The following is a 144,179-nucleotide window of genomic DNA, read 5'->3' as shown; positions in this document are numbered from 1 at the left end:
AACATGGTGAAAAATTGAAAAAAAAACACATTTTATGACTTTTATTTGAAAAATCTTTTACTCACCTAAAAAAGCAAGTAAAAAAACTAGCTAAATAGATTCTACTACTTGTCCTGAGTTTAGAAATACCCAATGTTTTTATGTTTTTTTGCTGTTTTTTGTAAGTTATAGGGCAATAAGTACAAGCAGCGTTTTATGATTTCCAAATCTTTTTTAACAAATCTGGTCAGTCTGCCTCCATCTCCTCTTTGGAAAATCTTTGAAGCCGGTTAACTCAATTTAACCCATTCAAACCATATATTTTTGAAAACTAGACACCCCAGGGTATTCCAAATGCTGTTATTTTAACCCTTTCCATGCACCAATTATACAACTACACTTTGTCAAACTTTGTAATAGTAATTTTTTTTAATTTTTTTCACACAAATTGTACTTTAGTTATAGATATACAGGTTCTGGTATATGTCACTGTCAAACAACACCCCAATGTGTGTTCAGGAACATCTCCTGAGTGCAGTGATACCCGACATGCATGGGTTTGTCGTGTTGTTTGAGATTTAAAATGCCACATTTGGGAAGTGCGCTTTTTTTCTCCATTTTGGTCAGTCTGTACCTATGCCCTATCTTTGAGCTCAGCCACTCCAATTTACCCCATCAGCCATTTTTTTTTATATTAGACACCCCTTGGGTTTTTAACTCTTTGTTGATATTTTTGAGAAATCTTAGCACTTGCTCAAAATAATAAACTTTATTTTTTTATTTTATTTTATTTTTTTAATACTTTTTTTTATATTTTTTTTACACATTTTGCTGGTACTGGATGGTTCATCTAGTGACATCACTGCATAATTATTTTTAAATGTTAGCACATTTTTCCCCATTTTTTTATTTTTTTTATTATTTTTTTAATATTTTACTAATCACATTGTGATTAGAAAGCTGGGCTCCATTGACTTGCATGGTTGAGTGCAGTACCTGTATTCAACCTGCCAGAGTTCTCTAGAGGGTCTGGAGACCGTCTAGCGAACTCTCTTCTTTATTGTTTTTTTTCCCGGTCCGCCGCCATCTTGCTGATGGCGAAGATCACCGGCAACTGCGGCTGTGACCGCTCTCCGGAGCGGTCACAGCCCATCCAGAGGTAAGTGTTTGGTGTCGCTGGATGCCTCCTGATCGAGGTATTCCAGCGACACCATTTAAGTTGGTCGCCTCCTAAACGCTTTTAAAACGGGCGTCCGCCGCCATACAATGTATGGCGGCTGTTGACGCCCCGGGGAGGGGCCAGACATGGCCCCCGATGCCGATCTCGGCCTTGCTGAATGCCTCGACATCGAGGCATTACAGTAACGCCGTTTAAGCGAAGAAAGTGATCGTTGATCACTTTCTAAGTTTATTTAATTTTTTGACGGTTCAGGTTTTGAACTGGCAAAGGTCGTTAAGGGGTTAAAAGGTCTGGTTATTAAATGTTATGAAAATGGTTAAATAGATAAATGTTGACAGGGTAACTAAACTTAACATTTTGATTCTTCTCAATGCCCAACAGGTAAAGAATGGAGATTGCCATCATGTCTGATTAACAGGTTATCTGAAAAGGATACATAGAGACATACACGGAGAACCCATAATGTTACATTACTCTACTGAAAAGTGAACACGGGTAATGAGGTTCTAATTTTGAGTACATTTAAATTCTTATTTCGAGTGTATTTCAATGTACTGGCTATATTAGAGACACATGAAATGACAACCTTGTGAATATGGCCAGTGCACCTTTATCCACTCATTATTGCAGCTTCTGTAGCAGGGATTTGCGCTAACAATGGCCAAACAGGTGTGCTATTTATATATTCCTTTATAAATCATATGTCTCATTTATTTTCAGATTGAGTGTTGTTACCATTTAATATATATATGGTGCACAATAAAACATACATTAACACAATATGTTAAGTAACATTGCACCATGTATAAAATAGAACCTAATGAGTACAAAATGTCCATTCATCAAATCCATCTGTAAAACACAATGAAGCTGTAATGGGAACCAAAGCTGCAAGGGTTAAACCCTGGCTGTCCTTGCCAGCTATCCTTCTTCCAGGTTCCAGGTTAAGCTTGGCTGCTGCCTGCTGCTTTGTAGTAGTAATATAGCTCCTTGCGAGGCTTAAATCCCACCAAGAACCAGTCAAGACATGGTTAAGGGAGTTAGCATGAGAAACGGTTTATTGGGGGGAAAACACAGTTTTTCATCCAATGCAGATCAGCTGAGGCCAATAAAGCAATAAAACTCTTCAATGCCTTCTGCTCATATTTTTGTATAAAGTTTAAAAGCATTTGGTAAATGCCTAACCTACAGTTTGTGTTTTTGGATGTCTACCAAAACCTAGACGGCTAGGCCAGATGAGGAGATGAAGTGTTTACTCTGTGTGGTTGGTGGGTGAATGTTCTAAACTGTGTGGAAGGGGTAGGCTCTCAATGGTAACAGCAAAGCCATCATATATCCCAAAATCTGCCTAATCCTATAAACTATACCATCACGTTGTATGGTCATCACCCAATCACTTTGGTCATGGTCGAATAGCCTAATGACCTATAAAAATATTGCAATATATGTGGGGGTCCAAACAAACTGAAAAACACAATTGGAGATTAAAAAATTGGACAGTGGCACAAATCTCAACCTTGATACAGGTCCTTTGGTTAGGATTTGCTTTAGAATATTACATGTATTGGGTGCTATATGATATGTGCAGGTGGGATTAAAACAGACTACAAAAGTAGAGACTATGTTGCATTAACCCCTTCGTGACAAAGGCTGATTTTACTTTTTGTACACTTCGTGACAATGGCCGTTTTAACATTTCTGCGCTGCTCGTGTTTAGCTGTAATTTTCTTCTTTCCCGTTTACTGAACTCACACACATTATATATTGTTGTTTTCAGGACAAGAAGGGCTTTCTTTAGATGACATTGTTTTGATTGTATCATATTATTTACTATTAAAAAAAGTATAAAATATGGTGACAAATTTAGAAAAAAATGACTGTTTCTAACTTTTAGTTGAAAAATATTTTACTTATCTATAAAAGGTAATAAAAAAACCTGCTAAATAGATTCTACTATTTGTCCTGAGTTTAGAAATACCCAATGTTTTTATGTTTTTTTGCTTTTTTCTGCACGTTATGGAGCAATAAGTACAGGTAGCGTTTTGCTATTTCAAAGCCATTTTTTCCAAATCTGGTAATTCTTCCCTCCATGTGCCTTTTCGGGTATCTTTGAAGCCGGCCAATGCAATTTACCCCATCAAATCATATATTTTTGAAAACTAGACAGCCCAGGGTATTCCAAATGCTGGTATTTTAACCCTTTCCAGGCACTTATTCTACCATCAGCCTTTGTCAAACTTTATGGTAGTAATTTTTTTGCATTTGTTTTTTCACACACATTTTACTTTAGGTATGAATAAACAGGTTCTGGTATATGTCACTATCCTAAAACACTCCAATATGTGTTTAGCAACATCTCCTGAGTACAGCGATACCTCACATGAATGATTTTGCCTGGCTGTTTGGGGGCAAAAGGGCCACATTTGGAGCGTGCACATTTTTCAATGTGGAACTTTGGCATTTGGTGATCCACTGCCCATGCCCTATTTGGTACATCTTTGAGCCGGGCCATTTCAGTGTGCCCAACAAAACCATATATTTTTGAAAACTAGACACCATAGGGTATTTTAAATGCTGGTATTTTAACTCTTTGCATGCACACATTTTACCACCAGCATTTTTTCAAAGTTTGCAGTAGTATTTTTGTGTGTGTATTTTTCCCCCACACACCTATTTTATGTATGAATTTACAGCTCCTGGTATATGCCGCTGTCACACGACACCCCAATATGTGTTCAGCAACATCTCCTGAGTACAGTGATACCCCACATGCATGGGTTTGTCATTTTTGGGGGGAACTAAAAGGCCACATTTGGTACGTGTGCATTTTTCTAATTGGAAATTAGATGTGTGGCCATCCTTCCCCCCCGTGTTAATTGGGACATTGTTGAATCCGGCCAATTCAATTTACCCCATCAAATCATACATTTTTTACAAGTAGACACCCCATGGGCATTTAATATGCCAGTATTTTAACTCTTTCCATGCGAGAATTGTTTTAAGCTAATGTGCTAATTTTAGGACTTGCTCACAAAAATATATTTTTTATATATATATTTTAATTTTTTTTTGCCTTTTTTAAAACATTTTTAAGATTTTTTTTCAACTTGAAGGTTCCCCTGATAGTGACATCAGAGGGAAATTATTTTTACATTTTACTGTTTTTTTACTATTTTTTTTCTAATGATTATTAATTTTATTTTATTTTTAATTTATTTTTTTCTAATCACACTGTCTAATCACCTGCAAGTGGAGCCAGAGTTCTCTAGAGGGTCAGGAGACCGTCTAGCAAACTTTTTTGTCTTTATTATTTTTTTTCCCGGACCGCCGCCATCTTGCTGATGGCGAAGATCACCGGCAGCTGCGGCTGTGACCGCTCTCCGGAGCAGTCACAGTCCATCAAGAGGTAAGTGTTTGGTGTCGCTGGATGCCTCCTGATCGAGGCATTCCAGCGACACCATTTAAGTTTAGGAGGTGATCGTTGATCGCCTCCTTAACGCTTTTAAAACGGGCGTCCGCCGCCATACATTGTATGGCGGATGTTGACGCCCCGGGGAGGGGCCAGACATGGCCCCTGATTCCGATCATGGCGTTGCTGAATGCCTCGAGGTCGAGGCATTACAGCAACGCCGTTTGGGTAAAAAAAATCGATCACGGATCGATTTTTTTTACCCGTTTTAACAAATGATGGTCCTGGCACGTCATTTGTCGTTAACGACATGATTTTCCGTGACGTGCCCGGACCGGCAATTGTCATCAAGGGGTTAAAGTCTGTATAATTTATTGTAGGAAGGCTGGAATAATTGGTAAAGGAACATAGAAGGCAAAAAATCTAGAAAACTAAAATCTAAGTGTGTTAATGTTTTCACATCTGTTTAAAAACTTGCTTTTAATGCAATTGTTTAAATATTATTGCACATAACTGAAGCCATAATCACTAAAAGCAGGGCCTAAAAGGCATTAAAGTGAATTAAATACTTAATGTGAAACACTGTATGTGCCCCCTGTGATGTTTTAACATTTCGAGTGTATGTAATCATTAAATAATAATAGTGACTGCTGGGTCCTTAAATGTTACTTGATTAGGATTGAGTGACAGAGGTCCAATTTATAGCTGTCTTATGCATCATCCATAAAAATATTTCTTGTTATGGAACAACATTTTCTATAAAGTTCACGCATAAGGATATACATTTTATTCAAATATTTTATTATGAAAGGTCATAACACTACAGTCTGAATAACTAATCAAGTCTGGAGTGCTGTGTAGCAAACATACAAAATATACAACATATTATAATTTGCTACATGGGTAACAATACCAAATTTTCCATGGGTTTTCTGTGTTTTTATAAATTTAAGTCTGTTGAGAAAAAAATGATAGATCAGCACAATTCTTTCCTCATAAGTTACAGCTTTTATAATACTTTGTTAATGAGAAAGAAGACGTTTAAACCTACAGATCGTAAACAATCACAATTTAGATGAAGACATCCTCCAAAAAATAACAATCAGAAAAGCAATCTTAAGTAAATACTCAACCTGTGTAAAGTGAAAGACATAGAATGTCATTGACTATAATTTCCCTGCTTTTTATTTGTTTTCCCTTATAAAGTATATATTTTCAAAGTCCTAGGAAAAGTAGTTTTCTCATGATACAAGTTGTTTAATGTAAGACATTAAAAAAAATCTAAAAAGGAAAATACGAAATATTTATTTCTAAATACTTTATACACCTTGGATTTATTGTTTGATTGTTTTTGCTGTTTATTGTCTTCGATGACAGACCATCCTATTTTCCTTGAGTATCATGCACATTAATGCTGCACATTATTTAGTCCTGAATCAACTGTACAGGGTGCTGAGAACTTTCCTACTCTTTAATTTGGCTGAAGCTAACGCTCAGACCATGGCTGAGGTTCAACGCAACATACCTGGGCCATTTCTCCAATTTTGCAATATAATAGGAATCTAAAATCTCTCTCTTTTAGATCATGCCACCAATATGTATGAATTTAGAGTAATTTGCCCTATGGCCAGTCCACACCTATGGTCAGTCCAGACAACTTGTCAGTGCTTGTAGACATCCATCTGGTGTTTTCCAATGACAGAGTTCAGATGTAAAGCCAGTGTCAGATTCACAGGGCTATATTCTTGGTGATGATGATGATGCCACTTGGGCTTCCTGCACATTAAGGGCTAGAGGGATCTATATTATACCCCTACCCATGGGTTACTTCTGATGAGTTGTTTTACAGCTGATGTAAGTGACACCTAGTTATTGATCATGACCAAGGCTTACACAACACTGAGTTTATATGTACACTCTTTCTCTATAGACATCATTGAGCCTTTCCTGCTAAATAGACGGAAAGTTCATGTTTCCTTGGTTCTTGGAAATGTTATGCTATTGAATGTGCGAAGATCAACCTTGTCAGTATCACGATCTGTATATGTTTTGTAAAACACAAATCAAAGTTGATTCCTGTTTGATAAAAGAAACCAAAAACGCATATTATTTAGGTTTCTAGCTCCATATCGGGAAACCTTGAAAACCGGCTTTTAGCTATGTTTTGTTGATCCGAAACATGCTCAAAGATAGGTCATCGCACACTTTACTATAATGAAAATGTTCAACAAAGTAATAAAACTGTTGCATTTAATAAGTAAATTATATTCGGTAAAAAAAAAAACATAGCCTTAATCTATTTAATCTATTCTTCTTCACTTGCATTTAGAAAATTACTTTTATTCATCTGAATAATAGGCACGGAAAACAATCTTCAGTTACATGGGTGAATTTAATTACATGCTTAAAGAAATTGATTTCTATATTTTCTGAACAATTTATAGGCACATTTTGTAGGACGAAAGATGTCCGTGGCAGCAATGTTCTCATAAATTTATGGACATGCTTGGTGGTAATCACTCTTACTTTGATTGTCTTGGTTATTACTTTCTGCAGGTACACTTTCTATTTACTTAAATAAAACATGTTTTATAAGATTATAAACTTTGAAGCTGAGAATATAACCTGGGCTCACAATTACTGGGCTTATGGAGAGAGTCTCAGATAGCAAGGGTTGATAATAAAAACAATAAGGCATCTGTCACCAACATTGCGCCACCCCGTGACACTAAAAGGGTTAATGTTTTTATGCATAAAAGTCTAACCTCCCTAAAAATGAATGCTAACATTTTAAGGGTCAATAATTTATTCCACTGAAAGCACGTTAGACCCTTCTTTAATTTTACTATACTAAATTAAAGCAACCATTCCGTTCTTTCCCCTTGTGCTGCACAGGTAAAGGCTGATAAAAAGAAAGTCTATGGATTTTAACAATCTGTGCATTTAAAATTATAAATTTGGATCATTAAATCATTTTAATCAGAACACTATTTTTTCCAGGCAAGTAATAAAGTGTAAGGCACCTACCACCATGAAGCAGAGTTTCCACCTCTTCTGCCTATGCGTGCTCAACTCAGCAGCCTCAGTATGGATGCGGCCGTGCCATTGAGGCTCTAGGATCGCCCCCCCCTATGGGTAGTTAGAGCCACATTAACTTAATGCTGGTGCTCAGTTCTATTGTATCTCCACGGTGGGTGTACCTGCTTCTTAGTATCTCTTCCTAGCCTCCCTAGTATTTTGTACACCCTGACCCTGGCTTTTTATACGTTTATCCATGACTTTTAGTATCCTGTTTCTGGCTTTTCAAAGTTCTTGTGGATTCTAACTCAAGTCTCATTTCATCATTCCTGTCCACCTGTGCTTATGGTTACGCACTGTTATCATTCCAGGCCTCTCATAGTGTGTTCCTTCCAGCAAGAGTGTTCATTCCAGCATTGGGGTTCCTCATCTTGGAAACTTGAGTAGACTCTTACACAAAGGGGTCCGATAACATCTACCTGGAGATCTGGAATAAAACCGTTACCTACCCAACCAAATAATGACATGACACCAGGTTGGAATTATAAAACATCTAAAACATACAAAGGTAATAAGACACAACTACTGGACTTTTAAATGTATCACCACAAGGTAATTAAGGCTAGATTTTGTGAGAAATTGGCCTAGGCATAATTATAACAATGTATTCCAATGTAGGTAAACCACTGGCCGCAATCCTCCAAGCATGGTGGCACCAAAACATAAATTCCCTACTCCTTGTTTAGGAGACCAAGCAATCTAGCTGCCATGTCTTGGAACCGTGTCCTGTGGTTCAATGAGACTAAGATAAACCTATTTGGTTCAGATGGTGTCAAGTGTGTGTTGCAGCAACCAGGTGAGGAGTACAAAGACAAGTGTGTCAAGTATGGTGGTGGGAGTGTCATGGTCTGGGCCTGCGTGAGTGCTGCCGGCACTGGGGAGCTCCAGTTCATTGCGGGAACCATGAATGCCAACATGTACTGTGACATACTGAAGCAGAGCATCATAACGACCCCAAACATACCTCCAAGATGACCACTGCCTTGCTAAAGAAGCTGAGGGTGAAGGTGATGGAGTGGCCAAGCATATCTTCAGACCTAAAACCTATTGAGCATCTGTGGGGCATCCTCAAATGGAAGGTGGGGGAGCCCAAGGTCTCTAACATCCAGCAACTCTGTGACTCCAGTGGCAATCTGTGAAGCTCTGGTGAACTCCATGCCCAAGAGGGTTAAGGCAGTGCTGGAAAAAAATGGTGGCCACACAAAATATTGACACCTTTTGCCCAATTTGGATATTTCCACTTAGTGGTGTACTCACTTTTGTTGCCAAGGTTTAGACATTAATGGCTGTGTTGAGTTATTTTGAGGGGACAGCAAATTTACACTGTTATACAGGCTGTACAATCACTACTTTACATTGTAGCAGAGCGTCATTTCTTCAGTGTTGTCACACGAAAAGATATTATAAAATATTTACAAAATTGGGAGTGGTGTACTCACTTTTGTGAGATACTATATATATATATATATATATATATATATATATATATATATATTTCTTTATTTATTCATTTATTTTTTTATGTATAAATATACATTTTTTCACTGACATGTATTAATATTGTATGACAAATAACTCCCAGATGAATGATCATGGTTATTTACCAAACTGCTTCTCTATAGTTTTCTTGGGGATAGTGGATAAGTGGATATCTCAATCACCACCCTAAAAGGCAGCTAATTAATTTGCTATATTTGACTAAGCACATGACCTTTAGAAATCCAGAAAATTTTAACTACAGATACACTGAAATAATGTGTTTGTTTGCATGCCTCCTTGTAATTGGCCTTTCTGTACTTGTCTTGTTCTAAATATAATATTAAAATTCATCCTGCATCCCATAGTTATCCATTCTATATGTATTCCATGTGTCTCCTAATGAAAATTCAGTTGTTCCAGGAAATGCAGCTGTGATCGTGAAAGAAATCTTTCCTCTTGAATATTAATATCTAATTTCTGAGTAAAGAGCAGCTATGAATCTCACTGCCTAACATTGATTATGTTATTACCGTTTAGTCTGTTACAATATACATTTATATAAATATATATTTAGGTTAAATATGTGACTGAAGATATGCTATAATAGTATTATGTAATTTATTTACAGGATAAAAAAAGACCTTCCTTGTGCCAAATTAAACTGCATTATTAGTTAATGTGTGTCATGGTCATTAGTGTAGACTGAGATATGAAACATATTAATTTTCTATTTTAACAACTAAAACACTACCGATGTGGGCTTCAATATAGATTTTTTTACATTTGTATTTATTTATTAGTTATTGAGCTTAACCTAACAAAAATGTTCTAATGGTAACATTTAGTTAAAAGAAGGGTAATTGTGTTTTTACTTACAGTTGTTGATGTATATATAAATAGCATTTCAAAATAAATATATATATATATGTATGCTCCAGGCAAGAGGGTGCTCACATCCAACTTCATGAGCACTTGTCCTAAATCGCAATGATAAAACATGAATGTATTCCCCTCTCCAAATCCTCTCTTACACATCCATGGACATATTTATAGCTAACGGAGGCAGGTCACAAGCCATAGGGGGAATCCTTTGGCTAGTTGGCACACTTGGCTATGCTTGGCTTACCTGGCCTGCATCCAAAGTGCCCTCCCTCACCTGACCTGGTGCTACTACTGAGGAACTACATACCCTCTCCATGCACAGAGATCAAATCAGACCCAGGGCAAGCTACAACTCCCATTACCTTCAGCCATACAAAAGGGTTGGCATACTGTTTACCTACCCTGTTATATATTTTACACTATTCTATAATACACAGGCTTTGTGTGCGATCTACATGTATGTACCCATAGATATCCATGTCATACAGTAAATTTACTATGGAGGTGGAGTTTTATGAAAAATATTTAGTGTATTTATTTTTACTATTTAGTTTCTCATATGAAGTGACATAATGGGACTAAAGTTATGTTTCTTGGAATGTTTTAGCATTGTGTGATTAGATAAATTTTTTAAGCAGAAGAAAGCTCTTGATTGACTTGCATGAGGTGCCACAGCCATTTGAGGATACCAGAGATTCAAGTCTGAGTAAAAAACTTCTTTAGCAGAAAAAACACTGCAGAACATGGTCAATGACAAAAAAGGCATGTAGGTCTATTTTGGGAATAAATAAAAAATAATTTGATGTAATCTCACATAACCTCCAAAGCATTGAGGAGAACATATTTGCCATGGCACACTGAGTGGCAGATGAATGGGAATACGAGAAAACAATCCTCATGGGCATTGCCACAACACCTCAGAGGTTCCAGCTCCTGTCAGCAGACTTGCCATGTTTCACTTCCGAGACGAGTCCATCATTGATGTTATTGTGGACCTTTGGCTACTGAAAAAAGTACCAAAAGTTTTTTTGGAAATATGTTATTCAAATGTACACCATATATATAAATCACAGAATGCAGGCAGATTTTAGAATTCCATTTTTCGGGCGTGCAGGGAAGGCATTATTTTTGACAATTTTTCTACAAACTTTATTTGTACATTTTCTCTCCCTTTGTTGGGTACACACCTACTTCGAAAGGTTTCCAAGGAATATGGATTAAAGTGGAATCCTTCATTTCCGTATCTATTTAATAAGATATGTGCAGAGTTCCTGTGTTTAATGCGACTTGGAAGTCGAGAAAATAGCTCTTCAAATAGTCATCCTAGAGATCAGTAGATATCAGACAGGATATGGACACCATAATTAGAATTTAAGTAGACAGCATTCCGTACTTGGAACTCACCCATAAGGTGAGGAAATGTGAGCTTGTGAAGAACAAAAAAACAATGCCAGGGTATGTTTGTTTGTACCGGAACCCAGGGGCGGACTGAGACCATCCGGGGCCCCGGGCAACAAAAAGGCATGAGCCCCCTTTAATGATGCCCTTCCCTTAGTCACACCCTATCATAACCAAGCCTCTTTTGGTTGAGCCCCTCCCTTGTAGTCCCCCCATACCTATTTTTCAGTATTTGTAGTAATTAAAAAAAGATAACTTTTCAACAGTGTAAACACATTTTAATTTGTGGTTTTCACACATCACATAAATACAATTGTTAATAAATATATATTTAATAATATTGCCCTGAGGTTGTTCCTCGTGGGTGTTTGTCTCTGCAGTAGCTGTGCCCACTAGGAATGGGAAGGCGAGTTCAAAATCAAGGTCAGCAGTGACCAAGGCTCAGGTAAGGTATGGGTAAGAGGGATATGTACTATCCACATTCCGGGCCCTCAGAATGCTTTACTCATATCAACATCCATAAAGAAACTGTGGATTGGTTGTTTTGTGTGTATATATTACACAGTTTAATGTCATTACGCTTAGATGTCAAAGGGGTCTCCTGAAAATCTGTCTCTGACCTAAATCCTGTGCGCCTTTAGATCTTGATGTATTTGGAAGCAAAAATTTATATTTGTGATTTTGGTTTGCATCACAAAACATTAAATTTAATTTTGAAACGTAAATGTTACGTTCAGGACAATTTAATTTATCAGTGCATCCATGTGTATATAGTTTATTAATCCCACTACACTTTTTTTGCCTGGTAATTCTTAGATCTCGCTATATAGTCATAAATATATTATAATGGCATGCAGTAGAATTTTTCAAGGGAAAATGCTGGGAGTGTAAGGAGGCATTTCACAGAGTTCCTAAAACATACTTATTTGGGAGGAGTACCTCTCAAGAGACTCCTTTTGGAGTTATTATAAAAAATATATAATACATAGGAAGGGAGGGCGACACCACCCACTCTAAACAATAGAACTGAGAACACTTCTATTGCTGTTACAGTAACGATGGAAAATATTTGATGCTATTTTTACCATGAACTATACAGATACATGTGTGGCAATGTTTAGATTTTGTAGAGTTAAGCATACATAACTTTGACATATACATGACACTTGTGCTAAATTATAAATGGCAGGATTATTTTTGTACATACGGACATATTTCTGAAATATTTGTCATTGCCGGTGAGTTTAATGCAAGTCATAATAAAAACGTTCTAAAATATATATTTATATACAAAAGATACGGATGTAGTGGTGGACTAAGCCAATATATGACCATATAGTGTGACAGAATCCCCCCCCCCCCAATATTTATACCTAAGAGAAAGAGATTTGGAAGATGATTCACATTGCTGAAAGAATCCATTGCGTTATTCCTCGATCTGGCTATTTAAAGCTGGTGTAGATTGTGCAAAACAGAACATCACATTGCCCCTTCTTCACCTCTATTCTATTAGTTCCACCCCATGCAAAAATTATTTAGAAATGTTACACTGTTCCATATCTCAAAAATGCCGTTGGGGGTACTAGTAGTATTATTTTAACCTGACATCGGTGGGCGTTCCCTACTTATGTCGGTGGCATTCCCGCTGACATCGGTGGGCGTTCCCTACTTATGTTGGTGGCATTCCCGCTGACGTCGGTGGGAGTTCCCTACTTATGTCGGTGGCATTCCCGCTGACGTCGGTGGGAGTTCCCTACTTATGTTTGGGCCTTCCCGCTGACGTCGGTGGCAGTTCCCTACTTTTTTTGGTGGCATTCCTGCTGACGTCGGTGGGAGTTCCCTACTTGTGTCGGTGGCTGCATTCCCGCTGATGTCGGTGGGAGTTCCCTACTTATGTTGGGGGCATTCCCGCTGACGTCGGTGGGAGTTCCCTACTTATGTTGGGGGCATTCCCGCTGACGTCGGTGACAGTTCCCTACTTTTTTTGGTGGCATTCCCACTGACGTCGGTGGGAGTTCCCTTACTTATGTCGGGGGCATTCCCGCTGACGTCGGTGGGAGTTCCCGCTGATGTTGGGGGCGTTCCCGCCGATGTCAACGGGAAACAACCCAAAATTAAAGGGAAAATGGGTGGGGAGCTGGGCGTGTCAAGACCCTGCTCCCGCGACCCGGAGGATTCGGAGAGTTCCCAGGTATGACTGGCAGACCCACAGACTCCAATGATTTATTTTTATGGTGTCAGGTATGTGCAATGATAAAAGAGATGCAAACATATAAAATGTGTGTTAAAGGAGCACTCCAGCTCTTTATTCATGATAAATCCATATTATAATCCGTTTGGCACGGCATGAACATCAGTGTACACATTCTTTAGTTATTTGAGTTAAAAAATGAATTTGTCTCGGTTAACTCTTCCCCAGCTGCCTCTACTGAAAGCAGGGAATCTACCTCAATATGCTTCTTGTTGACTAGTAGACTAGTATGGATACTCAGTAGACTAGTCAGTGGGACCAGAGCTCCCACTGGAATTAATAGGGATAGCAGCAGCAATCCACGTTGCATATTATCAGAACACGTATGTATATTAAAAAGGGTTACATTTGTCATTTTGGTCTTGGTTATTAATACATTGTTACTCTGTTTCTGAATCATTTTTTTGTCCTTTTTAACGAGAGCAGAGATCTTGTATCACATGTATAGGAAAAGCCTTCGGGGAAGAATTAATGAACCCAAGTAGAATTATTGTCTCTGCAGCAAAACATGTTTTTAAAATGAAATAAGAATTAAACATGATTTCAAAAATAATTGCTTCCATATAAAATATTATCAAAAAAATATAAATAAAGGAAAGGTTGTAAATTTGTGCACAATAAAAAATTAGCAGGTGTCTTCTTGGTTTAAACTATTTTTTATGTTTTGTTTTAATAATGAGGCTTGTCCAGTGGTCAGATAGGAAAGACTTTTATACAAGACAGAGTGGACAATTTAATGATGCATTATGTAATTATGGCAATCAGTTTGATTTCCAAAGGTCAGGTGGTAAAAGCACTGGATTGTGATGTGCCAGAAAAACAACAGGGATTAACAACTAATGTCATGCCAGAAAAACACATACAAAAACAGAAGTTCAAACGGGAGAAAAAAAACTTCATTCATATGAGTAATGGAAACCAAGTCTGTTTGGAAACATGAATAAATTGATTGTTTTCTCCTTTTTGCTGTGTGTTACTTGATCATCTAATATGTTTCCAAAAATGGAAAGCCAATTTAGTTTGTCCTGGCATGACTAAACTAGCTGCAAAAATTAAAAAAAGATTATTGTGGTGTTCCAGGATGGACACTTTAATAAAAAAAAAGCTCATACAGAAACTGGCTGGATTATAAAAGATTAGTAAATGGAATAAAACACTGGAGTTTTTTTCAGTTTAAAAGTCTGCTGTTTTAGAAAAAGAATAATTTGAACTATTTTAAAAATGTTGTCTATGGAATAAAAACAGCTAGTGGATATTATACACAGTATGCTTGGTTTTTAACTAAACTAAAGGAGATGTTTCATAAACGTCCTTTCAATGATAAAATCACATAGACATACAGTGCAACAAGTACCAAAGAACCAGAAGCTCTGAACGTATCTCCACCTCTAATGTAATATTACCGGTAGATCTATCTCTACTCCATTGTCAGTCCTCAGCTGCACCAGCCGATGTTAGGAAAAGGATGAGAAGACCCAGTTACCCCTACCCTACCTTAGTTTGAAGATTATGGGCCACCAGCAGTATGTCCTTTTCTTACAGTTTTGTCATATGCCATTTCACCCACACCACCAGGTGTCTAGGGTAAGAAGAGACTTTAGACAGATTAACATTCTATCATTCTATCCTCCTATTAGCTGCTTCCCAAGTCGCACCCTTTGGTAAATGTGTGTTGGACATAGATGCATATTACTGGCCCACTGGTTGTCAGTCATCCCATGCTGGGTTAATGCACCAAAAACCTTGGACCTTCCCAAATCTCAACCATGCTGACCTACAGAACAGCCTTTTGTTTTCGGGATGGGGGCATTAAGCTTTACCCAGTAGCTGCCTAGTTGATGCAAACGCTTGGTTCATTGCCTGTTGATGACTAGAGTCCTCCATGCCACAATATTTTAGGAGCTCCCAGGAATGATTACAACATCTTGTGTTATCAGTCACAGTTACCACAGAGAAATGTCATGATTTGTAACTGATCGTGTTGGTACAGATCAACATTAACCTAATACAATATAGATGAAGTCCATTGGGACCATAACCTTCTAGAATGTTAGGATTTCTTTAATTCATTAGCAGATGATCAAACACAGCCAGTGGTGAGTTTGACACCTCTGGACTGGATAAATTATTACCTTTGGACTGCTAGGTTACCTTTCACCTTTCTTTATACAATTTTTTTATATAAGTTATAATATAAAATTTTATTAGTGATGCACGGAAAAGAATATGATGAAAAAATGTACATGCATCCTTGTGCATTTGACCATAAACTTGCATACTTAAAAAATTAGTTCTGCATTTGTGAGAGTGATTTGTGCACCGAACTGAGGGCTGGCAGGAGAGTTTACTGGAGGAGCTTAGTTTTGAATTTCTTCACTTCACTGTTCATTTTGAAGGGCCAATACTGGCAGGTTTCTCTTATAAGAAGAGCTAAGCTGGCTCTGTATAAAGCATAAGTCAATGTGTAAAAACACAGGGTCTGCATCAGAGGCTTGATGGGGTTTACCCTTGAAACCCCAACTCTCATGCAATCTCTCTGTCAATACTGCTTTTAGTGAGTAGACCCCAGTATCTTTGTAACAATCAAATTTTGTACAGAACAATGGCCCTCTTCTACAATGTATGAATCTGGAGTGTCCTGGGATTGCAAATGGGCTTTTACACGTTGATGTGGGACCTAGGAGTGAAATGAAGTACAAAACTCTTACGTTTCTGACAAATAGGTTTTTTGGTGGCACGAACGATGAATTAGGCTGAAGCAGCATTAGCTAGTGAACAATCTTGGGAATTTTGACATTTGAGAAGATCTGCATTTCTTTCATTTGCTCTTCAGTTACCGATTGACACATTTTTATTTATGATAATCACATAAAGGACACAGCATCTCTTGTTTTGTTTTTCTTTTCTTATTAAAAGCGGAAACAAATCTTTAGAAATTATGTATGTATATATATATATATATATATATATATATATATATACATATTCACATATTCTGAGCATGTCTGTTTATTGTCTTTATGTAAGATGGTACCCATCTGCCCATCTGTGAACATTATTATAGCTAATCTACTGTTATTACTGAACAGTCAAATGATTTTCTATATATGGAAAGGTAATGTTTCCTTAACCAAATTATATAGATATTGTAATAAAGACCAACAGAAGCAAATAATACATTTGTATATATTTTGGTTATAAATCAAAATGAGGTCTATGTGATAATAAAGTTTTGTCATTTACATAGTGATTATATAATTATTCATATGCCAGTGAGCAGTTCCGTAATGGCTGGATTTTGTAGCTTTACCACGAAGCTATAAACAAAAACATTGGCATTCTCATTTCATAGGAACGGGGCTTTCATAAGTTGTATTATTTGTTTCCATCAACAACTGCAAAACAAAAAAGATCAATTCAGAAGACATTTGCCATCTTACAGGCTGTGAATGAAGACAAGTTCATTTCTTACACAAATTAGGCACCTGTGTAAGGTGTTGAGATGGTGGGGAAAGCCATTGTGTGCAAGTAAGTGCATGCAATATCAGGTAGACTTGTGCACGGCAAGCTAGGACACGGCAAGGACTAAATGTTTGTTTCAATATATATAACAAGAACTGATCCCCCAGATGAGGGAATGAGATTGAGCAGAAGCACTAGATCCTCACTCATTTTGAATTTGGGCCATCTGTTCTACCAGGTGTGGGAAGATCAGTGTTCTATGGGGGTTGGGTATATTGCCTGTCACAGAGAAAAGCCTCAGGCTTTGTACGCTGGCGTGTGGGCATGAAAGCAACTGCTGAGCCACTAATGAGAGCCAACCAGTAGTAGTGGGTGTTCCTCAAGGAACACTTTGGCCATTTCAGAGGTGCTAGTCTGACTTTGGGGAGCTTGAATGGGACCCATGAAAGTATCAAGGGCCTCTGCCCAAATGATGATCTGGTGGATTTAGTTCTAGTCTTCTGCATGACTGCAAAGGATTGGGAATTGGAGATGTGGGTGGTCGCTTAGCATGCCCTTTTTGTCCTGCATCTCAAGCAACCTATGGAAAAGCATATCCTGCCACGTTTTAAAATTATTTTAAGTGACAACTTGCCCCTAACTTTTGGTCACAGAGGGTAGCCAGCATGTATTCTCTCATCTTTTCTCATCAACCTCTACGTGTAATCTGTTACCCAAAATGAATATACTGTATTGACCTGGAAATAGGCCGAGCCCAATTATAGAACAATTTTAGTGATTATTTCATCCAGCCATTCGTTCATTGTTATTTTACTTATATTGTGCATGATTGGTCTTACTCTCTGAAATTATGTACGGTGCATTTTGCAAATTATGGTGCAATACTACCTCACATTAACAAAGGCTAGAACATTAACTTAAGTCCCACAAGGCACACATTCTACAGGTATCAATGTCCCTAAAAAAATTAATACGTTATTATGGATGGTTTAAGAACAGGGCTGGCTAGTCTAGGGGCAGGGGAGCTATTGCCACAAGGCCTTTCCAGATTCTTCAAACAAGGTCAGTTTGAATTGGGCCAGGGTGTTCGCTGAGGCAAAGGCTTAGTATGATCCTATAATGTTACATTACTGCACAGTACTGGCGCTGCAGCTTGCTACCTTGTGCCACCAACTGCTGTAAAGAAAGGCACCCTGCAGGGTGAATGAGTGAATGCATAAGTGTGTGGAGTGGGTGTTAGACTGTGGTGTTAGAGTGAAAGTGTGTGTGCTAGAGTGTACTGTTAGTATGTGTGTTTGTGTTAGTTACAGAGAGAGAAAAAATGTTTCCCTATTTTTTCAATGTCATGAATATTTTTCATAGATATATATATATATATATATATATATATATATATATATATATAATAAGAAATATATTTCATAAATATTTACATATCAATAAATTACAAACCAATACACTGTAGATATTTCTTAGAGGGATTTCTAGTCAGCTTTGAAGAATCAAACATAGTTTAAGAGTTTTATCACAGAGTCTATTATTAAGTTGAAACATTGTATTAGGTTAACACAGAAATAGACAACATTTTGTCACAAGTAAACTTTAACTACATTTTTTTTATCAATATTTTATTCTAACACCAGAATCATCCATCTGATATGTAACAAATAATACAATACAAGACAAGAAATGTACAATTCCTTTTAAAGGCTTTTAGCTCCCAAAATTTAAATTACATTTCTTATATGTAAACCACACAATATTAATTTTGTATTTTGGCAGACATGTGAATTTTCATTAACAATGCATTGGTTGTTCAATTATATCTTGTGAATGTTTCAGTCCTAGGTCTGGCTGGCAATTTGGTAAGCTTCTTCAAAACCAACAATACCATTATTGTTACTGACTTGCTAGATCTGGCAGGTACTATCGCTTTACAACATCTACAATGTCCAAGGACAAAATATTAAACTATATTTTAAAGCAGAAAAACAAACTTGTTATATTTTAAAGTGCAAATCAGTACTGTTTCTTCAATTTAAAATCCACAGCAGCAGCACAGGAGATTGGGGCATACTGCCAAGAGTAATTAAGTACACAAAACAAATAAATGGTCAAAGTGATACAATTGTTACATTCTCTTAATAAAATAGTCCATGTATTGCCACATGGCAAGAATTTTCCTTTGTATAGAGATATCCAATGTGTGTCAGAGAGCACCCAGTGGTGAGCTGCAAGAAGGAAAGGTGGGAGCATGTGGAGTGGGGAGAGCTGTGACAGGGAGAAGGGGAGAGGAAAAGAGGGAGAACAAGACAGATTGAGTGTGTGTGTATGGCGTTAGAGTGAGTGTGGGTGTGTTAGTGTATGGTGTTTGTGTATATGTTGTTAGTATATGTGTTACTGTATGGTATTAGAGTGTGTATGTTAGAGTGTTAGTGGTGAACCTAGGGTTAGCCTGGGTGCCTTGGAGAGAGAAAGATGAGGAGATAGTGTGTGTATCTATGTATACGTACATGGTGTTAGAACTAGTGTAGAGGTGTTAGAGTGAGTATGTGCGTGTTGGTGTATGATTTTAGAGTAAGTATTTAAAGCAAGAAGACTGAACTCAACCAGGAGAATTAAGGACACCAATGGGGGGGGGTCATCTTTCACTATATGTTCATGTGTGAATACAAACAAAAGTATCCAAAGTGTAACATGTATGCATCTCATTCTAATGAAACTAATGTAAAGGCAAAGCTGTAGTGCTGTACCTGGAAAACTAGGTCTCCTGCCAACAATCACAGCCTTTCCCCCAAGTTCCTGTGGTTGCTTTAAGGCACTTTGCAATAACATCTGTAGAGCCCACACTCATATGGCTATATGGAGAATCATGAAGGCAAGATCAGAAGGCACCAAAAGGCAGGAGTGATCAGACAAGCTAAAATCCCATACACAAATATTCAAAACAAAAGCAACAGCTTGCTTACAGCCAGGGGACAAAAAATATTATTTATTGATTTAAATAGCTTTATGATATTCAGCAGCACTACACACAGTAATTTGGACAGAAAAAAAGGTTCAAAGGCACTTACAATATAGAAGAACTGGCATGGTATACCCATTGCAGGAAGTGGCCTATACAGGCTGATCTCACATGAAAAGGGAGAGGTGCAAAGAGTTAAAAGACTATTGAGACTATAGGATCATGTATAAGGTAAACGGGGCTACTTTAAGAGTTGAGTGTGATAAACCAATAAGTCCAGGTGGGCTCATGATGTGTGGATTAGGAATCCACTTGCTCTTCCTTCTAGTGATACACCTTAGACTTTTTTTTATAAAGACTGGTTCTGGTGGAAATTGTTTTGTTTGGGTCAGTCCTTTAGATGTTACAATAGGTAATACCTTGTCAAATAGTATGATCAATACACTCAATAATTATCACATCTGAACCACTCAATTTAATTCATATAGAACAATAAATAACCAGGAGATCTTTTTGCAAATTAATATGTAACCTTTCCAAGGTCAATTTAAACTCTAGCAGCTGTACTAAAGATTTAATCTTTCAATCTGAAAAAATTCCAATTATGTCTGTAACTCCCATTGAAACTGGTTCACATTCTGCTGTAAGTTTAAGGGAAGGGGCTTTCTCATCAGGTTAACTCACTTGTGTGAAAAATCAGGCAACTTGAAAGATTTGAATGTACATTATTACATCATATATCCATGGTTAGTTAAATTAGAGATTCCTTCAAATGCTTCGTTAGGAACTGGGGTTAGCCCATCATAACCCAGTGAGTTCAAATGCTTCAACTCGTCCATAAACGCACCCTTAGTGAAAATGCCCTTGAGGTTTCCAAGGCAACACCAATTAAAAATCCATTAGAAGTGCAAAGCTCTCAAAGTAGTCTGAATAGAAAAAATGCTGGATACGCTGGAAATGCACAAGATATACCATCACAGTCTGAGTGCAAGATTTCTCGTGATAAACATAGAAAATGACAGACTTTGCACAGACATTATATATATACATATACACACATTATATGGCTTTCAGATATACATCACAGTACCTATAGCTTTCATTAAATTAGTGGAAATATCACACAAATTCTAAAGAAGAGGGATTCAGATTACTGCTAGTGTACATGTAATATATGTTTCAAATTATGTATTATTATTATTTTTATTACTACATAAGAGGTTGGGAAAGTGACACCCTGGATAAGAGTTACATATATATATATGTATATATATATACATATATATATATTTATGTATATATATATATATATATATATATATATATATATTAAAAAGGACTATTTCTAGGCACACTTGGTGTAAATTCTGTTTCGGTATGGTATGTGTCTACACAAATACTGTATATTATTTTGGCAATGAAAGCACACAAACTAACATTGGGGACCCCATATAAAGCATACCCCCCAACATTTCAAATGGCCAAACAGGGATACTTTTCCAACAATATGTTAGCAGCTCGTGTGACCTATTTATAGCTTCTAATTGAGTAGGGCATTTAGACTGAAAATAATGTGTTTTATTTACATGTACATTTTTTAAAAAAATACTGAATCCTTTCATGCATTTGCAAGGGGTCAAAAAATGTAAAGGGGATAATTATCTATCATATGCTTTAAATTGCATATGATGACTGTAGTGTCCTTTTAACCCACCCTGTTTAAAACTAAATAAACCCATTCTGATCATTTTCTTCTTTAATCTGTATGTTATTCTATATCTGACAGAAGGTGATTTGGTAAGATACAGTAAATGATACAGAAAAATGTAAGGCAACAAGCATTGCCTCATTGAGGAGTCAGAAATGATGGGCTTAGACACACATGTGTATTGCCAACCCTGTGGGAGCTATAAATGTTATCAAATGCTCCCCTCATCAATAGAACCAAAAATGCTAACCATTACTAGCCGGGGTATAATATAAAATACTATGCACTAGGTTATGATAAATGTAAAGCTTTCCAGTAACTACGTAGTTGTAAAATGAAAATGTGATGTGATTTTCATACTAAACATTGCAGTGTATTGAAAAATGACAGCGCCGAATTAATTTCCGCTTGGGTGAGAAACAAACACATAGCTCAAAAGAAAATAAATATGGTTAATAATTTGTCGACCTATCCCTGTTCATCTCTTTACTATGAAGCACAATATAGAATTTTACCACGTAATATGCATATAATCCCACAAAAAGGTACAAATGCAAGCCTTCCTTCGTGTTCATTGAGACATTGCTTGCAAATAGGTAAGCAAAACAGTCCATTCTACAAAATTTTTTTTATATTGTATATTTCTGTATAAAATGCCATAAAGGCACTTAACACAGATATCACTTATGATATTTTATAAAACAAATGACCAGGGCTCAAATCCTAACCTGCAAACATGTACAGCTGACCCGCTAAAGCCTACTATTTTTCACTTGGCTTGGAAGTCCCATCATTTTCCTTGGTTTGGTGGCACTTTGTTCCTGTTAGGACTCACCTTTCTTGGGGTACCTTGATGTGGCATTTGAGCTGATGTGTTTTGGCCAAAATATTGCGCTAAAGCCTCATGTTTATTAAAGGTACGACTAAGTAGATTTGGATTTCAGCCCTTGTAATTATTTTTTTGTAGTTTGTTTTTGAAATATGGTGAAAGAATTATCTAATTGCTTCTGCCTACTTATTTGACCACAAATATCATAGGTTCCTGGCTTTATTTTTATTTATGTCAATATTAGTTTGTGTTTCCTTCTTATTGTTACAATACTTTACTAACACACTATTTATAAAATGTATTATTACAATAAGCAATACTCTATAAATAATATTTCATTATTCATTTATTGACGAGACGAGTGAAAAGCCAATAGCCATGATATTAAGAGCTGGGTGTTTTTGTAAATACGAAAATTGAAACACAAAGCAATGCGATGGAAGGGACTACAGGCAGTGGCGTCGCTACAGGGGGGCAAGGGGGGGCAATTGCCCCCCCTAGGTTATTCCTTGCCCCCCCTGTTGCCCCCCCGCCGAATTTGAAACCAAAGCATGGTGCCGTCGCTAGCAGTCCCAGTCAGGTGCTAACGACGGCACCATGCCGTCACTAGCACTATCTTACCTTGATGGAGGTCTGTGGACCTCCATCACCACCTACCCCGGCGATCTGCCCCTCACACTGAAGGGCATCACCGGGGCCACCCGATCTGCCCGGTGACGTCTCGCGCAATGACGCGATGACATCACCGCGCAACTTTATTAACAACTGACAATTGTCAGTAAAAGAGGTGTGGGGGCATGCTGCTTAGATGCCTGTATCTCAGGCATCTAAGCAGCTACATACCCCCAACATATCGCCTCACCTTTCCAACGGTAAATAGATTGTAAAAAAAGAATAAAAAATATTAAGTTAAAAAAAATAAAAATGTAAAAAAAATGATTTGGGGGTCTCTTAAGGCAGATAAAAAAAGATCAAAATTGCCTAGAGACCCCCAAATTAAATTATTTAAACATAAAGTAGTTTAACTTTAAAAAAAAAAAAAGTTTAAGTATTCTAGCTAAATGATCACTGTGGTAGCCAATGTTACCACAGCGATCATATAGCTATAAAAAGTCACATTCCCTTTTTAAAAATGGCCGATACTCATTTTTAATCCTATGATCCCTTTGATCATGGGGTTAAATTTAGCCAACGGTAGAGGGAGGCAATTTTTGAAATCCTGATCAACTGCAAATATTATTAAAATCAGCCATTTAGCCTGTGCGGTACGTGAGTAACCATCTCATCCCTGGAGCGCCTTGCATTTTTACGGCAAAACTTATTTTTGCTGTAAAAGTGATTTTTTTTTCTCCCTTTACCATCATTTCTTTGGGATTGTAAGGGGAAAGAATGGTGTGTGCTTCTGTGAGTAAATGTATGGAAAGAATGGCGTGTGCTTCTGTGAGTGAATGGAGATATGAAAGGCGTGTGAATGATCAATAATTAGGGTTGAAGCCTTGACGTGGCATTACTGCTCACGTAGGAAGTTAAATTATGGCACAAAAAGTACACATTTGCAAAAACGACATCCCTTGGCGCATCAAATGAGGGGCTGCATGTGTTTCTAGTACAAACCTGGAGTGCGCAAGACACAAATGAACATGTCGTTATGGATAGAAAAAACATATTTTCAAGCCAAAGCGACATATTCCATCATTATTTGTGCACTCAACTTTTGTCCTAGAAATACATGTAACCTCTCATTTGAAGCTCCAAGGGGTGTAGTTTCTTAAAATGGATGAATTGTCTGAATGAGGGAGAGCATGAGTTAATATGTGGATGATTTGTCTGAATGAGGGAGAGCATGAGTTAATATGTGGATGAACTGTCTGAATGAGGGAGAGCATGAGTTAATGTGATTGTGTGTATCATAGATGTATAATTGTGGAAGGGCAAAGATGGCACTAGCAGGATGTTTGAGCCTTGGGGAACAGGATGGCACAGGCAGGGTGTATATGGAACAAAGATGGCAAATCTTATGTGTGTTATCTGGGTGCTGGCCAGGTTCTATGTGGGCAGCGTGGTTGGGGTGTGCAACCTGTGATCTATCCCTGTAATTTAGGGGTTTTAAATATACCTTTAATGCCGTGTTTTTATGTGAATTCCAATTGATCTGTACCTGCAAAGCTGGGTTTTTGTGTTATTCTGTAGATCCATATCTGCTATGCTATGTTTCCATACATGATTTATGTATACCTTAAAATACAGGGTTTGTATGTCTTGTTCAGTTGATTAATACCTGCAATGCTGTTTCCATGTATTGATTTGATCTATACCTGCAATGCTACATTTCATATATTATTATTGTATACCTGCAAATACAGGATTTGTATGTCTGATTCTGTTTATTTGATATATACCTTCAGTGCTGAGATCACAAGTGAATTTCAATTGATCTGTACATGCAAAGCTGGGTTTGTGTGTTAATGTGTTGATCTATACTTGCTATCGGCAGCAGGGTCTAATATTTATATATATATATATATATATATATTATTATTATCATCTTTTATTTATATAGCGCCAACAGTTTACGCAGCGCTTATATATATATCGGCAGCAGGGACTAATATTAGGCCCTGAAATCATTTAGTGGAAAAGTTAAGGTATTGTGTTGTTTAAAGGATTTCAAGGATTAGTCGTACTAAATTGTGGCTTCAGGCTTCCCATGTTGAATGATCAAGTATTGTATTGTCCAATAACAAAAGTATCATTCCATAGCACATTACTTTTGGCAATATATATATATATATATATATATATATATGTGTGTGTGTGTTTTTTCAGTGGTATGATTTAATGGTGGAAATTATTAATGCCCCCCCCAGTTTGACTGTGGTATCTTGTGTGCCCCCCTATATATTGTTTCTAGAGTCGCCACTGACTACAGGCCATGCCACCAGGCCATTTTATACATCTCTGTTAGCAACATTAGAATCAAACTGATAGCCACAGCACTTAAGTCATTCATTGTAGGTCAAAACTATCTAATAATTTGACAAACAGAGGCAGAGGCGGTCAGATGAGTATATTTGCACAAAGTGTTTCATGCCAAAAGTCAAACTGTTGTGCCGTGCTTGATGTCGAAATAGCTATAAAATGTAACGTGATGCTCCAGCTTTGCCGTAATACTCTGTATAAGCTAGGACAAACAGGGCTCATAACAGGAATATACATTACTGCCCTAAATAATCTCCACGCTGTTCTAATTTTGAACATTAATTGATGATTGCCAAACCCTTGACTAATAACATTTTTAAGCTTTATTGATCAATGTAAATGTGTTCCTTTTAACCAGCGGGCTAAATTAATCAGAATTTGTCGTCGTTAATCACATTGCATGTGGTTTATTTGGACTTTAGAAATTAATAAAGCAAACATATGTTGCTCTCAATTAATTTAAATAATTTCTAATGCATTTTTCCCAGCATTTGAACATTACACATTATTTGCGTAAATATTTCATACAAGAATACCCTTATTATCTTTAAATGCCTTCATATGCAATGTAGTAGAATCAGAATGAATTATATTACAGAATTAATTAAACAATGCAGAGCATTTGCATTTCACTTTACCACTCCACTTACTTCTAATTTTGTTTCTAGAGCTCCGTGGCGCACCTGTTTTCAGAATAGTCAGTATTTATAAAGTGGACGTGTATGAACATTACAGATTCAACGCAAGAAACCACCAGAGTAATGCCTTTCCAGATGTAGTCTCCCGGTACATACTGCTTCCACAAGCAATTAACCCCTTAAGGACCGGGCTCATTTTTCATTTTGTACCCTGTGGGACCGAGGCTGTTTTGACACTTTTGTGGTGCTTGTGTTCAGCTGTAATTTTCTCCTCACCCATTTAGTGTACCCACATAAGTTATATATTGTTTTTTTCAGGACAAGATGGGCTTTCTTCAGATACCATTATTTTGATCGTATCATCTTATTTACTATAAAAAAAATTAAAAAAACATGGTGAAAAATTGAAAAAAAAACACATTTTATGACTTTTATTTGAAAAATCTTTTACTCACCTAAAAAAGCAAGTAAAAAACTAGCTAAATAGATTCTACTACTTGTCCTGAGTTTAGAAATACCCAATGTTTTTATGTTTTTTTGCTGTTTTTTGTAAGTTATAGGGCAATAAGTACAAGCAGCGTTTTATGATTTCCAAATCTTTTTTAACAAATCTGGTCAGTCTGCCTCCATCTCCTCTTTGGAACATCTTTGAAGCCGGTTAACTCAATTTAACCCATTCAAACCATATATTTTTGAAAACTAGACACCCCAGGGTATTCCAAATGCTGTTATTTTAACCCTTTCCATGCACCAATTATACAACTACACTTTGTCAAACTTTGTAATAGTAATTTTTTTTATTTTTTTTTCCACACAAATTGTACTTTAGTTATAGATATACAGGTGCTGGTATATGTCACTGTCAAACAACACCCCAATATGTGTTCAGCAACATCTCCTGAGTACAGCGATACCCCACATGCATGCGTTTGTCAGATTGTTTGGCTGGTAAAAGGCTACTTTTGGGGCATGCGTAATTCAGGTGGTCATTTGGTCATTGTGCCTCCCTCTCCTCTTTGGAATATCTTTGAAGCCGGTTAACTCAATTTAACCCATTCAAACCATATATTTTTGAAAACTAGACACCCCAGGGTATTCCAAATGCTGTTATTTTAACCCTTTCCATGCACCAATTATAGAACTACACTTTGTCAAACTTTGTAATAGTAATTTTTTTTTCACACAAATTGTACTTTAGTTATAGATATACAGGTCCTGGTATATGCCACTGTCAAACAACACCCCAATGTGTGTTCAGGAACATCTCCTGAGTGCAGTGATACCCGACATGCATGGGTTTGTCGGGTTGTTTCAGATTTAAAATGCCACATATGGGAAGTGCGCTTTTTTTCTCCATTTTGGTCAGTCTGTACCTATGCCCTATCTTTGAGCTAGGCCACTCCAATTTACCCCATCAGCCATTTTTTTATATATATTAGACACCCCTTGGGTATTTGAAGTGCTTTTATTTTAACTCTTTGTTGAGATTTTTGAGAAATTTTAGCACTTGCTCAAAATAATAAACTTTATTTTTTAATTTTATTTTATTTTTTTAATACTTTTTTTATATTTTTTTTACACATTTTGCTGGTACTGGATGGTTCATCTAGTGACATCACTGCATAATTATTTTTAAATGTTAGCACATTTTTTTTTAATTTTTTTTTCCATTTTTTATTTATTTTTATTTTTTTTTGAATATTTTACTAATCACATAGTGATTAGAAAGCTGGGCTCCATTGACTTGCATGGTTGAATGCAGTACCTGTATTCAACCAGCAAGTGGAGCCAGTTCTCTAGAGGGTCTGGAGACCCTCTAGCGAACTTTTTCGTCTTTATTGTTTTATTTCCCGGGCCGCCGCCATCTTGCTTGATGGCGAAGATCACCGGCAGCGGCGGCTGTGACCGCTCTCCGGAGCGGTCACAGCCCACCCAGAGGTAAGTGTTTGGTGTCGCTGGATGCCTCCTGATCGAGGCATTCCAGCGACACCATTTAAGTTTAGGAGGCGATCGTTGATCGCCTCCTAAACGCTTTTAAAACGGGCGTCCGCCGCCATACAATGTATGGCGGCTGTTGACGCCCCGGGGAGGGGCCAGACATGGCCCCCGATGCCGATCTCGGCCTTGCTGAATGCCTCGACATCGAGGCATTGCAGCAAGGCCGTTTAAGCGAAGAAAGTGATCCTTGATCACTTTCTAAGCTTATTTAATTTTTTGACGGTTCAGGACCGTCAAAGGTCATTTAGTGACCTTCTTGTTATGACGGTCCTGAACCGGCAAAGGTCGCGAAGGGGTTAATATTTTTATTTTCAGAGCATTTAAAAAAAAAAAACAATACCAGATTAACCATGGCAACAATAAATTTATAGTAAAGAACATCAATATAAATTATACTCAGAAAAAGCTTTGGGCAGTGGCTATAGTCCCCTGTCCACCTGGTTATGCCACAAGGGACTGGCAAGAAATTCAATAAAAGGACCACTGAAAGGATACAGTCAGGACATAAATGTTGACTAAAGTCCTAGCTCTAGTCTCTCCTAGTGGCTATATGTTGGAATGCAAGTAGAACAAACAGGCTTCTGGTGATGGGCCAAAATCTTCAAATAAGAGCAACCCAGTGGGGCAATTTTCCTCCTCTCCCTCCTTACCAGCCTAAATATAGCTGAAAGCCCTAAACATATACAATAACAGCGGGGAGACCACTGTACTTATGTCCATTGTATCACAGCATATACATATCACTCTTCTCACAATGAAACCCAGGCTAGGAATATAAAACGAGAACAAACCCAAAAATGTGTGCAGTAATAAAGTCCTGGAATGGGGCATCCACTACATTTCTGCCACTTAAGCTTTCTCAGTCTCAGCATATACATAACACTTGCACTGAATTCAGATTTTGATCATTTGACCCGATGTATTTTAAATTATTAAGGTTACAGCCCCCATGCTTTGTTTGTCCTAGTCATAGGCCTGACCCAGGGCTGTGCTGCACAACCGCCCTCCACGGCCCCCATATTTACTATGGAGCATTGGGATGTTGCATCATATCCATGTGCTCCATGTCCATGGAGGTGTTTGCTGGCTCTCCTGTAACTGGCCACTGAGCACACTGACAGTGTGATCGGCCCCTCTGTCTTGCAGCCTAGACTTTCTGCCCTACCCTAGGCCCAGACCTAGTTGACCTAGGCCAGACTACATCACTGCCTACACTAGCTATAAAATGAAGGTACATTATTCTGTATCTGTCACCCACATATGCTCTTCTCTGTAAAGAGCATCTTGTTGCTTCTCTGTGAGTTCTGCTTGGCTTTTGCAGTTGCATTTAGCTTGGACACACAAGCGAATCCTGAGCTGGGGCGAATCTCCTAAGTGACATCTCTAACTGAGGAGTTACAAGCAAAGAAGGAGTTAAAAAGCAAGAAGGAGGGTATCCTTGTGATTCCATATAATATATTTATATATATTTGCGCCTTACTGTCTGTTTTTGCCAGTTATTTGAGCTATCCCCATTGCCAAGATGTCCTCCATGTTTGACAATGCGGTCAGGTGTACATCTTGCTCAATGTATGCAATCCTTGAGCAGCGCTTCGAGGGTGCATATTGCTGTGCGAGATGTGTGCGGGTTGCTCATTTGGAAGCACAAATCCTGAGTCTAGAGGAGCAACTGGCAACACTGAGATCTATTGACAACTTGGAGAGGAGTCTGCTGCTCACTGAGCAAGCTCTCTCCCGGGTAGAGGTGGGGGAGGATAGCGGGATGAAGGTACAGGACAGTCAGGCAGCTAGCTGGGTTACAGTTAGAAGGTGGGGTAGGGGGAAAAGCGCCAGGGAGGCTAGTCCTGATCTAGCACACCCCAACAAGTTTGCCCGGTTGGCAGATGAGGGGGATGTTAGTTCAGAGTTAGCAGTACTGCAGCAAGTACCTGCCTCTGACCACCAGAGGGGTGTCTGCTCCAGTAAGGAGGGAAGGAGGAGCGCAGGGCAGGCCAGACAGGTGCTGGTAGTGGGGGGACTCAATTATTAGGGGGACATACAGGCACAAAGACCGGGATCGCCGAACAGTGTGTTGTCTGCCTGGCGCTCGAGTTCGGCACATCGCCGATCGGGTTGACAGATTACTGGGAGGGGCTGGAGAAGACCCAGCAGTCATGGTGCACATTGGCACCAATGACAAAGTGAGAGGTAGGCGGAGTGTCCTTAAAAATGATTTCAGGGACTTAGGTAGTAAGCTTAAGGCAAGGACCTCCAAGGTAGTATTTTCTGAAATATTACCTGTACCACGTGCCACACCAGAGAGGCAGCGGGAGATTAGGGAGCTAAACAAGTGGCTCAGAAGCTGGTGTAGGAAGGAGGGGTTTGGGTTCATGGAGAACTGGGCCGACTTCTCTGTCGGATACAGGCTCTACGGTAGGGACGGGCTGCACCTCAATGGGGAGGGTGCAGCTGTGCTCGGGGAGAAGATGGCCAGAAGGGTGGAGGAGTGTTTAAACTAGGTAAAGGGGGGAGGGAAACTACAATATAGAAGGGGAAGATAGTGTAGATAGAGAGCTGGGGCTTATAAATGTACCTGGGGGTGGAGCGGAGGGAGGGGTTAGAATAGTTAATAGGGATAGGCTTCATAGGGAAAAAAAACATACACCTCTAAATTGTATGCTTACTAATGCCAGAAGTCTGACCAATAAAACTGACGAACTGGAGTTAATAATGTCTGAAGAAAATTATGACATAGTGGGTATAACAGAGACATGGTTGGATGATAGCTATGACTGGGCGGTTAACATACAGGGTTATAGTCTATTCAGGAAGGATCGAAAAAAACGAAAAGGGGGAAGAGTTTGCCTTTATGTAAAGTCCAGCCTAAAGGCCACACTGCGGGAGAATATATGTGAGGGAAATGATAATGTGGAGTTATTATGGGTAGAAATATATGGAAAGAAAAATAATAAAATACTGATCAGGGTTTGCTATAAGCCACCAAATATAATGGAAGCAGCAGAAGATCAATTATTAAAGCAAATAAACAAGGCAGCTAATCACAATGAGGTGGTTATTATGGGGGACTTTAGCTATCCCGACATAAACTGGGAAACAGAGACCTGTGAATCTCATAAAGGAAACCGGTTTCTGACTATAAGTAAGGATAATTATCTGTCCCAAATGGTACAGGACCCGGCCAGAGGGGGCGCCCTACTGGACTTAATATTAACCAACAGACCTGACAGAGTAACTAATGTGCAGGTCAGGGGGCATCTAGGAAATAGTGATCACAATATGATACATTATAACTTGTCCTTCAATAAGGGAACTCTTAGAGGAGCCACAAGAACTATGAACTTTAGGAAGGCAAAGTTTGATCAACTAAGAGAAGCCCTTAAGAATATCTTAAATTCTCACTGTGAAAGGTACATACCATATGGGAATAAAAGAGTCAGGAACAAGAGAAAACCAATGTGAATAAATAAAGGGGTCAATAAATGGCAAAAAAGGGCATTTAAGCTACTAAAACAGGAAGGCAGTGAGGAAGCACTAAAAAGCTATCGGGAAAAAAATAAAATATGTAAAAATCAGATAAAAGCAGCAAAATTGGAGACAGAAAGACTCATTGCCAAAGAGAGTAAAACAAACCCCAAAATGTTCTTTAACTATATAAATAGTAAAAAGGTTAAAAATGAAAGCGTTGGCCCCTTAAAAAGTAATGAGGGAGAAGTTATAGACGGGGATCAGGAAAAAGCTAATCTATTAAATATATTCTTCTCTGCTGTATTCACAGAGGAAAATGAAATGCCAGGTAATAAACAGCAGGATGAGATAACTGCCCCAGTACATGTCGCCTGTCTAACCCAGGAAGAAGTGCAGTGCCGCCTAAAAAAAATCAAAATAGACAAATCACCAGGTCTAGATGGCATTCACCCCCGCGTTCTAAGGGAGTTAAGTAATGTAATAGACAGACCCCTATTTCTAATATTCAAGGACTCTATAGTGACAGGGTCTGTTCCCCAGGACTGGCGCATAGCAAATGTTGTGCCAATATTCAAAAAGGAGACAAAAAGTGACCCGGGGAATTATAGGCCTGTTAGTTTAACTTCTGTTGTATGTAAACTGTTTGAGGGTTTCCTAAGAGATGCTATTTTGGAGTATCTCAATGAAAATAAGTGTATGACTCCATATCAGCATGGGTTTACAAGGGATCGGTCCTGTCAAACTAACCTGATCAGCTTTTATGATGAGGTGAGCTCAAGACTGGATCGGGGTGAATCGCTGGATGTCGTATATCTTGATTTTTCCAAAGCATTTGATACGGTGCCACATAAAAGGCTGGTACATAAAATGAGAATGCTTGGGCTGGGGGAGAATGTGTGTATGTGGGTAAGTAACTGGCTCAGTGATAGGAAACAGAGGGTGGTTATTAATGGTACATACTCTGAGTGGGTGACTGTTGCTAGTGGGGTACCACAGGGGTCAGTTTGGGGTCCTATTCTTTTTAATATATTTATTAATGACCTTGTAGAGGGATTGTATAGTAAAGTATCAATCTTTGCAGACGATACTAAGCTCTGTAATGTGGTTACCACACAATAGAGGACAGTGCACGATTACAAATGGATCTGCATAGGTTGGAGGCTTGGGCTGGGATGTGGCAGATGAGATTCAACACAGATAAATGTAAGGTTATGCACATGGCGAAGAAAAATCCAGGCTGGGAATATGTATTAAATGGGAAAACACTGGGGAAGACTGACATGGAAAAGGACTTAGGAGTTTTAGTTAACAGTAAATTTACCTGTGGCGACCAGTGTCAGGCAGCTGCTGCTAAGGCAAATAAAATCATGGGGTGCATCAAAAGGGGCATAGATGCCCACGACAAGGAAATAATTCTACCACTGTACAAGTCACTAGTCAGACCACACATGGAATACTGTGTACAGTACTGGGCACCAGTGTACAAGAAAGATATAGTGGAGCTGGAGAGGGTTCAAAGACGGGCAACCAGAGTAATAAGGGGAATGGGAGGACTACAGTACCCAGAAAGATTATCAGAATTAGGGTTATTTAGTTTGGAAAAAAGACGGCTTAGGGGGGACTTAATAACTATGTATAAATATATAAGGGGGCAGTACAGAGATCACAATTCCAAAATAATGCCCCAGCGGGGACAAGGGTAAGTTACAACTACAAATAAACCAATCCCATTCCCAGGATCAAAAAATACCCTTATTATAACCCCACCCTAAAACATGACTTTTATTAATATGTTTATTAAAAGGTATAACCAAAAAAAAAGGATTTTTAAAAACACCAGTGTCACCAGTCCTACTATAAAAGGTATACGTCACAGTAACATAAGCTGTGTAACACTAATATTAGGTCGTACATACTGTTGATGGCTGCAGTCCTAACAACAGAAATAATTCAATTATGACCAGTGACAGAGGCTAATTAAAAACTCAGACAAGTAGCCCCCCTGACATGTTTCGCTCCTCAGAGCTTCATCAGAGGTCTGGGCTAATGGCTAAGTACAGAGATCACTCCCAGGACCTATTTATACCCAGGACTGTATCTATAACAAGGGGACATCCTCTACGGCTGGAGGAAAGAAGGTTTCTACACCAGCACAGACAGGGGTTCTTTACAGTAAGAGCGGTGAGATTATGGAACTCTCTGCCAGAGGAAGTGGTAATGGTAAACTCAATAAAAGAGTTCAAAAGGAGCCTGGACGTGTTTCTTGAAAGCAATAATATTACAAGTTATGGATATTAGATTAATAGGGACAGAACGTTGATCCAGGGATTTATTCTGATTGCCATATTTGGAGTCGGGAAGGAATTTTCCCCCTGGTATGGGGCAATTGGCATCTGCTTCATAAGGGTTTTTTGCCTTTCTCTGGATCAACACAGTAGGCACACAATATGTATATAGGTTGAACTTGATGGACTTTGGTCTTTTTTCAACCTTATGAACTATGTTACTATGTTACTATGTTACTTGTATTTTTGCTCCGGTACAGAGTAGGATATAGAGAATTCTGTGAGTGCTGTTTTTGTCTGTGCTTTTTACTTGCAAAGGTAGTATGGAAATATAACATACACTGTGTAATAATTCAGGAATTCTTAAATGATTTTTTCCAGAAAATATACATAGACATGCAAGGTCTCTATATAATGGAGCATATAAGGACCGCTACAAAGAGGCAGTGAATGTGTGTAGAACTGTTTGAGATTAATGAGCGATCACGCTCTGCAATAACCTATTTATATTATCCTTGTGCTTTTAATAAAACATTTTCCAACTAGAGTTATTACATGGATAAATATTATACCTACCACTACAGGGTAAAAGGGCAGATTTGTATTTACATTTAAGAAATAACAAAAAAGAAGGAGCCATATAAGTTCTGAAATTCTCAACATTTCTTGGGGGGGGATATAAAGCGTAAACATGGTTGGGTGCATTTTTGAGGTAACTTTAAGAATGTTGTCCCAGATACACAAGACATTATTTCTTCCTCTTAACACTTTAAGCAAATAAACCTTAGCAGATCCGTCTATAATCACAAGTGCAAGTGAAATAATTAGGTGTGCCTGACACAAATTCTTATTGAGACATGACTTTACATGATTAAATGATTATTTCTAGGAAAGGTTTGGAAATTCTTGGAATAATGTTTCTAAGCCGGGATTTAGTTTAGTTTATTTTAGGAAAGTGTTGATGGAAGGTTACCTTTAGGATCAGTCAAGGAGTCAATGAGTACGGTAGCTCCTCAACCGGAACCACACATGCAATGGGTACCTTGGTAGTTGTAGATCCAGAATCTCTTTATGCACTTTAACGCACTCTATTAGCTGAGAGCTCCCATTAACTTTAAGTGTGGTCCCCATTGCTAATATTTGAGAGTATTATGCAGAATCCCCTTTCTCAACCCCAGCTGTTATCTGTGTTTAGCAAACACCGTAGTGGGGGTCTAACGAGACCATCTGTGTACATGCATGGAAGGTGTTCCTATTGATTTCATCAGGAGCGCTTTCCTGCCACCAAATGGATGCTGAAAGCAATTCTGGTGATCCAATCAGACCCATTGCCACAGGTGTATAAAATCAGCCTGCAATTACAAACATTTGTAAAAAAAAAATGGGGCGTTCTAAAGAGCTCTGTGAAATTTTATCCCTGCTAGATATTCCACGGTCAACTGTAAGTGATATTATTCGAAAGTGGAAGTGTTCAGGAACAGCAGCATGGTTCATAAAAGTCGCCAACACTCTGCTGATTCCAAAGCCAGAGAGTTCCAAACTTCCACTGGCATTAATATCAGCACAAAAACCGTGCAGGGGAAGCTTCATGGAATGGGTTTCCATGGCTGAGCAGCTACATGCAAGCCTCACATCATCAAGTGCAAAGCCAAGTGTCGGATCGAGTGGTGTAAAGCACGCCGCTACTGGACACTGGAGCAGTGGAAACGTGTTCTGTGGAGTGACGGATCACGCTTCTCTGCAATCTGATGGTTTTGGTTTGGCGGATGCCCAGAAAATGTTGACTGCCTGGGTGCATTATGCCAACTGTAAAGTTGGTGGAGGAGGGATAATGCTTTGGGGCTGTTTTTCAGGGGTTGGGCCTCTTACTTCCAGTGAAGGGAAACTTTAATGCTTCAGCATACAAAGATATTTAGGACAATGCTATGCTTCCAACTTTGTGGAACAGTTTGGGGAAGGACTTTTTCCATTCCAGCATGACTGTGCCCCAGCGCACAAAGCAAAGTCCATAAAGACACGGTTGGATGAGATTGGTGTGGAAGAACTTGACCAGCCGCACAGAGCCTGACCTCAGCCCCATCAGACACCTTTGGGATGAACATGAAAGGAGATTTTAAGCCGGATCTTCTCGTCCAACATCAGTGCCTCACCACCCGAATGCTCTACTGAATGAATCTGCAACAATTGCCACAGAAACTCTCCAAAATCTTGTGGAAAGCCTTCCCAGAAGAGTGGAAGTTATAGCTACAAATGGGGGACCAACTACATATTAATGTCTATGTATTTAGAATGTGATGCCATAAAAGTCCCTGTTGGTGTAATGGTCAGGTGTCCCAATTCACATAGTGTGTATATATATAAAGGGAAAGGAAAAGGTAATCAAAGTGAGCAACAGCATGAAGGGGTATAGTTATTCAAACAAAACTGTGCAACAAACGGGCTTGAAACTGCTACTAACAACAAATTGTCACTGTTCATTTCTTACAAAAGGCACTGACCTGGATAGAAACATGCAAGCTCTAAAAATAACTTGGAAAGTTCTGTTCTGTGAACAATTCCACATTGGACATCAAAAGAAAAAAGGTAAATTTGAAAAATAAAAGAATACAAGTAAATATTACATGTTTTCATGATTTCCATCTGTGAGATAAGTAATGCAGTTAATAGTTAATAAAATAATTTAAAATGAATATACCCGTTACTTACTGCTTTCTTTGATGAATGGTCCAATTTATTCTCGGGAGTAATACATCTTAATTGGGGGCAGATACTAATTCTAATTCAAATAAAGTTGGAGAATTTCTGAAAATCCAATTTGCAGTAAAATAATTACATATGATAAAATAGGAGAGTAATATTTAGGAGCTTAATTTGGGACATTTTAAGGCTTTTTGGCTTATAGACATTACGTCTCAATAACTTCCAGCAGATGAAAAGCCTAAAACCAACTCATAGTAACTTAAATTTAAAGAAACAGTAACTACATTTTTATTTGTGTATGTGTCTTTATTTAACTATTGTGTCCCTAGCACCCCTCATGTGCTCTGGAGTGCTTCTATGAGGAGGGACCCAGGCTTCCATGTCCTAGTGTACACAAGTGCATGCGCAGACCACCCTAGCTCCACACATAGCTTCTCAGTTGTGCAAAATGTTTTTCTGATTTAATTGAAACGGAGCCCTGACAAACCAAGCATGATAGCACAATAAAGTATATTTTATGTATCTCAGTTGCAAAAAACATTGTCTATAAGTCTGGTGAAGTACATATTTTATACAGGCTGCTTTAAATATATATACAGTAGTTTCATAAACGACCTTGGAAAGAAAGGTTTAATGTGTGTTTTTCAATACTTTGTGTTATAACATATCATGGGTCTTGCGGGGTTCCCGGTCTGCAGTGATCAGTACTTATCAAAAGTGTTCCAAGGAAGAAAAAGCGACGAACTGGCAACAGGGTTATTTCTTTTACTAAAACACTATTGGTTTCAACTCTCTTATAAACTTGCAAAACCCAAGACGTTATTTTAGTTGGAAATAAAGACCATAATAATGTAACAAGCAATACAAGTCATCTAATTAATGCTGCAAAATGAAGTTAGATAAAAACTTTATACCGTCTTGGTAACCTAGATTATAAGAAATCATTTTAAGACACAAGAATTATTTAATGCCATGTTACATTTCTAGCAAATTGGCTCTTACATGTTACATTATATCAGAAGGCTGTGTTGATGTAGAGATTATGATGTAAAATGTTTATGTAGGGTTTTTTCTCATTATAGTATATGTGTGCAAGATTAAACTGATGACCTCGAAAGAAAAATAAAGGGATAAAAGAAAGAATAATGCACAGAAAATTACAGGAAATTGCAAACCTTCCTTCATATACATATTTCTGTGAAATGGGTCTCCTGGTTGAGAAAGCTCTTTATTTATATCAACAAAATACTTAGCATCTGTATTGTTTACATGGTTTCACATAATGACAGTATTGCGTGTTTGCCTAAAATCAGATGGAGCTGACGCGTCTGATATTAACCATTTCACGGACAACCAACAGACTTTGAGCATTAATATGCAGCAACCTGGCACACTGATGCTTCCAGAACTGCAGTATTTGCCAGGAAGAATAAGACAATTTCATTCTTACTAACCGAGTCATGTATGTCATCCCTGAGGGGTATTACGAAAGACTTTATGTGGCCCTGTACAGGTCCAGGGCTGCATTTATGTCCGAAAAACCCATATGAAAGCTATTAGACCAGTCCACAACCTGAGAATGTTACGAGAACAAAGACCGCGAATTACAAGCGGGGACTGTACTGTAGAACAGGTATTATAGGGCAGTATAAAGAAGCAGCTTTATTTGGTATCAAACCAGAACCTGAAGTTATGTTCGTTACATAAGCACGACTTCACTAAAAAAACAATAAATATTCCCTGACAAAAATTAACATTTTGTCCCATAAATTTTGTGGCTGAGTGATGTGCAGTAAATTAATCCAAAGTGAAATATATATATTCATTCTTTCTTAATGTATTTCCCTCTCTCACCCTTCCATTCTTTCTTTTCTTTTTTTTAAAATTTTCTTTTTCCTTTCTTTCTCTTCATCTCTCTCTCCATTTCTTTATTTCTATTTTCTCTTCCTTGTGATTGACAAATCCCACAGTGAAGTACTTTATATATATGTTAGATCAATAGCTAAATAACAATGTGAACATTTCAGGTTTTAGCAAACGACTCATTAAAGGTAAGTAAACATTTCTATACGCTGTAACTGTGGATCCAACAGCCTTCCTAAAGTCATTCTTTCAAGGTGTGTATGATCAACCCCTCCATTAACTTACCTCTGCCCTCTTGCAAATAACTTATTGGTTCTTCCAGCCTTTGGAAAGTGAGTTCAGTTATGATGTAATGATGACAGTTCATCTTTATCTCTATATAGCTGTCTACTTACTACTGTATATTGTTATTGTGGTTACCCAGATATTACAGCTAGCAGCAGTTGCCCTGTATGGTAAATTTGTATTTTGGCTTTCTCATCCACCTTAAACCAGTTGCCATCCAATATACTATATTGTAATAAACTCCAAACGCTGAACTGCAAAAATATACATTCATATACACATATGCGCATTCATATTTTTTTTCTTTTTATTTAAAATTGTTTTGCCTAGCTAAAAAAGTAACATCTATATTATATCAGCAATGCATGTACCTTGAAGTATTCTCTCTAAAGACACACTTGATGCGGAAAATGATGCTTAGACTTAGGCACAATGGTGGCATTAATATATTTGTGACCATGATGTCTTGAAGGCCACAGGGAGCAGATTCCAAAGACATATGACATTAACAAGAATGAGCCTGTAACCCATAGTGATAAGCTGTAAGTATTTCTGTCTCACAAGGTTACAGAAGAAACACAAAGCAGCTTTGCTTTTCTTCAGACATATGTTCCATTTGATGGAATATGTCAGAAGCAGAATGCTGGAAGTATTGCAATGGCCTCTGAAATAAAAAAAAAGTATTTGCTCTCAAATATAATTTGATGGCAAGAGTCGTATTTCCAAAGAACCATTCTTGGGCATAGTACTAAGAGTGAAGTAATCAACAGTAATATGCCATTTTCTGCCCATTTTGCTGTTTAATTTTTTTTAACTATGTTCTAGAAGTGCTCTAACTGCCTTGACCACAGCCCACGACACCCTGTTACCCCTTAGGTGACATATGCCTTAGTTCATTTGGCTTATTATTATTATCATTCTTATACAGAATCATGCAACTGATATAGATCAGTGTCAGGACAACATAGAGTCTAGGGAGATACGTACAATGAAACATTGACTATAATTAGAGGGGCCAGGGTGAGTCCTAGTCAGTCTGGTACTGCAGACAAGAATTGTTTTTGGTTGCCTCATCCCCATTACAATGTTATTTTTACATTTTTGGTTGCATTGATAGACACATATGTATCAAACACTACTTCTAAAGAGGGACATCATGGGATGAAAGGCTGATCCGTCTGTAGCAAAGTGTTACAGAGGGTTCCCGCTTCAGATCTGTTGGCCTAAGAAGAATATGACACAGACTGGCATCCACATGTTTCAGATATCTTGGGTAGCTACCTGGTGTCCATATGAGAGCAGCCCACTCCAATGATTTTACTATGATAAGTAATAATATTTTAGTCCTGGTCCCCAGACATTACCAATTATAGAGGTTTTCAAACTTTCTGGTGGAACACAAAGAGTTAAACAGAAGCATAATCCACTCCATTTACTGTACATATCAAGGACACATCTGTAAAGGCAAAAGGACATTCTGTAGAAGATATAACCTGTAACCCATAGAGACCGGTCTTCATCCTTTATGTGACAAAGACCTTAAAACGAGCCATAAAAAGCTTATTAGATTGAACAGAATGACTTTTGATTTGTAAGAGTAGACAGAACAAATGGGAAAATCATAAAGAACCATTTCTTAAATCACATCTTTCATGAACTTGAGGCACTAGCGAATCAGCCAAAATTGAAAATGTAATGCGATTCATCAGATATTAACAGAAGGCACTTTGCTTGGAGATTTTTTTTCTTACAGACAGACTCTCAGTAAATTAATTTAGCAGCTAGAGAATGAAATGTGAATAAAAGTAGCTTTAAGATGGGATATCCATCAGGAGCACTGCAAATGAAACATAAATTAGTTGTTCTCAACATTTTGTTGATCTGGACAAGAAGCAGATTGTACTCTCCTCACCAGTGAGGCGGCCTACTTGTGATCTCCTTTCTTTATTTTTTCATGTACATGATATTTATCATCAGGTTTAAATACTTGAAAGTGGTTGTTATGCCTTTCAGCAAGTTTTATGTTATGTTGTGATGCTTATTTACTGTGTTTCATTGTCCTTAGAAGTGCATTTAATATCTTTACCTGGTGACCTTTTGCATACCACAGTCTGGTAGCTTCAGACTAGCTGGATAGACAAATTGTTACTTGTGAGCCACTGTAGCTACCCATCATCCTAGTGGGCCAGGAAATTAGGTCACAGGAAAAGTGTCAGCAGCCATCTTACTTTAACAGTTTAATAGTTCCAGTACAGCTCCAGAGTCATCCAGCTCCATCTTGGTTATCAGCCTATCTGTAGCATCGCTGGTAGGTTTAATCCTCCTTCCCTAGTTAGACTAGAGTGTCAGGATTGTATACTTTATGTACTGTATATATTGATTGAGTGTTATTTTCTTGTTCCCAGTTTTACTCTAACTTCCCTACAATAAAAGTTGAAATGTGCACCCAGCGTCTGCCTCAATGAATTGTTAAGGGAGAAGAGTTTAGCTGCCTGTCTAATTATACCTCAACCACGTGTAAGGAGGACAGAACAGTAAAACAGCGGCTTCTAAACAGGCTAACACCGCTGCAAGACACCAGCAATAACTACAAGTTCTGAGCCTGTACTCAGGGACATCATGTCAGAACAATTTGAGACCAGATCTCACATCTCAGCCAGCTCCAGAAGCTCAAAGAGGTCAGTGGGCAGCAATGCAGCTGCCATTGCTCGTGCAAAAGCAGAAGCCGCAAAAGTGAGGGCTGCCTTTGCCGAAAAAGAGATGCAAATGAAATTAGAGAAAATGCATATGGAGATAGAGAAAACACGCATTGAAGTTGCATTAGAGAAACTGGCTGTAGAGAGGGAAGCAGCAGCGGCAGTAGCTGAGGCAGACATATTAGAGGAACTAGCAAACCCCACCAGTGAGAGACTCAGCAACATACTCGAAATTAAACCAGAGTTTAATGACAATTCGCTGCTTACTTCAAAATATGTGCTGCAACATGCTAGGTCAGATGACCGCCTTCATACAGCACCAGAAGCAGAATCAGCCCCTGCTGAAAAGCCACAACAAAGTCCTGCCATGCAGCAATTAACCCCTGCTGACCACACACCCTACGTTAAACAAGAAAGTAATCCCATGCGCAGCCAGCCTCCAGTGCAATCTACATCCAGACTACCGAATTCCTATGACACAGTCACCCACTTCAAAAAGGAAGGATCACAGAGTAGCGATCACAGTGACAGCATATCTGACAACCATGATTGCCCACCGAGTCCTCCTCCCAACAGAGCATCTCCGGATCACTCACACAGAGAACAAGGTATGCCAGATTTTCTCAAGTTCTTTGCACGGCGTGAGCTGTTGATCAAAGGACTCTCAAAGTTTAACGATCAACCTGAAGCCTATAGAGCATGGCGATCATCCTTCAAAAATACAATCAGAGGCCTAGATCTGTCTGCAAGCGAGGAGGCCGATCTCTTAGTCAAATGGCTAGGGAATGAGTCAGTAGAGCATGCAAGACGGATCAGGGACATCAACGTCAACTATCCAAGTAGAGGACTGAACATGATATGGGAGAGACTTGATGAGTGCTATGGTTCCCCAGAAGCAATAGAAAATGCGCTTTTTAAAAGAATAGAGCACTTTCCTAACATTTCTAACAAAGGCTTCCAGAAGCTAAGAGAATTAAGCGACCTGCTGATGGAACTCCAAGTTGCCAAAGCAGAAGGAGACTTGCAGGGCCTTGCATTCCTAGACACAGCCCGTGGTGTCAACCCCATAGTGAGAAAACTACCTTACAGCCTACAAGAAAAATGGGTTACACAAGGCTCTAATTACAAGCAAAGGCACAATGTCTTATTTCCACCATTCTCCGCCTTCGTGGACTTTGTGCGCCAACAAGCAAAGACTAGGAATGATCCCAGTTTTGACTTCTCATCATTCGACACTGCTTACCCAGGAACAAGTAAGCCTGCCTCAACCCGCATCTTCAAGGGCACATCTGTTGCAGTACACAAAACAAGTGTATCTTCCACAGACCCTTCGAGTAAAGCAGAGACTGAAAAGACTTCAACAATGGACCCAGGCAGAGAGTGCCCTCTACACAAAAAACCTCACACGTTGCTGAAATGCAGAGGTTTCAGAGAAAAGGCTCTCCAAGACCGCAAAACCTTCTTGAAAGAAAATAGTATTTGCTACAGGTGCTGTGCATCAACTTCTCATTTCGCAAAGAACTGCAAAGCGAGCATCAACTGCTCAGAATGTGACAGCAAGGAGCATAATACCGCTCTACACCCAGGTCCAGCTCCATGGACTCTCACACCCTCAGACCAGACTGAAGAGCATGGCGGGGAGAAGGGAGACATAGTACCTCCCGTAGTGACACCCCAGTGCACCCGAGTCTGCAGAGAAGGTCTCCATGGCAAATCTTGCTCCAAGATTTGTCTTGTCACAGTTTACCCCATAGGCCACAAAGAAAAGACAGTAAAGCTGTACGCAATCCTGGATGATCAAAGCAACAGATCACTTGCTAGCTCAGCTTTCTTTGACATCTTCAACATCAAGGGAGCCAGCTCTTCATACTCACTCAAGACTTGTATGGGTGTAAGTGAAGAAACTGGGAGAAGAGCCACCGGTTATCAAATTGAATCCATGGATGGCCAAACATCCCTGCCCTTGCCAACCTTAATTGAGTGCAATCAGTTCCCAACAGACAGAGATGAGATTCCTATACCTGAGGCAGCACTGCATCACAGACATCTGAAAGACATAGCACATCTCATCCCTGCACTTGACCCCCAGGCTCAGATAGCACTCCTCCTTGGGAGAGATATCATCAGAGTCCACAAGGTAAGAGAACAAATCAACGGCTCCCATGACTCTCCCTATGCCCAGAAGCTGGACCTAGGATGGGTTGTCATTGGCGATGTCTGCCTGGGAAATGCTCACAAGCCTACCACGGTGAACTCCCTTTTTACAAAGACATTGGAGAATGGGCGTCCATCCCTTTTCCAGCCTTGCCCTAACAAATTCCTCATAAGAGAGAAGCCTGTTAACGTTGTACATTCTAGACTTACAAGAAGTACTTACACCAACCACCATCTCTTTGACGAAGGCGGAGATCATTTGGGATGCACAGTCTTCCAGAGGACAAAGGAAGACCACAAAATTGCCCCATCTATTGAAGACGAGAACTTCTTGAAGATAATGGAGCAAGGATTCTATAAAGATGAAGCGAACAGCTGGGTAGCACCGCTGCCTTTCAAAACACAGAGGCCCCGCCTCCCTAACAACAGGGAACAGGCATTAAAACGCCTTTCTTCACTCAGACACAAATTTCAAAAGAAACCAGACATGAAAGAAGATTTCTTTTCATTCATGGGCAAGATATTCGAAAACGACCATGCAGAGGTAGCTCCACTCCTGAAGGAAAAGGAAGAGTGCTGGTACCTACCAATCTTCGGTGTTTACCATCCTAAGAAGCCAGGAAAGATTCGGGTGGTATTTGACTCAAGCTCCCAGCACAAAGGAGTCTCGCTCAATGATGTCCTCTTAACAGGACCAGATCTTAACAACACACTTCTTGGTGTCCTTATCAGATTCCGCAAAGAAGCCATCGCCATAGTTGCGGATATCCAACAAATGTTTCATTGTTTCCTGGTCAAGGAAGAGCACAGGAACTTTCTGAGATTTTGCTGGTTCAGAGATAATGACCCCGCTAAGGACATTATAGAATACCGCATGAAGGTACATGTTTTTAGCAATAGCCCATCCCCTGCTGTCGCTATCTACGGACTCAGGCGGTCCGTCCAAGAAGGTGAAAAGGAATATGGGCAGGATGTCAGACAGTTTGTTGAAAGAGACTTTTACGTAGATGACGGCTTAAAGTCACTTCCATCACCTGAGGCTGCAATTAGCCTACTCAAAAGGACTCAAAGTACACTTGCATGTTCAAACCTCAGGCTGCATAAAATAGCTTCAAACAGCAAAGTTGTTATGGAGGCCTTCCCCCCTCAAGATCATGCCTGTGATTTGAAAGATCTAGACTTGGTAACAGACTCTCTACCCGTGCAGCGCAGCCTAGGACTCAATTGGGACCTCAAGTCTGACACCTTCACCTTTCAAGTTGACCAAGAGCCAAGGCCATTCACACGAAGAGGCATTTTATCCACCATAAATAGCCTGTATGACCCACTCGGATTTGCAGCACCGGTGACCATCCAAGGTAAGACCCTGCTCAGAGAACTCACCTCCGCCACATGTGATTGGGACTCTCCACTTCCCCCTGAGAAAGAGGCATTATGGGTAACATGGAGAGACTCTTTGAAAGCACTATCCAATCTACACATACATAGATCGTATGCTCACGCTCCCCATGCAGAAATTCAGTCCAGAAAGCTATGCATATTCTGCGATGCTTCAGTAAAGGCAATAGGTGCAGTTGCCTACCTTAAGACAATAGATGTTAAAGGTCAAGTCCACATTGGGTTTGTAATGGGTAAGGCCAAGCTAGCCCCACGTCCTGAGTATACCATACCAAGACTGGAACTTTGCGCTGCTGTTCTAGCAGTAGAACTAGCGGAACTGGTTACATCAGAAATAGATGTAGAATTTGATGACACAGAATTCTATACTGACAGCAAAGTAGTGTTAGGCTACATTTACAATGAAACTAGGAGATTCTATGTCTACGTAAACAACAGAGTCCTAAGGATTAGGAAGTCTACACAACCTACCCAGTGGCGTTATGTACCAACTGATCACAACCCAGCAGATCATGCTACAAGGGCCGTACCAGCATCCCGCCTTAGAGACACTACATGGCTTACAGGACCACCCTCTCTATACAAACCAGCACCTAACACTGCTGAGAGAGTTGTGTATGAACTGCTGGAGCCTGAATCTGATACAGAGATCCGCTCTCAAGTTTCCACACTTCACACAACAATTTCCGACAGGCAGCTGGGATCCAAGCGCTTCCACAGATTCTCCACTTGGAAGTCGCTGCACAGAGCTATAGCCTGCTTAATTCACATAACCAAATCATTTAGAACACCTACAGGATCAGAACACTGCAGAGGTTGGCACTATTGCCACAAACCACATACAGTGGATGAGCTCACACAGGCTCAGAATGTCATCATCCATTGTGTCCAACAAGAGACTTATGCACAAACACTAGACTGCCTTCAAAACCAAAAGAGCATTCCCAAAGATAGTTCCCTAAAGAAGCTCGACCCTTTTTTGGACACTAAAGGACTGTTGAGAGTCGGGGGGCGCATTTCCAATGCAAAACTTGATAGAGATGAAACCAATCCAGTAATAATTCCAAGTAATCATATTGCTTCTTTACTTGTGGAGCATCACCATGTACAGACCAAGCACCAAGGACGTTTGTTCACGGAGGGAGCCTTACGTACAGCTGGACTCTGGATAGTTGGAGCCAAGAGACTTGTAAGTAGAGTCATTTTTAAATGCATTACTTGCCGCAAGCTCCGTGGCACGTTCCAGACTCAAAAAATGGCTAATCTTCCTGCAGACCGACTCAGCCCAGAACCTCCCTTCACAAATGTCGGTCTTGACGTGTTCGGGCCCTGGTCTGTCATCACACGGCAGACTCGAGGAGGCACTGCCAACAGCAAACGTTGGGCAGTCATATTCACTTGCATGTGTATCCGAGCTGTACACATAGAAGTTATTGAGTCCTTAAACACATCCAGCTTCATAAATGCCCTCAGGCGTTTCATTTCCATTAGAGGCCCTGTCAAACATATCCGCTCTGATAGAGGTACCAACTTTGTTGGAGCTTGTAAAGAATTGAACATCACTTCAACCCTCGACAGAGAACATGTAGAGAGGTATCTTTCTGAGCAAAGTTGTACATGGACATTTAACCCACCACACTCTTCGCATATGGGAGGTGCTTGGGAGCGTATGATCGGCATAGCCCGCAGAATCCTTGACTCTATATTCCTACAGTTAGGAACTTCAAGGCTCACCCATGAGACTCTTGCAACCTTCATGGCTGAAGTAGCGGCTATAATAAATGCCAGACCTTTAACGTCCATACCCAATGACCCAGAAGATCCCTTCTTGCTTACCCCTTCTACTCTTCTCACCCAGAAAGTTGGTGTAGCTACAGCTCCTCCTGGTGATTTTGACACTAAAGACTTATACAAGTGTCAGTGGAGGCGAGTGCAAGCTCTGGCAGATGTTTTCTGGAACAAGTGGAGAAAACAGTACCTTTCCACCCTACAGGCAAGAAACAAATGGCAAGATAGCAAACCCAACTTGGAACCCGGCACCGTTGTTCTTGTGAAGGACTCTCAGTCGAGTAGGAACGAATGGCCTTTAGGGTTGGTTACCCAAGTGTTCCCAAGCGCAGATGGGAAAGTCAGAAAGGTGGAGGTCAACGTCGCCAGAAACAATGGGACTAAACCTTTCCTCAGACCTGTCTCTGAGTTGATTTTGCTATTCTCCCCAGAGGGACCATTATAGATGGTATCCGTCGGATACCAGGCGGGGAGTGTTATGCCTTTCAGCAAGTTTTATGTTATGTTGTGATGCTTATTTACTGTGTTTCATTGTCCTTAGAAGTGCATTTAATATCTTTACCTGGTGACCTTTTGCATACCACAGTCTGGTAGCTTCAGACTAGCTGGATAGACAAATTGTTACTTGTGAGCCACTGTAGCTACCCATCATCCTAGTGGGCCAGGAAATTAGGTCACAGGAAAAGTGTCAGCAGCCATCTTACTTTAACAGTTTAATAGTTCCAGTACAGCTCCAGAGTCATCCAGCTCCATCTTGGTTATCAGCCTATCTGTAGCATCGCTGGTAGGTTTAATCCTCCTTCCCTAGTTAGACTAGAGTGTCAGGATTGTATACTTTATGTACTGTATATATTGATTGAGTGTTATTTTCTTGTTCCCAGTTTTACTCTAACTTCCCTACAATAAAAGTTGAAATGTGCACCCAGCGTCTGCCTCAATGAATTGTTAAGGGAGAAGAGTTTAGCTGCCTGTCTAATTATACCTCAACCACGTGTAAGGAGGACAGAACAGTGGTTATGGAATACTTGGGAATAGGTAGACCACCATTACGTACCTCTCACTACAGCCTTTATATCATTAGTAAAACACTCTCTTGTACCCAGATGGCAAAACTCCAGATGTTATATTGGATCTAGTTATATTATAGATGTGTTCAAATAATAACAGATGAAGACCTAAAATGATATATATTGGTTCTACCAATTCAAAACTTAATCTTTAGCTACCATGATGAGCCACTTATTTGTAGTATAGTATTTGTGTTGAATTTAACCTACGTTCTCCTTTTCCCACCCACAGGCTCAGTCATGCCTCCCTTCCGCCTTGTCTACTCTAAGGGTCTTCTATCATTGTAATTTAGAACATTGAAGTATGTTGAGGTCTAGTTCTGCAGGTGGGGATTCAAAACAACTTCTTATTTATTCCATGCATTACATTACATAGATGCATTGCTTGTTTTGTTTGTTTGATTTACAAGAATACCTAACATACACCAATTAGCATCTATTTTCTTTTAACACTGCCAGATAAAGCATTGAGAAAGGCATTGACCCCATGGTCTGCTGTGGTTTTGTCCCCTCATTATAATACTATACATGGCATCTGAAATAATAACACATGGTCTGAACCTTTCTAGATTTAATCTTTGGAATATCTATGCATTGTATGTGAGTTTTACAGAGAGTTATTCACTTACATTGACCTTCTTAGGTTACTTTTTGTGGGAAATAGAGTCACTACCAGGCAGAAAACTCTATCCGCCTGCTTCAGTCACTCGCTATCCGCCTTTTTGTAGCACTGAAATAACTATAGTTATCTTCTAAAAGATTTGTGTTACCCGTGCCTTAGCTTCCTCTTTAGACTTGGAATGCTCATAAGGAAGGCTATAATTTGCCTTCATCTTACATAACATTCAATAAACAACATTTTGTTTCCAACTGTATTATACTGAACAACCTTTTGAACCTGGCGCATTATAAATAAACTTAATGATGAGCAATGTTCTTCTCTCTGTTTTGTTTGAGTTGATACATTATCCCATCTTAACAAAACACTCTTTAAAATGTATGTAAATTGTGAAACAGTAATTGTAACTTTTTTTTCTCAAAATGTATATAGGTAAAATTATAGGTTAGGACATTATGTTCTGAGAACATCCAAGGACTGGCCCATTGAGCTGTCCATCACCGTTCAGTTGGTGTGTCTGGGTTAAGGAGGCGAGGCTGGACCCTAAAATAATAAAAATGGCATGGGATCTAGCAGGACTTGGGTTGGGAGTGGGCAAGGCCAAAGGCCCAGTAGCAAAATGAGATTTCCAGAGCCTCCATGTCAATTCCAGGGAATTCCCATGTTGTAACGGCCGGGAATGGTCAGGATCAGTAACTGAGGATCCACAGTGCAGAACCCAGACACGAACCAGAACAGGCGTCTGGGACACGGGTATAGCAGTCCACAAACGAAGCCGAGGTCAAGGATTGGAGAAGTCAGGATAGCTGTGAGACGTAGCCGAGGTCAAAACCAGAACAAACAGGATAACTGAGAAGCACGAGCAGAGCCCAGAGAACAAGCAATGAATCTCTTTGACAGGCAGCCAGTGGACAGCTAAGGAGCCCTAAAATAGGCCCCAGGCAGATAACCCCGCCCCAAGCCAAGTGCACAAATAGATGGAGAAATGGCCTGCACATGCGTATACTGCCACAGGAGTAAATGGTCGGCTATCATTGGAGTGGCCTGCGCATGCGCAAGGTCCGACGGCATCTGCGGGAGGTTGCTCCAGCCGTAGCCATAGGTAAGGTGGTTACACCATCCCCCGCCACAAGGGCGCGCTCCGAGCGCCCAGGACCAGGCTTAGCAGGCCAATGTAAGTGAAAGTCACGGATCCTAGCCGGAGCGTGGATATTGGAAACGGGTTCCCAAGACCTCTCCTCTGGCCCGTAACCCTTCCAGTCCACCAGATATTGTAGTTGGCCCTTCCGAACGCGAGAATCTAGAATTCGACGCACCTCATACTCCTCCTGGCTCTGGAGCGCCACGGGCTTGGGGGCTCGAAATGGTTCTGAGAATCTATTGGCGACCGCAGGTTTGAGCTGGGATACATGAAACGAATCAGATATCTTCATGGTGATGGGTAGGTCCAGCTTGTAAGACACGTCATTGATCCTGGACCGAACCGTGTAGGGCCCAATGTATTTGGGACCCAAAGTCCTGGAATTCTGACGCAGGCAGAGATTCTTGGTGGAAAGCCAGACTTTATCGCCAGGCCGAAGAGACGGAGCTGGAGAGCGATGCAGATCAGCTGCCCTCTGTTGTTTCCGTTTGGCAGCAGCGAGAAGCTGTCGCGTAGATTGCCATCTTTGAACAATGTCTCGTGCCGAAGAGTCAGCCGCAGGTAAGTTGGACGGCGTCAGAGCAGAGGGCCAGATATAAGGATTAAACCCGTATGCCACAAAGAACGGAGAGTTCTTTAGAGATTCGTGGAACGAATTATTATAGGAGAACTCCGCCAAATGCAGCAAGTGGGACCAATCGGAGTGATCTTCGGATACGTAGGAGCGGAGGTAGTGCTTGAGGACTTGGTTGGTCCTCTCGGTCTGACCATTGGATTGCGGATGATATGCAGATGAGAGGTGTATAGCTATGCCGAGATGTTTGCACAGGATCTTCCAAAAACGAGAGACGAATTGAGGACCGCGGTCCGAGATGATTCGTTGCGGCACACCGTGGAGGCGAACAATATCCCGCAGAAAAATGGTGGAGAGTTCTTTGGCAGAGGGTAACTTGGGTAAAGCGGTAAAGTGAGCCATCTTGGAGAATAAGTCGACCACCACTAAGATTGTAGTGTTACCGTCGGATCTTGGCAGGTCTGTGATAAAGTCCATTGCTATGTGGCTCCACGGTCTATTGGGAACAGGCAGGGGACACAGCAACCCGGACTTTTTGGAACGTGGGATTTTGTGGCGGGCGCAGACCAAACAAGCCTGAATGAAGTCTTTAACGTCCTTGTGCATGCCGGGCCACCAATAAGTCCGTTGCAGGAGGAACAGGGTGTTGCGGATACCACGATGTCCTGCGACGGGAGAAGCGTGGAACTGAGCGAGTAAAGGTCTGATGAACCGAGGCTGGACGAACAGGCGTTGACTAGGTACTCGAAGGGACATGGGTCGTGGGTATTGAGAACCGGCGATCAGTCGGGTTAGATCGGCGTTGATGGTCCCTATGATGAGATCTCTGGGGATGATAGGTTCGTTGGTGGTTCCAACATTGGAGTCCTCAAACTGCCGGGAGAGGGCGTCTGCTTTTACATTCTTTGACCCAGGACGATACGTGATTCTGAAGTTAAAGCGGGTAAAGAATAATGCCCACCGAGCTTGTCTTGGGTTGAGGCGTTTAGCATTCTCGAGGTACATGAGGTTCTTATGGTCGGTGTAGACCACAATAGGAGTTTCTGAACCCTCCAAGAGGTGACGCCACTCTTCGAATGCCAATTTGATGGCTAACAACTCTCTGTTACCAATGTCATAATTACGCTCTGCGGGAGTAAAACGTCTGGAAAAATAGGCGCAGGGATGAATCTTATTGGAAGATGGATGTCTCTGTGACAGCACAGCCCCTACGCCCAATTCAGAAGCATCCACTTCTAAGATAAATGGTTTGGTCGGATCCGGACGCTTCAGGATAGGTGCGGATGCAAAAGCGGCTTTGAGACATCGGAAAGCTGCAAGGGCTTCCGGAGACCAAGTCCGAGGATCTGAGCCTTTCTTAGTTAGGGCGGTGATGGGTGCAATGATGTGAGAGAAATTTCTAATAATGCACATGCGTATACTGCCACAGGAGTAAATGGTCGGCTATCATTGGAGTGGCCTGCGCATGCGCAAGGTCCGACGGCATCTGCGGGAGGTTGCTGCAGCCGTAGCCATAGGTAAGGTGGTTACACATGTATGCTTATGTCCCCAAAAATTTTTCAGCAACTGCTCTCAGACTTCCATATTTTCACATTTTGATATTATAACCCAGAACATTGAGACGTGAGAGAATTCTGCTCCCTCGCCAGACCAACAGGTCATAGGGCGGCTGGCCAAAACGGGACATTCCTGCACACCTAATGGGTAAACTACTGAACACGTTGGTTATTAATAAATAAATATCTAAGTGAAACCACAAGAATCAGATTTTGATATAAACTGACATATATCTCCTTTTCGTTCACTGTTATTAGTGACAAAGTTTACTCATGTCAACAACATAAATTGTGTTTCATGAGTGCTACAAATTAGTTTCTCTTCTTTCATCTAAAAAGTCAGTGCAGAAATGTTGTTGAAAGACTGGAAGGTCTAGATCTTTTTATTTAAGATTAAAGCACCGTTTGTTTTTTGTTCGGTTAAAAAATATACTTCAGAAGGAAAATATCAATAATCAAAAGCATTTCAAGCAAGTTTCTTTTGCCCTCTCTTTTCAAACGGGGTTGATCACTGCCAACCGTTTCTCTCGGTTTGGAACATTAGGAAGATGTAACACAAAGTATGCATGAAATCATCCTCAAGATGAAGCCTGGGACTCCCATTAACCTGCTTGTCAACAAGAAAAGAAGTCAAATTAACAATTCTTGATTTTCAGCATAATCATAATAAACTTTTTTAGTTCTGACAAACCGTGTTAGCTGAGGGTCATATAAGTCACTTTTAGGGATCCAAAGCACAGTCCTCTAGGGGAATAAGGCTCAGGAACACCAATTTGCAGCAAACTGTGTTATTTATTTGCAAGTCACACAGCAGAGACATGTATCGTTTACTATTAGTATTCATTACATGAGTTAGGCATATGACAAATATACTGATATAGTATAGATGTCTAAATTTAACTCAATTATACTTTTATATTTCCATAATTGAACATTTGTAAAAAAAAAAATAAAAGTATAGTTTGGTTACTTAGTAAATTCTTTCTGATTGAAAGCATGGAGCAAACAGCAGAAAATTTGTTACGGCAACTGCACCTGCCCAATCTTTAACTTTTTGCACCGGAATTGCTCATAAAACATTCTTATTTACCTGTACAAGATAGGTGATGGACTCAGAAGTTTCTGCCGATGAGTAAGCCCCAATGTTATCCCATCAACCATCATCTCGCAGTGTTCTTCATTCTTCCCAAACATCCATCGTGCATTCAAAGCGAAGCTCCATACTATAATTGAAGAGGTTTCTCTGAAAGGATTAGAATTTCTATAAGTCAGCAAAGTTAAACTTCTTTGGTGTTAAATCAATGTTTTTAGCTACATGAGCTCATATGCCAGCGTTTCATTATAGAAAATACCTATGTTAGACCAACCAGTCCGCATGCTAGACCAAGATAATACCATCCTTACATAAAATGAATTTAAGGATTTTGAACTAAACAAATTGCTTTTTCATTTTTGAATTTTATTTGTAGCAAAATCATAAAGTAATTGTAGAAGATCAGTTTTATTTTACACAGAACAGATATTAATAAAGACACATCTTGGAGATGCCAAGTAGGAAGATTTCCTCTGAGATCCAGGAAATGTCACCGAGGATAGATTCCAATGACCCTTGTAACAATCACTGAGAACCATCTGTTCCTACGTCAGTAAATTATGGTCATTGGAGTTATGGGGGAAAAACAGGCCAATTTGATTCTGTTAGCTATAATCACCGTTCAATTTGCCAATCAGGCTGTTACAAACAAATGAGGGTTTCTACAGCTAAAATCCGCCCTGTGTTTTTGTTATCTCAATTGTCTGATAACGAATATTTCACACAATTTGTTCTTGATGAGATGTAGTTGATAATTGAATTCCAGGAATCGAGAATATATTTGCTATATCTTGCTAACCAAATCTGTGAAATTAATAAATACGCTGATCCTTCAGATATTAACCCTTTAATAGTCCATCAAACAACAAATGTCTCTACTAACGGTTTCCATGAAAGCCATCGCTTGTAAGGACGTAACGATATTTCAAATATAGTAACCTGTACTCAAGCAGGGATTTCACATTTGATATAAGAACGGTAACTATAAGGGTGCATAGATATCATTAAATCAGAGAAGAACAAAAAGGTAACGGCTTCAGATTGTGTGACCCTGAGAATTAGCCATGTTCATCTCTCAGACACCCTATAAACAGAGGCTGTTCCTGCTCAAAGTTTGAAAAGTGGTCTTATTGCCATATCAGCAAGTGGAATAATTCTCCTGATTCAATCCATTGGCTGCTAGGATGATGAGAACGCTTTACAGGCTATGCCAGAATCATTATTAGACACAACCCACATTAGACACTATAACATTTACGAGACCACCAAAAGGACCCTTCTATGTCCTGGAATTTTTAAGATATATATATTAGCTTAAAGTTGCCATTTCACATACTAGTATTAAAATCATCCTTTCTAGTACTGTTTAATGCCCAGTCGCTTCCCAGGAATAATTATTTCATCAAATAAACTGAAATGTATTCATATTTTTACAAGGAATACTTACATGTCACCTGATGCAAAAACAGTGCTAACACATAATAAATCTTGCTTTTACTATTTAATTGTTAAGGGCACTATCATGATTTGTTTCAATATCTTAATTATTATTAATTTTGGGTCCCATACAAGAACCACTAAGGCTTGTGATGGGAAAAAAAACTTGCTTGCTGCCTGCATGGCCCGGTTTTTGCCGTTCTGTGTTTAACTGAACTTAAATACAAATGTATTCAGATAATTGAGCTCCGCAGGATCACTCGGATGCTTGGTCAATGCTACATATAATGCTAAATCAGGGGTGCGTTAAGACTAGCACAGGTTGTGCATGGAAACCGGGCGCCCTGCTATTACTGCGGCATCTCACAAATAGAGTGCAAGCTGTACGGAACAAAAGGACTTGGCACGAGCCAAGAGGGGGGTAGAGCTATGCAAGCTGAACCGTAGATGGGAGAGGGAGAAGAGCAGAGAGAGATGGAGAGAAACTCAGGAGAAATACTCAAGAAATACTATAACCTAAAGAGAACTCATGGTTCACCTGAGCTCGGTATGAACCTGCAGCTAGAAAGTTGAATACTTTGTTACTCCTGGGTAAACCAACAGGGCTTTTATCCACCATATTTGTTCAGCTCAAGAAAGCGTGAATTTTCTCAAATGTGTCTGCTGTTCACAAGGCTCACACAACTCCGCATTTATAACAGTGTTAAGTAATTACCAAATATTTAGGTCTCTTTCCAGGGATACACAGATGTAGGTTATGTATCCAGATTATAAAGTCTAGTATATAGTACTTCATCAAGTAATTGATTTATTTGTGTTGCGGGTTTGTGTGTGCAGAACTAGGAGCCGTCACCTACATCTCTGTTTTGTGGTTGAGCATCAAATGATGAACTATTATATGCCTTTAAATTGTGGTAGGTCTTTGTATGCATTGCTTTGTACAGAGTGACATGACTGTGGGACTGTCTATGGGGCATCCATTAAATGAACGCATGGACACTGATAACAGTTCAATGCAAGTTTTAATTCCACTATAGATGAATAGTTGGCCACAATGTGGCCAAAATAGAACACACTGTGACATACCACGTTGTTGCAATTACAATTGATACAAAGACTGTGCAAACAATATAGTATATAATATTCAACAATGTACTTAGATGACAACAAAAGTATAATTTAACAGACATCTAAGTTATTTAACACATCAACCTTCTTTATCAACCCTAAACAATTATCCTCCCACTTTAGAAATGCTACTTGAACAGTTAACATATTTAACTCCTTCCTTGTTGAAGCTATTGGCATCCCAAATAGCAGGGTGGCTAATATCACCGACTTAGCCCAGCGAATGTCCTGCGCCCAAAGGTTTGTGTACCGTGAGAGAGGCCAAACCTAACGATGGCCTGCTCCTGCACCACACCAAGGCTAACCACATAAACCGGCCACCGATCAACACAGATGCCAATGGAGGGAAGTCTGCTGCTCCACAAAATTCTTAGTCCCTGTGCCAGGGACCCCTTAAATAGGCTTTCCACCATTTAGGAGCCATCCCCCTTTACCAAACTTCATTTAAATTAAACTAAAGTCCATTTGGATATGCCTGTCCAGCCCCCTGTCATCTAGTCCTTTCCATGAGTTCCCCTCTCTCAGGACCGTTCTATAAAACACAACACATTAATACAATTCATGTCGTTATTTCTCCAAGAACACTGGTTAATGTGAATAGGGACAATGAAACAAGAACTGACAGATCGATTCCTCGGGTATTATTGATCTAGAAAAACAAAACAAAAAGAAAAAAATTCAGCCCCTTCTTAATTTTGTAATAAAATGCTTACCCTATATTTAACAGTCTAATTCTAAATCTTATTACTTGACAAAAAGGGGACTAATTAAGATATATAGCGTTATCCGCCAACATGACTTCTCAGTAGAGGTTTTTACTGTTTTAGTACAAGATCCTTTTAACATCATCTAACAGGTTCAGTAGGGCACAATTTCAATGACAGTGGGTTAATCGATTAAAGGACATATTGAAAACCACAGTATTAACCTACACTTATTAGAGCACTCTGAAAATCTTGCATAAACTAGATGTGTACCAACAAGTTATCAAACAACACTGTGTGTTTTCTTTCTATATATCTCAGGATGTTATTTTTGAAGGGGAAAAAAGCATTACATTAACTGCAGCTGTTATTATGGAATGAAAGCAGCGACCCACGAGCTGAGATAAAAATGTGTCCCATGAGCTAAAATATCTAAATTCTCCAAAGACTTTTCCAAGATATGCAAATTAGTTTTGTTAATTAAGTGTGAAGCACCATGTCTCTTGGGTTCTGAGTTGATTTCCCACTGCTACTAAAATCCGATTCTGCCAACCAAACATTCCCTTGTAGTCACAGGAAGCAAAAGTTGTACATGAACACTGCTTTAGTATACTATTATTAAAGGAGGTGGTCTTCGATTCCTACAACAACCTTCTACGGTAACAGATTAATTCCATGTCGTGTCATAAACACTGCTGACTCCCTAGGCCAAGGAAACCCCAGTGCCCCCTTTACGCCAAATCCATTAGGAAGGGAGGCACCCCATGGGACCTCAATGGCCTTGACATGCTTGATTAGTACTGGGAGATATCAACAGAGGCACGATGCCACTTGTGCGTTGGGGTATGATCAGTATCTTAAAAAACTTTTAAAAACCTGCCACCCCACCTCCACCCTTAATGTGGTATTAACTACTAGGTTACAATAGGTCATCAGACCGATTGTCAACAACACATGAGCCATTACATCATCGACCACAGGGTCCTGGATGCTCCGGTCAGCCTTGACCAGGAAAAGCCCTTTTTTCCATGAGTTTATAAGAAAGGCACTGTACAGGTTTGGCTTAGGGGAGATGTTCTGCTCTTTCACTGGCCTAATGTACCAAAGTATTCACAGTCTGGAGTTTGTTAACAATGTATGTAGATTCTGTTTTGGAATAAACTCAACCTCGGTATTACATTATAAAAGCAAATTCAAATTTTACAGTAAACTGTAATGCAGCAATAAGTTCTGTCATTACTATGCCTTCGTCTTCACCAGAAGAGCATAAAATAATTTCGGTGGATTTTAAGGTAGATTTAGTGCTAAATGTTAACATTCCTGCTGTGAAAGTCATTAGGCGCATCCAATCCTCCTTTTATGTCTGCACTAGAAATGCAGAGACACAGAGATAGAAAATGGAATGTTTTGATACCAAAATATATTGTGTTTATTGAGATGGTGCCGCTTACTTGGTGTGCGCCAATTTCTTTAAATATTTAAAAATTCCCCTATAATGTTCTGCAGTCCGGGAAATGTTTGGAAGACGATGCATTTATCCTTGTATCATCTAAATACAAAATAAAAATAAGAATAAACAAAAAAAGATGCCCTCATGATGCTCTCGTGTATGTTTTTATGTATATGTATAAGAGAAATAATATATATATATATATTATGTCTTGTCTTAATGGAATAGCATCTTCAAAATGAGTAACCGTACTGAATACAGAGAAAACTATAAAGAATTACAACTACAGATTTCACCTGTCATTATACTATATGTCTCACATTCCATCTGTAAAGAAGAGATTAGTTGACCGTCATGGAAGCTGTAGTTCGCCAAGAGCTAGATCACTTTATATATGCTCAGAAAATCCTTGCCTTCTCCTTTAATGAGTTTTTAGTGTTCAGGTTTTTTTGACAGCTGGCTGATGTCATAACAAAGCACTTTGATACTATTAATTTTTTGGCTTTCCCTTGCTGTACGAAGCCCATGTGTTATCTTATTGTATGGAACAAGGTAAAACAGATATTAAATAAGCTTTCTTATATCAATCACAACATGCGCGTTTTCACAATCTTGTTATGCCTTAGGTGGAAATGAACAATTCTGACAATGTTTGGAATAATTCCAATGCATAGAAAAAGTTCTATAAAATACTGATAGAGCAGTTTTGACAGTTGTGTATGAAGGTTTATATAACAAATATCGTGAAACAGGTTACATGACAGCCTTAAAAAGTCATTATATCCAACTTAAAACTCGACTACTAAAATAATATTTGAAGTCTGAGTCTTGATAAACTTCCACTTGTTTGTACTATATGAGGACAAATTCTTTAGACTTTCCCATAGGAACAATGGTTCCTGTTCTTATCTTCACTTTGCCAGAGACCCCTTTTTCCTTTCTGCAAAAGTAAACATTGCTCTTTTTGCTAGTTGAAGAATTAGTCCAATCATCCCACATTCAAACAAAGATTTCTCACTCTTCTTTTTCCATTGTTCTATAATTCATAACATAAAGGCTTATAAAACACACAGGAGATAATTCCTTTTTTTGTATAGAAATTGCACTTTATGGTTATATGATAATTTGGTTTCCTGAGCATGCGGGACTCCACAAAGATCCAATTCTGTTGTTTTAGACTAGGCATTTAAAATGACGGCATTTTGTTTTCTCACTTGGACTGTTGAACACAGAATGTATGCATGGCGATCTTTTGTATTAGTTTATATTGATCTGATTCTCAGGGACGTTTGAAAAGGGTATGTTCTAACTCTCCTTCAGACAACTCAACAATTGCCATACACATACAAAGATTAAAAAACAGATACACTTTCACAGAATTCCTGGCAGAAGACCTTGATGATCTGGCTGCTGGACTCCAAAACCTGCTCACTTCAGTATCATTACACCATGGGATGCCCAGAATGATAGGGCACCTAGAAGAAGAGATGATGTGAAACATCATAGATTCTAGGTGTAGCAGTCTCACACTGAGGAGTAGAGGAGTCGTTTTCTGAGTTATGGTAGCCGGATGTAATGGGTGAGACAGCAATACGAGGAAACACACAGTAGACAATTGATTAATCTATGAAGGAGCCTGCAGCTCCAAATGGTGTTTTGAGTTCAGGGGCAGGCTGGCCTTGGGGGCAACACCGCTGTAATAGAGAAATATAAAAAAAGGTAAGGCTGCAAAAGTATGATGGTTTGATGATGTGATGGAGTGGAAATGTGATGGAGTGGAGGTGTATTTTAGTGTGAGTGTGTAAGTAAGTGTGTGTGCTAGTGGGTATGTTACCAAAGAGAGGGGCAAGGGTCTTGGGGGCCACTCTGCTCTACCTTTCATTCAACTTGCAGAAAATTCCATGAGCTGAGAAATGTTCTGAAAACACTCTAGCTCTTGCCACCAAGTTCCTGTAAATTGTCCATGAGATTATTTTTACTAAACTCAAGTCAATTTCACCCTTCACGGTTCAGCATCTCTTTCATCTCTGTTAGCTAGTTTATGAGATTATGACCTGTAATGGTTTTATCTGCACTGTATTTATAAAAGCTTCAATGATGTAGATCTACAGTATGTTATTGTAGAAACTCGATTTAGCTTTAATCTCTCATCTTTGTATATAATAGAAACCATAGGTGCAAAAACCATTATGATATCTAGTGCTTTCATTTGTTCTTCTCACCAGTTGTGCTCATATTTTCTAATTATAGTTTACGTAGCTTGGACATAAAGAAGTTTCTGTAATTCTGGTTATATAGTAAGTAAAGTGATCTGGAAAAGTTTATTTGGCTTAATTGAAAATGTTTTAATTCAATCAATTGTGAGTTAAGTAGTTCTGCTTTCTTTATTGCTTCCTCAACTCATTTTAATTCATTTGATTATCTAAGTGGATATAAACGAAATGTCTTCACATAGCTAAATGATACTTCATTATGTCCAGTCAAAAGTTAAGTAAACATACTTTTTTTTTCTGCGTATTTGGGTATAGATGTGGGCAGGGATGAATCTTGGCTGGGCCAAGGCAGCACCTTAGGTGCCTCTAACACTGGCCTCCGTGGCTCATACTGAGCCTCCAGATATAGCGAGTTTACTATGGAAGCTGTTTCCAGGTTTCACAAAGGACCAGTCCGACCCGGCTGCATGTGAGGTAAGTGAGTGAGAGAGCGAGAGGGTGGGAGTGACACGGTAAGTTAGGGAATAGGCATGTATTATGAATGTATGTATGTATGTATGTATGAATGAGAGTGTATGTGTGTTACCATTAATGTGTGAGCAAGGATGTGTACATGTAGGTGTGTGAGAACATAAACAGGTATGTGTGAACATTAATGTGTAAATGTGAGTGTGTTAGCACAAGTGTGCAAGTGTGTGTTAGAGGGTGTGTTAGTGGGTATATGTAAATATGTGTCAGTTTCAGTTTGTGTGTATGTGTGTCAGTGTAAATTTGAATGCATGAGAGTGCGTGTGTAAATATCTGTGCCACTGCGTTTGTGAGTGGCTAGGGGCACAAGGGGCCAATGGAGTCACTTGGCTTTAAATGCCCCCAGGGCCAGAAGGTGCCAGCTATCCACCTGGTTATCCCCCCACAAGCCCAAGGATAAGTTGTGCAATCAGGCTACCAGTTATGCAGCAGAAGGGATGCTTGCCCCTTGGTATTCCTTGGAATGCACCATTGGATATGGGTTTAAATAGATACATGACAATTATTAGATTGTTTTTTTCCCAATTGCTTTGCATTAAAACACAGAACAATGTAAAGCAGTTTGGTATTTTAAAACAACTACTAACCTGCCTTTAGTCAATATCTTTCATTACCAGTGGGTGTTCACCTTTATAAAGGGAAAATAACTAGCTGTGCCACAGTAAAAACACAAATCATATTTTCCATGAGAAGTGCATTTAAGCTAAATAAGGAGCTCTAAGAAGTTTTAATAAAAATGTTAGTTATGGTAAAAGCTATTACAATTCCTCTCTAAAGCCATTAGGGACTGATTCTTCAAAGGGGCTTCTTTATCACATCTGGCAAAAGAAAGACAATACACCCCTAAATAAAACAAAAACTAAGAAGATTGTTTTATCTGTCATTGTACATTGATCTGAAAGCAACATTTAATGTAATTTTATGAAAATTGACATCTCTATTGGCACAAATATATTACATAATTAACCATGTATGCATCAGTAAATGCAGCGAGATTTTAATGATAATGGTCTTTTAATGAAGGGGCTATTTACTTTCGCCAGTGTCCTAGGCCTAGCCCTGGGCAGCATCACCCTCTTCACTACCGTCCTTACTAATGGATATCAGGATATACCATCATATCTCTGTACCCCACTTTTAAATGAACTTGGCACGGCTCTCCATAGTGTTAATGGGCTGATCGGGGAGATCAGCGATCTCCTTTTTAACCGACTATGAGTAGTGGCTTTATATGGAGCTTGATTGCCCAATAGGGCCATTAAGCTACCTGTTATGCTATGGTAGGGGTGCCACCGCTCCTCACCTGCTACCCTAGGCCTAGGTCTAGTCAGCCTATGAGAATACAATACGGCTTTAATGAAGGAAGGGTAGGTATAGAGCATATAGCAAGTTGCCAGGAATTTAGGAAGACTATGTGAACTGTATACAATAACTTTATTAGGTGATTTCCTGCATAAGTACTTCCTGTATGTCTTATTCAAATTGACAATTTATTTCTACTGTAACACTATATTGAAATGGATAATTTATTTCAGCTAAGTAGATGGGCCTTATATGTAACAGAATTTTGAAAGATATATCAGACTACTTCAAGGTCATTTAATGTTTTGTAAATAAATTATTGGATGGCTTGTCTTCAGGTTCAATCAGAAGGGGGTTCCCAATGAACAAAGCGCCTACTTGTTTACAGTATAAGAACATTCTTTTTTGCTAAGATGGCACTCATTATGTCAAGTAACGTAAATGAGGTTATATGGTGGCATGTATTTCTCTTTTCAACATTGGCAATTTAAATTGTTTAGCTTGGAATGTCTAAGATATTACGAGGGAAAATTCCAACGATCAACACGACTGATGAGAAAATGGCAATTAAAGAAAAAGTTTATATAAAAGCAAATTATTTTTCACATTGCAAGTGCATTTGCTCATCGCAGTTCTTGAGACTGCTCCAATTAAAATTACAAGTGCTTAACATAATGGACCTGCACCTCTTGATTTTGTAAGTACAGAAATAGTTGAGATAAATTGAGGATGGCTTTCATGAGAGAAATAAAACGACACTGTTTATCCTCACAAAACCCATCATACTTATAGAATCAAGCCTCTTACGCCAAGGGGGAGTCCATTCAGCAAATTAAGTCCATCAATGTTAATGCGTTTCAAAGCAAATCTATATCACTACAGATTATAGTTTCTCTAGCAAAGGAGTTGCCCCTGTCTGATGCATAATTCAATCAGTAAGGTGAGATGTCTTGCTGATTTCAAAAGGTTTCATAGAGGGCGATCCAAACTATTTTCGCATGAGAAGCTCACTGAGGTTGGCCCTTCATAACATGAAGTGAAGTCAGAGAGAGGATACTGCAGCTCTACTGCAAACACTCTATTTAGAGAATTAACCCGCACCACTAGATATGAATCTTTGATTAAATACACATTAACCTTTTAAGTCACTGGGACTGGATAAAGTTTTGAATCAGTAAAACAAGTCAGACAAGTAAAAATGAGCCGAGAGACTCCTGTTGTGGGTCATAAAATAAATGTCCTACACTAGCCACAAGTGTTCAGTGTTTGACTTCTTCCATCTCCCAAATGGTTCCCAGAGAAGGGGTTTTAAATCAATCCCACCCTTATCAATGCCTGCAAAAAGATTAAATGGCCTTGGCGTATATTATAAAAACATGGTTAATGGTGTGTCACAATGCACAAACAGAAATTAAAAAATCTTCTACTGTAGAATGAGGTTAGAATTATTCATTCTATTCAGTTGGTATCTATGCATGTTTTCAAAACAGAAGTTCTCAAGTAGTATATTTCAACAAAACAGTGTTCACGCAGTACCATATGACCATGCTGTTAGCAACATTCATTTAACCAAGAGATAGTGTAGGTCCAGTGTCTTAAACTAGGGTCATGGGACAGGTCAGTTGTTTGTTTTTCATGTAATTACATGTAAAAACAGAGCACTGCTCTTAGTTGCTAACTTGTTTAAAAAAAGATAGAAGTCTCAGGAGAAGGATAAAAAAATTCTAGAAGGGACCCAAGTTTGAGAAACAGAATATTCTCAGGGACAGCATTTGGCAAACCCTCTAGTATCTAGGCTTTACAGAAATCACTACTTAGATTGGCAGAACTAGATACATAAACATACACCAGAAACATTAAGTAAATGTTAACCAACTGTTAATAGCATACATGCAGCAACAGATCAAGCAATCTGCCCCTTGTATGGTGACAACATTTTATTTCTGCTATTCAGGGACACAGTATGGAGCGGATGAGATTACACACACAGGCATATATTTTATATATATTTATATATTACTATAATGATTCCCTTTTTTGTTTTTCTGTATGTGGCTTATTTATATTGTCAACCGGCTACATAGCAATGTGTACTAAGTAAGTTTTTGTTAATCAAAGCAAAAGAGAAGGAAAAACTGCAAAAACGTACTAACCAGCAGACAATTGCTCAGTAGAGTTGAGTGTCCCCCATCCTAGCTGGAATTCAGACCCATTATACGTGAAGCCAGAGAACTGTCCATGGCCGAGCCTAGGGTGACTGATACCACTTAAGATAACCCCTATAACAACACCCATTTTCTATGGCAACTACTCCACCTCTTTTGGGCCCCCCAATTTCACCATGTAACATGTCACTCATTTCCCACAGTGCCATCTTTATCCCCAAACAGCTTGTCCGTGCCATTTTGGTCCCAAATAGGTCATCAGTGACACATTTGCCCCTCAAACAGCATTACACTTAATGTGTCAGTGACATCCAGCACTCTGAAGTCAATATACTGAGCCTGACAGTGTGACAGTGGTATACCACAATGTCCATTACCACAACAGTATAACATTATATAGTGATTTAGACACTGCGGGTTGTACAGTGTATTTCTTATTATAGCAAGACAGATCCAGCCAGTAGTACGGCATATGTCCCATCCCTATAAACTGAGCAAGACACTGACGGTAGTAAAGCATAACTCCCAATATCACATTGACACGGGAGCTCTTTATTTAATCCTCCTTACATAAGTCAATGGCAGATAGAGAGCTAGATGTTAACTACCTTAACACTACTCAAATAGCCATTTAAATAGTCCCAGTGTTTATAACTCCATTATATTGTCATTGGGGATACAGTATGTAAAAATAAGAAATGTTGGCTAGATAAGGAAAAATGGATCTCATAACACAAAGTATGCGTGTTCTAGAGGTAATCAATCCCTGCAGCTAAGAACGAGTAGTTAATTAGTACACACTGTGACTTCCAACAAATAATACAACTAATATTCCTGTTACTGTGTTTATGCTGGAAATGATCACCTATCTAGCTTTTATGTACACATTACTAAGTACAATCATAATGTTTTGGCTTTTAAAAAAAAATAAATCATATAATGTCACGTATATTGTATTTTGTTGAAACATGTGTTTTAGGCTCTATTTAGAAGACAGATTTACTACTAAAAAGCCGTTGCAGAGAGAGATTGAGCTTCAAACTGTGTAAGTATTTGAAATGGATTTTACTATTCAGATTTAATTGTATATATTTATATTCTTGACAGCCAAATAATGTTGACATTTCAAAAGTTCCATATAATAACACACTAAACTATAAAATGCAATTGAAGTTATACCATTTCTTCAGCATAAAACACATTTGTTAAACGTGTTTTGTTTAAAAGGATCTAGTTAGTGTTTAGATATTCTTCTATTAAATACTTGCTGACATACATTTTAAGGACCAATATCTGTAAAATTCTCCAGCTGTACCATGGGAGAGGTTAAGCTACATTTGTCCATTTTTTGCATTTGTGTGCAGTCCAAACTTTTACAATATCTCAAACAATCAACAGGACTGTATATAATGTCATTGGGATCTGGGGTGAATATATTTGTGGGTCCACTCCCTTTCTCTTCTCTTAATAAACATAATCAACCCTCACAAATCTAATTTTTACATATGGACACACGCTTTATAATCATACACACCATATTAAAACCCTTTATCTACTATAATTGTAACTCTCACTCTTTGTCGCCTGATTCGAACAGCCTTTATAAGGACATAAAATATCACCACGGGAAATGAGTTATCATGTAGCTATCAACCTATTCTATTAATAAGAGCTCTTCCTCGTGTGTCTAAAAATTGTGATCCTCCACGCATCTCAGTTTCCATGTTTCTGTAATTATTTCAGTTGAATTAGTGGTACCTGGCACGTTAGACTGATGTACTGTACAGTATTCTGACACATTATATCCAGAAGTCAAATGAAAGTAATAATATACAGCGAGTTGACTTTTAGCTTTTCCTGTTATTATCATCACTTTCATCAACACAGACAAAAAGTACTACACGGGGAACAAACGTTGCTCATTTTTGCTGAGATGTAATAGACTGCCATTATTTCCTTTTATGTATTCCCTTGAAGAGCTGCTGCTGGAAAAGGAAAAACAAGGACAAGTGACAGCTGAAATAAAGCACCACAATAAGATGAAGACTCAGAAACCAGCTTTATGCCAAAGGTTAACAACTATACTTCCCTTAAATAGCACACAACGGGTAACAACTGCTACGCTTTTTACTTTAATAATGTATATATGAATATTTTTATGTATAGAAACAGTATACCTTAGGAGTCCAAATTGGGATGCGGCTATGAGGAGATTCGCTCTAAAACTGGGTGAGACCAGAGCTGGAAGTTGTTATGACCAGATGTATGGCCACCGGCTCCCCTGATGGAGTAGTTTTGGGCGACAGATGGATATACATGGCCGCACGCTACTTTTTGTTCAATAAATTTGTATTTGGGATTTTTTGACACAAAGAAACATTGCTTCCCCCGCTAAATACAAAACTGGAGACATTTTTAAAGTTACAAACAGTGTCCAAGTATTTATATATATTTTTATAACTGTTATTATCTTTGGATGTTATAAGTAAGTACAAAAAATATTAGGGATGACTTCTGGTTTTCTTGTGAAAAGTATTAATGGGACATAAAGAAGTTGGGGACATGAACCCCAGAGTTTAGAGGTCGATGAACCAAGAGAAAACGAGAACCGGATGCTTTAACTGAACCATAACGCGAGACATGGCTGTCTGGACCCTGTAGCAGAGTATGCCTGACCTAGGGGGCCGGTAGGCAGATGAAACTTCCAAAGGAGAAAAGACACCACCAGACACCATGCAAAGAACCCTTTGGTCCAGTCCTCTGTCCTCTGTAGATGGATGGAGAGCCACTTGCTTTGAAGAGTGAGGTGGGTGCGACGTCATCTGGAACCTCAAGAGAGATGGATATTATCTATGTGTAGCAAGGCGAACAAGAACCTGGCTTCCCAAATGTTGATGTTCGTGTCTATGCGGTTCATCATTGTAAGTGAGATTTTACATACCTTCCACAAATATGAGGTACATTACAATTTAATGCCCACATTGCAAGCAAGCAGAGTGGCAGATCGGGTGAGTATGGGTCACCAATGGCCAAACAACCCCCCCCCCCCAGTGTGTCAGATGGCTAATCCGGCCTGCAAACAAGTACAAAAACAGCGTAAATTTATAAACTAAACCAAAACTAAACTACTTAATATAAGTTAACTTAAAGTTCTTTCCTGCGCAATATTTAAAAAAATAATAATAATAAAAAAAACTGTAAATTATGGAGACTTGGATCTCTGCTGTGGCTGGTCGCTCCATGCGATTTCGTAGTAAATTATATTGCTGGGACTGCTGATCCTATAATTTAAAGCCACAGGCCACCAGTAAAAATAGTGGATTTATTTGCCCTTGTGTCTACTGATCTGTCACATGTTCTTGATCTCTGTTAAGTTTAAAAGGAAACTATGTGTCTCTTTGGTATCTTAGTAAAGTGTCAAAATAAATACATCTTATTCTGTAACCGTCCACTCCCTTCCTTGGAAGTTTTTTTGGGTATTACCTTTTGGCCAGTATTTAGTACACACTAAGCACTTTTCGTGTTATCTCTGTACATACTTCCTGATGTGCTGCCCACAACTGACCTTCACTTTTCCAAATCTTTCCTGTCAGATTAGTTCGCAGGACAAAATTCTTCAAATGTCAGCTTTAGCCATAAATGTTATTAATTCTTAAATTAATGAACCTTCCCAAAGTAAATTAATGTTTTGGATCAGCTATGCATGTATTCTGCAGAGATAAATAACCATAATGAAACAATAATATGCCCAGCGAGGAACAGAACTAAATTCTTGTACTTTCAAATTCATTTTTCAATTTAGCTTTGTAGTTTAATATTCTTTAGAAAGGCATTTTCATTTCGCTGTATTACCCTTTAAGATTGGCCCTTCTATGTTCCATTAAAATACAGCAAATGACTCCAAAGGTCAGAGACGGAGGTTGCCACGACAACTGTTCTCCTGTGCAATGGCGTCTAAATAATAGCCAAAAGGCACTTTATTACCATCCGTTATTAATCTTATATAAAAATATCTTTGGCTTGTTACTCGATATGCTGGCAGAACAGAGGGTAGTTTTAGCTATCTGTCTTTATACAGAAAAAATAAAGCAATGTCACCCAATGCTTTTACACTGTGATATATGTCCTACTCCGCATATATAAATATATGATGGACGGGAGGCCAAATCGTACCAACATGCATATAATGAAGTCATATTAATTCAATTAAATACAACATATTTGTTTTAAACGGTGTGCTTAGAGGTATGGATATGGACAGGCCTTTTTGGTTTTCTTACGCCCCCCTTTGGCACAGAATGCCCCCAACAAAACCCATTTTGCACAATGTCTTTACTAGGAATCATGCTTTTGGGGAAGAGTCATATGAAAAATGGAGGATATAGAAAAGTCTGGATGGCACGGATGGGGTATTGCCGAGTTCACTGCACCCCCAGTGCCTGTGCATGCGTAGATACTCTGAACTCAAGACAAACCAGGGGGCAAGTTGCCAGATGAGTAACCCTGGAACGTTTCTCCCTTTCCCCTCACTTCTCTCCTTTTACACGTTTTTTCCAATGCTAATTCTCATTTTTTTAACCCATTCCTCCCACGTAATTTGAATGTGACCTGCATGCTGATCTCTCTCTTGCCACAGATGGCAGGTCATGCTGTTATAAGCCTTGTACTCAGTTATCTCTGTTCAGCATGGAACTTCCCTTGGCTTCCAGCTCACAGCATCAGTGCACACAGAATGATATTGAATAGAAACACTGTTTGGATTCACAAGTTACTTTAACCTACGAAAGCAGTTACTTTCACCTCATTCCAGAGGTCCCAACGATTAGAAAACGGGCTTCAGTTAGACTGGTAGGGGTCTGAGGGCTGCAGCCCCAGAAACCAGAAGGACTTCATACATTTTTTGCTGTCAAAGTCATCAAAGACACAGTTGCATCAAAATGTACATATGTGTAGTGTTTGGTTGTGACACGAATAGTAAGTTTGTATGTTACGGTCTGGCTATGTCTATTTTTTCCCTGATGCATTTTTAAAAATTGTTGCTTAATTCACTGAAAAATATTTCCTTGTTTTTTATTTGTTAGAAATACATGTGTTATTTTCTTTTTTTTTTTCGATTACATCTTCAGAACAAACCAGACAATTGGCTGTGCATCCAATGTAGGTGACCTAGGTGTCTGAGCTGTTGAAGGTCATGGGAACCTTTAACAGTAGTGAAGCCCTAGGAAAGTCTGTGGGGAAGACTAGTGGGCTTCCAGGACAACATTTACAATCTCCAGGCAGGGAGCAGCATTTGATACACCAAATCCCCACCAGGGTTATGCCCATTCCCTGTACCTCTTGCCTTACTCCCTGCCCAGGTGAAAACACAAGTCCAACACAGTTTGAAGCTATTTGGAACCCTTAAACTTTTCTGATGGTTCTTATGTGTAATTATGTGTAATTTTAGATGCACATGCAAGGCTATGTAAATAAGTCGCTGGAAGTCATAAGGTTATGTGAAGGGGTAATGTCTAATTGGTAAAGTACATTCTTTCCGCAGCGCATGTTTATGTTGTGTCAGTGGAACAAGCCATTGTGTTCCTGAAATGTTTACAGAACTCACTTAGTATACAGCAGAAACCTGAGCATTGATTAAACTTTCTGTTTATTGTCTATGGCAGCATTTCCATCGATGTATGGTAGCCCAGTTGGTAAGCATGGACTCCTTCCCAGTATGTGTTGGAACTTGCAAAGCTTACTCCTCAAGGAGAGTCTTAAGATTAGCTCTTCTCGGAGGGTTTTTAAAGTGTCCAGCAACAAAATTCTACTTTCTCTGTATTTTATTCACAAAATAAAAAAATTAAGGAAAAGTTTTGTCTGCTATTTTGTGTTTTATCTTTTTCCCTTAAATCTTTAGTAAAGATTAAACAACCACAGAGAAAGGCAAAGAGAGCACTTGATAAAAATTCTGCACCATGCCAATTTTAAATATCTTCCAAAATCTAATATAATGAAGATCTAATATAATGAAGATATTGTAGTAATTCGCCCATCCCAAAGACGAGTTGCCCCTGGCTAAAGCGAGACCATAGGCTATTTCTGTGCATTAATAGAATGCATTATCTGAGCTACATATTGTTTAGTGTTCCAGACAGGAAACCGGGATTTGTTTATTATGCATTGGCATTGTTTTAGGCACAGAAAAGGTGTATTAATAATGGCATTTACAAATAGACTAATAAGCACAAACCTGGGAACTTTCTAAATCAGCTGAGCCTAACACTCTTAACCCTTTAATATCCCATTGTGAAGATTGTATGTAGTGACTTCACTTGTTAACTAAATGGATCTGGTCTTCATGGAAAATTTAACCTGCCATTACTTAAAGATACACTTAATTAAGTCACACCTATTCAAGCAGGACCATCAATTATAACATACTGGTAGCAAAAACACCAATTGGGAGTCAGATAAAATCACAGCAGTGTAGGTTAGGAAAGAGTCAGTTCCAGGCTGAGTGACACTCCGAATTTGCCCTTCACCCTTAGACCCTGAAATTTGGGCAAAACCTCTGAGTCTCAGGGTCAAACCCTGAGAGCTCCCAGCAATGCTGCTAAGAGTAAAATGACAAGTATGAGCCTAGCAATAAAAAGTTGGGTCTTAATATATTGACAGTATGTCATCACTGGTAGATAACAGCATAAAAGAATGTTTTAGGCTCAGTTAGGCATTGAGTTCAGCAGCCATAAAACTGTTTTTAAGAATGCATATCTAAATTAATACATTATACATTAATACATTATAAATATATATTTTACTGTACAATTTCCCCAAAAGCAATTTGAGAGGAATCCATAATGACTATGACTGTTTCATTCTAGATTGGAATAGATATCTGCAAAAGTATGCAAATATTTGACTATTCTTTTTTTATTTTCATCCCACACTCCATGATTATGTTCTCAAAACAGAAATCCATTGAGAGCAATCAGTAATTTTTTAATTTGCTAGAATTATCATCTAATTTTCCACTGCTAAAATAAAGAAATCATGACTTGTTATTTGCTGCCATCTGCTGTCTATTGGGAGCTTACACATGTTACTTTTTGCTTATCTCTCCAAAAGACAGAAAACTCCAACTATATTTTTTGCATTCCATTTCCATTAGCAATCTGGATTTTGTAATAAATTTGTAATATTCCTCTAATTTTACCCATTGATTGCCAGGGGTCAAGAAACATGTTTCTCCAGACGCCAAATTCCATAATATTGCTATGGTTATATTTAGGTTACATCATTAACAGATTATATTTTACATAGGGGTAGTAGAAGTATTATTAAACACTCATCTACAGACACCAGACAAGCCAGAAGGCTTGTTTTTCCCTCAGAAATCTCATGGTGCTGCCACAGCCACAAGGGATTCTGGGTAGGCGCATGCAAATAAGATTAACAATTATCACCTTTTGCCTTTATATCCACTTTATACATGGATCCCTTGAAAGTAATCGCCGCTGTACAAGCCTTTAGACAAAAGTCGGGTAAGAGGTGCTGTCCATGAGTGGTTATCCGGCTATTGCACCTCTTTTGATACTTAATTGGCTAATTTATTTTTAATGGTAGAAAACCAATGATGATTAATATAGTGAGACATTTCTGTTTTTTATTCTGTTGCATGCATGTGTCACTTCTGGCATGTCTTCTTTTATTTATGTTTATTTTAAATTACCGTATTTGCTCTATTAGAAGCCGACCCCGATTATAAGCCGACCCCCCAAAATTTGAATATTAATTTAGAGGAAAAAAGGAAAAGCCTGAATTTAAGTCCACCCTGTAGGAATTTTATTTTACTAGTAAATATTAATTCACATGTAAACTATTTTTTTTTCATATTTAATAAAAACTATGATTGAGAAAAATGCATTTCTTGTTTTTATTTCCTTTTAGTTGCCAACCTGCCCTCCAGTTATGCACATCTGTCCCCAGGTTTGCCACTCTGCCCCCCAGATATGCCTTCTGCCCCCTTATGCCAATGCATCCCCAGACTTGCCCCCATGCGGTGGACGTCTGCGCGATGTGCATAGACAACCTCTGCTGCTGCCTGGCACATCTGCCGGGGCTTCTGTGACGGGGGGGCCGGAATGTCATTTTATAGCTGCGCTCAGTCATAGAAGCCCTGGTGGAAGTGCTGGACAGCAGCGGAGGTTGTCAGCACACACCGCGCAGACATCTACCAGCTGCCAGAGAAGATCCAGGTCCCCCGAAGTGCTGCGGGGATCTGGATCTTAGTCTTATAATCAGACCTCTATTTAATGTCGGATTATAAGACGACTTTGAACATAAGACGAAGGATATTTTTTAGAGCATTTGTTCTGAAAAAACTTGTCTTATATTCAGGCAAATAAGGTAGTTGCTATTAATTTCAATGTGGTAATCTTCTTTATAGTTGACAACTAGTTTAAAAGTGGTTGATGCTCTTGACTGTGGACTTTCTGTAACCCAATGCATTTTAAATGACTACTTACAGTATCTCACAAAAGTGAGTCCACCCCTCACATTTTTGTAAATATTTTATTATATCTTTTTATGTGACAACACTGCAGAAATGACACTCTGCTACAACGTAAAGTAGTGAGTGTACAGCCTGTATAACAGTGTAAATTTACTGTCCCCTCAAAATACCATATTTGCTCGATTATAAGACGACCCCCCAAATCTGAATATTAATTTAGGAAAAAAAGAAAAGGCCTGAATATAAGAGGACCCTATAGGAAAAAAGTGTTAATTCATGTAAACTATTTTTTTAATAAAAGCTATGATTGAGAAAAATATTTTGGCTTTATTTCCTTCTATTTTCCCAGTTATGCACATCTGTCCCAGAAATGCCACTGTGCCCCATGATATGCCTTTTAACCCTCTAAATGCCACTGTGCCCCATGATATGCCTTTTGACCCCCTATGTGCCACTGTGCCCCCAGAAATGCCTTATAGGGAGGTTTAAGGCATTTCAGGAGGCAGAGTGGCGTATAGAGAGTTAAAAAGGCATTTCTGGAGGCAAAGTGGCATTAAGGGGGTTAAAGGGCATTTCATAGAGCACTCTGCCTCCAGAAATGCCTTATGCCCCCCATTTAACACTCCCCCGCCCCCCTCCCAAACTTACCAGTGCTTCTGAGTCCTCTGTCATGTAGCCGGGGCAGCATGTAGGAGGTGTGGCCAGAAGGAGGTGTGGCTAGCAGCGGGGGTTGTCTGCGTCCATCGCACAGACCTTCCACGACTGTCAGAGAGTCTGATCGCGTGGACGTCAACCCGCTGCCCCGGCTACACACCGGGGACTCAGAAGCACTGGTAAGTGGAGCGGGGGGGGGAGACAGAAGGATCCAGGTCCCCTGTAGCTGCGGGGGATCTGGATCTTAGTCGTCTCATAGTCAGACCTATTTGAGGTCTGATTATAAGACGACCCTGATTATAAGACGAGGGGTATTTTTCAGAGCAAGTGAGTACACCCCTAAGTGGAAATATCCAAATTGGCATTCATGTATGAATGGGGAGAAGGTGTGTTAAATTTGGTGTTATCTCTCATACTGGTCGCTGGAAGTTCAACATGGCACCTCATGGCAAAGAACTCTCTGTGGATCTGAAAGAATTGTTGCACTACAAAGATGGCCTAGGCTATATGAAGATTGCCAAGACCCTGAAACTGAGCTGCAGCATGGTGTGCAAGTACAGGTTCCACTCAGAACAGGCCTTGTCATGGTCGACCAAAGAAGTTGAGTGCACATGCTCTGCGTCATGTCCAGAGGTTGTCTTTGGGAAATAGACGTATGAGTGGTGCCAGCATTGCTGCAGAGGTTTAGAAGAAGCCTCGTCTAAAGATGATGCACAAGAAAGCCTGCAGTTTGCTGAAGACAAGCAGACTAAGGACATGGATTACTGGAAACATGTCCTGTGGTCCGATGAGACGAAGATAAACTTATTTGGTTCAGATGGTGTCAAGCGTGTGTTGGAGCAACCAGGTGAGGAGCATGGTGGTGGGAGTGTCATGGTCTGGGCCTGCATGAGTGCTGCTGGCACTGGGGAGCTACAGTTCATTGCGGGAACCATGAATGCCACCATGTACTGTGACATACTGAACCAGAGCATGATCGTCTCCCTTCGGAGACCGGGCCGCAGGGCAGTATTCCAACATGATAACGACCCCAAACACACCTCCAAGACGACCACTGCCATGCTAAAGAATCTGAGGGTAAAGGTGATGGACTGGCCAAGCATGTCTCCAGACCTAAACCCTATTGAGCATCTGTGGGGCATCCTCAAACGGAAGGTGGGGGAGCGCAGGGTCTGTAACATCCAGCAGCTCCGTGATGTCATCATGGAGGAGTGGAAGAGGACTCCAGTGGCAACCTGTGAAGCTCTGGTGAACTCCATGCCCAAGAGGGTTAAAGCAGTGCTGGAAAATACAAAATATTGACACTTTGGGCCCAATTTGGACACGCTACTGTAAACACCATTGTCGCCGGCCACAGGTTTTGTATCATTTACATTACCTGACATTTGCAACAATGCAACATACTTATAATAAAACGTTTTGTTTTGTTTTTTAGCCTAAAGCGCTAATCACCCGGTAAAAATGGCTCAAGGGAGTAAGGGCAAAATGCCAGTAAAATTACTCTAGGGTGTGACACTGAATATCAATCAATTATATTCAACAGTGTATTTTACTTTGAAGGTAAGTGTGCGTTTTGCCATTAATTTAGCTTTAAAAAGCTGTTACTGAGCAATGACATACTTAGTTACATACTTATGCACTTAGTTACCCAAGTCTGTCTTAGTGTAGAGATATATCACAGAGGATACATTTTGAACAATTTAACATGTAAAAAGAGAATATAGCATCTAAATCTGAAAAAAATAATGTGTTGACTAGATGCAGAAATAAGGAGATAACTTCAAAAGATATTCTTTTTACCAGGTCAAATGTTTACACCAAATAAAGAATTTAAATTGCCCTTATAGGTTCTTTGCACATTTGCATACAAAGATTTTATGAACGTAATTTAGCTTAGAATGCACCCATTATCCCCTTCCACCCCAGACACCCCTACACAAACCCTTCTAAACAGTAACTCAAACAATCCTTCAGTGCTTCGGACAGCCAGGTACATAGACGGTAGGCTAGATAAACGATTCATGCTGAAAGTTCATGCTGAACTCGACTAAAAATGCACTTTATTAATACAAGAGTGAAAATAAAACTTGATAAACACCTAGGGATTTGGCACAGAACGTAACTGAAAATATAACAAGGACAAAGGATAAGGTTCTGTAAAGTTAATCCAATAGTGATTCTTTAATAAAGATTCCCCCTTAAGGCTAAGACGGTCTGATTATTGATCTTGCGTTGTCTGTTGCTTTGAATAACATCTGGTCTAATATTTGCGGCTTCTTTGAACATCTGGTTTTGTTCTGTTGTACAGTTTTGAAAATGTGTTGGTTTTTTTTCTTGTCTGACCTTTCTGTCTTCCAGGATTTTTGTGTCATCTATTTTGGGATCTGTCTTAATGCCATCTTTCATGTTTTCTCTCTTGGAATTCCTTTTATCTGTTGGGTTTCACATATTGATTAATGTAATTTAATGACTAATTAATTTACTATGCATTTTAACTTAATACCCAATGAAAAGTTATTGTAATTGTGGAAGTGTTTTATCATGTATTATGTTTATGGACCCCTGGCAGTTTGAGAGTACCAAAACATGTCCTAATCAACCATGAGTATAAACAGTAGTGTTTTGCCATAAAAAACAATGATTATGAATATATCCGCTCCCTGATTGTTGCATGGTGTAAAATAAATGTTTTTTCAAGTGGTCCATATACAAAGAGATGTCGGGTAAAATGCATTAATGATCTTTTTGACTAAATAGCGTTCTTATACTCAGAGAATAAACACAGTACATACAGTATTACTGCTCTAACATTGACCATTTTTCCTTATGTAAGACTCAGGTCTTAATCAATCCTAGAGTCGAAATAGCTTTAAATCTATCCAATGGATGTTTAAATACCCTTACTGTATTGGCTTCTACCACTTTTGATGGAAGGCTCTTCCATGTATCTACCACCCTCAAATGATAAATGCATAAGCAGTCCATAAAGTCGTTATGCTTGATGCCGGACTGGCCTCTTTTTTCAGGTCTTGTGAAGAATAATTTAAAACGTACTTATGATTTAGGCTTTTGGTTAATATAAATCCTGCTGTTACAGCCAACATGTACAGAAAGACAATCAACTTGTGAATTTGGATACATAATTTAAGCAAGTTCTGCCAATTTTGTGCGTACCTACGAATCTCTGACAAAACCTCTTTTGTTCATTGATTCACCTGCTATAGTCATCTTTCCCTCTTACACATGGGATGGTTTCTAGTTACTTAGAAGATGTTACTTTTGCTGTGGTGGGACAGGCTTAAACAACCTATGATTAGTATTTTTGGAAAAGGTTCCCAGAAAATGTGGTTAAGGTTCAAATTGGGTAGTGTTAAGCATTCAGGAGTCCAATAAATCCAATAAAGGACAGGCGCTGCTTATTAAGTATTAGCAAATACAAACTCTCCAGGAAACAATTATGGACAGAGTGCAAGTGGTTACATACAGCAAAAAAGGCAAAAATCTATAACATCAACCAAAACATCAAATTATAAAGATGAGGAAAAGTTGTGGACCTCCAGCTACTTCTGCTGGGAGGCTATTTCACATATCCATCGTGTGCAGAAGGGCCGCACTCCCTCCCCAACATAAGACTCCTTTACTAGAGGTAATCTGGCTGGTTCTAACAGAATAAGTGAGCCACTAGCATGAAGCAGAGGCCAGGACGGCTTTAACACAACAGCTAGCCATGTTAACCCAAACCGCCCAGAACCTTGAGTTGCATCACCAAATTTTAAGAACTGCATTTAGGTCGCCCTCTTCTTGAAGCTACCCCCTCACGCATCACAAGCTACTTCAGCTCCAGAAGTTGTGTTGCACCTGAACCCGGCATACCGCTACCGGACAACTCTCCAGGTGACCAATCTCAACACTAGACCTTTCTGACTTCATGTAAAATGTTGTTTTCCTTAAAGCCTCGCCTATATTCCACAGACTCCAGGAAACCCCAAAAGTGGGCCCATCAATAGCTAATCAATAGCCCACTCCTGAACTTATGGGCCTCTTTTCAACAAGCTATGTTTGCTCCCAATGACCCACAGCTCAAACCACCCTCCACAATCTCAGGCAAGGCAAAAGATCAGTGGAGGAATATGTTACTGAATTCCATCAGGTAGCTATTGAGTCATCTTGGAATGAGGCCGCTCTCATGGATCATTTTTCGTTTAGGTTTTTCAGGGTGGCAGAAAGGCCCGTGGTGGCCATCTGGCACACCAGGCAAATGTGGCAGGACGTGTTCGGCCTGCACACTACTTGAGCATAAAAACACAACGTTCGGGCCAGCGTACACATCCAGGGCTGCCTCGTGATCACCAGTCTGGCCCTGGAGGCTGACTCCTCAATGTGAGATGTTAAAATTGTAAATAACATATACTGTATGCACAGAACCCAGCCAGGAAGAAACATGCTTGCCAAACCGGGTTCCGCTGGCCACAGTGGGCACTGCAGTAGGTTCATTTCAGGTCCCACTCTCTAGTTAAATCTACCAAAATGGACCATTGACATTATTTCAGGAAACAGCCCTGAGCCTTCTAATAAATATATATATGTGAGATAAAAGTCAGAATACAAAATGCACAAAATGAATTAGCAACTCTACTACTGGCACATACTGAGGTTGAACACCAGAGGGCACTATTCACCTGTTTAGAAAATACTGTATAATGAACAAGCCATATTACTAGAAATTACATCAAATTTAAAATAGGGGGGTTATTTTTTTTCCATTGACGTAAACAGGTTCTCAGTATTGTATCAGAAAGAAGTCTCCATCAAATGGACCAGTGTTCAAAGCAGCATTGGGGTCACTTACCTTTACTGCCATTCCAGTGACAAATCTGTCCCCTTAATGAGTTGGATACAGAGCAGCTCTGCGAGAACCTATCCAACAGGCAGCCAAATGTAGTCATTTATCGTCTGCTGGCTAAGTTCATGTATGGACATTACTGCTCCCCGTACCTTGTATGACCAGATACCTTTTTACTTGGCAACTAAGCTGACGCTCATATAAACCCTTTAACAGCCCTTTGTGATGATGGTTCTAACACCTGTCCTCATAGAAACTCTGACTTTTCATTATTTAAATGTACAATGAATTGGGTCGCCCGCTTTCAAGCAGGGATATCAGCCATAACATACGCTTACCAAAAGTACCAATTGGGAGTCTTGATCATAGTAGTGTAGAAAAGGAGTCAATTCCAGACTGTGTAACCCGGAGAATCTGTCCCTTCACCCTGAGATTGTTGCATAAACTCTGAAAGTTCCCAGGTATAGATACCTTCTTTAATGCAACTTCAAGCATCTTAATGTATCTCTGCTGCATACATTCTCCATAAGCATCTTTAGTTAAATAGTTAATGTGGTCACCCTACTGTATGAGAATTTGCAGAGAACCGCACTCATGACAGACAGGTTGTTATGCCAGGTAAGTAACTGAGCAGCATTTCCTACTGATTTACAATGTGGACTCCAGGGGCCATGAAACAAACATAATTTCGATTGCTGTCTCTTTAAATGTTTCCAGAACAATAGGGTTGCTACAGCTGGTATTCTAGTAAACAGGACCTTTTGGCCCTGTTTAACTACATCATTACAATGTATAATGCTCATTGTAAAGTGATCATTCTAAATATTAAAATAACAATCATAGTTTTGAGTCCACGAGGTTATTATAATAGGGTTATTCAGTAGGGTTATTACATTTAATACTAAAATTGACAAAACAAGAATAAGGTGTGGGATATAGCCGACCTATAACAGTATGAAAGTAACAAAGCAATTGCATTGGGATGGTCCCAAAGAACAAAGCACTGCGTGGGTATATACCGTATTGGCTCGGATATAGGCCGCACCCTAAAAGTTAGGTGCTTTTTTTAATGAAAAAGGTTTCTGCCCCCCCCCGAGATATACTGCCACTCTGTCCCGAAGATGTACCCCCCCGAGATATGCTGCCACTCTACCCCCCCCCCCCGAGATATGCTGCCACTCTACCTGCAAGATGTGCTTTAAAAATCTCCCGTGGGAATTCCCAGCAAGGGAGATTGTTAAAGCACATCGAGCAGACGTGCCGGCAGCGGAGGTCGTTGATGCTCATCGCCGCTGCTGGTGAATGTCTGCGCGATGCGCTTGGACAATCTCGCGTGCCGGCACTCCCCCACCGTGGGAAGTGCTGGCAGGGGAGGCTGTCTGAGCACATCCGAGAGTAGGATGCAGGTCTTAAAGTGGGGGAAAAAAGTGCGGCCTATATTCGAGCCAATACGGTATGTCAAGTAGGTGGCACTGCATAGCTGTTTATATGGATGTAATGTATATGGCAATGTGGAATGTGCTTTATGCATCATGCTCAGATTCATGTGCAGAGTAGACTACATTTATAGTATATATACTGTGACTTGTATATATAAATGCTGCAAACTAGATCACATGGCTTCAAATTAGAACGTATGACTTTTACATACAGCCTTTTCAAATAGTGATCATATGACTATTGTGTTGCACTCATCTGACCCCAGCGAGAAACTACCCTGAAGCATATCTCCCAAGTGTCATCACTTAATGTCCCTCTTTTCTAGGAACTCCGATTGTTTGCCAGGTATTACAGTGTTCTACAACCATAAAGTTCACTATAAAGTGTCTAGAAACAGCAGTAAAAGGCATTGCCCTTCTATTTCTTACTCAATGACATGGTAAATGCCTGGTGGCCAGCATGGATGAATACTTTCAGATACTGCCTCTCCAGCAGCAGATCAGGTCCTGGATTGTGGGCTCCAACTAAGATTTAAAAATCTAACTTGTGGACGCATTTATGTCATTGGGCGGCTGCTGGCCTTAAAGTGCTAGGTGTGTCTAATCATCCCTATTCTGGCAATGTCAACAGATCACACATGTCCTGTAAGACCCCTACCCTCTGCCCACAATGCCTAATAGAGAAGTGTCCCTCTTTGGCCCTTCAAAAAGTTGTGAAGTCTTGGTTCTTAACAGAAAGGGATAGATATATATGCCCCAATCAGGAAAACGTTCTCCTATGCTCCTTGGTGTTGAAGTGTGTTTCTGGTTGTGATGATGCTCATTATGAATGACACTGGGTGATTTGGCTTAAACAAGAAAGAACTTCATTTGCCAAAGCTGACAATAATTGAATCAATCACCAGATGCCAACAGTACATCCTTTGTGATGCCGATTGAACCTGAAGGGCCCTAACATCATCTGCAGCTGAGTGCAGGAAATTATGTGTTTGTAGTAAAAAAACAAGAAAAGAAACTTCTCCAGGGAGCCCAACCTTTAACTTCCCTTAGAACCTACCTCTGTGTGCTAATCCCTAAAAATAACAGACATTTAAAGTGCCAGGGATCAACACGGCCAGTCACACTGACACCGGGGCATTGGGCATTCTAATTACAATGGGAAAACCTGTGTATTATTCTTATAGCAACAGCATCCCACAAACAGCTTAACCTGATTCAGTGAGAATGCCAGCTAGATAGCACTTTCCTAAGTAGGTGGGTAACAGGGGTGAACACTGGTGAGACAGGCCACAAATCTCAGCTTGAGGCCAGGCATCTCAATTGAACTACTTGCTTTTAGGCAAGGGTACCCAGAATTTCTGGTCTGCCTCTGGCCTCAGAAAACTATTTTTTTCCCCAGAAAATGTTTTAATATTTTTAATATTTTGATGTGTTCATTTTTAGCGTACGGAATATTCTGAAATAAGAGATTTTCTTAAAAGCAGTCGCTATCCTATTAAATAATCAAGGAAAGGTAGGGCTTAATAATTGGATTCAGCCTGTTCATGCCTAATGGGTTAATATATTTCCCTGCCCCAGTTGGCTGAGGTCGATCATGTTTGGGGGAGGGGTGTATGGCAACCCTTTCCTGCTCAAAGCTACATTGGCTAATACTGTAGCCTGAGCTCAACATACATCATCATCCCCTTTCCCCCCTCCCTGTTTTACACATGGTCCTATGAGAGAGGGGGGGGCAGTCTAGTGGAAATGAATCTACAATATGTATATATATATATAGGAAATACAATTTCTATGAACACACTAATGGAGGAAGAGGGTGTTTTGTAGACTTGATCATCTCATCCTAAAATCATTTAACCATTTAGTAGCCATACTACACAAAGGAGGTTAATCAGGGGATTTATTTAGGTGTAGTAGCTACAATGTGTCTGATCTTTGATGGGAATAAACCTTGTGAACATGATCCTGGTAGAGAGCAGCATATAAGAAAGCGCTCAGCCCCAACAGGAAAAAGGGAGGGGTGTAGAGGGATGCAGCTTCTGAAATAAGATACATGAAGACCATAAAATGCTATTTCCTTTGTCTAAATCCTGGTCGATTGTGCATTTCACCTAATGCTGGCCACACATGGACCTTCTCTGGTCACTCCAGTGTCGGGGCTGATGACACAGTTACAGTGGGTAATAGGAGGGGCTCTGGCTTGAATGCAGTCATTCAGTTAGTGGATGGGCTTTGCTGCGCTTGCTTGGAATTGTTCCCTGCTTTTTCCTTTCATGAGCTGCTGAAGGAGTCTTTTTTTTTTTTTTCCTTCATCTTTCCTCCACTCCCTCTATTTCTTCAAATCCTCCCCCTTTCGTGTAGATGATGCCTCCTCCTTGTGCTGCATGCAGACCCTAGTCCAGCAGCAGCACCTCTGCAGAGACAGGAGGGAGGGGATCCGGGGCGTCTATCACCACAATGTATCTTATTTATTAAAGGAGTTCTTACCTTAGAACCCTGAAATCTACCACAAGTGCTTCCAATTTGGGGTTCGGAGAAGAAGGAAAAGAAAAATCTCATTTGATTGCTTCAAATGGCATTGCAACGATCCGGATATTTGACTCCTCAATTCGAATAGGAATTCTAACGGTTTGGGCTTCTTGCCATTAAAGTCAAGGGAAAGGATTGGCTCTTTTGGAAAATGGAGAAGGAGATATTTGCCCCCCTATTGGAAAATTTCATGTCTAGCCCCTTGGTGATCTGGGTAAGTATCCCTGGATTTGTTTTATATCATGCCCAGTATATGTGCTCTGTCTTATACATTAACATTGTATCTTTCTCCAGATCAAGACTTTTGGAGCCTTGGTCAGAGGGAATGGCACCCTGCTAGACGAGTATGTGGCTTTGGTGGATGGTGTGTTCCTCAATGAGGTCATGTTTCAGATGTAAGTGAAAAACCAAAAACCTTTTTTGTGTTATGTGTAGTCTAACTACTGAAGTTTTATGTGTTGGATGAGGGGATGGACTTCATCTTTTTTGATTAGAAGTTGTACCTTCACACCAAAGCAGGTCCATAGTCCTACCACCATATTAATTAAAGCACTGGGATGTCACACTGGATGATCCCAATCATTACAGATTCTTCTGGGAAGGTGTGCTGTCAAGGATGGTAGAACACGAATGCTGATAATCAGCAGTATTAGGTGGTTATGCAGCATCTTAATACCAATATTACCATTTTATCACTCAGGCCTTCCTTCTGTTGACAGCAGGGCTTCTAGGGTGCATGGCAATTGTCTTTTTCCACATCACATTCTTGGTAATACTTCCAGCGAATCTTGCAGTGTGTGGCTTCAATTAACCATCTACACAAGTCTTTGACAATTTTCCATTGAATGGTTGACCCATAATGTTCAGGTGACCTGGATCTGAAGTCAATACATCTGTAGTCATGTTACAGCAGTGCAAGTATATCTCACCAGATTGATCAATCCATCTGCCATGGGATTTTTCTTTCCTGAATTGACATCAACCTGTCTTGTTAAGAAACCCAAGGTCTCATTTGAGATCTTGGTAAATGGTTGTGTATCACATTTGTATTCTAGTTTGAATCTCCTCTGTCTCAAATGGAGTTTCTGTTATTTTCAGAAACAAAAAAAAGCAAAGCCAGTCCCAATCAAACTCAGAAATCAGACCATGTGCAGTGAAAGATAAGGAACTTCTAACTCCATGCTGTTGATGTCACAATAAACCCATAATGGGAGGCTCTGGACTTCCTCTGTTGTATATCGACCTAATGATATTCTTTGTGCTGCTTATATACTTAATAAATAGTAATGTTAAAATATAATACGTCTGATAGATACCGCCTGAATGACACTCCCATTTTTTTATGTGTATGTATGTGTCCTTTCTTTCTTGATACTTTGTCTTGTTGTTTTTGCAATAGAAACAATAGAGCGTGTGTATGTATATGCGTGTGTATATATACATATATATTGTTGTAATGTATACAGATAAGAGAGGGTTAACACTTTCAGTCTCAAAGGGTTAGTAAGCAAAAGCATTACATTTCTTTAACTGAACCATAGGCCTAGTGAACCATAGGCCTAGCAGTTGCAGATTTAACCATTGATGTGCCTGAGGCTAGGCTACATGGAACTGATAAATATGAAGTGGCTATTTGATCTCTCGAACTGACCACTAGTTTTTATAATATCCAGTCATATAAAATACATTGGAATCCTTTTTATTAGGGTAGTGCAATGGAAGCACATGGGCTGGATTCCGCATGACCACTGCTGCCTTAGGAATTCAAAGGGAAGTCTGGTGTTAGCTGTGTTGTAACCTATTCAGTGCCAGAAAGGTTAGAAACGCTAGCGGAATGCATTTTTTTACACCCCATGGTACTGGAAGAGGAAATGGGATTAACACAAATCATGTTATTGCATGAACCCTTTCAGGGCCATAAGGGAAGGGAGGAGAAAATACAAAAATGTATAATGCATCAACTCAACAGATTTATTTGTGAAGAAAGATAAATGTGCCATTGGAGAAAGCTTTTGCAGTGGCTGCAGGGGAAAGAAGAACTATACATGGAGATTTCCTTGTTTGGTTTTCTTGTATTTTTTTTGTAACTGGAAATAGACACAATGAAAGGGGGAAGTGACCATGCATGGCTTGTTCGTACACTCCTTAACCTCTTCATTGCCGAAAGTCGGTTGATTTGTGTGTGTGTGTGTGTGTGTGTATATATAATATATGAATGTGTGTATGTATTACTATTTCATCACAAAATCAAATAAAGGCCTGTTAACTAATAAACTTAACTAATTAATGGATTTGTGATTAATGTAAATGGCACATTAGTATAAAACTCAGTTTCCCTATAACATAACACTGAGATTCTGGTGTGAGATGCACGTTGTTACTGCATAGTTGCATTACTTTCTTATGTAGAGATGTTTGCAATGTTTTCTATCGTTTCATCTTTTTGAGGTGTAAACATGTGTCTCGGTGTCTAATAGCACAGAAAGTGAGATGTTGACAGCTTTCTGGTCTCTGTAAGAGTTCTGCTTATTGTCGGCGTATAGTACAGAACCCAAATAAGTTGAGTTTTACTTACCAAGTCCTTATGACATCTTTTCAAATATACAGCATCTCGGGCTGCCAAATCTCTACCTCGGCCTCTAGAAGTATCAGACCGCCCAATTCTATCAGAACTCTATAAAGACTTTTAGTGCTTAAGGGCCTGTAAATTATTAAAAAGTGGAGCAGTGTAACCCCCAGTCATTGCATGCCACTCGGAACAATACGTTTTTACAGTTTAACGCGTCCCCCAGTTCTCTGTTTAAAACTTTTGCCACCCCCCAACCCCCAATTGATGCTTGTACCTTCTTCCCAACTAAAATGATTGCGCATCCCAGGAGGGTAAATCAGAATTATTTCCTTAGCGCTAGAAATAGGTATCTCCCATTTAGTAGATCATCCCCATTATGTTTCAATATTGGAAGTGTTTTGCCCAAACACAGCTGATTTCAGACATTTCTGTCACCTTCTTCCTCCATCTCACCGTTTAGCTTCCACCTAAGATGAGGAATAATGTAAACATCCAGGTAGTGAAAATGGTTTTAGCTTAAAAATTTACACCAACGAAGAGGAATTGGAGAGCCTCGAGCAAATCTGAATGTGTATACAACGAAAAGCAGGTTCTCATGTGGTAGCGTTACAACTTTAGGGGGGATTATTTTCTAGGATGCTTAATGTGTGATTCAGTGAAATCTGGAACGTGGGGCTTAGAGCTATTTTACTGAGATGGGGGGTATCTAAGCCAATTCCTATTTGACATTGCGGGTGCCTGCTGGGTTCAGGTACGTTCTGCTTATACGCATGCATGACAAAAGGCAGTGTGTGCGTGTGTATATAAAATATATATATAATCCTGTGTGTGTGTATATATAAAAATATTTTTTTCATGTGAGATTTATTCACTAAAGAGTGAATTTCAGTACGCTAAAAATTCTTAATTTCACTTTGGTATTAAGGGCCGCTTTGAGGAAACTTACAGCTTCATAATGTACTTGGGAAGGTGGAATGTTTCAACTCCTTCATTACCTATTACTGATTAATGCCCAAAGCTTTCCTATGAATAAGTCTCTAACGTGTAAAACATTGCCTCATGCATGCTTAATTCTCGCGTATCGTGAAATCAGATGCTCTTGGGTTGCTCAGGGCCCGGTTAAGTCCCAGGCACCCTTGAATCCCGGTTGCTCGTGAATCATGAGGGTACCAGGCAGTGGACTTATTCTTCCTAGTAAAACGCCCATGGGCGGCAGACCACCCTAGTGGGACCAAAAGACAACGTGCCCTACGGAATATGATGCCGCTATATAAAACAATAGTTCTTGCTGGTTAGCAAAAAAGTTTTGTTCGCTGATTCCTAGCACAAGGAACTGTACTCTTTGCCATAATCTGCGCATGGCCAACCTCATGGGCCAACAGCCAAAAGGCCTGCGTGGATCAGCCTACGGGCGCAGCATGTTTTACATCCATTGATGATCCATTGTGTGGTATAGCGACGTTTACTAGTGCTTTAAATGTTCAGTTGAATATGTTTTAATTTTTTTAAATCTTAAATTCTTCCATCCATAATGCTTTTTAGAGGGAACAATGCTTTAGTGTGCCGGCTTCCATTGCAAAGGAGAAGCCCAGTGCTGTGAATGTGTGTTTGTGGGTCTTATACAATACGCCAGTGTGCTGGATGCAGAACGCTCCTTTTAGTAAATATTATCACTATACGAATCACACTCCAAGCTCGATACATGTTAAAAAGGAAAGATTGTTTTACATTTCAAAGGAAACCTGTACATTTCTAGTGTCATTTCTCTGCTCTTTCCTCCCATGAAACTTTTTAAAAACTTGTGTTTTATTTTACCAAGAGGGTGGTAGATAAATGGAACAGCCTCTCATCAGAAGTGGTAGAGGTTAAAATGGACAGTCTAGGTGGGCCACATGGTTCTAACCTGGTGTTAATTGTGAAGTCACCAGCTGAATATAAAATAAAATTTATATATATAATTTTTTTTTAAACAAATACTGCTTTTTGCTCTTACTAAACCAACACCATTAATACACTAGAGACCTTGGTAATTAACTAAACACTTAATGCATTCCCCACGCTGATGTCTGTAACACAACCTGCTATAGTTGGCTTCACTTTCAAAATCGTCTCGTGTTGTGGAGGTGGGACGTGTGCTGCGGAGATAAGAATATACTGAATGATATTACACCTTTATTATGTACCGATATTTGCGGGACAGATTAAATAAATCCAGACCAGCAGCTCTTGTCGTGACGATATAGTAGATCAGAAACTGCTATAGTAAGAGATCATAGTGAAGCGAGAATGCGTCGGCCCTCTAAGGCCCCTGTAGTGAGTTTAGTGACTGTCCTCTTGCAGTATAGTTGCTTCTCCAGCAAACATGGCTTAATAGAGTTCATTGACTCCTAAATCCCCCCCCCCCAACATCATAGAGACCACTATACATTATCGAACATAAATAGTATCCCAACTGTTCAGAGCACAGTAATGTAGTGTGCAAGGCTGGGTTCTCCTTTTTCCACTTATCCCATACACTTATAACTTCCACGCCTGTACACGGTGCCAGTTTAATGTTCAGTATTCAAGTATATTTGATGTCTGTGCAATTTCAGCATCTTTCATATGTCCCCCTTCCCTTGGTTGCGAACATTTTAACCTCCCTTTGTTTTCACACACATGCGCTCGGGATTCATTGTCGGACTGTTCAGATGTGTGCTGCCCCTTTTAATGATGTCTCAAATTATACTGCAAAAACTTTGGAACATGGGGGTTCTAATGCTTTCTGTGATGAGCAAGAATGATCCAGGATCTTATTGCCCCTTGACACTATATACGGTGTCTTTATTCTGTGTATCCTGTATACATCGGAAATCTTTAGACGCCTTATCACAACTTAAACCGCAGGCTATTATCATAGTGGGGATTCATAATACTTAAAAGCGTCCGCGTCTCCAGCTATCATGTGTGGCTGAGTGAGTAATCGATCAAGCCTTCAGAAAATCGCAAGCTCCGCGATGAATTTACCATCATTCTGAAAGCTGTATCAGAATGTTTATTAATCCATGTGTATATATTTAACTCTTTCCTGTGAATGGTCTGCGAGGCTTTTGATTAGTCGGCCTATGGGATTGTGGATGCAGGCTTTACGGGAGATGAGATGGTCAATGGGTTATTGGCCTTCAGACTCTTGGGGGTTATATAGAAAATGTGACTCTGGTGCAAAGTTTTTGAAAAGCAACCAAAGGAATGATCCTGCTAATTGGCTACTATGGTTTTTAGGCACTTTTTATTACTGTTCCGTGGTGGCAATCAGCAGCTATTACTTACCTGACCAAACTCGAACGTCAACATTTTATACCTTCCAACTCATAAACCTTCCAGTTATTTAGGGCTGGATTCCTTGGGATGTACGTGTTCATATATTGTTACTTCTTACGGATGTACGTGTTTATATAGGGTTTCTTTGACGAAATCTTGTGCTGTGTTGCGAATGCAGGCTCAGTGCCAGGTGCGACTCAGGACAGCGTAACAGATCCCCCCCCCCCACCCCAGCCTTTCTAATAGGTCTTGTCTTTGGCTTTGTATGGAGCTGTGATCACACAGTCGTTTTTCCATTTGATAAAAGTAGATTTCCAACACTAAATATAATTTTGCCATTTTCATGCAAGCAGAGATCGTCTGAGATGGAATCACCTTTTAAAGAAAGGGTCCTCTGAGGTCACGAAGCTAATGTGGCTTTTTTTTTTCTCCATTGTCCCTACAAGGTGCAATTATGGTTATTTATTTTAGTCCTGTGTTACTAATGATAGGTAGCTTCTTGTAAGTAATGGTCAATGGGATTGTGGCATATCCTTCCGATGGAATCTGTCTGACCTTTGAGCAATGCCAACAATTTCTGGTATTTCCCCTTAAGGTGAATGGCTCTATCGCAATTAAGGATCCTGTAAACATACCTCTACATACAGAATGCGGGGATATTTGGAGGGATTGGAGCAAGTTCTACTGGATGGTCTTTGATGTCACTCTTTATGGCTTTTTGCCAGACGTGCCAACTCATAGCCTTCTCTATTCTGTAAGCAACTCTAGTTCTTTTTCCTAAAAGGCTACTGTGTAATAATGTGTATCAGGGGATGAATTTGTATTCGTTACTGAAAAGACAGAGCTTCATTTGTAAGTATGAGTATAAAGATCGTTTAATCAGTTTATCTTTGCGAACATTAACGGATCATCATGATTAGCTTAAAACCAAGTCTGTTGGCTCATGTGATTTAGAAATCCTGTACAGAGGCAAAACATATCAGTATGACAGCATCAGAATTAAGAAGAAATGTCTTTATTCAGCGGAATATGTGCCTCTTGTTTAAATTAAAAAAAAAAAAAGGGGCTATGGTTTAGAACCCTTATACGTTTTTAATATATATATATAATATATGATGTATGTGTTTTGTAATTAAATGCATTATATCTATTACTACCCATTGATTATTTTGCACTTATTTCATGGATAAACTGTCACGTTACCATAGATTCTATATGTCTAGTGGTTTCTCTATCCAGCTTTCTTGGTCTAGGTGTGAACACTTGTCCCCATGGGATAACCTTGAGATGTCTAGTTGCCAAGGCGATGTGTAATTATCAAGGACGTAAATGGGGGTTGTTTGAGGATGGTAAACACTCGGTGCCAGACAGAAGAAAAATATAATTATCTCCCAGCCCGCAAAGATGTGTAAAATCATCTGTATATTAAATATATGGCCTCGCATCCGGATAAAACTATTATAAAGCCCGGACCAGCTGTGCTAATGCAATGTCTTGGTATTTGTGCGCTTCCTTTATAGATTGAATTATTCATAAAAAATCAATTCTGCTCGGTTGCCTGATGGAACGTCTTCCCATTTTGCTGTCTCACTTGTTCTCACTAGTATCGTTTTATAAAGAATCCACATGCAATTGTCGATGATGATAAAGATAAATGCGTCCGCACAAGTTGAAGCATACTGTGTCAGTGTCTATGGCAGTAGCTTATGAGTGCCAAGCTTTGTGTTAATAAATGAAAATGAAGTGTTCCTGACATAAAAAGATTGAGACGCAGTTTTACGTGATTAAAGAATTATTTGTAGGAAAGTTCTAGCTGTTTGTATGGGGAAATCTTATTTTTTTCTATGTCCTATCTGGAACCAATGTGTCCTTTTTTTTTTTTTGTTTTAACATCCAAATTCATAGAGTGGTTCATTAGAATACTTTTTAGGCCTCGAGGCCTTAGCTTTGTAGGACATGGATTTGGTGATCACTCCTGCAGCTCAGTAATGGGCACACATGGGTGCTCTTGTAACGAGCCTATCCTAAGCATACACATTTGGGTTTTCCATTGCTTTAAATGGGATCGCTTTCCACCAGGTTGGCTGGTAACATTTCCTTGCAAACTTACATTAAAAAAAAAATAGGTTTAAATGATAAATCAGATGGACGTTTAGCACTAGTGTTCTACTTCCAACCACTGGAGAACCTGCTCCTGCATCCTGTCTTCTGCACTCATTCTAAAACGGGCGACCAGGAAAAAGGAAGTCGGTTGCATGCCGGGATACGTCATTTCACAAGAGAAGCAGGAAGTGGTTTGATTGCAGATGTCGTGGAAGCTGCCATGTGACATGTTAATGAATAGAGAATAAGAAGTCTTAACTTTATTTTTGCTGATAGATCTCCGTTGATAACCTCTAGAGCCTTCTTTTTTTGTACATCTGTGGTGGAAATCCACAAGAGCACAGACGCGTTTAGTGGACTGTGACCTGGAATCTGCTTTAGAACTGTTGCCAGCTTATCGATGATGTAATAAATACAATAAAGAATTGTCTATTTTTTTTCCATTACGTTTCACATTTCCAAAGTAGAAAAACAGATGCGGATTTTTTTTTTTTTTCTCTCCATCTTTTGCCTTATTTTTAATTCCGCTGCTTGAAACATTCGGCACGCAGTAATTAAATGCAAAACTGAGGCTGTTCGGATTTAGTTAGAGGTGGACAAATAATACATTTGAATCCGCTTAGAATCCAGTTGTCATGGATTATTTAACACGCTCAAAAGCACACGTTATTAATACTTTCAGCAGACAAGTGGCATAATTTCATGAGGAAAGTGTGGCCGATATTTGCATAAACAATAGTAAATGTGTATTCAGATTGGGTTCTCTAAGACAGACAGCTGTTTCTGGGGAAAGTAATGAAGACTGTTGTTGTTGCTGAGAATTTCCGCGCTCGTATTTTAATCAGATGAAAAGGTAATTGAGACTCGGTGCTGAGATGGAGCTATTGATTCGTACATTGTGCTGACATAGGCATCAATTACATTACAACAAAGTCCTGAAAAATCAGATCATAGGGAGCAAGTTTTTTTTACTTTTATACTTTATCCATAATTGTACTAAATAGCAAAAAGCTTCATTTTATTTTTATTTACATAGCGCCGGCATTTTACGCAGAAAAATTTATACGTTCGAAGGGTCTGACAGATGGCGGCGTTACAGGTTCTCTCCTTCGTTCGCAAGAAAAGCCGGATGCCAAAAATGAATTTTGAGTTAGTAGAAATCCAAGGTAAAAAAAAAAATTAACGAATAATATAATATTATTATATAAAATAATTCACTCATATGAAATACACTATAAGGGCGCACCTTTTCAAAATATCCCAATTTTTAAATACATTAGAATTAATTATTTACAAACGGCCTTTACCATCTGGGTACATGTATAGCCGATTTTTCAATTCTATTTGCCATTACAATCTGTGCTTTAATGCTAAGTGAAGCATACGAGGATGTTGACAGCGATTGACTTGGGATGGTCTTCAGAGAATCCGATGAGGTGCCTGAAAAATGTTTAAAACCAAGAAATCAAAGATGCTTCTCACTAAAGTTGAACTTGGCAGGATCGTTTTTAGGCAAATTGTAGTTTCGGCTCTCCATTGTGCGTTATGAACGGCCAGGGCCGGCCCGACAATGGAGCAGAGTGGGGCAACCGCTCCAGGCGGCACTTTTGAAGGGGCGGCACTTTGGCGCCCCAAGGCTTTTTTTTTTTTTTTAAAGAGAAAGGGGAGCCGAGTGGTTTTCGCTTACCAAGCTGTCAGTACCCGCTCGGCGCCCCTCTCTCTCTCCTCTGCGGCGAGTCTTCCTGTTCGGTCTCGGTGCCGGCTTGTAATGCTGAGTGCTGGAAGATTTCCAGCACTCAGCATTATAAGCCGGCACCGAGACCGAACAAGGAGACTCGCCGCAGGACTGCTGAAAGGTAAGTACAAGGGGGGGGGGGCGGCAGGGATGGGGGGAGAGGAAGGGTAGATAAAAGGGGGGGGGCGGCAGGGATGGGGGGAGAGGAAGGGTAGATAAAGGGGGGGGAGGCAGGGACGGGGGGAGAGGAAGGGTAGATAATGGGGGGGGGCGGCAGGGACGGAGGGAGAGGAAGGGTAGATAATGGGGGGGGGCGGCAGGGACGGAGGGAGAGGAAGGGTAGATAATGGGGGGGGGGGGGCGGCATTTTAAAATTCGCCCCAGGCGGCATTTTGCCTTGGGCCGGCCCTGTGAACGGCTGTACTTGGCACCTTTCACCTGTGTGATGTGAAGTTCATTCAGTAAGACTAAAGAAATCCCAGTGATTTGGGGTGTTCTTTCTATGCATTATACAGGGTCATCCAAGGTCTTCCTGCAGCAGAGGTTCACTCAAGGACCCCAAAGGCTTCTTAGTATAACGGTTCTGTGACATACTCAAGGAGTTATCATACCACTGGCTCAGTTTTTGTGTATATTTGTTCCATAATTAAGTACACATTCGAGAACATGTTTCATGATACAGTCCTTTGTATCCTGCCTGGGATTTATACACGGGGAGGGCACCTCGACACGCCTGGCAGGGGGGCCCTAGGACTTAGTGTTACACCACTGTTCATAATAGCACTTATTTACTTCCTCCCCCTCCTTAAGTGAATAAACCCCAGATCATTTTCATAAACTACATTGTTTTGGACATTTAGCTGAGTAATGACTGGTTTCCTGCCACAGATCTGTAGTTTAGGGTTTGCCAGGATTTCATCTCACATCTGGTGGTTTGAGTTTTTTCTTTATTTTTTTTATGTATATTTTTCTTTTTTTACATTTCGGGAACTTTGTTAGAAGATAAATGTTTGCTTGAAGTTATAGCAATTGGAAACACATTTTTGTAGTTCCGTACCAAAAAACACTTTTTGAATTATTTTTTTTATTTTTTTTTAATATTACTCCGTATAATGTGTCAAAACCATTGTCATTGTGGCAACCAAAAAAAACACATTGGGTTAGTGTGGCCCTGAGATCCTCTCCTAGTGAAGTATAATCCCTAGACAGATGGCAAGGAATAAGACACAACTGGCTTTCGTTCTGTTTAGGCTCAAAGTTGAAGCTATTAAGTTATCAAATTTCTATTTGGGGGATGTTGGTCAATAGTCTGCTAAATGTACATTATCCCCATCCACAAGGGGTCCCGGGTTTAAGTATGTAATAGCAGTGTTTAGTATTTCAGTAACCATTTTTCCCTTTTTTTTTTTTTAGCATTTTTAAATGAATGTTCTCTTCCGTGCTGAATATTTTTGCCTGTTTCGTCTCATTTGTAATTGATGTATCTTGCCATAAGTAGGTTACTATTAAATGCAAAATTGCTGAGGGCTATGCTTTACTGCTGGGCTGCCTATTGACTTCTAGATGGATTTGCCCTATTTTATCCGGCTATGTGCCAGAGAGGCACTTTAATTTTCTGTGTAACAATGGGCTGTGACAATCATAGCCGTCTGTGACTAGTGTGAAGGACTGAGATACCTAGGACCCAAAACAATGACATTTGCCTGAAATTTTCCTGGCTAATGATCAGTACCATTTAACCTCCCTTGAACTGCACCGCAGGATTTACCAGCAGGTACAGATCTTTTGAGCTTCGTTAAAACAGTTTCTAGGATCAGCCCGTTTAACCCTTACCCATGGAAGGGGTGCGTTCCACACTCCCAAAGGGTTATTTTTATTTTGTTTTCCTCCATAGTAAAGCAATACCTTGCATTTGTCTTCTGGTATTTTTAGTTGTTGTTTCTTCTATTGCCTAATAGAAATTAGGTTTTACCTATACACCTAATGTAAGATTTTACAATGCCGTTGTACATAATACAAGAGTAATGTAACACAGTCGCAAGGTGTGTGTGTGTGTGTGTGTGTGTATATATATATATATAATATTATTTTTTATTTTTTTTTACGATATTACAATTTTGGGGATCTTTTGGGTAGCAGCTATATATCAGAGAGGTTAACAAGGTAAACTGAAGTATGTGAAATGTACTGTCTTATAAGAACCTTCTAAGCAGATGATGGCTACATTACTCTTTACTTTACCATCTGAATTTTCTGTCTCCATTCCAATTAAGTTGACGTTATAAGCTTAGCTGCTGTCAGAGCCTTGTTTGCGAGATGAGTCGCGTGACTGGGGTCAGGAGATTATGGAGAACCCCCTTCTCCAGCGCACGGCTTCACTGAATCGCTGCATACACTGGCAGTCACTGTGATTATATGCAGAGAATTAAATGGCATGACTGTGACCAGCATTGCCGCAAATGCCTTTTCATCATGCGATTCCTTGGAATGCTGAGAAAATCAGTTGAAACATATATTGTAGTGCCCCATGCAATGGTTAATTTGAGTATTTATGGGTAATCGGTCCTCTTAGCAGATTAATGTATCCACCTAGTGTGGAGTCCAGTAAATCTGGAATCCCTGTCAACTTAGATCCTATATTATGATATCTTTGTTTCATCCGCTCTTACATCGTTACCAACACCGTGTAACCGCAGTGACATTTACGTTGTTTGAAGCACAGAATAACATCCTTGCGTATTCTTCTATTCCAAATGGCTGTGGGGTAACCAAGTGGACTGAACAAAACATCCAAAAGACCAGGAGACGGTACAATGCGGGGCCTTTGATTTGTTTTCTATGTAATGAAATGGATGAAAAATGTTTATGGCTTTCTTTCTCCCAAAGCTACATGTAAAATGACAGACGCAATGCACAGACCTTTTGTGGTCTGGTTTAAAGTTCATTCTTCTAGTTGCCCTGGTGAAGGGATGCCCCCGCTTTTGTTTTATTAGGATCGGTAACAGGAACAAATTCTGTGTGTGGGATCTGAGCTAAATGGACAACTTTCAGTGATCAGAAACAAAGCAATACGCAATATATAGTAGATGGTCGAAATGTAATGTTTAAGGGGGGGGGCTTAAAATACCTTTGGTGTTTCTCTTTGATGTCAAATCAGGAATTGCATATATTTAGGGAATCAACTTTCCCCCGTCCCAACTTTCTACCGGATGTAGACGATTTAAGGATGCAATAGTTATGGCATTAAAGCGCAAAATAAATGATAAAGCACTAAGGCAGTCAATATTAACCTCATAAGGCAGTTTCTCCTTAACTTAATGGATTTTTTTTTCTCCAAATAAATGGGGCAAATCTACTCCTGTTCAGCCCCTATACATTAAAAATTGTTCTATAAATTTGTTTCTATACCATTTAATGGCCCCAGAAGTACCGTAATATGAATAGGGCCATTGGTTAATAGTCTGCTAAATCTGGCTTTCCATATATACATAAGCTATTTCCACAAATCCGTTTTTATGTATTTACATAACTTTTGTGTTTCAATTTTGTGATGCAATGATTGAGGTAGTAGTAAATAACTGGATAATCTCTAGAATTTAAGTTTGCGTGCAGATCTATACCTAATCTATCGGTTGGTCAGTTCTAGTTTTGTTCATACCGTTTGATTGTATGTATTGTAGGAACCTATATTCCTATATAATTCCTATAAGCCTATATTCTTCGCACTATATAAATAATAGAATAATTCTATTCTGTCCTGGTTCAGTGCAAATGCTTTTCTACCATATGTATCTTTTTATGTTTAGGTACCTTTATACACCTCTGTTTCATATAAACATATGTGATCTTATGCATACAGTGGTGATGGATCGCAACTCTTGTTAACGATCGTATGGTGAAGCTCTCCGGTTGACAGCTGAGTTTGCATGGCCTCCTGGCCTTGACTACTCCTGTGGGAGTCATTGGCGTGTAGTTGGTTTCCCATCTCATTACTGCCCACCGATCTTGTTTCTCACCCCTTCAATTTCTTATGAAATAGAGAGCAGAGGAAGAAGGACTTTTTGCAGCTTGGTTGAATAAGGAGCCCAGTGGTGTCCCGTCTTTTTGGCACAGGCCGTTGAAACACGCTGGGCGGACATAAAGGGGACTATAATGTATTTTATGGATGTTCCTGTAAGCAGTTGTTAGGCCCTAAACAAAGCTTGAAGAGTAAAACTGAATATATATATATATATATATATATATAATATATATATATATATTAAATATTTAATAAAATCTGTTGGCGAGTGGTTCATTTTTAACACCTTGACAGATGTTCCTTCTCAAAACCTTAGCGGAAGTCATTGCAGTATTTGTCACATCACTACATCAAGGGTAGTGCCTTGTGGATGCATTAAGACTCATAGATACAATTCATATCCAACACATTTCGTTTGAGCAGGGCCCTCCTCACCTTTTGTCTCTAAGTCAATTTGTTATGTTACATACTACTTATGTCCTGTCTACCCATTGTACAGCGCTAGGGAATTTGATGGCGCTATGTAAAATAATAAATAATTACTATATAGGGATCTGAGCTGGTAGGGGACAACACCATGAGGTTCTCTCCCATGTCAGCAATGAGGTGTATGAAGGAGGCAGATCCAGAACACTTTGTCTGACGTGCTCGGGGAAAATAGGTTAGGCTTAACCCTGCTTGTACTGTGTCTTAACAATTTACACTTTTTAATATTTTATTTTCTATGTTTCAGAAATCCTAAAGCAGACAATCAAAGAATATATAAAAATATCAACAATGATGCTTCCCTTAGGATACAAAATCTGTCTGTCTTGGTGAAACAGATTAAATCGTACTATCAGGTAAGTTTTTCATGAGTCGGTTTTCTTTTAATCCTAAAAATAGCGATACAAATGAATAACTTATCTGCCTTAACTTCAGAATTCATTTTTAGGTTATTTTTTTGCATGTAGAAGAGACATTCCACCGCTTAGTATTTATTTTGGCTTTTATTGACTTAGCTTGACTATGTTTGGCCATTGCGGTCAATTTTCTCTGTTTGCCTTTGTTTGTTTATAGAATCTGTAACTTTCTCCAGGATTTGCTACATGCCGTAATGGGTCTTGGTGTGCCAGTCATCAATGCTCCCAATGTGTTTGTGCTGTTTATAATAATACTGGAAATGTCTCTCCTTTTGTGAGGTCGGTGTAAATTTGGTGAATATCACACTTCCCGCAGGATCTGCTTTTGTGTTGTAGATCTGATTTTGATACGTTTCCAATAGCCTGGAGTGAGAACTGGTGACTGGGCTGCGCTGTGATTAGGCACCTTTTATAATGTTAAATAAATCATAGCCGAGCAATGACTCCCTTGTCACATGGCTCTGTTGTGTTATTCTCTGCCTGTATTGGCAGCGTTCCAGCATCAGAGCGTTCAGCTCCAACACAATCGCTGTTTCCAGTTTTTTTACACGTCTCGCTTTTTTCCCCATATTTGGATGGGATCACCGCATACTATTTCTAGGTTACTCACTTTTTTTTCTTCCTGTACAGAGATCTTTCAAGCAGTTAAATTATTTATTTTTGACTGGTTAAGGTCTGAGTCTTTACATCAGGAAAAATGGGCAGACTAGATGGCCCAAATGGTTCTTATTTGCTGTCAAATTCTATGTATTTATTTTTAGGAATCGTTGGTGAGATATGTGGGGCAATCAACAAGAATATTATATTATATTATTTAGCGGTTTGGGATCATGCACATATTTGGGCCAAGCAGCTCTACAATATGTGTTTGTGTGACTTTGATGAGGCATTTGTATATTAAATTAATATTTGTAGTCCATTTTGGATTCCAATGCCTTCTACTGCATGAAAAGTGATGAAGGCGTTCATAGATGATTGAAAATGAAACCTTGGTCTAATTTAACCCATCCCCAGCTGCAAGCGGCACTCCCATTCAAGTCAGTGGGAGTTATGGCAGCCAATCATATGTGAGCTATGAATTGTTGGCATATCTACGATTGGCTACTACCATGCCAACTGATTATAATGCTAGTGCTACTGAGCAGCTATGGTGGGAATTAAATGAGAGAGAGAAATCTTATTTTCCATTTCCAGTAAATAAAGAATGCATGTAAAATGCACTGGAGTCCGAAATGCTTAAATACACACACACACATATATATATATATATAATCTCTCTTTTTGGGGACTAGACTGTTCCTTTTATATAAAAAAAACAGTCAAAGACTTTTATTTTAAGGGATACAAGTAAAACATGGCCAGGGGTGCATAATAAAATATATAAGTGAGCTTATTATTCCTCATCACATAGTCATTACAATAAAAAAAAAAAAAAATAGTTGTTGCTGGAAATTAGTCTTGGCTAAATGTAGTTCATACAATAGTCCATTATGTGCACAAAACAGCAAATCCCGAGGCAATTTGCTAAAACGTTACATTGCTTAAAACCCAAGACTTACCGTTTTTTATTTTAATTTTTCTTCTTTTAAGTATCGACTCTGCCGTAGTAGTTAATATCTACAACAGATCCTACAACACTTGTTGAAAGTTTTATTATTTAAACAGGTTACAACTCTTGCACCAAGGCTGAGAGTTCAATATTATAGGAGAGGACGTCGTTTTTGAGTTGGATAAGTGGGTAACGTGTATAGACTACGCGACTGGAGAGGTAAAATTGACCCTGGCAGTTTATGGTCACACACGTGCATCTATAGGGTAGAGCTCGTCAGGGCCTGAATGGATTGTAGCATCATGTGATGAGACTATTGCCGACACCTTATTTTGGCCATCTCTTCATTCCTAATAATAAAGTGCAATAAGGTGGCTTTTATCGAGCTCAATGCCATTTAGCAGCTGCACAGCATCCTGCAAACTATTTCCATTAATATTAATGTCCAAAATCCATTTTTACCGGTAGATGAGAAATGCCAAGGACACAGTGTGTGAGAGCTACCTAGTGTTGGCACATGGATGAACTGGCATTTATACTCTCTGAGAACTTCATAAACTAGGTGTGTAATGCAAGTCATGGTATATGCGCGTTTTGGAGCTGAAGAAAAAATCAGGTTGGCAGTAGAATGGATGAAGGGAAAGGAAAGGTTCGGCTCTCAGTTATATTTGTGCAGACCAGCCTACTGACCACGTGAACAAAATTTAAGGGATGCCTCATTGGAGATAGGATTGAAGACCGCCCAAACCTGCAGAAAAGGTTCACAGAAGAGATGGTTCCAGGAAAAGTTCAGATTTTGGAGGTTAACATAGATACAGAATTTGATGGCACATAGGAACCATTCGGCCCATGTAGTCTGTTCATTTTGTCCTTTTGGGTTGTTTTTTTTTGTGATGACAGCTTTTCACCCAATCCAGGCTTTATTTCTTTTGCTTTGTACGCAGATCTAGGATTCCCTTAATTTAAAATTTGCTACGTTTTTTGGTTGATTTTAAATTTATTCTCCAGCTTGGTCCTTTCATCCACGTTGGCATGTGGCGAAATCCACCTATGTAAATAACCTTTATCTCTGTTAACCGAAATAATAGTTTTTTGGGTTTTTTTTACATTTTATATCGGTCAAGATTAATTTGATACATCCTAAATTTAAAATGGGCCACCCTCTCATTTTCATCTGAACCGAATGGGCAGGGAACATAATTTGTTGCCCGAAAATGTTAAAAAAAAAATAAATAAATAAAAAAATAGGTTTTGGCAAATTTTTGGTCCACTTGCACATGTCTAGTAATGGAGTATAGAGGATGGTTTGAAGCAGGTGGATATCTGTCCTGGCGAGCATCGTCTTGACCTCTTTGTTTTGTGTGTTACGTGCTGCAGCTAGAAAATTATTGAAGGAAAACAGATTGCGGAAATGCCTTTTTGCCGACTTGCCCTTGGCAATCTGCTGTTTCAGTGTTCCCCGTAATTTACATTTTTCACTGAACAGTTTCTTTAACGGTTTCAGTTCCCGTTTGGCTTCTTAGAGGGAAGAGTTACTTGAGCTTTAAAACACTAAGTAACAAAGGCTCACTCAAAATCATGTTGTGTAGGATACCCTGTGTCAAAAGGATTTGAAACACAGACTGGACATTTAAAAGGGTATCTAATTACAATAATGTTACCCCCCAGCCACTGCTGCCACTTACTTTCATGTCTCACACTTTGGGACAGATGGTAATTATTTTTGGTCCTGAAAAAGATTCATAACATAGATTTTCACTTTAGGAGTCCGTACCCTGGCTAAGGAGATCCAATTACTGGATCCTCCAGCCAAATGTAACTGAGATAACAATGGAAATTGTAACTACAGAAGAGAAACTATTTCAAAAGACGTAACTGTGCTGCTGTTCTCTACTCTTACAGAACGCAAACGCGGGCCGTTAGATACTGGTGTTTTAGAGTTGGTAACAGCAGATTAGTTTAATTCACTGTTTTTTTAAGAAGTTTAAAGGTGCCTAAGATTGTAAGCTCTTGAGCGAGTCCCTCAAAGGACCACCATTCCTGCCATGAACTTTGTGTAAAAGTACCATAAGGCTCAATGGCAGCTCACGGGCAGAGTTCCTGGCTTCTGATGTATCTGTATGCATTAATGTATATTATGTAGGTTAACTGCCCCATTTAAATTGTATGGCGCTTGTAGTTCGTTGGCGCTTAATAACTTAGATAATACATTCTAAACCTTTTTAATGGGGCACTCCAGCCACCATATGTCCTGTAATGCATATGATAGCTGTGTTACATTGCAAGAGATGTTATAGTAACTGCCAGTCAGCTCCAGCACTGGCTCTGTGAATACTGTATATAGGCCCCTGTGCGCATGCACAGCAAGCCCTTCCATTGATTTCAGTGAGACTTCTCGAAGCAGCCGGGGGCAGGAAAGAACAGTACGCAGAGTACATTAAAGTGCGTTCTTCTTTACTGAGGTGTCGGGGACATTACACTGTCCATTTTAATTTTGTTTTCTAGTAGAGTGAGTAAACAAACCTAGGCAGGTCCTTCTTTTACCATTTCCGCTAAAGGTTTATGAAAATATTAAGTGTTCCCTGAAAAATTATAATTGTGACAAGTGAAAACTATTTTTCTGGAACTGTTACATCTATAGTTTAGTTTTAAAAGTTCTACATATAGAAAAGTAAGGAAAACCGCTCCTTATGAAATGCAGCTGGTGTTGCAAATGGTGATTTTCAGTCTCCTGGGGTTTTTTGTCACGTGGTGCACGAGCTGACGTATAGAACATATAGAGTTAAAAAGACCCTTGGAAAGCAGTTTGATACCATCTTACAAATAGCCTTCTTGCTTTTAAGAATTTTTTTATATATATATATATAATATACTGTATTGGCTCGGATATAGGCCGCCCCCGTATATAGGCCGCACCCTAAAAGTTTGGTGCTTTTTTAAAGAAATTTTTTTTTTTCTTTAAAAAAACTTCCAAAAAAAAAAATTCCACTCTGTCTCCCCACCCCCCGAGATATTCTGCCACTCTCCCCCTCCCCGAGATATGCTGCCACCCCCCCCCACCGAGATATGCTGCCACACCCCCCCACCGAGATATGCTGCCACTGTCCTCGTCCTCCTCCCCACCCCCGAGATATGCTGCCACTGTCCTCGTCCTCCTCTCCCCCCCCCCCCCCGGAAGTTGTATACGCGTATTGCGCAGATGTCCCCCGCCGGCCCCGCAAGACACCCGGGAGTCTGCTCTGGTAAGTCTTGGGGGCAGAGGTAAAATGCATCGTGCGGACGGTCACCGGCTGCGGCAATGCGGGTAAACAACCTCCGCAGCTGGTGACCGTCCGCACGATGCGCTTAGACAACCTCCCGTGACGCCCCCCCCGTGGAAAGTGCTGGCAGGGGAGGCTGTCTGAGCGTATCTGTATCCTAACCCCGCTGCGTCGGGCGCTAGACCCCGAATATAGGCCGCACACCCACTTTAAAGACTTAAAGTGGGGGGAAAAAAGTGCGGCCTATATTTGAGCCAATATGGTGTGTATGTGTGTATATATATATTTTTTTTTTAATTTTTTTTTTTCAAGTTTTACTCTTTTAACGTGTCTTCAATACCGAAAGTTAAATAATTAAATCAAGATGTTCAAAGGAAAACAATAAAATCTTTGTTAAACTCTATCCTTTTTATTGATCAAAACACCCTTACTCACAGATTAGAAGATGTTGTATCCTTTGGCTCTGTTGATAAAGGATGTGATTCTGCAAAATCAAAGCACCCGGCCAGTTCTGTGGTTATGGCCTGAGGAAATGAGTTTAGTCATGACTGAGTAAGACCTCTGTCCCTCATCCCAACAACGCTGTCTTCAGCCAAAACCTGTTTTCTAAAAAAACAAGTTACATTGTTACAGAAAGGGCTGTAGACAGAGTCCCTGAGCTGATTTATAATCGGCATTTCCAGAGCAAAATTCGAGAGAGATTATTATAATTGGAGATAATTCCAGAATTGTCAGTTATGGCAAACAAAACAGCTTCTGGGAAAAAATAAAACCAAGCTATATTTTACTGGAATTCATTTTTTTCATAGTGTCTGATTAAAAATAGTTGTTTTTGATTGCTAGTATCTAAAGATTATGTAAAAGTAAATATCGTGCTGGTTTTTTGTCTAGTTTTTATATATTGTTGTGGCTGCATGAATGTGTTCTAGCTGTGTATGATTGCCGTGACTCCTTATCATGATGCCTGTTGTAAACAAGAGGATAGCTCACCACCCAGCTGGACGCTGACTAAAGTCTGTGAAAGGACGGACTTCATTAGCATTGCTGTAAAGAATCCGCTCAGTGTGGTGATTGTTTGTTGCAAAACACAGAAAATGTCACATGACTGACAACAATGGCGGCCTCCAGGTTTGCAGATAAAGGAAGTTTATTGGAGTAAAATGAAATAAAACTGGGTTTCTATCAATGCTAACCTACTTTATTGTATGCAGCGCTGGGCTTTATGCCCAAGGAAAAAACTATTATTTTCCATGGGACTTGCCCCTTTTTCATAGGCATTCAGCTAATAAGTTATTACCAGCAGGGGCTTGTGGTGTTTTGAGGGCTACGTAGGTTTCATGTGTAGCATATTAATAGGGAGCCAAAGCACCAGTAGGCAGCATGATATCACACTCCAAAACAAGCCTTAGGTAAAGGGACTAGGCCTTCACTACCTAATGGAGCGTTTGCTAGCCTTATAAAAAATATTAAATATTATAAATCCACCGAAGCACAGACACTGCACACCTCTTCAATAAAATGGTAATTTTATTCCAGCCTAAGAAAGGCCTTTGGATATACTATATTTGGCTGAAGCACAATCCCGGGATTTTGTTCTTAAATATTAAAATGGCCGTCCGTTTTTTTTTTTTGAGTGGACAGCTAGCACACTGGGAATGCGTTGTGGTCACTTTCTGTGAGGGCACCTAAATACGTTGGGCGTCTGGAGGAACATGAGACCATATGGCATAAGACTGTATGCTTCAATTTCTATATATTGTGAGTATTGGAGGTTTTTATTTGTTACTTGACACTTGGTCAGGGAATGCCTCCGTATAGCCGGATACACGTATTTTTTCTATTCTGAGGTTCTTCGCTTCCCTTGTGTGTCACACACTCTTCCGAACAGATGTGTACAATCTTTTTTTTATTTTATTTTTTTTTTCATTTTTTTTTTTCCCTCCATGGAATAGAAATGTAACAGCTAAATTGCAAATAGCACTGCACAAGCTTCTAAATTGCATGTTTGACGCTACTAAGCTTTAATATGATTATTTTACATGCTTGGACTTCGATGAAGACTTGAGTTTTTAAGTTAGATGCTTGCAATGCAAGCAGAGAGCATTAAGAAATAAAATGGTTGTTCAGCAATTTCTTATATCCTTCAAAGGAATTTTAAGCTGCCTTAACTTTTGCCCTGTAAGCAGTCATTGGGTATTACGGAGCCATGCATGCGATGAGGTTACCACAAGGGAATAATCTCCATTACAAAAGGGAGACCTCTTCTTGAGGACATATACAATTCTGAATTTGCCAGTGACCTTTAAAAAAAAAAAAATACACCATTTCAGTTTCATAATTACGTTTATTTAACCCTGAGTGCCGGGGGGAAGTTGGCTATAGATATAGGGGAAGAGGGGCTTACACTTACATAGGGAAATATATACACACATTTGTATATTTTGTTGGCTGTGTTAAGCGATTTATAGATGCCTAGCTTAGCGAAACTGTACATTTAAATCACATAAAACAATTTGAAAAAAAGGACATAAACCCCCCTCCGTTATTTCCCTATAAATGCCACTCCAAATAATTTTTGTCTTAAATTTTGGATAAAAAGTTAAGCGGTATACAGGTAAAACCTTAACTCATAGGGCTGAATTTTGAAACTCTGATTTAGAGCGTGATGTTTTAATGTCATTTAATCATACAAATGAATTGCATACAAATTGCTAGTTGAATGGACTCCACTGCTAATGAAACAAGGTACATTTCTTCCTCATGATCAGTAGCACTCTTGTTGAAGCCACTAAAGCAGCAGCCATCATATGTTCAGCTGTCATAAATGTGATTGGCAGCTGCTACTCCTATTGACCAGAATGGGAGTTCTGCTGAGCATGTGCAAGAAGCATACTGAGGTATGCTCCCTGCTTACGGTAGATGCAGCTGGGGGAGGAGTTAAATAAGACAGAAGCACTCCTGTAACTAAAGAATGCCTGCATCAATTTATGTATCTAATAAATGCAAATTGCAAAGGTGGATTCATTATGCATTTAACATGAAAAATCAGATTGGAGGGTTCCTTTCAATAATTGTTCTTACTGGTCTTATATTTAATCGGCAATTAACACAATGTGTTAATGTGCCAGTCCGTAATGTGAAAGCAGATCTACAATTACATTGAATTTAATTTTCAGTCAAAGCTGTTTCACACAGTAGATCAATGTAAAGAGCTAAAAACTTGACTTTACTTAATATGTATGTTTTTTATTTTCTCTCTCATAACCTGCTAGGAAAAATAAAAGCAGACCTTTGTTTTTTGTTAAGCTTGTTAGAAGACAAGCTGTTTCATAGATCTTGAGTATCTATTAGGACACATAGGGGTCTCACACTTGGAGTGAGATGTCTACTGATAATGTCAGTGTGCGATTAGCTGTGAGCTGAAAGTGGGGAGGAAGACAGCGAAACCTTTAAGATGAAGAAAAGTATACTTTTGTCTGGTTTGATTATCATAAAGTGAAAGACTGTACTGATCATGTTCTGTATTTTTCATCTTCTCGGCAACCAAAAAACACATGGTTGACCAAAACTAACAGTCATTCTTTGTTATACTTGGTATCTGGTCTTCGAGGAGAAGTTTGAGCATTTGATCATAGAACTTAATACATAGAATGGCATAAAGCAGCTGTCCTGTGGTTTTAGTGGTAATAGTGCTCTTTTGTATGTCAGCGGTTTTACCCCTACAAGTTCCCTTATCCACAAGCCAAGGCCCAATGTGTGACATTTATTATAATTGAGACAAAGGGAGAACCCAGGTGGCGAGCTCAATCAAAACCCTGCTTGTCATCGATCTAGAAATTAACATGTAAGATTCTCTGGCGTTTCCTGCAACAGAAAGCGTTGAATGGCTTGTGTTTATATACTTTTAGTGAAAAAACATCCTTTTTCATATATAATGTTTTTTTTAAACGTATTCTGCACTGAGAGAATTTGTGTTTCTTTTCTGCAATTAGATTTTAACACAGACATGGAAAAAGAAAACTTTGTTCACAGGATATAGATAGATCTTCCAAAGTTTTTACAATTTCATTCAATTTTAAGCTGTAACCTGTTAAAATGAATTGCTGTATTTTACACACTCATATCTGCGTGTACGATAACAGGGCTGACTTTTTAAGTCCTCAATTGGTCATGCCTGTTTGCATGTGCTATATTATAAAGAAAGACATATATGTTATGTGTAAGACTTGCATAAAGATATCCATGGAAAATAATTTTCGTACCCATCTTAATCATTCATCATGTTCGACAATAGCCATAGCAACTGTATGGGCCACTTAATTTTTTTTTCCTCCCATTTTTTAAGAATGTACCCAGAGTACTTATGCATTCTCCTTTCCTGGGGTTGTCCGGAACAATAAACTGTCCCTTTAGTTTAGAGTTAGACACACACCTGTGATCAGTATAGCTTTTTTTGTTTGCTAGGGAAACTATCTACAATGTTTCATACATTCAATAGCCTGTTTAAAATAAAAAACAAAACTAAAAACACTAATTCTTTGTGTAACTGTGTCCTTTTTCGCCACAGGAATCTTTGCAACAGTTGATCATGATGACTTTGCCAAACATTCTGATTATTGGCAAGAATCCATTTTCTGGTAAGTAGCTTAGTATTACCCACAGTCCTTAAAATTGGATCTAGCACACAAATGAATAATGCATACTTAAAAGGAAGATGTGATGGTGATTACAATATTTGTGCCGTAACCCCGTGACCTATTGACAGTTATATTCTTTGCCAGAAAAAATTAATATATTCTTAAAATCTTTTAAGTAGGTTTGTTTGCCCATCTGACTGCCATTCGAATAGCAGTGTTTATTCATAGAAATGCAAAGTGTTATTCCTAAGTAGCTTTATTTCTGTTTGGCAGAGCAAGGTAGTGATGAAATGAAAAAACTTCTCCTTCTATTGCTGGGTTGTGCAGTCCAGGTAAGTTCCTGATTCTTTACGTTGTACTCTGTTTCATGAGTCGCCCAGTTTTCTGAAATATTTATGTAATAAATGTTGTGTTCTATAGTTTGATCGCATAATACTAAAGCATCCTTGTATGCATTCGTACGCGAGATCTCACTGAACAATTTTTTTTTTGTTAAGGGGATCGCAGCTTTCATGATCCTTGGCCCCTTTGCCCCAGGGCTCCCGCTGTCCCCTATGCTTGTGTTCGCTACATGTCCGAAAAAATCCACGAACTGGGACATTACATCAAATCTTATTGCTCCACGTTACTCAGACCTGGGGCGACCACAAGAATGGGGGGATAATGTCACGGACAAAACATCAGCCTGTCCCATGACGTTATGGGAGATGGACCTGAAAGGCTTAAGAGAAACCAGGCTCTTCCCAAGAGTCCGGAACAACACCCTTATCCAGACCGGTTCACCTCGTCACCCTCAGTTACTCGCTGCCACCACAAAGTTATAAAAATACCTAAGGAGGCTTTGGTAACCCCCTATTCTGCTCCAGCTATAGAAAACCCCAATTTAGCCTAAAATCTATAATGTCCATATTAGAAATAAATGGTGACATGATACAAGCTGCTATTCACCTACACTAAGAGTTCAAGATTAGAGCACAAACAAAACTGATTCATTTTATATTTAATGTGAGTAAAATATCAAAAATAATGATATGAGGACATACAAAATAGGGTTGAAGTAAACAAGCACTAAACACAAACTATACCGTACCAAAGTAAAATAATCTGCGGCAATGACCAGATGTTCGTCTTTTGTCAAAAGAAATTCAGTAACTTGTGTTTATAGGAATGTCCTTTCTCTAGGACAACGCCTGTTTGGTGTCACATCGGGGGAGTGTGTGGCGCAGGCACTTTACGACTTTCTTAATGAGTTAATACATAAAAATCCGACGGCAAACGATTGCCTGATATTTTAAAATGTCATATTTTGGTTGTTATGACATCTTGTGTGTTAATAGCTTTGGGTTGATCACCTCTCTCAGATTATAACGAACATATAGGTACCAAACATCTACCTGACAGTGGGACTTTTTTTTTTTTTTTCCCCCCCATTGCCCAGGCCTCATTTGACCCCCTCTAGCCATGTTTCCCATCTTCTGGAGGGCACTCATGTTATGAGTCTACTATTAACAGGGCTGGACTGGGGAAAAAAGGCAGTCCTTTAAATAGTAGGACACCAGCTTACTGATGTGACACCCGTGCGCTGTGAGAGGAAACTCTTTTGCCGCCCAGGGTAAGCAGGAACCTATGATGGAAAAGAGCGTTTCCTCACACAGCGCATGGCTGCGGGATCGCGTTAGGTGGCCATCGTTCTACATCGATATCTGTGCGGCCGCAGTGCTGCATGGCCGGCTCACCGGTAAATATCCCCGGTAGGCCAGTCCGACCCTAATTATTAAAACCTAATAATATTTTTAACATCAGAACTATGAGGATAGCTAGGAGCTGTGTCCCCTGTGTGACTCTAGTGCCCAGTCCTCATAGGAATTTATGGCACCCTGGACAGGTTATCTGGCATCTTTTGAAGATATCCTGCTTTGGTGCGCTTCATGTTTCAGTCACTTTATGGTGGGGTTTGGACAGGTTTCTAGATGACGTTTAATACTGGATCTGCACTAAGAAAAGTTAGATTTTCTGGTTTTGCAAGATACCTTATTAACCCTTCCTGTAGCCTTATGGCAACTTTTAATGATCACAAATGGTTGGAAGAGAAATGTGCTCTGCTGATCATATGAGAAGCTGTGTTTGCTATTACTACCATGTTGGTAATTTTTATTGTGTATTAAACCTGGCTTTGCAAATTTATGTAGCATTTAGGAGCCTTTTTGTATTTTTATAGGTACCTGGAAGATATATAGCTATATATCCATAGACCATTTCCCATTGAAAATGGCACAAAAATCTAGAATTTAGGAACCAAAACTCTTTGGGCACCTGGTATTTTATCAATCACTAATATTAGAAATGACGGCTTGTAAAGGACCAACTGCAGCCCTGCACCACTGCCATTTAATCTGTCACATTCCCCTATGACTTCTGATTCTTAGAATTATTCCTCCCCATTTATCTATTCCAATAACTTCTTGACGGCTTCAGGCATGATTCAGAACCTTATAGATATATAAGGTTTACATAAATCCATCACCCTTTGTGAAAAACAAAACCTGTATACATTTTTTCTGTTCTAATATAGTATTTTACTTTATTGTCATTGTTTTTGTGTTAGTGTGAAAGAAAAGAAGAGTTCATTGAAAAAATACAGGATTTGGATTTTGATACAAAAGCAGCTGTGGCATCCCATATCCAAGAGGTATTTAAGTAGATACATTTTAGATTGATTATTACTTTATTTGGTGATTGGGGAAACCCTTTTCTTCAAGCAACATTTCACTTATTCCTTTGCCCAGGATATTAACAATAATTCTGTGTATTGATAAGTCCATCTCTGATTATACATTATTCTGCATACCAACGGCTAAGTTGTATATTTTACTCAAGATATGCTGATGTTACTGCATTTAATTCATCCTATAAGAATGAGAATGGCTCTTAAGATTTTATTATTTTTAAACCAATTTGCATGTATTTTTTTTCCCCGTAAGGTAACACACAATCAGGAAAATGTATTTGATCTACAATTAACGGACACGGCTGATTTGTCCCAAGAGGATCTACTGTCCCTCTTGAAAAGCACCAGTTTCCATTTAAAAAGGCTTGTCAATGAACGAGATGACCAATCAGAGGTAAGACCATTTTCATTGCTGCCAAGTGTCTCAAGACAACGGTGACAGGCCATTATGCATGCACAAGGCTTGGTCGCAATGTATACCGGGAGGAGAATTGCATTGCTGTCGTGTGATGTCACACACTTCTTGATTATTAGATGATATTTTTCTGTTTGAACATAGGTGGGGTAATAAGGCATGTATGTACTTTCTGAATATTTTTAATTATTGTTTTGTTATCAAGCACTATTATTTTTGTCTGCCATAGTGTCTGTGAACGCACATAAAAGACAAGTTCTTGGTTTCTCTTATACACTCTCGTAGCTGTAACCTAATGATGTGGATGAGGGGCATGCCACTCAAATGTTTAATTTTGGTAAACATTTAATTATTTTATTGTATGGTATTTATGGCCCATGCTTGCTAAATTTCCCCTTTTTTTCCTGCTTGACAAGTGTCTATACAGCCCCCCCTCAAGTCATTTATTACCATTGAGACCTCAAAAAAAGGTTGTCCTGCGCTGTTCTCCATATGTACTACGAGTCCGGCGAGCGTTAAAGACCTGTTGGCTGGTTAAGCAGATTTAGATGTCTACATAGCTCCGTCTTGTCGCATAGCGGCTGTTAATGTGATTCACGGCTGTGAAAGGCCTTGCGAGTTCTTGCCGAAGTATTTGATGAATCGAAGTATTTGATGAATCGCTGCAAGCAGCCGTGAAGTGCTAGTGCTGGGAGAGGCAGGATTTGATAACAGGCTGAAAAGTTATTTCAGGGTGACAGATAATTTATTTACAGCGTGATTTCACAGCTCCTTGTTAGGTCTCCAAAAGGAAGTGTCATGAACAATGAAACATATCCGCGTGCTATTAAGCTTCCAGTTCGTTCAATAGTTGGCTTTGCATGGTTTGTGTATTATGGCCATCGCCGTATAAAGGACAGGAGACCAATGTTTTGTGATATAGCCAAAGTAGATTATATAAATTTAAGGCTAATGGTGATTTGTCCTGCACAAAGGACTGAGGGTGATTAAACTGGTTAGTTTTTGCTATTTTAGATGATAGGGCCATCTTCACTTTTCTTGCAGGAAACTCTCGCTGGGGTTGACACTTCATAATGCATATTTAAGTCAAGTAAATGTGTGGTTTCATCTCGCCTACAGACTCGTTATTTGGCAAATAAATCATGCATGTGGGTGCTTTTAGAGCAACTATCAGCTGGGATTTGCACAAAATGTCCATTCTGGGCTGATCTCTTGCGACGGTCCTCTGGCCAGAGGTGCGCGATCTCTACTGATTGTAATAACTTCTGAATCCCGGCTCATTACTATTTTATAGACTATTATCGAGCTGACGGAGGAGAGGGACTCTCTTCACTTCGCACCTCTGCCTACATGTGCACAATCTCCCTCCGGGTCCCCGGGTATGAGGCGTACGGAGAGCAGGCAGCACCTGTCCGTGGAGCTGGCAGACGCCAAAGCTAAAATAAGACGGCTGAGGCAGGAGCTGTGAGTATCAACTACGTCAAGTTCAAAATCTCAAGTGTTTCTAATTTTGAAAGATGGAAGCAGCTCTTCACGGCATTGTATTGTATTGTTTGATTTTGGTAATTTACTGGAGGTCAATGGGTTTTGCAATTCTTTTTATATGTAGTTTAGATGAAAAACACTGTTATTGTACAGGAACTGGGTTTGGGGCAAATCAACATGTTCTACTCCTCTATTGCCTTTTTAAATAGAGACTTTTCAATACAAGGTTTGCAAAAAATCCACATAAATCTGTGACTGACATCCTCAACCCCTTTCAGCGTGTCGAGTGATTTGCTTAGGGGACTTTATTTTATAGAGAGAGGTTTGGTTCACTTTTTCCAGTTTTAGCATTGACTGTCATATCCTGCATCTATTTTAGGATCCTTTGGTTTTAAAGGTACGGTAATGTCTAGTTTTTCTTTTCCCAGGCAACATGTAAAGAAGAGTTAGTCAGATTATTGGATTGTCATCTTTCGCTCTTGTTTATGTACTTGTGTTTAACGTTGGGTTCGTGATAGAAGCAAAATTGAGTTCTAGCCTTACATAGCCTATAGATTGTTGATTTATTTTTTAACAGTAAGATAACCCTAATATTTAAGGTGTGTGGCTGGAGGAGAGTTCAGGGGCACAACGACAAAAAGCAATGCATCTTATCTGATGAACGACCTTGTAGTCCTGCAAAGTGGCTAATACAGTGAGGAAATGTAAATATGCAGGGGATAGGCTTAAAGCCTGAATCTAAAGACAACATTAAGGACTGATTGATTAAGGTTTGGGTCTTTAAATCCGGAAAATGGGTAGACCAGATGGGTCAAACGGCTCTTATCTGCCATCTGGGGCCATAGGCTAGTCTTATGTCTCTGGTGCCGCCTTCCCATAATACACCTCTATAGAATATGATGGCACGATATAAAACTATAATAACTTTATCTGACAGCTTGGAGATGCAGAAGTAGTAAGATGTGCTTTGACTTTCCTGTAAAATTCACATAAAATGAATTAAGCTTACTGTATAACAACTTTTCACAATCTGCAATATTCCCTAATGACCACCCAACACACCGTCCCAGCCATAACACTGCAAGTGGCATATGTGAGAATTGGAAAAGATTCCCACGCCAGCTCGGTGACTTACACCTAAGCAGAGAGAGGGGCATCCGACACATTCTAAAGTATATGTAGTGCAATATATATAATATATTTGGTTGTACTTTCCAGATTTTTGGAGATATATCATAATTCTACCTTTGCCAGATAGTGAAACATATGATTTGGGGGTTGAGGAAAGGGATCATAAAGACTTAATACATATAAAATTATGTTCCAGAAATATTTAACTTCTTCAAATGTGCAATTAAAAATAATTATAGGCTGCACTGTACAAAAGTAAATATGATCCTAGCATTACTGTGTACAAACAGTTTCCCTAAAATTTAGAATTGGAACTGAAACAGAGTTATTTGTAAAATATTGAATTGTAATAAAATAAAAAAAATACCCTTTTTTTGTATTATTGTCCTGGTATATAAGCCACCCAGAAAAATCTATGTAATTTTTTATTTTTTATTTTTGCGAACTCGGGAGACTCTGTAAACCTATGTGATAATAGATTTTCCTATAGTAAAATGTAGAGCTACTAATTTTATTTATGCTATACATTTTATTATTTTATTTCAGATTAGAATGCAGCCATTTACTATTCCTATATTGTGGGTTTGTGTATTTTGAGACCGATCTCGAATAAGAAATCAACCTATGTTAAAACAAATATGTAAACCAATTAAGTCCGTTGACTTGATGAGAAAATTGGGAGGATGTTGAACACATCTGCTAAATTGCATCTACCCTTCCAATTCCTTGGTATCGCTGATGTAACGAGGAATTTTATCATCCAATACTATGTAGGTTCACGGAGTCGCGTTTCACTAGGGGACTATTTTAATACCTATTTAAAGTTCAGAAGTTAATAAAATAGTAGTTTGTGGGAAAAATCATACTAATGCGACTTGTAGGGGCGAAATTGGAAACATATGTCTAGTGTACTAGGTTTTTTTCAGTTTTTTCCAGAATAAAAAGGAAAATAAAACATTTGTGATGCAGAAAGCAAACCTGGGAATGTTCGGTACATCGGTTTTAGGGTCGTTGCTCAAACAGCTCAGGTGTCAGATGGACAGAACGTGTGACCCAACTGTCTGGAATTTAGAGAGTTCCGTTATATTGCTAGATTTGAACAAACCAGAAGAAATTTTTTTCCGAGGGGCCTCGTTTTCTGATTGTCTTTCTGCTCGGAGAGACCGCCCAATACATTCTGCACACAGCTGCATTGTAGAAATTGGCTTAAAGATTGCAGTTATTACTTTGATTGGCACTTAATAGATAGTCTAAACATTATATGCCAGTGTGCTCCTCTAATTTGGTTCGGTCCTTCTCAGTCTGGAGATAAAAACCTCTAATTAGAAATCTTAACGACTGCAGGAGCTTGCATGCTATTATAAGCGCACCCTTTCTGTACGAGCCGCCGCTCTAGCATTGTGCGCTCCAATTAGTTGCTATCTTTTTTTTTTTTAAAGGAAGTGAAGGAGTTGGTCTGCAGAATGAATATCAAATAAGCGCATTGTTTATTCGGTAGAAGTCAGGATCTGATTGATGTACAGCGCCGTGCTTTCTGTGCTGTAATGAAACAAGTCTGTCCACAGCTCTTACATTTGACACTCTAGTTCTATTCAGTCTAGAAATGTGTGGTCTCTCTTAATTGAGAAACTTGTTCATAGAATAAGATGGTTCTGGAAGCCTTTGTGAGGTTCTATACACATCCTTTGTTTTCTGAGATGGGTAAATAAGTGGATCAGTCTCCAATCAGAGGTGGTAGTGGTTAATAGTGTGATAGACATATACCTGTCCTGTGTCTAAGTCAAGGCCAACAACTGATTAAGTTTTGTCCATGTTCCTGCTGTAAAAACCTCAAGCTACCTACGTGGGCCAAAAGGTTCTCATCTACTGCCAAGTTCTATATTTCTTGTTACTGATCTGTTTGGCTCCTGAAGTGTAGATGCATAGTTACCTAATATTTGTCGACATATTAAATTATACGTCGGTGCCTTAACTAGGATCCCACCTACATGAACATTACATGCGCTTCTGGAAGGGGGAGCAGGGAAAGCGTGCCTCATCTTTTGTGGCACTTGGTCCATGGTCAACCTGGAAATTCATCCATGGTTAACTCTTTGGGACTGGCCCTTCACGAAGCTGAAAACGATTTGTCGCCTAAACTTGCCTGCTGCTTACTGTCTTACTGATCCGTCACATTCTCCCTGCCCTATGTTTTTGTATATTGTTTGTATCTTAACCTTACGTAAATATCATTATTCTCTCCATTTTCTAGAGAAGAAAAAACTGAACATTTCTTGGACAGTAAACAGGAAGCTGGACAGCTGGAAGCCGAGTTAAAGCGACTACAACAGGAAGTTAGTATTTTGGGGGGTTTTATTTTTTTTTACCATTGCGTATCCCATTTTTGTGTAGAATATTATGTTTTCCAAATGTGTTACATTAGAAAACATACAAAGTTATCCGCTTTGCTTTTAAAAAGAAGTAATTAAATCTCAATGATCTCATATCTCTTTAAATCCCCAGAATATGAATTTGCTCACAGATGCTAGGTCTGCTAGGGTATACCGAGATGAACTAGATGCACTCAGGGAAAAGGCGATCCGAGTTGACAAGCTCGAAAGTGAAGTGAGCCGGTACAAAGAGCGAATGCATGACATTGAATTCTACAAGGCCAGGGTGGAGGTGAGTGTGGAAAACATGAAACCGTTATGAATTCCAATGTTATGCGAAAAATCAGTAAAGGTTGTGAGTTGAGTTTAGCTGAAATCTATGTAGAATTTAAAAATAAAATTTATATCCTTATATCAAGACTTTGTATCCATAAGTAATTAAATGAAGTGATCATGTGATCTGTTTGAGACAATGTTTCTCATTTAGTAAATATGTATTTTGATATTTCTTGGTTTTCTTAACACGTCGCCCACAATAAATGTTTTAATTTTAAATCTGATAACCTTTTCATAACGTAATTTCTGTAGGAATTAAAAGAAGACAATCAAGTGCTTTTAGAAACCAAAACAATGTTAGAAGACCAGCTGGAAGGGGCCAGAGCTCGCTCTGATAAACTACATGAGCTGGAGAAAGAAAACTTACAACTTAAAGCCAAATTCCATGACATGGAGATGGTAAGAGTCATCAGAAATTCTAAATATTGTCAAGAAGAGGGTCATAATATGCCCTTTTTATGATATTTAGTAGTGTTTTGTTACAATATGAAATATGGTTCTTTTTGGAGCATAATTTGTTGGCACTAAAAGTTATTATTGTTTTTTGACAATAGCAACTGAAATATATGTGAAAACATAATACAGGAGTTGTTTGTTTCTCTGGTTTAGTGGAGAGAGGTTTTCATTATCGATGCCTCCTATCGATGCCAACTTTCTGTACTGGTTTCTCTGATCAAGAGGGAGCAAGTCCAGCCAGGTGGCCTAGGAATATAGGGCCCCAGTAATATAGCATATTCATTTGCAATATTAAAACTGAGTAAAAGTGTATTTCATATGTTTCTGATAAACATCCTTTATATGCAGCCATATGTTGCCATTGTATATAGTTGCATTATTTGTGTGACATTCTGTACACAAGCACCACACTGAGCTGATAGTTTGTGGCAGTGCCGATGAAGTCCTTTAGTCAATGTACATGGTGTCTGTCTAGTATATTGGGCTAGGATAACAGAGCTAAAATATATACAGATACCAAAACATTGCATTAGTAAAAGCTAACATTATAAAATAGGCTTTACCTACTTTTTTTTTTTTTTTTTAATTTATTTCTTTAAGCATTGTTTTTATGTTTTTGTCTGGTTTTTAACCCCTTCAATCCCAGGGGTTTTTGGTACCTCAAAGCCCAGAGCAATTTTGCCATTTTTGGGGTATGTCGGTTTAGCGATGATTCTCTTTTCCTGTGAGTAGTGTACCCATGTAAACTATATATTGTTTTTTCAAGGAGAGATAGAGCTTTCGTTTGATACCATAGTTGGATGATTAGCTGAAAATTTAGAATGAGAAATTTAGTAAAAACTAGCGAAGATTAGAAAAATAAACTAATTTTTTTTTACATTTTCCCTCTGAATCCTCACAAAATTAGGTAAAGTGATGGAAAATCCCCTCCAAGTTTATCAATTCAGGTGTCCTGATTTCAGAAATACCTAATTTATATAGATTTTCCAGACTTTCCCAGCACCAGGGAGCATACTATTAGGTGTACAAGTTTGTATAAATTTTATGCCTATGGCTTAACCAGTTTGGGGGTTGTGAACATGGGCAGGAGGGTTATACTGGCTAGATGTTATGCTAGGGCAATGGGAAGTAAGGTTTTTTTTAAGAATTGTTTTTATTATCTTTGGTTTTTTTTTTATTGTTTTTATTTTTTTTTGTATTTTTTTATATATTTTTTTTTACACAGTAATGGTTAGAGGTCCTCCTAGGGACCTCCTAAACATGCCAGTGATGTCACAATGACATCACAGCTCACATTATATTTTTTTTTGTATTTATATTATTATTTTAATGATTTTTTTTAATATTTTTTAAATGGACTAATGTTTTTTTTTCCTGCTTTTCTCTTTCAGGACGGGAGGGGGAGTGAGAGACATGGTTTCTCACTCCCCTCCCCGCGATCCCCCTGCACCGATTACACTGTGATCTCTATGCAGGTCTTCACAGACCTGCATAGGGATAGCAGCATCTCTGTGCCTCATCGGAGGGCAGGATATCCCCGCAGGGGATATCCTGTCCTCCGATGACCTTCCGGGTTACGTCAGCAGTGACGCAACCTGGAAGGGAATGCCCGATCGCGCATTTGCAACTGCGCGATCGGGCAGTTTCAAATGTAACAGCTTACCGGCTTTCATGCCGGAAGCTGTTACAGGAGATCGGACAGCAGAAAGCCGGCGATGCCAGCTTCTGCTGCCAGGGGGAGTCCAGGCTGTCAAACGAAGGGCTGGACGTACCGGGACCTCCATAGGGGTTTCTTAGTAGGTGTTTTTTGGACGTCCCGGTACGTCTATAGGGGATTGAAGGGGTTAATATGAGTTTAATGCTTTGTGTCAGCTTTACACATTGATGTTAATGCTTTCTATTACATTATTGACCGTTGGTATTGTTTCTTAGGAGCGAGACATGGACAGAAAAAAGATTGAAGAACTCATGGAGGAAAACATGACTTTAGAAATGGCTCAGAAGCAAAGTATGGATGAGTCTTTACATCTTGGCTGGGAGCTGGAGCAGTTGTCTAAAACAAGTGATCTCCCAGAAAGTAAGATGCTTTTAATTTACTAATTCAATACAGATCTTAAAAACTGTTCACCAAACTAATTTGCAGTTACATAAACAGGGGTATCTCAAGCATGTAGGTACCATGTGCATGAGGTAGAGCAGAAGCCTCGCTCCCCCAATCCTAATCATGAAAAAACCCGTAAAATTTGTCTTTCGTTGGTGCACCATAAACCCTGCTGGCTGCCCTGTAAGAAATAATTTCTTTATCACGAAGTCAAGTTAAAATTGGTGGTATGCAATACAATTAGTGGCATGTTTACTAAAACTGTATATTTAAGGAAAATTCAACACTTCAGCTACCCTACTTCATCAAGCACTAGGAATGACCCTCACCAGCGAGCTTCTTTTGTAAGCAGGACTGGTTTGGTCTTAGCATTTCTTGCAGGAGCTCCTCGTGGGCCGTCCCTTCATCATAATGCATACTGAGGTCAGGTAGTTGACGTATTCAACCCACCTGCAGACTTTTAGACTGAACTTTTTCAGCATTGAACAAAGAAAAATAAACCTGCGCAGAGCAGGACATTTATATCTCCTTAGAACTCCTTGACAGTCTTGCATAATATGGTTCTATACAAGCTATTCTTACAATGCATTTCTTGGAAATTACCCCACTTCCGCTAGAATACTAAAGGCTGCTGTGGTCACTTATGTGCACCAAAATCAAATTCACCATCTTCCATATTAATGTCGATTTTTAAAAATGAAACTCGTTGGGTATTGTTCATGTGATACAGAACAGATACAGATCACAAGCAAAACATAAAATTTATAGTTTTTTGGCCAAAGGATCACACTGTCATAACATACTCCCATACTATTCTATACTCCTTTAAATTGACGTGCGATGACCTCTGTCCCGCAGCTCCCCAGAAATCTCTAGGCCATGAAGTGAACGAACTGACGTCAAGCAGGCTGCTGAAGCTGGAGATGGAAAACCAGACTTTGCTGAGTACGGTAGAAGAACTACGAAATTCAGTGGGTGCTACAGAGGGCACCAATACAAAGATCCTGAAACTGGAGAAAGAAAACCAAAGACTGAGCAAAAAGGTGAATAGTACAGAATGTAAAGCAAAGCGCATGCAAAACAAAAAACGGTACTGGAGTATTAACATAGAATATTCATTCCCTAAAATGTGTTAAAACGGTTTACCTAGGAGGTTATTGTCAATACTGAGCTTGTATTTATGTATTTTAACACTTTCCACATGCTAGGGAAATACATATATTAAAGAAAATTGAAGTATTTATGTACAGCATTGAAGTGTAACCCATTATATGAAACAGACCTCTAAGACTGCACATGTATATTGGTAAAGTGCTATTGTAATAAGGTTCAGTTGCCTTATTTTGGATGTCTCATGTATGCAGGTCAGGTAAACCACCTTATATTACATTTAACATCTGCAAGGACATCTTAAAGCTGTTCCACTTTACATTCTTTAGCATCTTAATTAAATCTTCTGAATCTGTCCTTTTTTTATTTTTATTTTTTTTATTTATTTTTTTATTTTTTCTTTAAAGGTTTAATGACACAAAAATCTAATGTCTACCTTTTTAATTTCTGGGCATTCAGTAATAGTAATGGTGATTTATATTCTGCATTTGGTTAGAAATGTGTTAAATTCTATGTATGAACAGCACCTTTACTCAATTTTAACTTTTTTTTTTTTAGCTTGAAAAAATTGATGCTGAATTAAGTCAAGAGAGGCAGAGCATTCAGAGCAGTCAAAATCTCAGCAATGACCTCATGAAGGAGAAATCTCAACTGGAAAAAACTATTGAGACCTTGCGCGAGAACTCGGAGAGACAGGTAAATAACACAAAAACGTATTCCCACAGTGCGGTATTCTTATATCTGGTTTAAATTTATATTCTGAACTTTAAAAAAAAATAAAAAAAAAAATATGAAAAATTAAATTTACATCTTTTTTGCCTACAACCCAACAGTACAAAATAAAAATAAAAAAATGTTATTAACCAGTGCAGTTAATGTTATTTCATGAATGCAATTTAATTTTCCATTTTATAACTCTTCTATTATATTAAAAGCTTTTAACCTACCATTGAATCGGTCTCCAACAGTATGAAGAGTTTTTAATGGATATATTTTCGGTAATGTGAGCGGTTCATTGACGGAGAACAGTTACTTACCCCTGTGCTTACCCTCTTCTCTGCTTTGCAGTATTTAGCATGGGCTTAGAGTTAAGAACAGAGATAGATAGATAGATAGATAGATAGATATATATATATATATATATATATATATATATATATATATATATCACACAAGTTATAGGAAGAGCTATGCGTCAAACGGACAACAATTCAATTCCCCTCTATGGATGTCATGTAATTAGGTCTAGAACTATCTCATTGCATCTAGAAAGCTTAAATTATGCCTACACTGAACAAGTTAATCTGGGTAGGCAACTGTGTTTCCGCAAGGTTTTCTTAATTTGATTTTTATGAGATTGTTTTGCATTTTTAATTGTTGGAAGCGTCCCATACATTTTCTAAAACAATATGACAGGTGGATTGTTTTTTTCCTTCTTAAAGAGAATTTTTCTTGCACTATGTGCTACTAAAACACGTTTTATGTCATTGGAGAGCAAATGAACAAAGGAGATTAACCTATTTTACATAAAAGGGAATTCTAAATTTTTATTCCGGCTTTATCTCTCGCACAGATTAAAGGGCTGGAGCAGGAGAACGAGCATTTGAATCAGACCATCTCCTCCTTGAGACAGCGTTCACAAATTGGGGCAGAGGCTCGAGTCAAAGACATCGAAAAGGAAAATAAAATCCTGCATGAGTCCATTAAAGAGACGAGCAGTAAATTGAATAAGATTGAGTTTGAAAAGAAGCAAATTAAGAAGGAACTGGAACTCTTCAAAGAGAAAAGTGAAAGAACTGAAGAACTGGAAAAGGAGTTACAGCGAGTGGAGAAAGACAATGAGCACCTGCAGAAAAAAATTACCAGTTTAAATATCATTTGTGAGAAAACGGAGTCTTTGGAGCAAGAAAATGCCGGGTTGGAAGTTGAAAATCGTAAACTGAAAAAGGCTTTGGATAGCTTAAAGAATTTGAAATATCAGATGGAATCCCTAGAGAAGGAGAACAGCCAACTCGAAGACGAGAATCTAGATTTAAGGAGGGCTATTGAATCTCTAAAAAGCACAAATATCAAAGTAGCTCAACTAGAATTGGAAAACAAAGAGCTGGAAAGCGAAAAGGAGCAGTTAAGAAAAACTATGGACCTGATGAGGGCCTCTTGCAAGAAAACGGAGCGTCTGGAGGTTAGTTATCAAGGACTGGACACTGAGAACCAAAGGCTACAGAGGGCTTTGGAAAACAGCAATAAAAAAATCCAGCAGCTCGAAAATGAGTTGCAAGAGTTAGAAACAGAAAATCAGAGCTTGCAAAGAAATCTGGAACAGCTAAAGATCTCCAGTAAGCGTCTGGAGCAGCTGGAAAAGGAGACAAAGCTCCTGGAGCAGGAGACTTCCCAGTTAGAAAGGGATAAGAAACAGCTCGAGAAGGAGAACAAGAGGTTGCGACAGCAAGTGGAGATTAAAGACATAACGCTGGAAGACAACAATGCCAGAATCTCTAATCTGGAGAGAGAGAATAAATTGCTTTCTAAGGAAGCCGTCACGTTTAAAGATTCTTGTACCAGACTCAAAGAGCTGGAGAAAGAAAATAAGGAGCTGGTGAAAAGGGCAACAATCGATAAGAAAACCCTCGTCACGTTACGAGAGGTAATGCTTTTCTATTTGCTTTGAGGTTGCTGGGGATTTCTGTCAAATCCTCTTTAACATATCATTAGCCTTAATTATTCGGTTATTGTAAGCTGAGTTTTTTTTGTTAAATATGAGAATTTTACTTTAACTTATTAGCATTAGTATATATTTCTTGTAACAATTCTAAACCACATAGTTGGTTTTTTTTCCTCCTTTTCTTTACTTGAAAGAGAAAAAAACCAAAAATATTGCTTATTGTAATCTGTGACATCGTTGCCTAGGTATATTGAGTACACATAGCGCAATATCATTTTGAGACAGGGACAGTTTATTTACCTCTTAACATGCATGTCGTAAAGGGAAATCGTGACTGGAAGGGAAGACATAGTTTGTGGCAGAAATTGAGGATAGTATATCCTGTTTAAAATAAGGTTTTTTTAAGGAAGGAAGCAAAGGACGCAACTGTTGTCGGTTTTAATTCTCTATCGTAACACAGCTGTCTGACCTGGCATTTGGTTTAATGCGTTGGTACCAATATGTGTCTTCTGCTTTAGAACGGGTGTCACGTTTCTTCTCAAATGTTGCTGAACTCCAGACACAGCATTTGGCAGAAGATATATAAGTGGATCTATACAAGAACACGATTTTTATGTTGTATTCTAAGGTTCAAGTTTTAAGGGTATCTTTACAAACTAAAAGAGGTTGGAAAAATGTAGGAGTGTATCCACTTCAGTCCTTCACTTATCCCTTTTCCTGCCATTAATCAAATATACTAAAAATCTAATTTTGCCTCAAATGCAAAAACGTGGATGCCAAAATGGCCGGAAAATTCCATTTCTTTACCGTTTTTGTAGTTCATGTACTCATCTCTCAAAGTATGGCGGTGTTCTCTGAAAACCCCTTTTCATTACCAGAACTGGTGGCAGAAGACAACTACTCTAAGGCTGCTTGCTACAGTAGTAACCGATGTTTTATAAAATGTTAAAAAATAAACACATTTTCTTATTGGGGGGTTTGTTTTATTAATAGTGAAAAATTCATTGGGTGGGTATATTTTTCTGTAAGTTTGGTGTCTGTGTATATAGTAGCCTTTCTGAAAAAAGAATATATATATGCGTCCTTATTTCGGATTCCCTAGGTAAACCGTAACATGCTTTAATTTGTCATTTAAATCTAGCCACAGCATGGCTTCCCAGCGGAAAATATGTGTCCAATGGCGATGTTTTAAAAAAAAAACAACAAAAAAAAAACCTGTTTTTTAACCAATTCTAGCATTTAATATCAGTGAAGCTCAAACTTCTGCAAGTGTGGTTTTTGTTTTTATTGTTTGAAGCAGCTGTCTTGGGTGAACTCTTCAGAAGGATCTTTTGTGCTTCATATTATTTTTATCACTTGCACGAGTCGCTCATTCTTGATGATTTCGGTTAGAATCCAAAATTTTTGTATATGTGTGTGTATATGTGTGTGTGTGTGTGTGTGTGTATATGTGTGTGTGTGTGTGTGTATATATATATATATATATATATATATATGTGTGTGTGTGTGTGTGTGTGTGTATATATATATATGTAGATATAGATATATATATAGATATATATATATATATAGATATAATGTGTGTGTGTGTACATATATTTAACAATAGGTTTTACATTTTTAAAACTTATTGTTAAACAAGTGTTACCTTTTAGTTATTTATGCAGGAATCTTTTTTGGAATTGTGCCATTCTCGCCTCATTCTAGTCGCTGGTTGGGTTGGTGTGTACTGCCGGTATGTTTTACGTGCTTCGGTCTTAGTGTTGCCGGCTGTTTAGAGGTGATGGAACCGTTTATTATCAGTATAATGAGCGACCTCCATACTTTAACTTGCAGGATTTGGTAAACGAGAAGCTAAAAACCCAACAGACTAATAATGATCTTGAAAAACTGTCTCACGAACTGGAGAAAATCGGGCTGAACAAAGAACGCCTTTTACATGATGAACAGACTACTGATGACAGGTAAGAGTAACCTGTAACGTGGAGCTATTCAATGTTTAAATCTGTGACATTTGGTGATCTGGATCTCGTCTACGTTTAATGACTTGGCTATAATGTACTATATACAGAGAAAGGCTTCCTTTGCTCCAGCCCGATGGTTAAATGTATATAAAAGCTCAAATTCGGGTGACTCAACAGGAACAGGACTGTAAATGTCCAATAACTGGGTTGGAATAAAAAATGAGTTTTATTTAGAATGCTCAGTTGATGAGAGATCATAATTTTAGCATGACTTGTAAACTTTTTGTATAAATTAGCCTTTATATACCGTATTGGCTCGGATATAGGCCGCACTTTTTTCCCCCACTTTAAGTCTTTAAAGTGGGGGTGCGGCCTATATTCGGGGTCTAGCGCCCGACGCCCGGGACATGCAGTCCCGGGTGCCGGGCAGGCAGCGGGGTTAGGATACAGATCCCCCGCAGCGGACCTGCATCCTACTCCCCGATACGCTGAGACAGCCTCCCCTGCCAGCACTTTCCACGGGGGGGGGGTGCCGGCACGGGAGGTTGTCTAAGCGCATCGTGCGGTTGTCTAACCGCACGATGCGTTTTACCTCTGGCCCCCCGCCTGACTTACCGGAGCAGACTCCCGGGTGTCTTGCGGGGCCGGCGGGGGACATCTACGCAATACGCGTATACAACTTCCGGTGCCGGCACATCCGGCACCGGAAGTTGTATACGCGTATTGCGTAGATGTCCCCCGCCGGCCTCGCAAGACACCCGGGAGTCAGCTCCGGTAAGTCGGGGGGCAGAGGAGGACAGTGGCAGCATATCTCGGGGAGGGAGGAGGACAGTGGCAGCATATCTCGGGGAGGGAGGAGGACAGTGGCAGCATATCTCGGGGGGGGGGGACAGTGGTAGCATATCTCGGGGAGGGAGGACAGTGACAGCATATCTCGGGGGGGGGCAGAGTGGCAGCATGTTTTTTTGGTGCTTTTTTAAAGAAAAAAACTTTTTCTTTAAAAAAGCACCAAACTTTTAGGGTGCGGCCTATATACGGGGGCGGCCTATATCCGAGCCAATACGGTAATATCATTTTCTATGTTTTTATAACAACTTTAATAAAACGCATTTACATGAAACAGAATAGTTTGCAATATTCGCATTGTGTAACTTTTCAATCCTTTTGTAGCTTACAAAATGTAAGACTTCACAGTGAAAGCAGTTTATCTTTGACTTATTTAACCGACCAAAGGAATTGCGGTAGAAAATATGTATTTTAATTTGTCATGTGCTAGAGTACTGGCCGGACGTGATTCACCTGTATACTGCTCAGTTTTTAATTAATATTTACTCTATTGGTAATAATTTATACTTGAGTTAAATATGCCAGAAGTGAGCAGAGCCCAGAGTTTTGTTATCTTTACAGCAACTATGGGTTCATGCTGTGGTTAATGCGCCATGGATACATTGATTGGTTACTTTATATGGTACAAAATAATAGTATTATAAGTTGGGGAATGCTCTCAGGTGGTTACTAAACCTATGTTTTCGTGTTCTGTTAACCAGCAGATACAAGCTTTTGGAGTCCAGATTGGAATCGACTCTCAAGAAGTCTCTGGAAATCAAAGAAGAAAAAATTGCTTCACTTGAAGCTCGATTAGAAGAGTCAACAAATTTCAATCAACAACTTCGCCAAGAGTTAAAAACCGTAGGTTAACTCTGCTCAAAAAAAAAAAAAACTGTTGCCATTGCTGTCTCCACCTTGTAGGGCTTATTCACTAAACTGTGAGTTAGAGCCCTTTTATCTCACCAACGTAACCTGTTGATGGACCAGCGGTGGTGAGGGCTTCTACTTTATTTTGAGTGAACTCTTCAATGAACTCCCCAGTGTATAGCTCTGTTTGTTCTCTCTATATATAAAACTGTTCATATTGTTTATGATTATTAGAATACTTAAAAGGTGAAACAAGACTTTTCTGAATTTTGATTCATTCATTTTGGGAAATAAACACTTTTTTGAATATTTTCCATTTTGACGTTCCCAGAGTTGATGTGTAGTCTTCATCTGTCCATAGGATCCTTTCGTTCTAATTACTTTAAGAAAAAATCATGTGTAATTGTTATTTTTACCTTTTTTATCCATAGGTGAAAAAAAACTATGAAGCGCTTAAGCAAAGACAGGAAGAGGAAAGGTTGGTTCAAACTTCGCCGCCGAGGCCGGGTGAGGACAATATGCCTGTGAGCAAATGGGAGAGGGAGAGCCAGGAGACCACCAGGGAACTGCTGAAAATCAAGGATCGCTTAATAGAAATCGAGAGAAATGTAAGCAGGTTTTATATTGAACCTCAAAGGTTATAGGGGGGGTGGGGGGGCTTCGCCATAGAGCACTGGGTGCCAAGACGCATATAGAGGCCGTTACTGGTAGCATCACCTACTACAAGGCAATTGCCCCTTTTGTCTGTTTTGCTCATGATGAACCCATTTGATAGTCTATTCTCTGCCTACTTATCTGGGAGCTGACGACGTTCCAATTGTAGTTTTATTACCGCTGATTATTTACGGGAGCTGCTTCACTTATTCTGAATTTGAGATTATAATACGTAAATGCAGCATTAAAAGCATTCTAATACCTCCTTATTGTTCCTGTAAAATTGTCTCATTTATAATTAAAAGGCATTCCTAGGTTGTTGCCACATAAACTGGAAAAAAGGTTCTTAAAAGGTTCTAATGTGATTAAACCATCAGAGAAATAAAATATAAAATGCCAGGTCTGCTAAGGTTTGTTTACTTGACATACTAGACAGCAATCAAATTATTATTACTGTGGTTCTGCCACTGTTTGATTTCTTTTTTTTTTTTTTCCGTTTTGTGGCACGTCCCCCACTCGCTTCTCTTATGCTATTAATTAATATCTGTTCTGTCTCATGAGGGTAACCTGTTCTCTCTCTTCCCGTAAAGAATGCTACCTTGCAGGCGGAGAAGCAGGCACTAAAAACGCAACTAAAGCAACTGGAATCCCAAAATGACAATTTGCAAGCGCAAATCCTGACCCTTCAAAAGCAAACTATTTCCTTACAGGAGCAAAATACAACGTTGCAGACCCAAAATGCCAAACTCCAGGTAAATTAACTTCCTAGTGCTGGACTTGTGAACATTTATTGTTAGATCACTGTCAGGTCAGCACTTTGTTTCCTAACGCTAATAGATGTCTTTTATGTGCAGGTTGAAAATTCTACGCTGAATTCACAAAGCACGTCGCTCATGAACCAGAATTCCCAGCTCCTTATCCAGCAGTCTAGCTTAGAAAATGAAAACGAATCCCTCGTAAAAGAGAGAGAGGAGCTGAAATCCATGTATGATTCGCTAGTTAAAGACCACGAGAAACTGGCGCAAGTCCATGAGAGCCAAGCGGCGGAGTACGAGTCTCTGATCTCGAAGCACGGCAGTCTCAAGTCTGCACACAAAAATCTGGAGGTGGAACACAAAGATCTGGAGGACAGGTACTTCTTTCTCTCAGCAGATATTATAATGTTTGCAAACATTAAACCATTTGCAGTTTGACATGATGCAGACGGTTTTCATTGAGATCACGGTCCTGGGATAAGTAATGAGAAGCTGTCTTAACATAGAGGTGCAAACACAATGGAGTCCATTCACTGAAGGACAAGTTGCAGTAGAGTCTTGACTTCACTATACATTATTATTATTTCTGCAGGGAGAGCTTGTCTAGCCCTGTATAACTGTATAATTAAATTGGCAAGATTTCTACTGTCTCCTTAAGCATTAAATTATGCATTTTACAGGGCCAGCAAGGTTCTTCATACTGGAGAAACCTCCCAGTGTTGGCTCTTCATAATGAATAGTGAGGGTGATACAAATAGACAGAAATATACAATGAACGATGAAGCAGGAGATACGCATGGACACACACATGCTCATGTGACACAGTTGGATATCCGTCGCAAAAGGATTCCTTACGGCTTGAAAAATAATGGCGATATTGTCAAAAAGTGACTGTCTTGGATAAGATTCCTTACCCTGCCAGCCTAAAATTATTTTCATTAAATTCACCAAAATAACTTAACTTTTTCCACACTTCATGATGTAATGTGCCGCCATGAAAATAGTGGGCATTACACCCTTTATAAAGCAGCTTAAATGTCATGTAAAGGTTCCCGCTGTGAGGCACTGTGCTGCACCTGAGGCATTGCATCGATTTTGGCACGTAGTTTTAGTTTTCTTGTAAAATAGTGTGTGTTGGTAGGGATTATGCTGTAGGGTGGCGCTTATTGATTCTATTCTTGTTTACCATCCTCTGTGACATTTAATATTTCCACACATCAGCAGAACACAAGCTGGTTTCTGAATAACATGCTCCTTTTTGCATGATGCAAGCCACCTTGTTTGATTCTGTATTATTTTCCGAAATGAGAGACTCTGCGTGATCGGACGCGATGCTAGCGTTCAGTATACAATCGCTATGTCAGAGTTCATTACCTCGCCGTTTAAAGACTCCTGTGTCTGTGCAAGTCAACATAACTCTAGAAAATGAGTGCTTTCGATGGTGTAATTTCATTTCCTGCGCCGTTCTCTGAGTCGGGGCCAAAAACAGCATTATTAGTAGTTAGCTGGAAACAAGGATAATAATCAGAACAAAACCTCTGTTATTCTATTTTCCATCTGACCTGATCACGAAGGTTCCAGAGCCGTGGGGGTATTGAAATAGCACTTACAGAGGGTTCAAATAGGATTATAACATGCATCTAAATGTAAGATTAAAGAATTACTGGGGGTTTTTTTTTCGTTTTTTTCTTTTCCAGATATAACCAGCTACTGAAACAAAAGGTACAACTGGAAGAGCTGGAAAAAGCACTTAAACTGGAGCAGGGGAAAATGCTACAGGAAAATAAAGAGCATGAAAGGCTGTCGTCGGATTATCAGAGGCTAACTGAGGAGCATGAGAGGTATATACTTTATTCTTTATTTTTAGAAATGTTAGATGCTTCTAGGCATACTGGCATTAATGTAGTGTTCATACATGGAAATATACATATTTTTATATATATATTTATTTTTTTTTGTCCACGTCATGGTAGAGTTGAGTATCGAACAAGCGACGAGTGTCAGTTGGTATCTCTGGTTGTTGCAGCTTTGCTTTGAAAAGAAACTATTAGCTAGGGATGGATAGACCGATGTGTCCTTACGCTTGCTACTTGTGCCAGTGCAGTAAGTTATCTGATAGTGTGCACCACGCTGGTTGTTTTCATGCTGATGTGGGTTAGGACAGCACCAGCTAGGCTTCAGCACAAGATGTGATTTCATTTTATTAGTAGCGATTATTCAAAGAGCTGGTGTTCCCTTTCTCGTGTAGTATACTGCTTGATATACAATTGTTTTTGTGGAGAAAGTCTGTATACTCCATTTATTAGCTTCAATGCCAATGCATTCTCTTCAAGTGTCAGGATTTAAGTGGTCGGAGGACCCATACGTGCCATTGGCACGCTAGGTTTCTTATACAAAGGTAAAAGCTCTACTCTGATCCTAATGCATTTACGGTATTATCCATCATTTCTTTTTTTCCCCTTGTAGAGTTGCTAGATGTTACCTAATCTTAGAACTAGTAATAATTGTATTATTTATATCAGACAGAAGAGTTTATATAAATGGCATTTTCCTTATATAAAGAATTGTTGTTGAAGGAAGCCATGTTTCTGTCTCTCGTGAAAATCCTTCTTCCTTATCGGGGGTAAAGTCACTGCTGCGGATTATCTTGAGTAGGACAAAACGACTCTCCGCAGGGAATCGGCAATTTTAAATGTGGTGTTGCACCTCTCGTAAACACGGCTACATATCATTTTAATTAAACCGTGCTCCCGCCATTGTTAGGCTTGCTGAGAGTTCATGCTGCATTTGGCGAACAAGAAGAACCTTTTTCAAGAAAATTCATGCCTCTCTAATTTAGCCTTGTGTGAAGAATCTGAGCTCTTTTATCTTTCCCAGCAGGGCTCTCAGATTAACATTTCCACAGTCGGTCGGAGCCCATCATCTGTAACCAGAGAACACACCTAACATAAAATTAATTTGGGGAAAATAGCTTAAGATGGGCAGGAAAGATGGGCTGAATGTTTTGTTTTTTTTCTGTGAATAAATTCTATGTTCCTTCTTCAGCTTTGAACATTAGAAGTGCCATCTTGCTCACAATAATTTATGGGTAACGTCGGATATACATTGTGGCTTGCATATAAATGATCTTAATCATGTTCTTGTAACTGTATTAATCCAATGAGGGGATCTACAGTCGGACAGTCCAGATGGGACAATGACTGTGACCTTTTAGACTTCTTTTGGAATTAACGGTCCTCTCTGTATTACATCGTTCTCTAATATTCCAAGTACCAGCACACAATGGCTTCGGACAAGCCTTATCTAGAACGCGGTAGGGGGTCTATCCCACCTTGAATGGATTTGTATATCTTTGTTGAATTAGTGTCAATTTATACATTGTATCATGACATAAGTTTGAGGGCAGTTGTCTCATTTGTTATGGATGATAAAACATCTTTGCATTTCCTTCCAAACACCACCAGGCTTAATCATACATACCGACAGCTGTTGCGGGAGAATGAAAGTCTACAAAGTGATCATAAAAATGTGAAAAGCCTGGTAAACAGTGGAAAACTGGAGCAGACCCGACTAGAAGCGGAGTTCTCCAAGCTGAAGGAACAATATCAACAACTGGATATCGCATCCACTAAACTAAATAACCAGTGTGAGGTGAGAATACTTTCCCATTTTTAATTCAGCCTGAGAGTGTTGATCTGATGGAATATGAAAAAGAAATGGCGGTGCTTCTGACCCTGCTGAAAAAAGGACTAAAAGGTGGATAATACCCATCTGAGCAAAAGTTGAGCCGTTAGTTAAAGTCAATAAATTTCATTAGGCCAACATAGAAGAAGAGGAGATGAAACTGTATTGCGTGGTTGACTCTCCATGGCAAGGCAGGGGTTTGATTATAACAAATGGCCGCTTTTAGATTCCGTATTTTCTCTTCTGGTATGTAGACTTCACATTTTTTATATGTTCTTTAATAGATTTTTACTTACCTCATACTTTCTAATGTGGTTCTGGAGGCTATGCTTTTGGGTTTAATTTGAGTTGACTATTTTCGCAGCTTTTAAGCCAGTTGAAGGGAAACCTGGAGGAAGAAAACCGGCATCTATTGGATCAGATACAGACGCTGATGTTGCAAAACAGAACGTTACTGGAGCAAAATATGGAGAGCAAGGATCTTTTCCAAGTTGAACAAAGGCAGTACATGTAGGTAGCAGTAATGCGAGATGAAGTTCCGTCATAGGTCACCTACTACTGTTACACTAAGGGGATTTATTCATTAAATGGCGAGTCAGGGCTGAACTGCCTGAGGTAGTTACTTTAAGATAAACGTAGCACGGTTGGCCCTTCGTAATGTGTGAGTCTAATGCAACTTCCAGAAATCCAGGAGGGCTTAATTGATGATAATCCATCTTAATTGATAACATAATATTCTTAGTATATCATCGCCGACAGTGGAGGAGGGCGCAAGGCTGAAGGTTCACAATTTGAAATACCATTGCAAGCATTATTTGTGTTGTGAAGATTCTGAAGTCTTTTGGTAAGACCCAAATGTACGCAGAACATTTCATGTGTTGTGTTATGTTTTAGTGATAAGCTGAATGAGCTAAGGAGACAGAAGGAAAAATTGGAAGAGAAGATCATGGATCAGTACAAGTTCTATGAACCATCTCCCCCAAGAAGGTAAATGAGATTGAGTTTAAATAGATCATTTCACGCCCATGTGCTGTATTGTGGGTACATGATTGCTTTATGGACTGAAGTGAGGTTTTTGGGGTTTAGGAATAGGAAGCTGTTACAGGCCTGAGTGAGTGAATGAAGTTTGCAGGCTTGCTTCATTGTGGCTCTTGTCGGGAATGATAAGTAATTCACACATTTAGGCATGGTTTTAATGAAAATGTCTGTTTTAAGAAGAGGAAACTGGATAACTTTGAAAATGAGAAAGCTTATCAAGTCTAAGAAGGATGGTAACAGAGAACGCCAGAGATCGCTCACACACGCGCCTTCCCGTTCGGAGTCCAGTGAGGGTTTCCTGCAGCTTCCTCTACAGGACAGCCAGGATAGCTCCTCCATAGGCTCCAATTCTCTTGAAGATGGACATTCTCTGGGTGCCAAGAAAAGCAGCAGTGAGTACTATTCATTCTCAGATCATAACTAGTTATTACTTGGCAGCGTACTCTACATCTCGCCCCCGCCCAACTTGTAGCCCCCTTGCTGTTGTTGAACAATAGCTCTCCTGACACTCAGTACTGTAAATTATTATGTAAACTCCAGACATGCCCTTAAATCCTTTGTTTCACTCTCTGCTTGATGTTAATTGAGATCGTTAGTTCAGTAATTTTTTTCCTAAAAATAGAACGTTGTTACATTGCTCTTCTCTTATTGTGTGTGTGATCAGTACCATTGTTGTCTCTGCAAGTATGTTCTGGTTTGGATAGTCTTGCTTGGTCTCTACCAATAGTGTTCAATGCTCTTCATCTAAGGTTACAGTGCTTGGTTCGAGTGCAGGCCATCATCAGAAAGAGTCTCTTTATAAATGTTTTATTTACTAGGATCAGCAGCATTTCTAAAGTGATTCCAATCAATGGGCCACTCGTTGCCCATGATAAATTATTTGTATAGAATATTATAGTGATATTGTTTGTATGCCCTACTCCATGACACCATGTAACAAGTTGGGTAGTGACCCTTGGTTCCCAGGGATTCTCTTCTTGATGTCTTCAACCTCCATACATGCCTGCACATAAGTTTGAGGTGTCAATCATTTGAACTGTTACATCTGTCTTCAAGCAGAATTGTTATGGATCTGCTTACAATATTTTGGATGTTGAGATGAAAATATTGTAATCAGAAGCATTTTATTGATTATTATATTCACTGAAACAGTTTGTAAATGTAATTATTCTGAATCCACATACTGTTGGATAAATGTTTGTGAATATGTATGTGGTGGACATCTCCATTATAACAAACCCTTTACATTCTCATCGGTGCCTACATTTTTCTTCTTGGAATCCAGCAGACATATTATTTTCTAGAATGTCACATATGGATGTCATATGTGTTTGTTTTATAACATGGTTCTGGTCTGTAATGTCATTAGTTTTCCACCGTGTTTAATATTGTAAATTATATCTGGCTGATAATAGATTAGGTCTGATGTAAAAAAAAAGTTATAGGATCGGGTTCAGACGCCAAAAAACTTGGCGTCTAGGAAATTGACTCATGGAAACATAAATCCCTTGTTAATTCGTGAGAATTAATCTACATCCTAATGAAGAATTTGTTTAACCCTTTAAATGCCAGGGGCAATTATATATTGCACTCAATAGCTTTAAGGCATTTTGTACCATTTGTTGACCAAAGTATATTATCACCCTCTGTAAATTAGACAGATGTCGGTTATTGTGGCACCATTCACAGTTTGTGCAGCCTATGGATGATGAGATGTATAGTCCAAAAATGTTCCTACCTTAGATTCAGCGGTCTTGTACGCGCAGTATGTTGTACGGCCTCCCCACACAGAATTCCAACTATGTCAAGTTATAGAAACGCTGCTTATACATTTCCTATAATATCCAGCTGCGGTCAGTGCTAAATAGAACATTAAACTCGTGTAGATGATTTATGAAAACATTACATCGCATTAAGCATGCGTTTCCGGGATGTAGTTTCAGATGGTTTTATTAAAGGATTATTGCACATAAGGTCTTCATTCACTTACATTCTAGGTGTAATGATGCACATTCCTTTTGCATTAACAGGGTTAAGATGCTTGTCTGTTAATTTTGAGCATTCATTAGCTAACAGGTAGAAATAAAATCCGCCTGGCTAATAAAAATCCAATGTTTTTAGCAGCATCCCAAGGATGCGTTAAACATACATGTCATATGTGGGTTGAGGCAGAAATTGGATGATTAGCGCTAGCAGATCACTCACTACAGAAGCCCGCTCGCTCTGACCAGTCTCCACCATTACACCTAACAAATACACACACACACACACACACACACACACACACGAGTGTGTTTAACGTTTTAAATGTCAAGTGAATATACAACTTGCAGCACTACCCAGCATGATTTCTTCACTCGGTTTACCTCAACATGACTGGTTACTTGCCCAATGGTCATGACACCTGGGAATTCCTAGGCCATAGTACCGCACAGCAGGGTTCCACCGCTTGGCTGATGTAAAACGGATGCTTTTAAGTTTCCGAAACGTTATGTTAATGTGACAGAATCTACTGACGAGGGCAGCTCATACCGTGCCACTTAATTGGGCGCATTCCCTATGAGAATCTGTGTGGTTAGAGGCATAGCGAGGGATGGTCTATAATAAGAGGTTTTATGTGACTTTGTGACCTATTGATAGCTATTAATGCAACTTTGTAAGCCATATAAAGTACCGTATGAGTATTTTGTTTCATTCACACAATTTTATTTTGTAAACACACTTTCTGATGTTTCTATATACATTGTGACATTTAGGGTCTAACAACATGGTGATACATCAGGTGTGAAAAGAGGGAAAGGGGAATTGTGGTCCGAGGAGGGACTGACCCTCATAAACAGACACACATAGGAGGTAATGCAATAGGCAGGTAAAGTGATTGATGTAACCAGCATTTCTATGCAGTGCTCTGCTTTCTGCGGGCAACATTAATGGTAAATATAGAGGCCTGAACAAAGCTTCAACATGCGGATTGTTAATATTGATTAGAAATGATATTGATGCACATGGCAGTATGGAAAGGAGACCGGTACTGTCGTATAGAGTCATAACCTGCTCAGACTGCGGCTGTTCTCATCTTTACATGTGAGCAACATTTGGTACTCCAGCATATGTTAAATTCTCCCTGCTGTGATTTGGTGAAGGATGATGTGAGCTGTCAAACTGTTGCTGAAGTATCTCAGGTTGCTTCCCCCTGGTCCAGATGCCTCTCTGAAATCCCCGGGCCTCCTAATGTCAACATTTGTGGATCATTGTGTGATGTCCCTGGTTTTCACATGTTCCCCATTTTGTTTGTCTTCACATCACAATTTGTATCTATGTCCCAATGTATATGTCCATATGATTCTTCCAAAAAGGACTCCTGGAAAAACAAACCGGGTGGGAAGAACAAAACGGCAGCATGGTTGCTGTTTAGTAATTTAGTAGAAAAAAGTTAAGTTGTCCGGGTTGTGGAGGTAGTAAATTCCATTGTATGCCGTGTTAACCACCTTCTGTAGAATTGCCTTTCAATAATTACTGGTCATACTGCTGACTTACTAGGTCTAAGCAGGGTGTCTGGAGGACTTCATCCACGCTGTCCACATTTAATAATGCAACGTGTCATTCGACCTGATCATTGACAAGCTCAAAAGCAGCCAAAAACCACCGCTGTCCTCCTGCTAACATCATGATGCGAATGACCATTCACTTAATAGTCAACCTAACCATTGAGACACAAACTAGAGCAAAATCTCAACTGGTGAAACGTGATGGTTTATACAGGAATCTCCCTGGGGCAGAAAATACCACTCTTTGTAAATTTTGACTGTAGGCAAACATTTTCTGGCCAGCTCTACTACTGTGTGCAATGTTTCTTATAATCACAAACAATGGGTAGTAGCGTACCTATAATTCATTGATTGCTGCCATTGTTTTCATGACACAGCACCACAGTCATAGTGATAAATTATACAGCTGCCCCGGCATTTCAGAAGAAGAGATGAATCCATACAGCTTATTGTTGGTTATACGGCAAATCCGTCTGCCAGTTCAGATATGGTGTTAATGCAGAGTAGATGATTAATTGTATAGCTCATTATATTTTATATAGGGCACATACAAATATAATTTTAATAAATAAATCTTCACGAAGCATCTTGTTTTAGCTGTTATTTTATTCCAAGTGTTTTGTGTTCTTTGTGATAATCCCGTTCCATGTCACACGGGAGTCAGCCTGTCTTGTTTAGCAGAGCATGCGTAGCTGAAATTCAGAGTTCAGACACACTCATTTCTGTCTTTTGTTTCAGCATTTAACTTCTTCCATGTGTTCTCTTCCCTTTTTTTTCCCCATTTTCTTTTTTTTTTTTCGTTTGGTTTTTTTCCTTTCCCATGCTGTGACATAAGTGGTTGCACTGAAAAGACTGCCCTTTATGAGGAACAGACCGAAGGATAAAGACAAAATGAAGGCTCTCTTCCGCCGCTCCGTGTGTAAGACATTAAAATAGTTCAGCTCGTCTCAACTAGCTGCACCGGCGTTCATTACTAATATCCCTCTGAGCTCCCCTCCCGCTCTTCTGTTTCTCCTTCTATGCAATAGGCAGGTCTTTAAGGGATGCGCTTCCTCATTGTAATGGGGGAGGGGTGCACAACCTGGACCCCTCCAGTTTTGGTTGGCCAAACGCCCATCTCGACCACCTCCGACACTCCTGCTGTCGGGTCTCCAGCCTTCGTTTAGCTTCACCAACTCATTAGTAACTAATGTAAAGTAGATCCTTGTAACTGGCGCCATCCCCATGACCGTTGGTGACTGGAGTTATGCTCGAGAGACGGAGGTTGTCGGCCCATGTTTTTTTTGTTGTTTTTTGCGTTAAATGTCTATAAGGTAACTGCTGTTCTTGCAATGGTGTTAGTGGCATAATTTGTGTTTAGAAGTTCCAGTGTGTGCAACACACCGTTTTTTCTTGCCGTAACCTGCACTGGCCATGGACCCCCCCAATCATTGCTGATAAGAAACTATCCAGTACCAAAGAGGCCGACGGCGCGCCTGGGAAAGGTGCCTCACTCTCCTCTTTGGTAGGGGAAGGCTTACCGTATTTTGCCAGCTTCACCCTGCTGTGTCATTTGATCATTTCTAAGCGACATAACTTGTTGGCAAGCTATGCTGCTCACCGGTGCTTACAGTAGCATGGCCGAACTCCCCCAATAAAAAGCTTCAGATAAGGAGTGGAAGTGCCACCTGTGCTGTGCAAAGTCATGTGTGGCAGAGATCACCCATATTCATCATCCTCAATAGAATGCATGTCATGTAATCAACGTGGCTTCCTGCAATACGCTTCTAACGCTTTGTATGGCTGACCGCTCAAGGCAATCCGTATCACGCTGATTCATTTGCTTTCATTTTCATCCCAGCCATGAATGACCTGGTGCAGTCCATGGTCCTGGCAGGTGGACAATGGACAGGTAGTGCTGAGAATCTGGAGGGTCCCGATGAAATTTCTACTGGGAAAAGGAGGAAAGATTTGGGATCTATGGCCTTCTCCACAACATCAATCAACTTTTCAACTTTCAACCCGTCCGTGGGCTTCAGACCCAAACTGATACCTAAAAGTAAAGGTATAAGCTGTGTATTTTTTTCTTTTCTCATTGTTTTTATCATAATCACAACATGAAAGGAAAGAATGTTTGAATTTGTTGTAATTTAAAAATGTTCAACTTGAACCATACAATCATGATGGGTATAGTACAATATTTCTGGTTTATTTAAAATAGCCTGGTGTTTTTTATTATTGTGACAATCTTTAGTATGCAGTCTGTGATAGGATACATGCACCCCATTTCAAGCCCCCCATAGTCCTAAAATAATCCGGCAGGTGATCACACATGACAAATGCTGTCTTATCAACCTCCTGATCGTTCAATAACTTTCTTTTTTGGGGTTATTTTAAACCAATTTGTTATTTATATGCATTTTTTTCAGAATGCAGGTACAGTTGTTAAGATAAAGCTATGTTGGATAGCTGACCCTTCTAAGCAATGCTACTGCACAATAACATAAAGTGTGTGTGTGTGTGTGTGTGTGTGTATATATATATATATATATATATATATATATATAGATATATATATATGTATGTATGTATGTCCCCTCCCTTCGGAGACTGGGCCGCAGGGCAGTATTCCCACATAACGACCCCAAACATGCCTCCAAGGCGACCACTGCCTTGCTAAAGAAGCTCATCCCTTACGAAAAATTACTGCAGTTTTTTCTGAAGTAATACTGCAGTTTTTTGGACATTTGCACTTTTACTGCAGTATTACTGCACATTTATTGCAGTTTTACTGCATTTGTGCTTCACTGTACTGCAGTTGTTTTTGTAAGGAAGTACAAATGCGATAAAGCTGCAGTACATTGAACTAAAGCTGTTGGTTTGCAATATAATGATGTAAAAGTGCCGTAAATGTGCAAAAAAAACGCAGTTTTCTACAAACAAACTGCAGTAATTTTTCGTGAGGGTGAAGGTGATGGACTGGCCAAGCATGTCTCCAGACCTAAACCCTATTGAGCATTTGTGGGGCATCCTCAAACGGAAGGTGGGGGAGTGCAGGGTCTGTAACATCCAGCAGCTCCGTGATGTCATCATGGAGGAGTGGAAGAGGACTCCAGTGGCAACCTGTGAAGCTCCATGCCCAAGAGGGTTAAGGCAGTGCTGGAAAATAATTGTGGCCACGCAAAATATTGGCACTTTGGCCCCAATTTGGATATTTCCACTTAGTGGTGTACTCACTTTTGTTGCCAAGGTTTAAACATTAATGGTGTGTTGAGTTATTTTGAGGGGACAGTAAATTTACACTGTTATACAGGCTGTACAATCACTACTTTACATTGTAGCAGAGCGTCATTTCTTCAGTGTTGTCACATGAAACGATATATATTTACAAAAATGTGAGGGGAGTACTCACTTTTGTAAGATGGTGTGTGTGTGTGTGTGTGTGTGTATATAATCCAAAGTAATATAAAGGTCCATAATATTATGAGCAATTTTACATTTACTGAAAAGCTAAGCTCCAGGAAGCAACTCTACTTGATATATTAAATATTGTGTATTAAAGTATGATGTTTAGGTGATGTCCAGCTTTACAGAACTCCTTTGTACATTAACCCTTGCCAGTTAATGTATGGTTGTGAATATTTTCTTAAGGGACGGTGTTGTATACAAATGAATCACATCACACTGGTTATTATTTTATAGATGGTGCATCCTACGAAGATGTGAGTGGCGTCCGTGATGACTCTTATACTGTTACTGGAGCTCCTGGTAAGATACTATAAGTAATGTGCAACGCTTATGCATGATTTGCTGGAATGGTAATAATCTGTACTAATTGCTTCCTTGCTTATTTCCCTATACATTTTATAATACACATATAAGATTTGTTAATATAAAATCCCGACCTGACACTCATATTGGTCTGAGGTTTTTTTTAATCTTTGTAAATGGATACAAAGATAGAGGTGAACTTTAAGGTAGCCATACAGACAGTGGTTTTGCTGTCACTTTCTAGCATGTCTGCTTGCATCTGAATCCAATCTGTGGCACGTCTGACCTGTAGTCTCTGTCCCTCCATGTCATGCAGTTTTCTTCTTGAGGAATCTGTTGTCTCATTACTAACCTACTCATGATGGTGTTGCGCCTTGGCTTGTTGTCTTGCTTTTGGCTGTCTCTGTATAGGGATCCTGTAAAACCACTGGCTTTCCCTTGACAATAAGCATGCCAAGCCTTTGATCATGGAGTGCCCCAACGGCCATACTGTGCAGAGGTGTACTTTCACTTGCTAAAATTCTGTTCCCCTGTTATCTCCCAATCTCTAGCTCCCAGACCCGCCAGCCTTGATAGTGGCAGAACATCATGTAGTAATAGTAACAATAATGCTTCAGTCCATGAAGTTACAGGTATGCTTTTGTTTAAGATTCCACTATATAACTATTTACGAGATTTAAATCCCTTATATCTCCCAGTTATATGTTCTAGGACCCAGGTGTCCACATGTTTCACGTTGCTGTGTTTCCCAGTCTGGTTCAGTTAGGCAAATCATGTTTTAGATGTGTTTATGATGATTTATTCTTTTTTTTTTTTTTTTTTTTTTTTTTTTTATCTTCCCAATACACATACAGACTTGTAATTACTAAAGGGAGAGTTGGGAGGAAATTTGTAGGAGAATTGTGGTTTCCACTCCATCCGTTCACTATACATTTTGATGGGACAACACTAGCAGGAAGAGATGAGCAGGCCCTGCCTAGCGCAAAATTCTGTGTAGCGGATATGCACTGTACAGGGCCATCCCACAGGGTTTGACCTTTTTTATAATGTATAGTGAAGTCATGGAGTTGAAACTAATGAAAAAACTCCGTCATCAATAATTTTAATATAATTAAATATAATTTAATATAATTAATTATATATATATATAATATAATAATATCTGTGTGTTGGTCAATGTGTGCATATGCATAGTGTTAGTCTGGGTGTGTGTATATATATAGATGTATTGCATTGGTTGGGGTGTGTGTTGGCTTATTGTGTTAGTGTCATGGATGAGCCTAGGGGTTAGTGGTGCTTGGGAGATGGAGAGAAGGAATGTATGTATGGTGTTAGAGGTAGTTATAGGAACAAATACAGCACCCAGGGGCCATTAACCAAGACTTGGCCCCTGCTCTCACGGGGCCCTTAATTAGCTGAAAACGCCAATGAAGTCGTGATGATGGGAGGAATGTGTGTGCTTATGGGTGAAACATGGGATGGACATGGGACTGGCTAATGGGGGTCCAGGCTTTAAGTCTGTACTGGGCCCCAAGATTTCTGACGGCCTTGCACATTTCCCACACTTACTCCCATTACCATGGCATGAGATCTGGTCGAAATGCTATAAAATATAAACGCATGTGTTTTTTTCTACTTAGCTGGACATCCAGAAAGTAAAGGTTATTTACCATTAATATTAGAGGGTGGTGGCTACTTAGAATAGCCTTCCAGCAGAAGTGGTACAGGTTTATACAGCAGGGAGATTCAAGATTACATGGGTGAACTTTTGCTTTTGCAGAAAAAATTCTTCTGTTATTGGCCTTTAATAAATTTAGTGATGTTAGAAAAATAAAATGTTTCAGATCAGTTAACCTGTGTTTGTGATTAACCTCCATAAACTGTATTTTCTGAGTACTTAATGTAAGTGCTATGTGTCTCAGTACAGCTAAGAAAATACGTGCCTGAGCTTGTAAGAAATCGGACTTAATGCTATCGATGCCCATCCAAAATAACTGAAAAAGTGAAAATTGAATGTCTGCCAGTAATGCCTCTATTAGCCTGTCTACATATGTGTAATGATCTCATTGGGGATCAGGAAAAAAACCGACTGATAAAAGCAGAAAGGACGTAGTGAGGGGTGACATGTTTTATAAAACTGTAATATTAATATGAAATAAATATATATATAATATATACATACTATATCTGTCACAAGTATAGACCAACAAAATATGCTTAAGCTAAGAACTCACAAACAATTATCATTTTTCATGTCTTTATTGAACACTCCATTAAACATTCACGGTGCTGGTGGGACAAGTAAGTGGATTTAGTAAATGATCGAACCTCCTTTGGCAACAATAACCTCAAAGAATCGCTTCCGGGTGCTGCTGATCCAACCTGCACACCGTTCAGGTGGGAATTTTAGACCGTTCTTCCTTACTGGACTGCTTAAGCTCCGCCATATTCCTAGGATACCTGGTGTGAACAGGTCATTCCACAGCATCTCCAATGGGTTAAGGTCTGGGCTCCAACTGGCAGATTTTTCTTTTTTTAAACCATTCTGTAGATTTCCTCTGATATTTGTACTTATTTGTTGTTTCCTGCTGTATTACCCAACTTCTACTGAGCTTCAGCTGGCAGACAGCCATCTTGACATTATCCTGTATGATACTTTGATACACTTGGGAATTCATTTTCTCCCCAATGATGGTAAGCTGTCCAGGTCCTGAAGCAGCAAAGCAGCCCCATTGGGATGATGTTTTTATGTGGGTATGAGGTGCCCTTTTTTATGCCATGCATGGTGGAGTATTCTTCCCGAACAATTCAACCTCAGTTTCATCGGTCCACAAAACATTTTCCCAGTAGCGTTGTGGAGTATCAAGGTGTTCCCTGGGAAGCTTCTGGTGAACATCGATGTTAAATTGGAGAGCGGTTCTTCCACACTGTTGTCCTGCCATGGATTCCATGCCTGTTCAATGTTTTGCATGTGGTAGACTCATGAACAGACATGTTAACCAGTCCCGATGATTCATTTAAGCCTTAAGATGTTACTCTAGGGTTCTTTTTTGCCTCATTGAGCATTCTGTGTTGTGCTCTTGGAGTCTTCTTGACTGGATGCCCACTTCTAGAGACAGTAGCCACGAGACTTAATCATCTCCATTTATAAACAATTTTTCTAACTGTGGTCTGATGAATATGTAAACTCTGAGATTAGTTGGTAACCCTTTCCTGCTATTTGCAAATCAACAATTCCTGATTCTGAGTTTATTTTATTTTTTTGTGAGGACTGGTTCACATCAGCAGATGCTTCTTGAGAATAACAAACTCTAAATGTGTCAGTGTTCAAGATACTTTTTTTTTTTTTCTATTTTATTAAATATATAATTTTATATTTTCTTGCTGTAATAAGCTATAGTTATATTTACAAAACACTATATATCCCTAAACAGGTGCCTCAATCAACCAGAGTAGGTCTCAAAGCCACAACAGCGGTGACTTCAATCTGCATCATGATCATGAAGTGTGGTCCAGTAGCAGCAGTCCGGTCCAGTACTACGGACATCGCTTGAAAAAGTGTGCCGTGTCTAGCCCCATGCTCCGACTTAAGTCATGTGATGCTCCAGAAAGCCCCGGCCAGTCCAAACACAGGCTGGGATCCCCAGGGAGTGAGATGGTCTCCCTCAAGCAGTTTTTAGAGGAAAGCAATAAACTCACCTTAAGCCAGGTAAGATTCCCAGGGCATACGTTGATCCTTGAGTAGATACTTTTCCTGATACCCGAGGGTTAACTACCTACAGATGTACAAGTCCGGGTTTGCAGGAAAGATTGACGTGGAAGTGAACAGAACAAATGAAAATCTGCATTTCTATAGCAAGATGCACATTGTATTGTGATTTATGTATAAAATCTGGAAAATATTTTAACTCCATTAAGGAGTCGTGTTATACAGTATACGGTGAAGCAGTCTATAATGGCTTTTGGCAGGAATGAGGCTTCTTAATAAAAAGCACATGTACAAAAAAGTGTAATGCTAACTTGTTGAGGGGGACAAAGTATATATTATATATGGCTTTAATATTTTTTTCAGATGTGTGCAGTCTGTTTCCACACCAAGGCTGCTAAACACCTGTTCCCTCATGCCTATTTTTTTTTGTGTTTTTTTTTTTTTTCTCCAGATCCGGTCTGGGAGCCAGGACAATCTTCTAGATGAAGTTATGAGAAGTCTGTCTGGCTCGGCCGAATCGGCAGGATTCCAATCGCCCACACAGCTGTCTCCTAGCTTCCCACAAGGTGAAAGAAAGACTGTCAAGCCAGAGCAATGTGTACGGCCCAGCCTTCGCAAAACAGAGGACACTCGCTTCACATTTCCGACTCCGCGAAATAGACAGTCCTCAGACGGAAGTCCAGCACTAGGCCAAGGGGCTGTGTCGGCACAAAGGCAAGCGAAGGATACAAATCCATATGCAACCCTACCTCGTGCCAGCAGTGTTATCTCTACTGCAGAAGGGACAACTCGGAGGACAAGCGTTCATGATTTTTTATCCAAAGACAGTAGGTCACCTGTATCAGTTGATCCATCGCCTACTACAGAGGATGCCCCATCCTTATTGAGTGAGTACTGTGCAGTAGAGCAGTCTCCTAGCTTTCAGGTTAGCGTAACCTTTGCTAGCAGTTCCCTTCCATTAAGGAGTAAAAGTAGCGGTGATCTACAGAACGGTTGCAGGTGTGAATTAGTTCAGTTCAGTACTACCAGTCAATCATGTTCCGTAGGTACATCAACACTTGTCCATGCGTCACAAGGGACTACTATTGTATCGTATACTTCCCCATGCATGTCTCACCCGTATCTGTCTCTAAATACCAATTTGGTGAGTAGTATCAGTGGGCCACCTGGGGACAGACAATGCGTCTTCTCTGCTGCTCCATCTCAACAACCGTCCACTGAGTGTCTCGCCTTAAACAGCAGCATTCTGAATTCAGGTATGAACGGCTCTGAAGGTCCTGCTCCTCAGTCAGAGTACAGTGAAGCAGACTCATCATTATTAGTGTCTGAAGATAATCAAAGCTTTTGGTATGAATATGGCTGTGTGTGAATATGTATTACAATGAAAGACAAGGTAATGATGTTGCCAACCTTGGTAACTGTGACTGGGGTAACATAACGGTGAAAGAAAATTAGTAATCCGTGCATGAATGCACCTATTTGTTTTGTCTGTTAAGCATGCAAAAAAGTATAATTGGCCTCAAACATCTATGTGTATGTGACAGAGAAAGTGATACTCAACACGTTGTGTCTCATGGTCCAGTGATGCGCACCATACTACCGAGAAGCCACGCATTCAGGAGAAACCGGATGTTAAGTCGGATGCCGTCTTACTTTACAAAACCAAAGTTATCTGTGTTAGAGTTGTAGAGATTTGCTTTTTTTCTCCAGCTGGACAGAGTAGAAACATTTGCGCTATCTGTAGTAATAGAAGTTGTACGGACAAAGCCGTTCATATTTGCAATGCTATTTCATGGGTTTAAACAATAGTAATACAGCATAGGGGACTCGAGTATGATCTATACTGCACAGATGACGCTTCTGCGATAGAGGTTGCATGCAAGTAACTTAGATGGGGAATAGCGAGGAGCTCACCCATAAACATAAAATAACAAATAACAAATGTTGAATATCACTGGTCTGTCCACCACATTTTGTGTCTTCGTTAGGGTGCATGATCGAGCGGTAGCATGATACTGCCAGACACTACTGCTTCTACGCCGGAAATTATCGTATATTTTATGTTGACGTTTTACAAATCCTGATTTAAACCCAAAAGTATTCATCTGTGTTTGTCAAGGAACGTATTCTTCTGTATTCTGTTACTAATCACAATACTTGTATTTAACTGTAGTCTTTTTATTCTTTTTCGGAAGGATTGTTACGTTGAACATCACATTTTAGTTTACTTTCCTCGGGTAGATAGCGGGAGATTAATGGCCGAAGCTTGTTTTTGGCCAAATGACTTGATTTTTACTTATTTTGAGAGTTACACATCTACATGGCCATTATAAGTCTGCCTACTGTGGAAATATAAATTAAGGCCTTTTTAATTCTAATTAGAATAAATCTATAGATTTATATTATGCCAAGGATGATGCATTTGGTTTTACAATTTTTAGATGGTTGAGTGTGTTTAAGGTGGGATGAGTTTTATTTTAAGTTTTCTTTGTTTTTTATAATTGTGAAAGTAAACTGTAATTCAAATGTCTTTTTTTTTTTCTTCTTTCTAATAGAAAATATTAAATACCTGCCTATTACAAAGTACTTTTTTGTATAACTTCACACCATAAAGTGTTTGCTTACCTCCATTGAGGAATTGTACACTTCTTTTCATCCATTATTTGTAAAACATTACACGTTGTAAATAGAAGTACTGCCATTCGGCCACA

General features: G+C 39.4%; 1 protein-coding gene across 1 annotated transcript; it reads left to right on the top strand.

Moving 5' to 3' along the window:
• Positions 1–81,953: 81,953 nt before the first annotated feature.
• LOC149303191 (girdin-like) lies at positions 81,954–142,837 on the top strand. The gene is made up of 31 exons (XM_089481365.1): positions 81,954–82,016; positions 82,097–82,197; positions 96,264–96,372; positions 105,809–105,878; positions 106,152–106,210; positions 108,484–108,567; positions 108,860–109,000; positions 110,316–110,485; positions 113,889–113,970; positions 114,140–114,298; positions 114,595–114,741; positions 116,731–116,875; positions 117,758–117,942; positions 118,568–118,705; positions 119,583–120,653; positions 122,508–122,635; positions 124,183–124,324; positions 124,762–124,938; positions 125,575–125,736; positions 125,839–126,116; positions 127,437–127,580; positions 129,204–129,390; positions 129,788–129,933; positions 130,318–130,410; positions 130,639–130,853; positions 134,845–134,928; positions 135,850–136,053; positions 137,691–137,756; positions 138,311–138,391; positions 141,194–141,468; positions 141,920–142,837. Exons 1-31 carry the CDS (start codon positions 81,954–81,956, stop codon positions 142,835–142,837), a joined length of 6,024 nt encoding a protein of 2,007 aa, XP_089337491.1.
• The last annotated feature ends 1,342 nt before the right edge of the window (positions 142,838–144,179 follow it).

This window comes from Sceloporus occidentalis, unplaced genomic scaffold, assembly GCF_023333645.1.
Source record: "Sceloporus occidentalis isolate IW3139 unplaced genomic scaffold, rSceOcc1.0.p SCAF_15, whole genome shotgun sequence".
In the NCBI taxonomy this organism is placed as follows: Eukaryota; Metazoa; Chordata; class Lepidosauria; order Squamata; family Phrynosomatidae; genus Sceloporus; species Sceloporus occidentalis.
This window is presented reverse-complemented; position numbering and strand designations above follow the sequence as displayed.

What these genes read in the sequence shown, in the direction of transcription:
- LOC149303191 (XM_089481365.1), top strand. Translation starts at nt 81,954, where the DNA reads ATGGAGAAGGAGATATTTGCCCCCCTATTGGAAAATTTCATGTCTAGC. An exon ending in TACTGTTACTGGAGCTCCTG is followed by an intron (nt 137,757 to 138,310) that starts GTAAGATACTAT and finishes CCCAATCTCTAG; the next exon opens with CTCCCAGACCCGCCAGCCTT. An exon ending in ATAAACTCACCTTAAGCCAG is followed by an intron (nt 141,469 to 141,919) that starts GTAAGATTCCCA and finishes TTTTTTCTCCAG; the next exon opens with ATCCGGTCTGGGAGCCAGGA.